The sequence below is a fragment of the Haliotis asinina genome, chromosome 10, assembly GCF_037392515.1.
Source record: "Haliotis asinina isolate JCU_RB_2024 chromosome 10, JCU_Hal_asi_v2, whole genome shotgun sequence".
In the NCBI taxonomy this organism is placed as follows: Eukaryota; Metazoa; Mollusca; class Gastropoda; order Lepetellida; family Haliotidae; genus Haliotis; species Haliotis asinina.
The window spans coordinates 7,002,846-7,134,611 of NC_090289.1; the positions used below are offsets into that span (position 1 = coordinate 7,002,846).

Here is a 131,766-nt window from a genome sequence, read left to right on the forward strand (position 1 = left end):
CGTATTGGCTGAAGTATTTCTAAATTAGGCTTTGATTGCCGACTGAAGATGATTACTTTCCAGCAAATATACGCATGTGTGTGCGTGTGCGACAAATTAAGATAGATTCAAAATGTAGCTAATCTAGAAAGTGCTAGAAATAATTCCACAACTATTTAGCAATATCGTTGTTTTTGGGATTTGTGTAATCAGCCAGCTGTCACAGATAACAATTTGGGAGCACATTCAGCACTGTATTTAAGCAGAGGAACGTGAACATTTGTCAAGAAACGGTTGGAACCATGGTACTCTTGTGTCTGTTCGCGTTGTTTTCTTTGATTCCAGGTAAGTATTCTTCGTGATGTGGTCATTATCCGTCTCTTGAAAACCTCATTTGACTTGGGTTCATCAACTCTCCCGAATCAAACTTTTTCCATATGCAACCTACCAAGTACTAGAGCTACTAGACTTCATGAGCACGATCATTCTGATTCATGAAGCAGGAAAACCGTCATGTTTGGAAGAATTTGTAAAACACATTTCCCATCTCGCGTTATTCTTATAACTGGAATCCAATTAAAAATTATGTTTGTCCTCATGCTGCCTAATGCAAACAGTTCCCAAATTATTCACTCACTCACTCAATTACTCGCTACGACTTCCGATGCAATAGGAAACTGTTATTCCAAGCTGCAAATCGCCCGAGAACTAACATACCTTTACTTAATCTGCCAAAGCCTCTTTTCTGCCTACTTTTCGGTTATAAACAGAGACATATTAACCGCTTAATAGGATGAACTGTGCTAAATAATTAAGCGCCAATTCATCACACTGCATTCCAGTACATCAGCACAAACGTGTTTAGATAAACACACTGAATGTTATTCCAGGTAATGGTGGGGCGTTGGATGTGACTGCTCTTTCCAAACAAGTCAACTGCACTGATCCGCAGTCTATTATCGTATCTGGACAGAAGTGTCTTGATGCGTACAATATCCACTTCAAAATGCCTTCCGTGGACCAACTTGGCGACCCTTCCATTTTGACAAAAGTGATAACCCCGGCATATGTCGCCGATGTTTGTAGGTAAGTATGAAGGTTACCTACAATTATAAGGATGACTTAATTGCAGCGAGTGCTTTCCAGTCGACGGCATTCCACTTCTATCTATATATCAAAACTGACCTGTTCAGTCTGCTGACTGCTGTTATCCATGCATATATTGTTAAACCACTGCATCCAACAACGCACAGAGAGATTGTTATCTTTTAGTATTTTCGAATAGAGAAACTTTGTCAAAGTATGGAAAGGTGTAGTCGTTATGTGCAAAAAGGTAGTTTTGGAAATATATCAACTACTTGTAAGTTCATTCTTGTGTTGATAACTGTTGTGGGAAGGTCGTTCTGAACCTAATGGGATATCCTACACCCGTGAAGGTCCCGGGGTAGAATAGGCCTTCAGCAAACCATGCTTGCCATAAAAGACGACTGTGTGTGTCGTAAGAGGCGACTAACGGGATCGGGTGGTCAGACTCGCTGACTTCCCAATTTCGCAGATCGATGCTCATGTTGTTGGTCACTGAATTGTCTTGTCCAGACTCGATTATTTACAGACCGCCGCCATATAACTGGAATATTGCTGAGTGAGGCGTAAAACTAAAACTCACTCACTCACTAAATGGGATATCCTAGATCCTAGATTATTAAGCGGTAGCAAGAAGTGAGATGAGATTTAAATACTGCTTAGCATTAAAAGTAGTGTTGGACATTTGTCCTCCCCTAACAACAGCATATGACAGGGTTGTGTCTCTGGAATTCTGCATCATCATATAGATACGATTGTAGCAAATCAATGCACACATGATACTATTACAAAGTGTTCATATTGTCCATGGTGCAGCATTGTCATTTAACAAAATCCGTTCCAGGAATCTTGATGACTACGAGAAAGCGCAGTTGTGTGTTGGAAACATAACCTCTAAATGCAATACGGATACGTATACGGATGCGCCTCTATCACCATCAAACTATACGAAGATAATAGAATATGCCTGCGCCAATTTGGACAGTGAGTATATATTTATTTATCTACCAAGTTGATGGATTTCATTCAAATGATTTTCCTGCATATTTTATCAGGTCCCACCATCATGAATATTAGATTGCATTTCTAACTGGTACAGAATATAATTAAGCGAGGGAACATCACAGATGTCACAAAGCAGAAATAAGACAATGGAGTAGGCAAGTCCCATAAGGCAATAATAAATCCAAGATACTCTAATGGTAACTCCTTCGTGAAGTACTGTTGATGTAAGAATTCCTTCTTCATGTATGGTACATTTTTCGTAATTTGAACATTCAAAATGAAAAAGCTAAGTAGATGTCAATGTTGTATGCACTAGATGTACTGCCATATCTCGAAAAATGTATTTTTAATATACTTTCTAATTCATGTCCATAATCGTATACATATTCACATGTTTTCCTTCATCTATGACAAAATGTCTTGCATTTTTGAAGACAGAGATGTTCACATCGGCAACTGTGACAACGTCTAGTCACAACTGCCCCACTGTTTTATAAATGAAGTTTGTTATGTGGGATGGTGATATTGGCGTGAATGTGTCCGATTTTTGATAAATGCAACGAATCAGGTACAAAAGATGTCTGCAAATGAATTCATGATTTTAATCTTGCAATGGAATTATTACATTCAATCCCAGTGGTGACTGTGTGTTATTGTGGCAAAATATATCTGAACAGTTTCTTGTGACTGTATAGTTTGTAGCGTTAGAATTCAAATTGATATCACTTATCAGTATAGGATAGATTTCGCTGTTTAAACTGTCCGGATGAAACCTCCCCACAAAACTGTCTGAAACCTATTCCAAATTAACGATGAACAATGACAACTCGACCTTCCTTAACTGGATAAAAATGTCCATTCAAACTGGCTTTGTGTCCCTGCTGCAGCTAATGCAATATATCTGTGATGGACACTTGCAGAACTCCATATGCGAGAGTTTACCATGTAACTTCGGTATTAAACATATGTCTATTCAGTGTGTCTTTTCTTTTTGACCATTTTAAGGAATACATTTCTTGTACTGTTACTGTAAACCTTGTTTCATGTTCATTTACACTTGTGTTCCGTATTTAACTAAACATTATGTTTTTGTTCGGGAAGATTTCAACATAACCTGCATGCTTGAAATGGTGTACAAACTAGGGGACTGCAGCTCTACCTTCAGCTACTTAACAACCAGCGATTTTATAAAATACAACTTGACAGAGTTTGACCACAAGGCAACTTGTATGTGAGTATTCCTGTCTTAAACCACAATTCGTGTGCGTAGATGTATGTGTCTCATGACAATTCACTAAAAGAGTTCGGCCTTGGAAAATGTTTCTGTATTTCACATTGCCAAAAACATTATTTCAATAATTTTCATCCCTTTCCCCTAACATAAATGCGTGTTATTCAGAATGGTATGCTGATATCTATGAAGAGGTCATTAAGATATTACTCACATATTCCTGGTATCAAAAATATGACTCTCTAATAACATGAGTTATAAATGCTGAGCATGTTAATGTATATAAAAGGTTACTTCAATCTGCATTATATATGTCCGTATTAATGTCAGGTCAGAAAAGATGTCATCGGCCTGTGCCCAGAAGTACCTGCCAGCCTGTGGTGAGGTCGTACTCCATATCTACAATGAATACCAGCCAAACAACACAGAATGTACGTCAGTTTCTATAGGCTTGTCACAACATGTCTGATTTATAGAAGTCTATGTAATGGTGTTTCAAGGGCATGGTCTTACTTTACTGTTTGTATTGTAAAATTAGTGAATACAGAAACAGATACACACGATCGTGATCTTTAGCCAAAGCCTGAAATCATCGCCATCCACTGTGCCTGTCATACTCATAAGGTGGGTGAATGAGTGACTCCCGATATTCTAGCAATATCACGACAGCGGATACTAGAAATTGACTTCACACATTGTAGCCATGTGGGGAATCGAACCAGGGTCTTCAAGTTGCTGTTGCCAGAGCATTTTACAAACACACATTTCTCAAACGTAAAAGGCAATATCTCTGAACTGATGTTTGGTTTGAAAAAATGTTATTTAGGTTTTGTATGAACTTTATTTCTTGCTCATTTTACACAAAATAAGATTCTAAAATGCCCGTGAAGATCTTCAACACCACACGAAGCAAAATTAAATGTAACTAGATTTATGAACCTCGTATTCCAGTCTTCATGTTCCTACCACGTTAACATTCACGTGTTGACTTTCGTTAGGTCTGACACCAAACAGCATAGACACACCCACCGTCGACTGTTCAACCACTGAAAACATCCGAAAGAGCTACCATCAATGCTTTATCTACAATGGGATACCGCTACAGTTCCCGGAAAACCTAACCAGTGAAGAGACTATATTGCATATTATGCATGCTGTTACAATGGATGACAATATGTGCAGGTATATACTGTTTTAGTAATCCCAAGGCATACTCTCCCCTCGTGATCCTGTACTGAAAAGCGATTGTGTTCCATATAAACAGTTTTAACTGGAAATTGCAAATGTGCAATCTAGGAAATGGACGTCACAAAAAGTCTCGATGTTTTGTGACAATACATGGTTATCACATTATTGTCCTGCCGTCCGTAGTGAACAGGGCGGTGGGGTAGCCTAGTGGTTAAAGCGTTCGCTCGTCACGCCGAAGACCCGGGTTCGATTCCCCACGTGGGTACAATGTGTGAGGCCCATTTTCTGGTGTCCCCGCCGTGATATTGCTGGAATATTGCTAAAAGCGGCGTAAAACCAAACTCACTCACTCACTCACTCCCCGTAGTGAACATAAACTGAAACACGAACTACAATGAAAAGTCCTGAGAACTCCTCTCAGGATGAGAGAAAGTACGTACTACATACATAGAACATATATAAGTCACAAATGTACACATTGCGTAACAGATGTAACTTTTTATTCCGTACAGTAATCTAAAGGACTACCAGCAGGCAGTGAACTGTACTCTACACGTACAGAAGCATTGCAGTGATGACGTGATGAAGACCGCGGTGGCTAACCCCCAGACAGTACAGGACGGCTTGGCCAAACTCTGTGGTCACATTGGGGGTGAGAAGCTGAGCATGTGTTCGTTATCTATTTATGTATGTCTTTGTAAAGGGAGAACTGAAACGCGAAATATGAAAAAAACAACATGCGACTAATTTTACGTGTGGATAGGTTAAGTCGTTAAATCGAGGACTGATTTCTCCACTAACGAAAATCTATGAACACCCGTTTCAGACTATTTTAGTATTCTACGTGGTTTTACGCTTTTTCTGCTTAAACTGATAAAGTGAATCATTCATATATTCTGTTATTAGATTTTGACACCAAGTGTGTTCAAAATGCACCCAAAGGATCTTGTGGTAGTAGACACCCCGCTTTGGATCCGAAACAACTGTGCACGTAAGTAGATTCTTTCTGTTCCAAGACGTCCGGAATATCTACAGTTTGAGGTGTGATGACTAATGGGTTACCCACAATCACATGAGAAGGTGCATAGAAAGTACTAGACGCCATCTTGTTCACAACCAAGTGAACAGCGGACTTGACATCCAAATGGATATTGCAGGCGGATAGAGAGAAACTTGATCATGCTCAAATAAGAAACAGCTCCAGGATAGCACACGCAAACAAACACGTGGAGAGACACCACGTATATTTTAAACATTGCTTTGGGAAATGTTTGTCTGTTACCTTCTCCAAACATCCTGGTGTCATCTCTGATTCTGTACAATCATTTCAAATCAATTTTACTTTAGCTTTATCCGCTGTGGAATATGTCAGTACTTAAGATTGACTGGTTAGTGTCTGGCGAAATTTCCAGTGATTTCAAGAGTATTCATAAAAATGATTCAGTTATTTTATTGACACTCAGAATTAAATGTTGTAACCCCCTGTAACTGTGTATGTTTGTTTTCAGCGACACTAGAGCCACCCAGAACTGTCTGTTGTCCGCTGTGAGTGACTGCAGCAAGACGACCGTCAGTATGTTCAAGGACGTCCTGCATAGCCAGTCCCCGGCAATGTGTCTGAAACAGCTGCAGTTCACAGGGTCGCCGTTGGTTGGCTAATCTACGTCGTCACACTACCGCGATTGCATTGCTGTTGCGGAACAATAAATACATTCAAGTAAACGCATGAGATATATGCGAGGTATTTATTCCATTCTCTTCAGGGCTGTAAATCTACTTTGAAAAGTTACAGGTGTGTTTCATCTGATAGTGTTTATGGAAAGAGGTGAAGGCGACAGAACCCTTTCCGCATTCATAGGAAATCTCTGCCAAAAGCAGTGACCACATCATGATGTTTGTAAACGAATCGGGCCTGAACCAGACGATCCAATTCTGTCACCATGAGGTACGATGGCAGAGCATGTGTGTTTAAGAATCACTATGAACTAGTGATGATAGCAGGTGTTCGCGAAAGGTTGAGCCGCCATAAACATATGAGAAGTCTAGACAGTTGATCACCTTAAATAATACGGTAACGTATGGTGTAAGTCAAAATACCGAATTGCATCGGATATCACCTATGTCACGGATACGTGAAGGGTAATATTTTAACAGAAGTGAGCCTACGTGTGTGAATACCTGTCGTGGCATGTCACGTTTCAGTGAATGATACAAATGATGTTACATCACAATGTTTTCACACGGACCTTATTGACATGTAAATATCCTCTTTCCCTGCTGTCCAATATTTGTTTGTATGTGGACCATGTATTTAGTGATGACTTCAGTCATAATAAAGTCAAGGACAAAGCCAGAATTAAACACAACAAATTATCATCGGTTGTGGTTTGGTGTATGCAGAGAAACCAAAATGCGGGTCAAACAGGAAGATGTCCAAATACAGTTCTGGTGTAATCCTCATACTTTGGAAAGAATAAACATGAGTATTGTCATCAACACTGAAGCAACACGTTTGCCAGCCTTGTTCTGAGGAACGGGTATGGTCGTACTTTCATTCTAAACACAATGGACCTGGGTCTACAGCAGATTCATGTACAATGCAGCAGTGCTTGCATCACAGGATTTCACAGACGCATTCTTACATTCGGTGAAGGTTTGGATAATGCTGTTGGGAACAAAAAGGTAAATCAGTTTCATACAGGTTCAGCATGATGTTCTGTGTTCTAGTCTCGGTTCCCGTGAGGATCAGGGTTAGGACTGGTCTTGAACAAACCATGCTTATTGTAAGAGTGAGTCAGTGTATGTTCCGTCCACCAGTATATCAGCTGTATACCACTGTTATTCTCACAGAGGCGCCAACAGGATGGGGTCGTGAAGCCGGTATTATGTATCGCTTATGTCACCATGCGTCACTGGCTTCTCTTTCCCTGACTATTAGTGCGCACAATATGGTAGGTTAGGCTTAATTTACTTACATGTACGACGTGTATTATGTTCCCGCACAAGCAGATGTAACGCAATGTACATTTACTTGCCAGATAATTTCTGGTATTACACTTGCCAAATAATTGCTGGTATTAGACTTGCTAAATAATTTCTTTTACTACACTTGACAAGGGGAATACACACAACAAGAAAGCCAAGATTTGTCTAAGTCTTCGTATCACCATATAGATGATATGTGAACTAGGTTACTCTTCCTGTGTGAGTTATCGATATCACATTTGCACTCAGCCGATGTTACAAATGAAGGATGAATCAGGTAGACCGACGTATTTGAAAAGAAAAACATACAACGAAATTCCGGTGGGTGGCCATCAAACCACAAACAGTAAATGAGGCGACTAACGGGATCGAGTGGCCAGTCTTGATGACAATGTATACTAATTCATCGATGTGCATGCTGTTGATAACTGGATGGTCTGGTCCAGATTCGGTTATGTCAAACTGCCTCCATATAACTGGAACATTGACAAATGCGGCGTTGAGCAACAACCCCAGTCGACTAATATTTACATACGTTGCAACATGACTAATACTAACACAATGGTAAAACATATCACAAATCAACATACTATCTATCTACCTGCATATTTGTTCTGGGGTAGTGGACAGGGTCATTCGTTTCTTGCAGTCGTTTTGGTCAGCCTCCATAATACAACCGCGGACAAAATCTAGAAAACAAATCCGACGGTATATTCTATTTCGAGCTCGAAAGCAATGCCATTTCAAGTATTTTTCGTATCTCTACTAAACGTCCTTCTGAGAGATCATATACGAAGTACTTTTTGAGCTGCACACACCCCATTGTAAATGAACTACCACATACAGGATAGTATGTTACAACGTGTAGCTCACCTTAATTTGTAGTCAACAGTATCATACCTAAAAGACACTAACCATATTAGGGATATTGCTGTCGTGGTATGCATTCAATTTTTTCTGCATTAATCTCTAACTTAAAGTTTTATTTTAACAAACATTGAGTTCTTTCACTTGCACATCCTTATGCACGTAAGCACTCATAGTAACAAGAAAAATGAGTAAAACATTCAGTAGAAACAAAACCAGAAACGATTGAAGCCATGTGTATCTCAAACCATGCCAGACCAACTACACTTTACCCGTTCAAACCCTCTCATGCCAATAATTATGAAAATGGCATTAACTCCTGACATAAAATAGTGCTGGGTATAGCCTTTGTAGTCGATACGAATTCATATATTTCATAGCTAACCCCGATAATGTGATCTTCACCTGCACAGGTCTCTATGTCGGGACACTGTAAGACGTTTCAGTATATAGTCAGTTGTCTTTCCGGTGAGGACAGGTGGGGCACTTCAACGTATTCAACATAAATACCATGTTGCAACAGGCAGCCCTGTATTCCTTTAGTCGTAGAATAATCCACGCGGTGGCTGTGTCCGTTTGAAAGTTCAACCGTTGTATCAGTCATTACAAGTCATACATTACAAGGTGTATTCACTCCATTCTGTGTCTAACTTAACTTTTACAATTCCGACACAAAACATGAAGACGAAATACACAAAAGAACAGATTCATATAAATTTGTATTTTATGAATTGATCAGTAACGTCCATTCTAGAGTGAAATAAATAGACTGTGGTTAATGTTATAACCGTCACCTGTGTTCTGCATTCAAAGGACTATTTATGTGGCACATTCTCATATGATATCGTTAAACATTTACACATAGATTTACATCCCCAAGCCATGCATTATGACGCACAGAACGGTATGCCATTCCTTGTTTGATCTTCGTAAATACGAACTGCAGAATCATCACAAAATCGCAGCAGTGGATATGAACAAACATCTATCCTGTCCTGGACCCTAGGCTTGAATGAGTTAAGTTTTAATGGAACAGATTACCACTGTATTTACGTTTTCAAAGTAGTCCATGAGTTGGAGAATGTGGTATTTCAGTTCAACTACCTCGTGTCCATCCGTATATGTATGTCATGGCGAACGAAGTCTTGATGGAAATTCACAATAAGGGTTCGGTGCTGAAAATCGTTAGTGCAATTCACATTGCCTTATACCTGATTAAATGAGTGACTGTATATTTGTTTGCATCCTCCAACCTCTAGCAGTCTTATATGTTATTCAGAACGGTATATTTATATCCATGAACCGTTTTTAAAGATATTTACTGTTCTGAAATATTCCTGGCATAAGGAACATGACCATTCAGTAATGTGAAAACTTGTTTTTGATGGCTTTCATGCCATCAGGTACACGTAACCAAGCAATCTTAATGCGAATAAAAGTTGGTTTCATTCTTCATTATTCATATATATGAGTGCATTATGTCAGGTCAGAAAATTGTAACCCGTCTGTGCCCAAAGTACCTGCCAACCTGAGGCGAGGTCACACGCCTTATCTACCAAATGACCAATCCAATCGAGACAGAATGTGCGTCCTTTTCTGTAAGCTTGTGGCATTTCGACGTCAAACATACGCGTCCATACCTGATTTATCGCAGCCATATAAAGGGAATGTAGTGTCGTTTCGATGACATTTCCAAACTGTACTTTAAATGTGTTTTATATTGTAAAAATGTAAGCATGTGACTGAAGTAACTGGAGCACAATGTCAGGATCTTTAGCCACAATCTGAAACCATCTACTTGTACACCCATAGTGACACTCAAGGGTGTGTTGCAGTCAGAGCATTATACATGTAGACATTTCTCAAATCCTAATTCTCTTGAGTGACGTTTGGTTTGTGCCAAACAATATTAAAAAACATCCGTTAATACTAGGTTTAGAATTGATGGTCAGGAATCCATACCTAGCTGTCACACGACGCGATTATGAACGTAAAAGTATTCATGCAACATCAATTATTAATTGACAACGTCAATTATTAAAAGAACTGGAAAATGCAAATGTGGCATCTAGAAAATGGACTTCATAAGAAGTCTCGATGTTATGTTACAATACATGGTATCGCAGTAGTGTCTCTCTGGAGTCGTTCCATTATTATCCACTACTCCTCCAATAATATGTAACAATAACAATATGGTACAAAGGCACACAACAGAGGTTTCATGTACAATGCAAATGACTGGAGTCAAAAGTAATGGGTCATAAATACAACACCAACTCACCAAAGTCTTGGCTTGAGGGTGAGAAACAGTTATACTGAATGTAACACAGCGAGCGGTCATTGTAGGTCAAGCGTTGGCGAAGGCAGGCAGTTTAATGTACTCCCGTTAATCTGTGTGTGTACCCGGTGTGTGTCAACACAACCAGCTTTTATACACAAAGTCACTAATTCCTGAACATTCCAGCAAAGCGTGAAACCTTCGCCATATTTCGCGATCGACAAGTCAAACAACCAAAGGGAGATAACTCTAAAGTGCTACCTTAAAGGCCTGCCGATAAAATACTAATAACACTGAACATTTATGATACGAAATGAGGCCCATATTAACTATCACTCAAAACTCTAAACAATGTGACCAATAATAATTATCACTTAACCAGCATTACAAATTACAGAAAATACACTCTCGTAACAGTGTATTCAGGTTGATAACAGGTAAATGAATTACTAACATTACTATCAGAAACTGCACAGAATGTACTGGACACAGTTTTCTTCTCAATTAAATACAGATGATAGAGGGAAACTTGATCAAGCTGAAATCAGAAATAGTCCCTCGGTGGCACACGTCACAAAGACGTGCAAAGGCATGTCAGGTGTTTGCCTGCTCTTCTAAAAATATCCCTTTTAAATTTCATTTTTGAAAGCTTGAGTCCATGAATATGTGAGGCTTTTTCACCATTCCTGTGAAATGTGCTCAAAGAGTAAAACTGATATCATCTTTGAATCTTTATAATCGTTTCAAATCAGTTTTCGTTTGTACCCTGTGAAATATATCAGTATTCAAAACAAACTGGTTATTATCTCACGTATTTTTGTATTCCCAAGCATTTAACAATTTCAAGAGTTTTCATGAAAATGCTTTAATGTAGTCAAATGCCAGTCAAAATCGCATGTGGTAGCTCTCTGTAAGTATGCATGATTGCTTTCAGCGCCACTAGAGACACCCAGAACTGTTTGTTGTCAACGGTGAGCAACTGCAGAAAGACGCCTGTCAGCATGTACAAGGACGTCCTGCTTAGCCAATTGCCGTCTGTGTGTCTAAAAAGGGGCACAGGGTCATCGTTGATTGGCAAATCTACATCGTCACCCTAGCGCGATTATATTGCTGTTGCGTGACAATAAATACATTCCAATATATGCATGAAATGGATCCCATTCTTTCCTTGTGTGCATGTGTATTTGTCTCATTTTATTTGTAGTAGTGTAATATTTTCAACAGAAGTGAACCTACATGCATAAATGCCTGGTGCGTCTCTTTCGATCGTGTTTGATGATAAGATTCAGTAATTGTAATATAGATGTATATGTCAGATGATGGAATGTCACACATTAAGATCCGGATCTAAGTCACCTGGAAATAACGTCTTCAAGAACGACATCACGATGGGCATATAGTATTTATTTGTGACTACATCATCTGGAAATATGTAAATACGGGCAGCTCCACTGGAACGATGGTGTGCAGTTCAGCTAGATGTATACACGATTACTAGGACTGAACTTCACCATGGTGTTCTGACGTTGATGTCCAGAAGATGGGATATGGAGGATTTAAGGAAAAACGCCTGACTTTAATTTCTTTGTTGCTTCTGTTGCCGGTGTGTGTGTTTAGGAAAACAGGATTATATGATACATATGCAGTTTACCACATCGCGAAAGGGAATCTCAGAACAGTCATTTTGTGGCGAAGTTCTCACTGCGAAACAAATCCTTCTTCCATCCTGAGTTTTACTGTTTGGTATTATGTTCTTCCTGGCGAAAGTTTTCATTCCTTTGTAAACATGAATCATGAAATTCTTCAACCTCATTGCAAGAATGTATATTTACATATTATTTCACTTTTGCTTTTGTTGTATATACTCTTCAAACCGAAACTTGACATATTTACAATTCGAATTTTGGGAAAATAATGGGGCAATGGTTACCGACGACAAAACGTTTACAAAAAGAAACGTTGAACAAAATCGTAACCGTTACAACCACGTATATAGTGAATCGCTTAAGCGGCACCCGAGAAATTGGGTATAACCCTGTTCTGACACCTATGACTGAAGCCTAGGAAAAGCCACATTAGTGGTACTCCACATTTATTGCTTTAAGCCACTATTAACAACAAGAGAACGAAAAAGACTGACAGAAACTCAACGCCACAACGCCATTGGGCGTTTACAAGGTCGGGCATCGTAGTAAGCAAGAAGTGGCAAGGCACGTCAAGGTGACCAAACAGACCATCTCAAACTTACGGATACAACAATACTGGAAGTGCTAATGACGCCACAATGTTCAGGTGTTACCTTGGTCTACTCGATCACCTGATTTGTCCTCTATTGAACATCTATGACACACTCTTGATCGACGTTTGCGCCAGACACTACAAGGACTGCACACAGCACTTCACCAATGAATTCCGCATCTCCTTTCTTCATCGATGTTCATGGTGATCACACAGGTACTCACATTTGACTCTGACCAAGTGGCTTTCATAGCCCTCTGTAGTAGCCCTCTTATCATACACTTTCTGGATAATCATGATTTGGGAACTTGAAAAGTGATGATGTTACTGTAATGGAGCAATGATGTCATGTTTGAATGAGTTGTATGCACTCAGAAAGTAAACTCCAAACCAGCATATCAAGTGTCTTGTCTTGAAGCGTATTATTTGAGATATTTCTATATCAGGCTTTGCTTGCCGACTGAAGATGACCACCAGCAAATATACTAGGCATATAAAGAAATTGTGCATACAAAAATTTTGAACTTATCAAGCCTGTGTAGAGACATAAGAATTTAAATTCAGAGATTAGTTACATATATGCAATATGCAGGCACGTGCCACGTTCCGTGACGTCAGTGGTTTTGTCCTTGAGCTGTGCAATACGTTGTTGCAGGTCCATTCCGGGAAAGTGAAACAGATGAATGCCACACAATACTGTCACCTTGGAAAGCTCAACCTTGCCCTTATGATCGTTCAAAAAGTTAAACGGCTGTTGAAACGCATGACATGCCAACTTGAAGGCTAACATCTGCATAACGTCATGAGGCCATTGGGAAGGTCCGTGGGGGAATGTCTCAACGACAAGCAGCTGCTCAATTCTACTGCCACCAGAATACCATTTCTGCACTGATGAGACGCTACCAGAGCAGGAATGACATCATCGATCGGCCACGCCCTGGACGTCCACGTGGAACAACGCCAAGACAGGACAGGTGGATAATGATGACCCATCTTCGCGACAGGTTTCAGACTGCAGTGATGACTGCCTGGACTACCCGAGGACGTCGCCGTATTCACCCCAACACAGTTCAACAACGTTTACATCATCACGGAATCAGACTACAACGTCCCGCCATACGACCTATCCTGACACAGCGTCATCGACAAGCTCGTCGAATGTGGTGGCGAAATCATGTCCGCAGACCCTTGTTTTGGAGGAGAAATGCAGTTTTTGCAGTTGTTTTTTCAGTCCAGATTTAACATTTTCCATAGTGGTGGAGGTCAAAGTGCCTGTAGACGCTTTGGAGAACGTAATGCACAGGCTTGTGTCTTGTAGAGGAATAACATTGGTGGTGGTTCCGTGATGATTTGAGGTGGAATACCAGCATGCCAAAGAACTCCTTGTCCTTGTGATTGCTCAGGGCAACGTAACTGGCGTGGGCTACAGGGATCAGATTCTTCGACCTGTGGCAATTCCTTTTCAGCAACGCCATGGCCCTGGGTTAACATTCCAACATGACAATGCCCACCCTCATACGGCAAGGGTTGCTATGGATGTCTTGCAACACCACACCCTTGACTTACTGCCTTGGCCTGCAAATTCACCAGATCTCACCCCTATAGAGCATGTTTGGAACGAGATAGATCGACGTATACGCCGTCTTCCTCATGCGCCAGATAACGTCCTTGACCTTGTAACAAAACTTGAGAATCTAGGATGACATGCCACAATCCTTCCTAGGCTCTGTGCGTCATCGATGCACTGCTGTTTTCAATGCCGATGGTGGACATACCCGTTACTGAGCTTGTGACATGGTCGTTTGACCCCTGTCCCGCTTGTCGAGTCGTGACATCATTGTGATTGACTTTTCAATTGAAATTCTCCAGACCTGTTATGGTCTCATGATCCCTCCACTAAAGTTTATATGTACCTTTGACGCTGTTATCATAGTTATCAACTGTGATAATATTTTCACAACGCACAGTTTCTTTATATGGCTAGTATATATGTATGTATGTGCGTGCTCGTCTGCGTGTGTACACGAGTGTATGTATGTGTGGCGCAAATATTTTGAAAGGCAAATTAACATAGAGTCAAAATGTAGGTTATCTATAAATTGCCATCCGCGTGTATCATAAGAAATATCACCATTTAGCAATACCGTTATCTGTTTTGGGTTTGTGCAAACAGCCAGCTGTTACAGATAACAATGTGGTAGCGCATTCAGCACTGTAATTAAGCAGAGGAACGTCAAGAAACGGCTGGAGCCATGGTACTCTTGTGTCTGTTCGCGTTGTTTTCTTTGATTCCAGGTAAGTATTTTTACGTGATGTCGTCATTATCTGTCTCTTGAAATGTAAGCCTCATTTGACTTGGGTTCATCAACTACCAAGTTCTAGACCTACTGGAGTTTGTGGGCGCGTTCATTCTGATTCATGAAGCAGGAAAACCGTCTGTATGGAAGTATTTCGTTTTAAACGAAGACATATTAATATGCTTAACAGGGTGAACTATGCTAAATAATTTTTGCGAAGCGCCACATGAACGTCGATTTCATCACACTGCATTCCGGGACATCAGTACATACGTGACTGTTTAGATACCTCAGTGAATGTTATTGCAGGCAGTGGTGGGGCGTTGGATGTGACCGCTCTTTCCAAGCAAATCAACTGCACTGATCCACAGTCTATTTTCGTATCTGGACAGAAGTGTCTTGATGCGTACAATATCCATTTCCAAATGCCTTCCTTTGACCAACTTGCCAACTTGTCCATTCTACCAAAACTGATAACCCCGGCATATTTCGCCGATATGTGCAGGTTAGTGTCGACGTTACCTACTACAGTACTTTTTATTAATTACTTAATTTACGATTAAAAATATTTAGGAGATTTTTGGGAGTCAATAAATTTTGATATGATAATATTGATTTTTTGAGAGAGCATCACCATTTGCACTTCCCTACAAACATAGTTGTTTGGAATGTAGGCACTTTTGAAAAGGGATTGGTGTATGGCATGTAAATTGCGTGTATACGATTTTCATTTTAAAACAAATGATTAGAAACAAACACTAACAAATGTGTGATACAAGATGAGTGTCAAAATTAATTGTCTAAGTAATTTCTTGACCTTCTTGGGAAAAAAACCCGTCAAAATCAAGAACGTTACCCCATGCACGTGTATGGAACTACTGCGTTGTACACGTGTTTATCAAGCGTTGTGTTTAGGGGTGGTAACAGAGGGAAATGGTGGTCCGTTCATAAGATGTCTGTCTTTGAAACGGTTGTTAAAGTTTACACTTCCTATCTAAATTGAAAGTTCAGGTTCTACTTTTTTGAGCAGTATATATTCACGACTGAACATTTGAAATGCTACTATTGTAACGATGACTTAATTATAGTGAGTGGTATTCCACTTCTATCTTCTACAAACATGATACCTTTATATAGTGTTCATATTGTCCGAGGTACAGCATTGTCATTTAACAAAACCCGTTTCAGGAATCTTGATGATTACGAGAAAGCGCAGTTGTGTATTGCAAACATAACCTCCAAATGTACCCCTGACATGCCTCTATCACCATCGAACTAGATACTAGAATATGCCTGCGCCAATTTGGACAGTGAGTATATATTTATCTACCAAGTTGATGGATTTCATTCAAATGATTTTCCCGCATATTTTACCAGGTCCCACCATCATGAATATTAGATTGTATTCCCAACTGGTACAGAATATAATTACGCGAGGTAACATCACAGTTGTCACAAAGCAGAAGAGTAGACAAGTCCCATAAGCCAGTAATTAACCAAAGATACCCTAAGAACTCCTTCGTGAAGCACTGATGATATAAAGCTTCCTACTTCATGTATGGTACGTTTTTCGTAATTTTGAACATTCAAAATGAAAAAAGCTAAATAAATGTCGTTGTTGTATACTTTATATATACGGACATATTTCGGAAAATGTATTTTAAATATACTTTCTAAGTCATGTCCATAATCTTATACATATTGTTATGTGGGATAGTGGTATTTGGCGTGAATATTTTAGATTTTTTGACAAAAGCAATGGCTTTGGAATCAGGTACACAAGACGACTGCAAATGAATTCAGGATTTTAATGAAAGTAATCTTGCAATGGTATTGTCATCATATGTCATCATATGTAGACTGCTTTGTCAAAACCAGTGAAGACAAATCTTATGCCAGAAAGGGTACGTTCAATCCCAAGCAGCATTTTGTTGTGACTGTATAGTGAGTAGCGTTATATTTGAAATTGATATCACTTATCAGTATAGGATAGGTTTCGCTATTTAGACTGTCCGGAAGAAAACTCCCCACAAAACCGTCTTAAAACTATTCAAAATCATCGATGAACAACGACAACTCGACCGTTCTCGACTGGATAAAACCTAATAATCCCATTAATCTTTGTGTCCCTGCTGCAGCTAATTCAAATATTTTTGTGATGAATAGCTGCAGTATTCCACATGCGAGGTTTCACCACATAGCTTCAGTATTGAATATATGTCTATTCAGTGTCTGCCTGAGATGCATTGTATACTTTTGACATTTTAAAGAATTCATTTCTGGTACTGTTACTGTAAACCTTGTTTCATGTTCATTTACATTGGTGTTCTGTATTTAACTAAACATTATGGTTTTGTTCCTGAAGAATTCAACATAACCTGCATACTTGAAATGACGTACAAACTAGGGGACTGCAGCTCTACCTTCAGCTACTTAACAACCAGCGATTTTATTAAATACAACTTGACAGAGTTTGACCACAAGGCAACTTGTATGTGAGTATTCCTGTCTTAAACCACACTTCAACTCGTGTGCGGAGATGTATGTGTCTCATGACAATTCACTAATAGAGTTTGGTCTTGAAAAATGTGTCTGCATTTCACATTGCTAAAAACATTATTTCAATAATTTGCATCATGTTCCCTAACATAAATGCGTGTTATTCAGAATGGTATGCTGATATCTATGAAGAGGTCCTTAAGATCTTACTCACATATTCCTGGCATAAAAAAATGACTCTCTATTAACATGAGTTATAAATGCCGAGCATGTTAATGTATATAAAAGGTTACTTCAATCTGCATTACATATGTCCGTATTAATGTCAGGTCAGAAAAGGTATCATCGGCCTGTGTCCAGAAGTACCTGCCAGCCTGTGGCGAGGTCGCACTCCATATCTACAATGAATACCAGCCAAAAAACACAGAATGTACGTCAGTTTCTACGGGCTTGTCACAACATGTCTAATTTATAGCAGTCTATGTAATGGTGTTTCAAGGGCATGGTCTTACTTTACTGTTTGTATTGTAAAATTAGTGAATACAGAAATAGATACACACGATCATGATCTTTAGCCAAAGCCTGAAACCATCGACATTCACTGTGCCTGTCATACTCATATGGTGGGTGATTGAGTGATTTGCAATAGCAATATCGTGACAGTGAACAGCAGAAATAGGGAATCGAACCAGGGTCTTCAAATTCACAGGGTGTGCTGTTGCTCGAACATTTTACATGTACACCCATCTCAAAACTTAAAAGACAATGTCTATCAACAGATGTTTGGTTTTAAAAAAAATATTATTTGGGTCTTGCATTAGCTTTTTCTGTTTCTCATTTTACACAAATTACCATTATGAAATGCCCGTGAACATTTTCAAGCGGTAACTAATGCAAGTAGATTCATATTCATTGTGTTCCAAACTTCATGTTCCTACCACGTTAACATTCACGTGTTGACTTTCGTTAGGCTTAACACCAAACAGCTTAGACACACCCACCGTGGACTGTTCCACCACTGAAAACATCCGAAAGAGCTACCATCAATGCTTTATCTACAATGGGATACCGCTACAATTCCCGGAAAACCTAACCAGTGAAGAGACTAGTCAGCATATTATGCAAGCTGTTACAATGGATGACAATATGTGCAGGTATATACTGTTTTAGTAATCCCATACTCTCCCCCTCGTGATCCCGTAGTGACAAGTGATTGTGTTAACTGGAAATTGCAAATGTGCAATCTAGGAAATCATAGAAAGTCTCGATGTTTTGTGACAATACATGGTATGGCAAGAATGTCCCTCTGGCGTCTGTAGTGCACATACACTGAAACTACAATGAACATCATTTCAAAAGAACTCCTCTCAGAATGAAGGAAAGTAGGTGGTACACACACAGAACATATATGTGTCACAAATGAATACATTGTGTAACAGATGTAACTTTTTATTCCGTACAGTAATCTAAAGGACTACCAGCAGGCAGTGAACTGTACTCTACACGTACAGAAGCATTGCAGTGATGTCTTGATGAAGCCCACGGTGGCCAACCCCCAGACAGTGCAAGACGGCTTGGCCACACTCTGTGGCCACATTGGGAGTGAGCTGTTCAGCATGAATTCATGTGTATATACATATGTCTTTTTTAAGGGCGTATTGAAACGCGAAATATGAGTAATTCTAGGTGTGGATAGGTTAAACTGGGGGCGAAATATTATACATAGTTACATCGAACACTAATTTCTCCACAAACTTTGGGGAACCTACTGCAAACTTCATACACCCGATTCAGATGGAAAAAAGACTACTTTAGACTTTTTTGTATTCTAAGCCATTTAATGCTTTTTACATTTAGACTGATACAGTGAATTATTCATATTATATTCTGTTATTAGATTTCGACACCAAGTGCGTTCAAAATGCACCCATAGGATCTTGCGGTAGTAGACACCCAGCTATGGATCCGAAACAACTGTGCACGTAAGTAGATTTTTTCTTTTCCAAGACGTCCGGGATATTTACGGTTTGAGGTGTGATGACAGACTAATGAGTTACCCACAGTCACATGAGAAGCTGCATAGACTTTACAAGACGTCATTTTGTTCACAACCAAGTGAAGAACGGACTTGACATCCAAATAGATATCACAGGATGATGGAGAGAAACTTGATCATGCTCAGATAAGAAATGGTCCCACGATGGCACACGTGACAAACACGTGGAAAGGCACAACGTATATTTTAACCATTGCTTTGGGAAATGTTCGCCAATCATTTCAAGTCAATTTTACTTTTGCCGTATCCGCTGTGGAATATATCAGTATTTAAGACAGACTGGTTAGTGGTGGATTCCCAAAACATCTCATTTCAAATGATTTCAAGAGTTTTAATGAAAATGATACAATGAATTTTATTGCTACTCAGAATTACATGTTGTAGTTTCCTCTAAATGTGCATGCTCGTTTTCAGCGCCACTAGAGCCACTCAGAACTGTCTGTTGTCAGCCGTCAGCAACTGCAGCAAGACGACCGTCAGCATGTACAAGGACGTCCTGCTCAGCCAATCGCCGGCTACATGTCTGAAACAGAACACGGGGTCACCGTTGGTTGGCTAATCTACGTCGCCACACTATCGCGATTATATTGCTGTTGAGTGACAATAAATGCATTCAAGTAAACACATGAGATGTATGCGAGGTATTTATGTCATTCAAAGATACTTTAAAAAGTTACAGGTATGTTTCATCTGACTGTGTTTATGGAAGATGAGAGGCGACCAAACCCTTTCCGCATTTATAAGAAATTTCTGCCAAAAGCAGAGTCGATACAATTGTGAGTACATCATGACGTTGTTTGTAAACGAATCGGTTCTGAACCAGACGATCCAATTCTGTCACCATGAGGTACGATGGCAGAGCATTCGTTTATGAATCACTAAGAACTAGTGATGATATCAGATATTCTCGAATGGGGGAGTCGCCATAAACATATGACAAGTCTTGACATTTGTTCACCTTAAATTATACGAGAACGTATGGTGTAAGTCAAAATAGCTAATTGTATCCGACATCATGTTTGCCACGGATACGTGAAGTGTACTATGTTAAGAGAAGCCATCCTAAATGTGTGAATAACTGTCGCAAAATGTTTCAAATGATGTTATGTCACAATGGGTTGACACGGACCTCATTCACCCGTAAATATCGTCTTTGGAACAAAGTGAGCTCCATGGAAATTTACTTGTGACTTGACCATCTGGAAATATGTGAAATCGGGCAACTCCATTGGGACGATGGCTTCAAGCAAACGTTGACCTATTCAAGATTACTAAGGCTGAACCTCACTGTGGTGTTCATACCGTAATGTCTGATAATTAAGCCAACACCATTATTATCGTCTCTGGTGACATCACATAAATTGGACATAAAACGGGAAGGAACACGATATTTATTAACAATGAAAGTACTACATATATTGCTTCATTTACATTCTAGAATTGCTGTCCAACATTTGGTTGTAAGTAGACAATGAATTTATTGATGACAACAATTCTTAAATTAAGTCATAATAAAGTCAAGGACAAAGCCAGATTTAAATATAATAAATTATCATTAGTTGTGGTTTGGTGTATGCAGAGAAACCAAAATGCGGGTCAAACAGGCATTTCAAATACAGTTCTGGTTGTAATCTCATACTTTGGAAAGAATAAACATGAGTATTGTCATCAACACTGAAGCAACACGTTTGCCAGCCTTGTTCTGAGGAACGGGTATGGTCGTACTTTCATTCTGCACACAAGGACTGGGGACCTGGGTCGACACCAGATTCATGTACAATGCAGCAGTGCTTGCATCACAGGATTTCACAGACGCATTCTTACATTCGGTGAAGGTTTGTATGATGCTGTTGGGAACAAAAAGGTAAATCAGTTTCATACAGGTTCAGCATCATGTTCTGTGTTCTAGTCTCGGTTCTCGGAGGATCAGGGTTAGGACCGGTCTTGAACAAACCATGCTTATTGTAAGAGTGAGTTAGTATATGTTACGTCCAACAGGTGTAACGCAATGTGCATTTACTTGCTAGTGTTACACTAGCCAATTTATTGCTGGTATTACACTTGCCAAACAATTGCTGGTATTACACTTGCTAAGGGGAATACACACAACAAGAAAGCCAAGATTTGCCTAAGAGTTCGTATCACCATATTGGGTGATATATAGCACATTTGCACTCAGGCGATGTTACAAATGAAGGATGAATCAGGTAGACCAATGTATTTGAAAAGAAAAACATGCAACGAAATCCCGACGGGTGGTTATGAAACCACAAACAGTAAATGAAGCGACTAAAGGGATCGAATATCCAGTCTTGATGACATTGTATTACTAATTCATCGATGTACATGGTGTTGATAACTGGATCAGATTCGGTTATGACAAACTGCCTCCATATAATTGGAACAATGGCAAGTACGACGTTGAGCAACAAACCCAACCGACTCATAATTACATACGTTGCAGCATAGCTAATTCTTAACACACTGGCACAACATATCACAAATCAACATACTATATATCTACCTGCATATTTGTTCAGGGGTAGTGGACAGGGTCATTCGTTTCTTGCAGCCGTTTTGGTCAGCCTCCATAATACAACCGGGGGCAAAATCTAGAAAACAAATTCGACGTTAAATTCTCTATCGAGCTCAAAATCAATACCATTTCAAGTATGTTCCGTACGTCTACTAAACGTCCCCCCTAAAGATCATATACGAAGGAATTCTTTAGCATACACACACCCCACTGTAAATGGACTACCACTTACACGATATAACGTTACACATGTAAACATGTAGCCCACCTATCATTTGTATCATACCCAGCCCCCCCTCCCCCTCCAAGCCCTCCCAACCATTTAAGGGATACAGCTGCTGTGGAATGCATTCATGCGTTCAATTCTCTTCTGCATCAAAATTAAGACTGTGTTTTTCTGGGAAGAGGTGTGAGGGAAAGGTTCATCTTCCTCAGTGGTGAAAGTTCTAGAGATAAGATGTTCACAGAGCCCGATGAACATTTTGAAAGAATTGTATAGACATTATAAAATAGAGATATAAAATAGAGAATAGTGATATGCCTAGCATCGCCAGTATCTCGAATATGTCCAGAAACATATATAAATAGCCATGTGAAAACAGCAAACGCCCACTGTCAAAATCCTTGTCTTCACAAAATGTGGTCATTCCATGAGTGGCGGAATTCGGGTCAGCAAACAGATGTCGCTTGGACGGACTGCACCGGGTCAGGACAGTGAGAGCACACGTGACAGCGTTTTGAAAGACCGATATGTTACTGGGAAGAAACATGAACAGCTTTAAGATTACGGCACGTATTCTTAATATGTATCATGGTATTTTAACAGATATATTGTTTACTCTGAGGAACCCTTCTCAGAATGCAATTCCCTCATCACACACGCAAGAACACTTACACATACTTACACGTATGAACACATAGTAACGAGAAATCAGTAAAATATTCAGTAGAAACAAAACCAGAAATGACTGAAGCCATGAGTATCTCAAACCATGCCAGACCTACTACAATTTACCCGTTCAAACCCTCTTATGGCAATAATTATGAAAATGATATTAACTTCTGACATAAAAAGAGTGCTAGATATGTTCTCTGTAGTCGATATGAATGGATATTTTCGAAGTTCATCCCGATAATGTGACTATCACCTGCACATGTCTCTATGTCGGGACACTGTAAAACTTTTAAGTATATAGTCAATTGTCTCTTCCGGTGAGGACAGCTGGGGCACTTCAGCGTAAATACCATGGTATAACAAGCAGTCAAGAGTCCCGTCCTGTATTCCTTTAGTCGTAGAACAGTCCACGCGGTGGCTGTGCCCGTTTGAAAGTTCAACCGTTGTATCTGAAGTCGTAGATTACAAGGCGTATTCATTGAAATCCGTATTTAACTTAAACTTTAAAGTTCAGACAAAAACAGGACGACGAAATGCACGCATATCCTTACACCTTGTATTGCGACATAACGATATTGCAGGAATGAAAAAACAAACCGGGTTCATAAATATGTATCTGATGAATTGATCAGTGACATCCACTCTAGAGATAATCAGGAAAATACGCACTATCGTGAAATAAATAGACTGTGGTTACCTGTAATACCAACTGATGAACATGTTTATGATATGTAGCACATTCGCATATGATATCGTACACATAGATTTACCTCCCCAAGCCTTGCATTATGACATACATATAACGTATGTAACAAGATACCTGGTTCATTTTTGCAGCCAGAGTCTTTCCTTGTTTGATCTTCGTAGAGACGAACTGCAGCATCACCACAAATTCGCAGAAGTGGATATGAACAAACATCTATCCTGGCCTGGATCCTAGGGTTGAATGACTTTAGTTTCAATGGAACAGATTAAGACTGCATTTAAGTTCAAAGTTCAATCTGGTGTTTCTGTTCCCCCTCCAACTGCCCAGCCCCTATTGTGATTGTGGTCAGGAATGCATCAGGAATGCGTTGCCCTATGTGATATGGTGAAAGGAAGCACCACAGACCAATAATGCACCTGGAATACATTCACATTTGCCTGATGTCATTTGGTGATAGGGGGCATCACAGGTCAGGAATGCATCAAGAATGCGTTGTCTTATGCCATATGGTGATACTGTGCAACTCTGACCAGAAATTCTGTGATATGGTGATAGGGTGCACCACAGGTCAGGAACGGGTTGCTTAATGTTATATGGTGATAGGGTGCACCACAGACCAAGAATGCACCAGGAATCCGTTGCCTTATGGCGCATACTGTCTGCGTGCATCAAAGGAAACGTCCTTAGCAGTATTTGCCGTTGTAATGCTTATTGTAACCGAATGACAGTCGGTCTATAAACTTACAAACAATTGTCTGTTCCATTGCTACCAGGATCTTGCGCAACCTGTTGTGTACATTCACTAAGTGGCTTCAATAAAGAATATAGACAGGCAGCCGGACTCTCTGCAACAAAATCAGCACAGTGTATGTGCTTCAGATTTACAATGCCAAGGCCGTATCGGCTCATTGTCGTATTTGCACTATGTAATATATCAACATGTAATCTCACTATCAAACGGGAATTTCTTACAATTACGACCGTCTTACCTATTAAGTTGTGCATTCATAGTTTTCAGCTGTGGGAGCTGTGCCGATTCTCAGTTATCAGATGTTTACATTTTTGTGGAAGCCTCTGGGACTGAGTGGAATCGGAGGCTCGCTTTGTGTGATGGTGATTATATATTATATGGCTCTGGTGTCATATCAATAGGTACTAGAATCTGAACTTTACTCAGAAAGTATAACCCCAAATATACACTGCGTCACATGTTGCACGTCTATAGACGTTTTGAGGCATTGCTGTGCTGCTATAGCTTCTCACTAACGTCTGACATGACAACAACGTCTACAACAGGACAAGAACCAATCACTGGTCGACATTTAGACCAATGATGAAATGCCTTTGTCGAGGCAAATGATGATCACACCCTATATTGATATCTGTCGCTGTACCCCCAGCTACTGCAGGTATCGATTTTACCAATCAGTTTGTTTCGACAAAAGGTTGATCCGAAAAAAATGTTGTTTTTAATAACACGGCATTTACAGCACTTTAAATGAGCAAGGTTACTCGTTCCCGCTTGAGTTTCGTTGAAGAGTCATAACATCGTATAACTAAAACATAATTTCTAAAACTTACGTGATAAAAAGGAGCACGTTACATTTATCTGCTGTATGTCTGTACTGTATGTCTCAATGGGTATACTCTTGTTACCATCGCAGCTGTATATGATGTACTGGAGACAGCGAACAACGTTGACGTAAGCCTCCAAATTTCTTGTGAAGGAAAAGAAAACATTTGATACCGTGATTTTCTTAATATAGGACAAGGTTGATGTCATTTCATCGTCGTAATGCTGCTTCTTTACGAGGACAGGACATGGCTTCAGAACCGCTTCTTTCATTAAAAGGTCGCATAGGCCAAAACCAACTTGCAGAAAGCGATTCCAATGAATCAGTTCCTATAGTTTATTATACCGTTTACATTCAGTGCTAATAGTACTACATTCACGGCACGAAACAACATGAGAAGACAAACACTTTGCTATTACTCGACATCTTGAAGGTTCTGGGAAACGTCTCCTGCAACGTTTGAGCACATGGATCGTTGAGCTGGATTGTAGAATCGATGAGTTGGTAAACAGTGTCATCGTAGCCAAAAGGTGTGAATCGCTGTTTACTGTACTAATCACTATACTTGATCATTGCAAGGTCAAACAAATACTACTTCCAGCAAAGGTTTATGGTATCTGGGAAGATTCAGTCAGTCTGTGTAATTAAAAACGTTACCTGGGCCCTGTTTAAAAAAACTATCATATCGCTACGACTGCCGTACGATCTACACTGTAGGCTTGACTTACGACAGTCGTAACGGGTCCTGGTTCTAGAGTTTCGAATCCGGCTTAGCGGTATGGCCGTCGTAAGTCTATGCTTATGTATGACACTTACGCCTACTTTAGAGCTAAGAGAGCTTAAATAATTTAGACCCTTGCCCATATTATTGCCGAAGTATACATCACTTCCGATGCAGTCCCCACGAACACAGTAAACTAACTCCGGGTAACCGTTGGATTGTGAAACTCATGGAATCGGGTGTTAAGGCTCAGTAACATATGATCTCAGTCACTAGATTTTCAGCTCCAGTCTTGATCAGGTACAGTCATGATATGGATGCAATATTGAAACGTTAAAGACCAAACAACCTACCAACCAGACACCGCATACTCACTGACATGCTAAACCGCTGTTTTGTATCAGAAGAGTGTTGACAGCTATGACCGCATTGTCATCCCCTGTGGCCAGACTCGGAGGATCTTCAACATTGAGCGGGAGACTGTAGATACTCAAGCATTGCTGTTGAACTGCAACCACGGCAGTTTGATCTGAACACAGCAGGTTTGTGGTGAGAGCCTTTACTTCTGGAATAACTGTCTCAAAGCCTGCAGAAGAACTAACATGTGAATCGTTAATGACATTCTACGACTCTGAAAAAGACATGAATAGGATTAAACGTAAGACAAGGTTAAAATCGCAAAAGCGAAATGTCTTTCACACAAAAATAATAAACTGACCGGCATAAGAGAGTGTAGACAAGGTTTTCAATAGGCCATGCTCACTGGCCCATGGTACCCAGCCTCACAAACACAACACAGTGTTGGTAACAACATCTTTACTCAACCTGAGTTGAAAATCTCACTCATACTACAGAAACACCCAGCGTCAGTCATGCGAAAGTTCACTTTGGGTCCTGAAAAACAGGATAAGTACGTACTGAGTTACATACATTAACATTAATGCTCCATACCACGTACGATTCACTTTAGTACCCTGTATGTTCACCCCTCGCATCAATACAGGCACGCAGCCTCCTTCTGGCCGAAGGCGTCGGACGTCGAACGTCGGACGTCGGACGTCGGACGTCGGACGTCGGATAAGGTCACTCGACGCCTTTCGTTCTGGCAACTGTGCAAGTTGTTGTCTATTTTGTGGTGGGTGGGGCGTTTCTAGAGCATCCCACATGTACACGTTCGTGTGCATGTATGGAGAACGTGGCGGGTACGTTGTTCCTCTCGTCGCCTCCAACGACGGGCAACTCGGGCCGATCGCAATCTCTGACGTCTGTGCTCAGGGGTCAACACCTTTCTTATGGAAGGTCTGTAGGCTCTGATACCTGCTGTCTGAAGACGTCTAGCTACCGTGTATCGACTGATGCGGTGATGAAGGGAATTCGCCGCAGATGACGTTACTGCCAGGAAACGGTTTCTCAGGTGTAACGTCCTCAAATGCCGGTCTTCAATTTAAGGCCCCCACGAGTTCAACTGCTGACAGCCATAGCATATCCGTGGTGATTTTTTTCATACTTCATGTGTAACCTGTCTGCACACCAACTTTTATACCCTTAGTGCATGTGAAAAACTCGGACAGAGGACCAAAATCATGGTTTATACAATTGACCACTTCGAAGTTTTATTCACAACGTCCACGTACATGTTACTACAGGTATCAAATTACTGTGCTGAGGTGACATGACGTGTATAATTAGGAGATAAACATCATGTGTTGGCAAATGAAATATTCCCGTGCTTCAAATACTCAATAACTCCCGGAAATTGGCCAACACATGATGTTTATCGACATTGTAAACAAAAAAGTAAACCATAGGGGTTTTACTGTCTGCACTCGTTTACATCGAGTATGAGTAGAGCAGTAAAGTGTCATCAGCTGGCCGTTTCAGCTGGTTCCCATGGTAGCATCTGGAGTTGCTCATTTGTGACGTCATTCTAACTTTACGTCACAATATGATTTGAATGACGTCACCACTGTTGATGACACAACAAAACAATTGTTTGAGAAAGGGATACAGAGGTGTATTTATATGTACAGGTAAAACAATAACAAAGTAACAAGTGGAATGAGTTAACGAAAGCTAGTATAAACAAGCACTGATGGGAAGCCGATAGTTAAGATAAGAAACGTTTTTAGATTAGTGCACCAACAGTGAAAATGGCCAATCTTGACACTGTGTTTGTATTGCAGTTTTTGGGATTTCTCGAGACAATAATGAGTATTTTTTAGGTTAAATGACATGCCGGAGAGTGGCGGGCTTTGGTCATCTTACAAAATCAATGGTGATCTGACGTTCAACGTCCTGTTACATCCGCGAAATATTTACATGTAAATCAATAACTGTCACAGATTATAATGTAATAACTCCTGTTTTCAAATTGATATGCAGCATTTGTATATGTAAGACTTTGTGCAATAATCTTGAAAGCGACGAATAAGTTCACATACATGTTGATCATTGTTCAATTACACGCCTTCATTTGCTAAAGGTAATTATTTATTTGGATATCATGATTTTTATTGCAAATATTGGCATATAGTGAGAAACTATTGGAACAGAATGCATCTCTTGTTCAGCTGATCAATAGAAATGATACCATGATACCAGTTGTGTCTTTTGAGTAACCTGGGTGATGCATTAACGAAGTGGTTCCTTTGTTCTCATCGGATTCGGATATTTGTACTTCTGTTCATATAAATTGATTTTAAACACTGCAAATTAAACAAATAACCACAAACGATGGAACTGCCATGTTTCAACATATAGGTTTTAATATACAGGTCTGGTTTTCACGAAACATTCCCGCATCCATGTGTCCCAAAACAAGGGAAAAAAGTCCAGAAACTCCCATTTCAAATGCAGCTAAAATATATATGAACTGAACGACATGTCCAGCATCAATGCATTTTTTGATTTTGATATTCCTCGGTCAGAATAAGCCTGTATGTTCCTCATGCCTGACGTAAGGGTTTACTAAATGGAGAATAGATGGTCAAGTCCTGAGATTGATATGTATATCCTGGCCTCATGGCTTGTTTTAGACTGGCTTCTCTGGCCGAAACTGGATAAATTGTCGTGACTTACAAACCAAAATTGTATTGCCTGTGGCTGAAGGAATAAGGAATTCAGGATAATACTTACTTTCAACAGTAGAACAAGCAGCTGTGAGCCCTAGACGGATAGTATCCTGCCTTGGTACAGTCTTTATGAAGGATGCACCAAACTGGCACTTGTAGCTGACGGCATACAGGCAGGTTGTGGCTTTCAGAGTAGCATCTATAGAACTGGGGAAAGACAGTGATACTGACCATGCAAAACTCTGTCAGACAACATGTCGCTGCACTAAACAGGCACAGGTTCATTTTGTGGTATCATCAAACTGATAGGAAAATCAAGTTTTCACGTTGGTGTAGTATTACGTCGTCTTCAGTGCTTTTGGAAGACACTAATTAAGTCATTGTATTGCCGTTCTTGAGTTGGCATTGATGGACTTTAAATGTGCATCCTAACTGTTTCGGCTTCAACGTAAATTCATACACCTATGTGATACTCTCGCATAACAGAGTAATGGCCAACTGTGCGGAAATTCGACACACAGATTAACATATTTACTATTGTCATTGTTAGCATCAGTTCAGCCGTCACTGCTTGTAGGGGACTGCATACGTCGTCTGAATTAAGTTACTCCCCTACCCCACCCCCTGCAACGAGTTCTGCAAGTGACTGAGGACGATGGTGACGTTTACAGACGCGTCGTACAGCTTCAGAAGGCCAGGGAAGGACACTGGCGTTTGCATTGGCGAGACAGGCACTGTGTGGGGTGTGGGGTGTGGGGTGTGGGTTGTGGGATCGAACGTTGAATGTTCGTGTCGACGTCGCTAGACACTTGTCTCTTTCCGTCGTTGACGGACGAATCGCTGTTCATCGCTGATCCAAACCAAATCATCGCCTGTGCACCCCAACTGGACGTGTCGTTAACGGTCTAGACATGCCAGGACAAGTACAAGCTTTGGATGAAGTGCTCGAATTCCCACTTAGACGTTTATGAAGGTTTGGTTGGAAATTCTTCGTAGAATAGGCACCTGTCCCGCAGTGTCTGTTGCTGTAGTAAATCGATGCCGTAGGTGAAACACCCGGATTAACCGATCCGGAGCAGTAGTAGTGACTCTTGGTCTTCCACTTCTGAGACGATTTTGGGTCGAATAGAAGCGGCTGTATTGATGGCATGATGTTGTGACGGGCGTTGAAGCGTGAAGCACCGGTAACAATATATACAATTTTAACGTCATTTGGCAAGACGAGGCCAAGGTCCAATCTATGGACCTTCCTCTTGACCACAATCGGTTGTACATCAGATGTATCACAGGGGTGCCTATGCGGTATTTTGAGTATACTTTTTTCTAACAGAAAACATTTTGTTTTACATTTTGAAATCCAAGTCCTCATTCTCTGAAAGAAATCATTCAAGCGCCAAATACAGTTTGCCATGTTAAACGTATTATCAGTGGAAAATAGGCTGGTGATCTACGAGAGTAATGCTACACAAACCTGCACATCGTTTGAAAGTTCTTCTGTATCAGTAAGTTCACGTAGTTCATGCCGATATCAGCTGAGCCGGCGTCAGTGAGCTGCAACTGCACATTGTTGAGGTCCATACATTGCTGGCTGAACTGAGCGATCGCTGAGCTCTCGCTGCCCAGTTTACAGGTAGTTGTGACCTCTGCCGCGTGATTGTCTCCACCAAAGATACCTGAAACATCGGTTTCAGACGGCAGAGGCCCGTTATGAATATCGACTGTGAGGACAAATAGGAAAGTGTAAACCGAGAAAGGGATCAGTTTAGAGGCCGACCGAACGCAGAAAGAGCGAGTTGCTGCGCCCGTATATTGACTCAGGGGTGGAACAGGTCGGGACATAGGAAGTCCACGGGGCCACTGGATAAATTAACTTATGTTGATCATACGGACGAGACGAGATAATCAAGTAAGAGGACCATCTGATATGAAGAATAGACTGAGAGTGCGGGTTGAGGTTAAGATGTCGACAGACAAAAGACGAACTGAAAGGTGGACGTTAATAGACTAAGGTAACATTTGAGATTAAGATGTGGATAGACTACGAAGATGATCGAGGTGGAACATCAGTTGAGTGGTTCTAAGGTGACGTATATAAAGTTTTGTGGGCTATGACAATTTTAACTAACAGAGTATCCGAGAAAAGGAGGGGAACAGATAAAGGAGACCAGTTCAGAGGACAAGATGTACACAGATAGTTTAAAATACCACACTTTATACGGTGGTCATTTGAAATAATGACCAGTACTCTGATATGACCATTTTAGAGGCGGACCTAGAAATATGAACAGTTCTACTTAGCATGTGGACATTGGAATACTTTAAACCCACCTCATCTGTTTAGAAGGCATATAATGTTAATATTCATTTACATGGAGAAAAATGCAAGTCAATGTTTCATCAGCTGACTCGCGTAAGGCATACGATACTTATCGAAAAGGCATTTAAAAGAAGCGATTCTTTCATATCACTTCATTTACCCTATCATTCCAGATTAGTTTATACTACAAGAGTGACAATAACTATGGCAATTTGAAAGGAATATGAAAAAACGGGTGTTTTCCACCTTCTTTATAGCTTTTTATCATCAACCCAAGAGCTCAAGAGCCAACAGATTATCGACATGGACTGGATGGACATATACGATGAAACACTGTACCATGATAAGCATTTCAGTTGAATATATAGTGGGTTGCATGACCTTAAGGAATCGTGAAGCGTGCGTGGAACGGGGGTGTACTCTAATGCAGTGTAATCGTCATGCTACTGATGCCTACTCACTTGCGATGGCGTCACATGATTGTGCCATTTGTTGCTGAGAGCTGTTCTCCGTTGGATATATACTGTTGGCTTCACCAGACACATTGTTGCATTTCTTGTTGACATAGTAGAGACAGGCCACGGCTTTCGTGTAATTTTCCTGATTACTGTTTGAAACACAGAATCCAGTTCTATTACACCAAAGTCTATACATGTCGTAGCTCCGTTTATCACAAAGGCCCAGGCCTACACATAATTGGTGGTCAAAGGGTTGGGCAAGCCCTCAATACTATGAAAATATGAAGCTTTCCAACTTATTGGGTTTCCACTAAACAATCAGCTTGCTAAGCGCCTGACACCCTCGCCCAAACACAAAGCTATGAAATGTTAGTACTAAATCACAATTCAACTAATTTAAACAATGAAAACATTGCACTTTACACATATAGAAATGGGTTTATGCATACTTGCCTAAACATGACACGCACACGTGTAACGGTTTACTAACGAAATGCCATACCTGCACAAAGTGTCACTGTAATCTACTATGAAGTTATCGATGATCAACAGCGCATCTTCTGGTGTAGCTTCAGCAAGAGTGAGAGGGTAGGGTATTTGTATTGGGATACTGTACACATCCAGACACGCCTGGTTCACCGTCTCCACTGACTCACTGGAGCATGTTACATGTGATAGCAGCTCTACAACAACTCCTTCTTGACTTGAGATCCCTAAAATACGAGCAATGGCAAGCACGGTAATAAGGTATATATCATACTTGCCATCCCGGATACCCGTACCCCGGTCATTTTTCTCATTTCTTAAGTGATAAAAGGGACTGTCTACAACAGATATTCCAACGAATAAGCCTGCTTATCCGGGGATTTGTTGTAATTCAGCTGCTATCTATGGATTATATGAACTTGCCATTGGTTAGTACGAAATTATAGAGATCCAAAATCCCTAGAATAGTCGTCCGATTATACACTAACGATAAGTCTTGTGATTTCTAATCTGGTAAATGGATTTCTGGATTCGAACCAGAGAAAACGCGAGTAAGATGGTCGAAAAAGCCAAATAGCTGTTGTTCGAACTGCACGAAATATTACACGTTGCAAAACGCGGCATATTTAAGATAAATAGCCAGCAATGTCACTTTAAAAGGTCAGACGCTTATCTCGAGTAAGTTCAGATTTCTTCTGGCTATCGACAGGGTTTTGTAGCGTTTACTCAGATCATCATTATGATCTGTTTTAACTGTCATGCAAGGTGACGTGAGTGCACTCAGTTGTATGGCGGCAGTCTCTAAATAATCGAGCCTGGACAAGAAGATCCAGTGAGCAACAACTTGACCATCGATCTACGCAATTGGGATACGATGGCATGTGAGATCAGCTCAGCGAGTCTAACCACCTGATCCCTCTAGCCGCCTCTTACGACAAGCATGGTTGCTGAAGATCAGTTTTAACATGAAGCTTCACGTGTGAGGACGTAAGGTACAGATATCTATTGCAAACTTCATGGATACTTTATACTGCTGATTCATGGCAGTATGTCGGCACATGTCTCATGCGGGAGTACGGGGTATATGGTGTGCGAACTAATGATCCAGTCAGCTTGAGGTGTCGAGATCGGGCCCGCCGGTGTAAAAGTCTTGGATTCAACTTTGCGCATGGTCAGCGTCGTCACAACACCCTGTGTATAGTACACAGCCCTGTGCGAAAAAAAACACCAGTCGAACCCGATGATAAAGGACCAGACGGTGGCCACATGAACACACCTAGTTGCGGGTATAGTAACGTGAAGTCAACATGGCCAAAGCACTATGTGTCCCAGTCCAACCAGCTGTGAATGAGTACCGCGTAATGATGGGAAAACCACATTAGCTAGGTGCACATAAATAGCTGCCCTAGGTGTACAGTCACCGGGGGTTAAAATTGAAAGGGCAATGTGCCGTTTGAGCAACTGCTGAACTGGATATTGGTGCAAAACAAATAAATTAGACATAAATTACATTAACTAATTATATTCCTGTATACAGTCGCCAGATAATGCATCTACTACCCGTGGTAACACCCAACAGGATATTCTTAGAAGTGTGAGATTGAAATCAGTAAGGCGTTTTTATATTGATACTTGAGGATTGATAATTTATTTAAAAACAACAATACAGACAAGAACATGTAAATTCCAAAGTTTCTAGAGTGAGAACAAGAGGAAAGGACGGGAAAGATCGATATTGCAACAATACATTGCAGTGGTATTCTTAAATGACGTGAAAAATCCCCCCATGTACATACACCAACGACTGCAATTAAGAATACCTGTCCGACCGCATTCACAAAAGATTTCAGATCTCTGTAAGATACGAGGATAAACACTCTTTGTGTATTAAAAAAAGTTATGTTCAGAACTTATGAATGACAACATTCTTAGAGATCACATGCAACCAAAACATCAAACATAATTAAAACACAATTATCACTTATTCGTGGCATCTAATATACATTGCTGCTTGTTAAAAAACAAATAAAGAAAATTATATGCGTACAATCGCGATTCAAAAGTGCAGTTATTATATTTTGTACTTGGGTTTACTTCCCTCGGAAGACCGAACCCAGTCATAGCCGGTGGCTGTGCACTCAAGGGTAACGACGACTTCCGATTGGCTGGTTCATTTGCTGAAGGCTGAAGAAAGATGATCTGTTTGATGGGCCTTTTATAAGTATGGCTAGACACAAGAAAGTAAGATTCTTTACGGATGACAACTTTTATTGTACTTGATGCATCGTTTCAGTATGGATTCATATACCGTTGTCAAACAAAACCATTTACACTAGAGGAAGTTGTTATCCCTAGTGAATGTATATAGAGATGTTGGATTTTGTAAATACACGTTCTCTGAATTTGAGTTCGATCAAATCAAAAGTCATCTCAGCAGAGATGGTGAACTACTGCGTAACTGGAAAGCGTCATTCGTCCAAGTACAAAGCAGGACTTGAAACTGACAAGAGTTGCACCAGTTTCTGTCAAATCCAGTCATCCGAAAAAATGGCTGTAGTTTGTTTGCAACCCAAGTATAGGTGTTAAGTTCAAATTTCATGTGATTGAATACGTCTATGGTATATTTTCTTTAGCAGACAGGCAGGCAGACATGTAGGTGTCAATAAACCAGACATTGAGCTTTCTCTGTGACAGAGGCTGCTTACTACAATCACCACGTTTTTATGTAACGAGTAGATTATTTACTTGTTTGTGTACACAACCAAGATTAGACTACTGTTCACGACCTCATACTCCGAGTATGCATACTGTTTCAAGCTCCGCGAACCTATTCACTGCGCATGAGTTATGGGCGCAGCGCAGCACAGTTGCTGAAACCAGTTTTCTGGGGGAATTTAGTGAATCGTTTGAACTCCGATTTCGCGGGCTTTTTTTTCATCGCGTTTTTTTCAACTTTATAGACTGAATTGGTACTTTTCATGTTTTTTTCGGTAAGTGCATACCTAAAGGTATCAGAATTTGCAAAGTTGTGTTTTACGTTGCATGTGAGCTTTAAGTGGTTGCCTGTTTGGATTCTTGATAAAGTAGGTTACCACCGTACGTTTGTCGACGGTGGAGGATTGGGAGGTGACAATATTTAATTATCTCACTATATGTCAAGGTACATCGCAGTCGTTGATTGTTGCCCATGTCAGCAGTATACCTATATTAACATCTTCGGCTTTTGGCGAAGGGGAATGTAATAGCTTCATCATGAAATAGTCCGTTCTAAATCAGTGTACATGTTCCTGAAGTCAGCCTGTCTTTCCCCGAAATACACCCTTATGCCTATCACACCTAATCATTGATTTTCATTTGTACATTCATATATTTGTTATTGCTGTTTCACGCCCAGTCGAACCCAGTCTCGGGACATAGTGGATGCTGTGAACAAAGGATTCTTGACCAGGCAAAACAGTCATTGACAACATTGATTTACATATTTGGGACGAGACGACACGCATGAACCACATCACCTTGCCTGACCATCTTGTTCCGTTTATCGCCTTTCACGACAAACATGGGTAGACCAATCGCCAGAACCCCGATAAATTAACACAGCAACACAAAACCAAATAGTTGACAACAAATGGACTGACAACTGCTGAATCAGATGCAGCTGATGCACATAGTGAAATTTCCTATAACAGGTAACACCAAAATACGTCTTTGTACCTTGAACATTACCAATGCGAGGACTCGCTACTATATCCTTTTTACAATTGCCTTTATTACTCTGTACACATCGACATGCACATTCATTCATTCATTCATTCATTCATTCATTCATTTATTACACTAAAGAGAGTTGCGTTCACACATCGATACATTAAACAAGCAAATCTCTACACCTCCTGCAAATTACATATGTCACACTGAAAACACGACAAAGAACCAGAAGTTAAATCTCACCTTTAAAAACAATCCAAGTTATTGTTACAAAAAGATTCAACATTCCCATATCCACCGGGTGGTCTTTCTTTGGCATCTTATAATTTGACAACCGCAAGGCTTCTGCAAAGGCATCTCACGGCGAAAAACGTAAACGCCTATATGGGTTGCCAATATACCGACCATATAATCATTATGTGACGTTATATTTCAACAAACGAGGACGATTGATTTCCATCAAAAGACGTGTTACAAGTCTTCTGTGTACAGTGCCAAAGAAGATGGCCAAGGTGCTATTCGTCACGTCTACTTGTAGGTATTGGTCTTAATACTAGTGCCGTTTTTATTATTACCATGGCAACAATTCAAATCTAAGCCTATGGTGTCTGTCGATCAATTGTTGTGTAAATATGTACTGTGTCGGCAGCGATAATTTTCCACTTTCAAAAGTAGGGGCTTCGCTTACCTTTCCCTGAGCTCGACCTCCAATCAATGGTCGTATTGGAAACTTCACTTTCTTGTGTCTATTTACTTTCTGCGCCATTTTGTAAAGCCAGAGTTAACACACTGATCTAAACAAACTTGTAACTTTCGGAAAATGAGTTTTTAATGTTGTTTCTTACATACATGCATATGACAATGCATCTCATAGAAAGGCAAAACAGTGCTGAGTGTTACACTTACAGCTCCGTGAATTGTTAATTGTGAAGATTATAAATGAAGTAATTTAAGGTTAGCTCCAATTATATTTATTATATGATTATGTATTGTGGAGATCATCAGTGTTTTGCGTGAGATAGATATATAGATAGACAGTTCATCTTTATTTCCCTCAGAGATATAAAGATTGGATTAAGTCTTTTTGTGAAAGTTATGCTTATTAATCAGAGCTGGTTCCCGTAGTTTACAAGACTCTCTGATAAGACAATATCTAGAGAGATCTTCTCTCTCTGCTATTTGATGACACAACAAACTCTCGTAAGAATAACAGATTCTGGATTTAACAATATCGTTCCATTTTGCTTTAGAGCATGACACCTGTTGTGATATTAGTGTCAACAGTATCAAACAAGCCATATGTGCTTACCAGCTTAGCAATGTACAGTATAGTTGAGGAGGATGTATCAATGATGTAAATACATCTGTTTTCAAACAGACCGTGTAGAAATAACTGCTTAACAGTATATAGGTATGATCTAGACGACAGATTCAGCAAACAGGAGTTTCCTATGTACCCTTAGTCAGTCAGTAGTCAGTAGATCCAGGGTATCTAGAACTGCAGGAGAAACAAGGTGTTTAGGCAGACCTTGTACCTTTCTACGGATGTACCTCTGCGTTGACTCCAACATATCCAATTCCGTTTATGTTAGTCAGACAGCACAACCACATAAAGCACATGGTAAAATGACATTATTCCATATATGACAAGCACATATAGGACTGAGAGAACCATAACAATCCAAGCTCATGATGTAATATTAAAACGATTACGACCCTTCTTATATGAGAATTTGCTTTATCATGAACTAAACATCAAGCGTACGTAAGATTGCATGAGAAGGATGGCCACAGAATCATGATATAGACTAGTTAATGTAATAGATCGGAGTGCACTGAATATAAGCAAAGTGTAAAGATAATACATAAGGTAATTCAGCCTGATGTATGTTCGCTATTGTTTCAACAAGATTCAAGATGGCGACATGTATATCTGTCGCTTGCCAGTGGAATTTGTTCACGGATTTTAATAGGCACATGTATTTCGTATTTCATTGTGCACGTACTCTGTTCATATTTATATTATATTTGTTTTCATTATCTATGTCATCTAGTGTATTGGTGTGATATATTTTGATATAATGTGCTGAATAAAGAAATTGTTTGATATGCGATCATCCTTTTTTCTACCTTCAAAGACATACCTATGTCTCGTATACATCGACAAATCGAATTTATTATTTGATCCCAAGCGATTCGACTGATCGGGATTTGACTGTATGTTATGTTTATCTGTTGTGAAGTCCATCAGTGATTTGCGCGATAGTTACGTCATTAATTCTGGCATACAAAACAATCCGATTCAATTCATGTGTCTCAACCCATTCTCGTTAACGTGTATGAATGCATATTAAATATTCTGATATTATAAATTTTAGACATGTTAGAAAAGATTAAAATAGGACATTACTTTAAAGGTTCAAGATATTATCAAATATCCTACTTCACAAAGCGACTTACAGGTTCCAGATTAACATATAGATAATTGTCTACTGTGGTTCATGTCCTTGACGAGTTATCTCGGACGATATTCTGGGCCTTACTTATCTCTCTCAGACTGATTGAACTGTGTGAATTAAATGGAGTGCTTTTGTCCCATGGTGATGATAATTTTTGTATCCGTTTTGCAGGTAACATTCCAAAATAACTGAACACTTGTAAATTCGAATATTTATGCACACTGCGAAAAAATAATTGCGTGGAAATATGTGCAGATGTTCGTGATTTTATCGTATAATTTTCACTGCTGTTTAGCTTTTAATGTCTGACTGAATCAACGTTTGGTTAATGCTTGATGCAAAGTAATGAATTCATAATGTTCTATTTTTCCTTCTGTATAGAGGCAGCAAAGAAGTAGGCTTGTAAGGCGATGGCCACTGTGACCCTTCTCGTTATAGTTTATGACACACAAACTGACATTTAACGCCGCTCTCAGCAATATTCCAGTCATACGGTGGTATACATTCTGCACTTACTTGACCCGACTATAGACAGTAACAGATAATTCCCAAAGGAAATGCGCATTTCATAGCTTACAGATAACACAGTACATTTAGGACAATCAAGCAGTGCATAACTAATTATCAGAAAATTATTATGTTCAGCACTCATCCACTGAATAATGACAGACTGGATATGTTCTGTAAATAAACTGATAGTGTGATCCGAAGTCACACCCAATGTGCGAAACTCGATAGCTCGTGGTTTGTAAATGCAAGTCGGGTCAGTGATTCTCTATCAAATGCCAAATGAATGCATATGAAAAAACAGCAATAAATATCCATACAGGTGTAACATTTCCATATAAATGGCACAGATGTCCCTTAATTTCTTTTCATCATCTGTCTCCTTGGCTTCATCATTTGCATTTTAACAATTTTGTATATCCAGTATCCAGTACTTTCTTTGAATGGTAATATAAATGTCCAATGACGGGAAAGTTTTCTGATGGTTGTTTGATCTGAATTCCATTGTGTAACGGGAACAAACCTTCATCAGAAAAATGCTCGGTATTCCTCTTAGCAAAGTAAGTGAGGGAGTGCACCTTTAAGCCGTTTTAGCAATTTTCCAGCAACATCACACTTGACACCCACTTTACACACTTTACCCAAGTATAGAAGCGATCTCGGGTCTTCGGTATGACGAGCCCACGTAACGACCTCTATAGCCATGTTGCAATAGGGTCATCTCCTTACTACACCCCGAAAGAAAAAAAAATGACAGTGATGTTAATAACACAGCATGCCATTGCAAGTAAATAATATAGTCAGTATAAGTTTATCTATGTTGAAGTTTATGGTCAACGAATCTATTTAGATCGATATTTGTTACTCTGTCGCGTTGTGGTGTTAAAATTATAAAGTTTTATGTCTTGTAATTATCTAAGATATCAAACATGTCAAAGATGGAATGTGCTGAAAAACACATTGAAACTACATTGACATTATTTTTTTTATTGCGAATGCACGCTGAAGTATGGGGACTTCGTTAACGGAAAATATATTTAATTGTTGTTCTGCCTCGTACATGCGCATTACGGACTGATGCTGGTAGTATTTTTCTGTTGAAGACTCTCATGAGGCCTTTGGTCTGTGCAGAAGCCTGAATGTGAGGAACACACACAGTGCCATTAGAACTGCCACAATGCCTCCCAGACAAAGAACGGTAGGTAGGAATTCAAATGGCAACCGACATGAACTGCTATCACTGACCCGGGACACCGATGTACCTGGAAAACACAGTACGTTAAATAAAATACATTCTCAGTGAAATACACTATTGACTCTTAATTTGGCAAATCACGTTTTGATGATTCCAAACCGTATTGATGACACAATCTTGTCGGGTCGGTGTTGGAGAGTAGTTAGCTGTGTAGCGAAGTGGAATGTATATCGACTTCTTCAGCTACGGTCTAGTTATCAATAAATGGATATAATCACAATTTCTTTTGCTTTATGGTCAAATTTGCCATCGTGGACAAAAGTTAGTCAATATTTGACAATCGTCAAGTGTCTGCGTCATTGATTAATAAATGCATAGATGTTCTTATATACAGTAATAGTGAGAGAATTTATTTTTACTCCTCACTCAGCAATATTCGAGCTATATGACAGCGGTCTGTAAATAATTGAGTCTGGACCAGACAATCCAGTGATCAACAACATGAGCATCGATCTGTGCAATTGTGAACCGATGGCATGTAATAACCATGTCAGCGAGTCTGACCACCCGATCCTGTTTGTTGCCTCTAAGCATATTCTATCCTGGATCTTCATGGGTCATAGCGTAATAGTTTTCACTTACCTGGTCCATCTGTCTGACTGTTCGGGTCGCTGGTTTCAGGGATATAAACATTGAAAGTTTGCTCAACAGTCGTTTCCTCGTTAGATACCTGACGTTTGCGTCGAGTTGGGATGCACTGACGCTGAGAACAAAACAGAGAGGCAATTAGATTAACACATGTCAAATAACTGGTTTCACCAATAACAACAGATGAACAAGGATAATGTAAGACCATATTTGACTAAATATTGCTAGTATTTACCACGTCACAGTCTCCAGCGTTGACACATACGCGCAGGTTGATTTCCAAGGTCAGACGGGAGCTGTTGACAAACTTGAAGGCCGAGAAGCAGAACCTGATGGTGCGTTTGTTGTCTTGTGGGTAGTAGGGCACATTGACCAACACAGCGACGGCATCAACGTCTTGGCAACTGTAGTAATTAATTATCAGTTTTAGAAAGAACTGAATAGCAGTCTGTTACAAATCAGATGTTTTGTCGAGGTTGTTTCCCTTTGAGAATTATTTAGTTTACTCATCGAATTTCAAAGAAAATAGATTGTTTCAGTAACTGAAATTTTTAGCTTTCATTTGGCGTTTTAATGACTCGTCCTTTCCTCATGTGCATGTGATCTTGGTGTATGTACAGGTACCACAATGAACTCGGAATGTACACATGTTTCCAAATTCCTAAGGTCTGGTACTGGGTATAGCGGTTAAAGCGTTCGCTCAGTGAAAACCAGAGTTCGATTCCTGACATGGCTACAATATGTGCAGACCATTTCTGGGGTCTCCGACGTCATATTCCTGGAGTATTGCTGAAAGCGGCGCAATATCACACCCACTCTGAGCAAATATGGAACACTGGACTTGGTCTAGCAAAGCAGATCGAAAAGCATCGATTGTAATCGTGAGTGCCAAACGTAGATTCTGTCAATATCCTTAAGAAGTGATTGAATAATTGCACACATTCCCGTCCAAATACACACCCCCTCGTGTACACCGGCCAAGACACGGGCGAATCAGGGAGCGAGTTGCTGAACGCGATACGGAGAATCTCCAGACCGCCAAACTCTGAAACACATGTGTGAAATGTAATCCTCAATAGATCGAGTACGGAGTTATGCAACATATTGGCATACATGCATAGATCATATTTACAACATACATCTTGTCAAATAACACCAGTTTCCTGTTTCTATTAGAGCAATATACACACATTTTGCAAACTATGTTCCTTCTCAATTGGAAACTCATGATTCTGGGGTTGTCAGAGTTCCAAAGAGTCTAGTTTTACACCTACCACCACCCCAGAGTTTAAGGTGACAGAGAGGTGTTAACCGTACATGTCGTTCACCGTTTGCAACATGTCGTCCACTGCGTACCAACGTGAAGCTGATACTCTAACATACTTTCAGTAACTGTGTTTAAAGAGAGCAGCTTTACCTTGTGGAACATCCAGTGTGACACAGACCTTCTTGGACAGACGGATCGAGGATGACGATGACAGTGGTGACCCATCTACGTCGGCAGCCAAGGAAACCGGGGAGAACGTATTGGTCGCAGTTTCGTTGGAGAACGGACCTCTGTGTGAACATCGTTGACGGTTTACTCAGTAAATAACATATAGCAAAGGCCGTTGAGAATCCACATGGATTTGTGTTGTTTATGAGTTGTACATTATTCAAACTTAATGAAATAATGTACGAATTTGGACCTGTCAATCCAATTACGGATAACATCAACATTCACTGGGCCTTGAGATACAGACCCTCATATTCTGATCATGGCATACTGAGCCGTAGTATATGCTGTTACACAGTCTGACTATGGTACCACTGAGCCGTAGTATATGCTGTCACACGGTCTGACTATGGTACCACTGAGCCGTAGTATATGCTGTCACACGGTCTGACCATGGCATACTGAGCCGTAGTATATGCTGTCACACGGTCTGACCATGGTACCACTGAGCCGTAGTATATGCTGTCACGCAGTCTGACCATGATACCACTATGACACCACTGAGTCGTAGTATATGCTGTCACACGGTCTGACTATGGTACCACTGAGCCGTAGTATATGCTGTCACACAGTCTGACCATGGTACCACTGAGTCGTAGTATATGCTGTCACACAGTCTGACTATGGTACCACTGAGTCGTAGTATATGCTGTCACACAGTCTGACCATGGCATACTGAGTCGTAGTATATGCTGTCACACGGTCTGACTATGGTACCACTGAACCGTGATATATGCTGTCACACAGTCTGACCATGGCATACTGAGTCGTAGTATATGCTGTCACACGGTCTGACTATGGTACCACTGAGCCGTGATATATGCTGCCACACAGTCTGACCATGGCATACTGAGTCGAAGTATATGCTGTCACACAGTCTGACCATGGTACCACTGAGCCGTAGTATATGCTGTCACATAGTCTGACCATGATACCACTGGACTGTGATGTATATAGTCACACTGTCTGACTATGGTTCTACTGGGCTGTAATACGGTCTCCATTCGGTTCTATTCGGTCAGATATAGCATAATTGTGTTGACCGGCCAAAATTCAAACCAGGAACAACCTTGAGGCATACCTTAGGATTTGTACCTATTCCTTGAAATATGCGTTGATAAAGAGATTTTAGATGAACATAGCTCACACATTAGGGTTTGTGATCACTGCATCCCTGACCAGGAGGTTGTCCTTGTTGAACGTGCATGTTACAATGACTATTTGGTCAAGGCCAGTGTTGATGGCTTGGTTGTACTGGATAGTGAACAGCCTTGTGTAAATAATGTCAGCTCCCTGTAAATGCAAAATCATGTAATATTGAAGCTACAGCATTGCATTTGTTCCATAAAACAGCTAAATTAACCCTTTACCATGTCGTCGCGAAATGGCTGACATATTGCTGATGCCACGTTACATGTTAACTCACACATTCTGTACTATGAGTGAGAACTACACTATTTACAGAAACTCATTTGCTCTTGTTTGAGAGAAGATCCTGCATCAGTTAGTGCGATTGCAATGACACTGCTGTAATCGGTGTCCCACCAATAGATACCAAAGCTTCATCATCTGGATCCCATTGTATACTCAAGCCTTTGATATGACGAGAGAACACTTGCCTATCCATCATCCAGCGTAGAAATGATACCCCTGTACAATCCTAGTAGTAGAATTTCATGTGGCTCAACCCGTGGAAGATCCGGGTCAGAAATGATCTTCAGTGACCCATGCTTGTTGTAAGAGACAAGCTCGCTGATTTGGTTGACACAAGTCACAGTTGCGGAGATCAATGTTCATGCCTTTAATAACTAGATTGACTCGATTACTTACAGACCGATGCGTGTGTCGTAAAACTGAATTCACTCAATCACTCATTTGGACCAGGTATCTAAGGACGCCGCAGTTCGGCATATGCAGTTGCGTCTTTGGGCAAGCTAGGCACCTACGACTGTAGGTTCAGATCCTGAGGCTTCACATCTAAATGATGCGCCATAATATAACTATAATACTGTTGAAAGCGTACCCAATTTCAACTCACTCACTCTATGTGATATGAACAACGTGATACCTCTTCCTGTGGCGTGATCGCTCCACATGCGGTGCTTGCGTGGGTAATGTTGACAAAGAAACCTCTCAAATCATCGTCGATGCTGTCTCCTGCATCTGGTGGATCGGGTATGCTGGTTGCCATGCAATCACTTTCTTCCCGCTTATCAGTGATATATATTGCTCCTTCAAAGTCTCCGTGTGGATTTGCATAGACCACCATATAGTCCTTGGTACATTCAGCTTTAACTGGTTGAAAACATATATCGGCATTACGAAGCAATATCTACCTAGTTTGATTCAGAATTTTATGATTCAACGTGACATGTTTGTTCATATTTGATTTCTCCTAATTTGTCGGGCCGTTTAACTGTTGGGAAAAGGCAAGCTCAACATAATATATAGCGAGACTAAAGAATCTCTAACCCTCAATAAGTAATAGATACTATAACCAAAACATGAACAGTACCTCGGCATTGACAAAACTCAAATATTTTTTTACGTTATTATGTTCTATATTCTAAAGCTGTCAAAAGCTGTCGCTATATTCACAGCTGCTGGGGCGTGTATTTGATTTAATGTATGTGCTGTTTCCGACTCAATTTTACATGTTATCAATGGTACGGATCAGGTGCTTCAAATTTCGTTTTCACATTTTTCCAATCTATCTAACAATCAGCAAGTCGAAGATTATTCTTACAGACTGAGCAATAGTTGAACAGACATCAGTAATTATATTATCTAACACGGTATACTATCTTTGCCGCTCAGTTAAATAATGCATGCAATATTCCAGCCACATGGCGGCTCTCTGTAAATAATGAAACCTCGACCAGACAAGCCAGCGATTAACATACCATGAACATATGTCTAACCAATTAGAATACGATGACATGTGTCAACAACGTCAGTGAGTCTGACCACCTGATTCCGTTAGTCGCCTCTAACAACAAGCATGGGTTACTGAAGATCAGTTCTAACCCGGATCGTCAAGGGTAAACTTAAAGCATGTAAATAGTGACGCATGAACGCATGAATCTATACTCACAGATGCTATGCTGACAGTTGATTCCATAGTAAGCAGGGAAACAGGCACATGAAGGAGACACCGGGTCGCCCTGACATTCTCCATGGTCGCTGCAGGTGTTCTGGCGGCAGGCACGGTCGGTCTTCTGGTCTAGAGTGATACATTACACACGGTCATCAGTAACAGATAACCTTAAGCATCTAAGTGTACCTGACTAAATACGTTCAATCCCTTTAGATAAATCAGGTACCATTATACTAACAACAGTAAAAGTAACGATGAAAAACATTTAGTAACCAAATCTACAACATCAATGTCAGAAAATATCAACTATCCGTCGATACTGATTAAAGGGGTGTAACCTCAGTGATGACACGAGTTGTTCGTGAAAGGTGTGGGTGTATCCTGTTGATATCACACACTACTCAAGTCATGCACATAGAAAGGTGACGCCGCACGTCAGTACCGCCATGACACGGTGGCCCTTGTAAGAAACAGACAATAAAGTGATGTACCAGGGTTCCGATCCACAAAGCATTCGTAATGTTACGATCCGTCGTAACTGTGTAGTTTTTCATAGGCTTACGAACATCGTCATGCTACGAACGCTTCGTGGATCAGGGTCCTGAACACCGATAATATGACAGTTAATTGACTGATGATGGAACTAAAACGCTCAATGTTTTACTTGTTCTACATGAAATCAAAAGTCCATACAATAGGTTGTCACGGTATGTGGTGAGTAGACCGTCTATCCCCTGCCTGTGTCACAGTCCGTGAAAGCGCATTTTATCTCTACTACCTACAATGCCAAATCCGTAATGAAGCAAGTCTTTTCCCAGGCTCTCCCAACTCACTGGGTCTCCTTTTCAGTATAAATCGTCACCATTAAAATTATGCATATTCAGACACTAAGCGTTAATCTACAGTGTCCAGTTCACGTTGTACCTGTCACAATGTTGCACATGTCGCCCTCCCTTGGGGGATCACCAACACATTCACACAGTGGCAGTGTTGGGCGACACACGTCTTCTGGAGCTGAGCACCCGCTACCCTTTCGGCGGCAATCAAAAAGTCTGCTTCCTGTAATTCAGACAAAATATATGTCATAAGACGCTTCTCCATGAAGTTACCTGCTATAAAAACGAAACCAAAACAAAAGAAAAAGTTTCGTTGCTGAATATTGACGTTAGGGCGGTTATCATCGTGGTCTTTCTGTTAGTGTGTTCGTGACGCTTGCCACTAGTCTGACGCTTGACAGTTTGCTAAGATACAGGACATTACGACATGTAAGAGGTTTTTATCCCAACGGTTGCAAATCCCCAAAGCAAAAGTCCGTTGTCACTCAAAAACACACTGAAATAAGGTTAGCCTGTTGATGTAAAAACACACAAACCTAAAACACATTCAGATTGACTCTTAGGAAAGATGGGGATCCCTAGGTGATAGATATATACTACTAAAAAAAAACAAAAATAAACACCAAACCTCCAAATGCCCAGTCGCATTGTTGCGGTGAGCCTCAGAAAATCTACTGTTACGGTTAAAAATTTCCCGTGACAAACGATGTAAGAACCAGCAAAACAAGTCATAAACGTTCAAATTATGTATTATTATGCAACGAGAGCAAGGTATACAAAGTCACAAATCAATTTCGCAATGCTCATTACAAAAACAATCCAAGAGAGACAAAATCTAAGTCAATGGGTCACAAAATACAATATAGCAAACTCACCAAAGTCTCAACACGGCAAACAGCCTTTTCATATATGCTAAGTCATTTCCCGAAAGTTCGGGCACATACGGCAATCGTCAACACTGTAGAATGCCCTCGAATAATTCTCCCGGAAGTAAACACGTAAAAAACCAGGAGCAGATAAATTCCGGAAAACCAGAATCCTAAAAGTGTTGACCAGCTATTAAAACGAAATGTGACCCATCATAATTATTATTCAAAACACTAAATGTTGTGACCAAATAATAATTATTACTTAATTAATAACATAAAAATACAGAAAATACACACTCGTAACAAAGGCATGAACTTAACACCAAATTTACGGTTGTCAACTGTCGCAAGTGCATTAAAACCCCATGACCTTTACTGGAAATGATGTGCGTGCAAAAGGAAACGCATGAATTTCTTCCTGTTCACAATTTATTGCATTTATTGAGGAAAACAGATTTTGGTGCGTTTTGGCGAGTTGTCCTCAGTGACAATGGATTCAAACTCGGAAATGTTTGCAGACAGCGTTCACCATAAATGTACTGATTACATAGATACCAGTGATTCAAATTCGAAAAATACTATCTATGCCTTTCTGGTATTTTTGAGAATTTTTTTTCCATGTCGATATTTATCAAAACCTTATGCATAGGCTAATGTGTCATACAGAGAAGTGTTGATGTGGATCTTAGAGTCTTCTTTTCTTATTTATTCGTGCAAATAATAAACGTTGATCTGTTAAAAGGTCTGGGGGCTGAAACGTGTGGGATACTCAGCATACCGACTTACCCTCATTGTCAACTATCGTGGCATTGATAGGGGTGAAGTGTGCCCCAGATATACTCAGTGTGAAGACCTCATCACCTTCAGTGTCCTGGAACGTAATCAAGGGATGTTAAACAGAACAAGATGTTTGTAGTTCACCACAGAAGTTTTGTATTTATTTACTTTGCATTGTAGAATTAATATAGCGTTGTTACTTGTCACAGAAGCGATGTACAGTATAAACTACTTACTATGGTAACCCTAGATATTGGCGTCTTCAAATGATGATAGAGGCAGTGAAATTTGTAATCTTGCTTTGAAAGCTTTTCCTTTATCATGTTTAGGCGGCATTTTGTAAGCTATGTAAAATTTATATCTTAGGAAAACATATCCCAACCAAATAATTCTTTTCAGTTAGGTCTTTAAAAAAGTCCATGACTTCCATTGCACACGCGAAATATCAACCGTAGGTTTAAGGAACACTGAAAATTTTTAGCTAGGCTTTTAAAGTGCAATGAAATATTATCACGCATCAAAATGTGAAAAGAACTGAATCTGTCCGGAAGAGCAATAAACAGAATATCCTGACTGCTATATGTGCTTCAAGCCTATATAACCTTCTTTCTATTATATTGAACATATCAGAAAGAACCACCAAGAATATATCTGTCTTTGTCGACCGTGCTGGAATGAGTGAGTTTGGTTTAACGGCATTGTTAGCAAAAGTGGTTAGTATGTGGTTAGTTAACGGTATATTTTCTGAAAGTGCACCGAAACATTCAAACAGACATGCATGTATGCGTAGGTCGTAGATTGATTGACCAGTGATTTCACAGTCAATGTTTGTAGGTGTAGAAAAATCAGCTTAAAGAGTTATCAAGAAAAAAAACAGAATCAAATTAAAGAATTCTTGAATGTCAAGGTAGCATGTACATTCTTCCCAGATACAAACATGTCTTACTTACGTGATCATCTGTGATATCAATGGTTAAGGAGGCAGTGAGGGAACCGATGGGGAAAGTGACAGAACTTTCGGACAGGTGCGTGAAGTCGTCAGCTGCCGTAGTCACATCCGTCGTGGTCACCTGGACGGTCAAGTCAGCAACAGCGTGTGACCGTTGCAACGTGACCTCCAGACTGGTGGACTCATACGATGCCGGGAACGAGGTCAGCGTTAAAGTGTCGACTTTTGAATTAAAACATAACAGCAAAGGGTATATTCTTCCGAATGTATACGACGATCTTTTATTATACCAGAATGTTTAATTTGTTGTAAATTATTGTCGCTTTCATCGAACTGAAATTCCACTTCATTTTCTTATTAGGTCAGCTTGTTTTACCCCGGTTGCATTGGGTATTCGCTAAAAGCAGAGCTGGAGAATACTGAGAGATTTACCGAGCACATGCACAGCCACGCGTCTATACGTAGGTTTTACTGTTATGCTACTGTAAGAGTTACCTACCTTCATTGTCATCTATAAGCACAGTGGACTCAACACTTGATGTCAGTAGCGGAGAACTGGCTGTCACCATGAACGACTCTCTTGGTTCAAACTCCTGAAAGAAATACAAATATACATGCAGGTAATAATGACAAATAAAAATGACAGAAATTCCTTAACGTCAAAAAAATGTTGAGTTAACATATTATGTAAAAAATGAATAATTATATTTATCTTGTTCCCACTTGAATTGTAAAATGTTAAAGATATGAAATACTTTGAAATATTGGTATTGAATTTGAATTATTGAAAGGTCTTGGTGAATACCTATTGGTGTGGCGAGTTATCCTCTTGTTACGAGAGTGTATTTTCCTTGATTTGAGTTTTTATTAATTATTATTGCGGTAGTTGTAATTGGGTCACAATATTTAAGGTTTTAGTGTTAGTTATTATGGGTCACATTTCCAACAAAGAATTATTTAAGCGGCACGTCTCTAAAGCAGTACTTTAGATTTACCTCCCTTTGAAACACATAAACACGAGAGGTTCTTGAGAGGTATTTATAAGTCGGTGTTCTAATATACGACAAAATGTTATGGATGTCAACTTCTTTATTGTTTTCACAACGTTTCTGGGCTATTCCTTGCCCCTTCGTCATAAACACGAGATTCCGATTGTTCTAGAGCTTTCCACGTTAGTGGCGATGGTCGTATGTGCTCGAGCTTTCAGGTAATGACTGAATGTGAACGCGACGGACACGAACACGGACACGTTAACTGGAGTATATCTTTCTGCATCCGTCAACGCCTGACTGCTGCCAGACCGCTCGCTGTGTTACATTCTGCATAACTGTTTCTCTCTCGCACTAAGACTCTGGTGAGTTTGCTATACATTTGTCGACATTGCCTTAGATTTTGTCTCATTTGGACTGTATTTGAAATCGGAATTGTGAAATTGACTTATGACTTTGTATAACTTCCTCTCTTTGCTTAATATAGACTTGCCTTTGTTCTGTTTTGCTGGTTCTCAGGGGGTACCTTACACCTTTTGTCACTGCAAATTCTTAACCGTAACAAACTTAGGGGCTCGTCCAGGTTGTCATTTGTCAGACTGCATTTGAAAAAGTCAAATCCATACTCATAAAGTCTCCAGTATATCATGTCATTATGTTATTATTGCCATGATTATAACAGAAACTTTCTTTTCCTCAAGGGGAAGAGTGTTACGAGAGTGCATTTTCCTTAATTTGAGTTTTTATTAATTATTATTGCGGTAGTTGTAACTGGGTCACAATATTTAAAGTTTTAGTGTCTGTTAGTATGGGTCACATTTCCTACAGCGAATTATTTAAGCGGCACGTCTCTAAAACAGTACTTTTGATTCACCTCCCTTTGAAAAACATAAACACGAGACTTCGATTGTTCTCGAGCTTTCCACGTGAAACGGAACCCTGAGCCGTGACTGAAACCAGCTCCGAATACTGAATAAACCAAAATCGTAACCGACGGATGACAGATTAAAAACCTGTCTCACAGATGCTTGTAACATGGTGTGCCTGACGCTCTTTGTACACCAAATAATAAAACACACGAGACCGTCCCAGTATCAAACTGACTTCATTGTCAAGGATGTAGATCTGACAATGAAAATGGACCATCCGTGCCGCTTTCGGCTGAAAGACATATGATCATAGAACACATATGGCATACTTACTATATCATCAATGATGGTGAAATTAGCCGTAGCAGATGCGGATCCGAAAGGAAAGGTCACAGATAAATCATCGATAACGTAATCGATGCCAAGGATGGCGGTGCCATCGACACTGGTGATGTTGATTGTGAGTTCACCTATCGGACTATTCCTTGTGTAAATGAGTGATGCTATACCCCCTTCAACAAAAATGGCAGGATTCGGAACTGTCAGGATGTACACTGAAACACGTGGACATTAACATGATTAAACCTCACATTTTTTATATCTGATATTCGCGGACCTATAGTGAAAAGTGTATAAACTGCCCGACAAAAGAAGGTGTATATCTGAAAATGGATTTGACCAAAAACACAAACCTTACTAGGCTGAAATCAGTGTCACAGACACTGCACGTTTAAGGTCCGGGCAGAATACCACTATGACATTGGCGGATCCATGAAGGGGGGAGGGGAGGGGCGCTTTTGACAAACGTCCCTCATAAATGCTAGTCACAAAATGTGCGAGCAGTCCTGAAGCCACAACAACAAAAACCCGAGACAGTTCTCACAGCCCCCTTCCCCTTAGGAAATTCATGTATCCGCCTATGTATTAAATACACCACCAGTTATTGTAATAACTTACCCCACAGCAACAACAAGTGTCAGCAACTGAGCGAGACATGTCTTGAAAATCGAAAATTTAATTCAACAGTTAGAAATATCATATAGGATACAAATTCTTATTTTGACTTGTACCATGCCTTCCTTTTTTGTCAGATAAACTATTGACTAGCCTTTGCATGTGTCTACACGGGTGCTGTCGGTGGGGCGGGATACGCCCACATTTTAGCAAACACCTGGTATCATGACTATTTGATAATGATCCATAAACACATGCTCTGTTACCGTGTCTCGTGGTGATAATCACTGGGTTATCTGATCCATACACAGTTGTTTAAAGACAGCCATGTTATGGCTGTAATACTGCTTAATGTAGCTTCAAACTAACGCTCGCGCACGATGTAGTCTGCTTTCATATAAATTTAAGTGACTGTGAGTTCAATATACAAGGAACTGTATCTTAGTCAGTTACCTAGCGTAAGTCAGGAAAAAATTCTTACCGAGGTGGAAATTGTTTTGCCGTTTTGTATTATATGATTGCCCAGGTTTAAGAATGAATACACATCACTGCAGTCTAATCATGGCGGCGCAGTAACAACCGCATTATAAAATACTAACAACTGAAGTAGTACTAATTACAGTGCAAATAACAGTCAGTCAACAGCAAAATTACTCAACCTGCCAAAGTAGGCTTAGGTTGGTTATAGAGTGAGAGTGTTTCTCTTCACACAATCGATATTAAGTCAGTATTCTCTCATCGCCACCTTCGTTATCTCCAGTTCCCCATTTTCAGCCGGACTGCTTTATTTTCATGAACATGTAAACACTGAATGGCGACAGTCAGCTTTTCTTTCCACAACTTACGGTCTTCATTCTCTATAGTTATGACCGTGCTCACATCGCCTGTTAGTAGATATGAAGATGAGAAGTCAATGCTGAAAGTCTTGTCTGGTTCAAACAGCTAGAAGACAAAAAAACATTTGATGTATTACATACAAAACATACAACAGTAGAACCTCTAAGAGCTAATCAAAGAAAGCGATTGTGTTTGTGTACTTTGGGGATATTTATGGCTTCTGTGTGGGTAAAAGAGTGATTGATTGTTTCGGTGCGTGAGTGAGTTGAAAGATTTTGTTTATTGTAGACCACAGCCGCAGCACGAAGACCAGTTGTAACATGAAAGACCCGTAGCTAAGACTTGTAAAGTAAGTTCGGCTGGTTTAATTGTAATGTTCTCACATGTCTCACGAATTAAGTATGTGGTAATTACCCGTAGAAACGGATTCTACGTGTCATGAGCTGCAACATGTAACGTGCAAATTGCCAACGACAGGGACTGACAAGACTCTACCATCCTCCAGAAACAAAACCGATATAATTTTTCTAAGGAACCAGTGAGCACGATACTTTTAGTACGGTAAAATCATATGTGTTGTTTCTCTCGAGAAATAAACACTTACGGCATCATCTATTATGCTTATTACAAAGGAGTTGAGGGATTCACGAGATGTAGGATCTGCTGGGTCGTAGAGAATAAGGACAGAAGACGACGACACTGTATAGTCTGTGTTCTCCGCCGCGGTGATCGTCCTCACCGCCATCGTCAGGTCCACTGGATTCACAGTGCCACTCGGTATGCTAAACTGAACGCCACTAAAACCTATGGTATCTCCCTCAGTTGTAGTTGTAGATATGTTTAAGGTTATACCAACAGCTGGAAAGTTGAAAAAATCAGATCTTATTCAAGGTGGCAAGGTGAACTCGAAATACAAACACAGAAATACGTCTTTATTGTTTAACATCACATTGAGCACTTGAACTCTTGTTTTTGGTTTTCGTGTGTGTGTGTGTATGTGTGTGTGTGTGTGTGTGTGTGAGAGAGAGAGAGAGAGGGAGAGAGAGAGAGGGAGGGATTATTTACTGAAGTAAATAGCTCAACCCAGCAATAATTCCCAAGGAGTTAGCGGCAAAGAAGGCATATAATGGTAATAACTTTTTCTTAGTGTAAAGACATTGATTTCAAAATCATACTCATCATATTTGTTAACAACTTCTTCATCGAAAATACTTACTTAATCTTATTGTTTTTGTCACGATATAAATGTATTGATACCACAATAAACGTAAGCTCAACATAAGGACGACCCTTTCTCTTAAATTTGATCACCGACAGACTGAATGCAAAGCTAAGAACGCTTTGGAAAGACATGTCCTTGAATCATATCGCAACAATCAGCGCCGGTTGTTACTATATTGAACATTCGCCATTATTCATTTATTAATAATCTTCTAATTTTAATTGTGTTTTATCCAATTAACGTGTAGTCGATGTATAATGCTCGTCAATGTTACCTTATTATGAAAGCTTTGAGCTGAAATTGTAACAATATAATAATTATAATGTTACCACTTACGGTCATTGTCTGTGATCGAAAAGGGGAACGTTCTGATTAGTCCGTTATATTCTAAAGAAAGGTCAAAAAACTCTTCGGTTTCCGCTTCCTGCCAACGAAAATAGATAATGCTGTGAACAACAAGGCAAAGTAAGTACCGCATGTAGTTAGTTGTTGTGTGGGTTTAATGTCATGTAAGAGTTACACTGTCAACATGATGACCACAAAAATAGATAATGCTGTGAACAACAAGGCAAAGTAAGTACCGCATGTAGTTAGTTGTTGTGTAGGTTTAATGTTATGTAAGAGTTACACTGTCAACATGATGACCACAAAAGTACCATATGTAGTTAGTTGTTGTGTAGGTTTCATATCTTGTAAGGGTTACATTGTCATCATCAAAGCCACAAACGTCCCACATGTAGTTAGTTGTTGTGTAGGTTTAATGTTATGTAAGAGTTACACTGTCAACATGATGACCACAAAAATAGATAATGCTGTGAACAACAAGGCAAAGTAAGTACCGCATGTAGTTAGTTGTTGTGTGGGTTTAATGTCATGTAAGAGTTACACTGTCAACATGATGACCACAAAAGTACCATATGTAGTTAGTTGTTGTGTAGGTTTCATATCTTGTAAGGGTTACATTGTCATCATCAAAGCCACAAACGTCCCACATGTAGTTAGTTGTTGTGTAGGTTTAATGTTATGTAAGAGTTACACTGTCAACATGATGACCACAAAAATAGATAATGCTGTGAACAACAAGGCAAAGTAAGTACCGCATGTAGTTAGTTGTTGTGTGGGTTTAATGTCATGTAAGAGTTACACTGTCAACATGATGACCACAAAAATAGATAATGCTGTGAACAACAAGGCAAAGTAAGTACCGCATGTAGTTAGTTGTTGTGTGGGTTTAATGTCATGTAAGAGTTACACTGTCAACATGATGACCACAAAAGTACCATATGTAGTTAGTTGTTGTGTAGGTTTCATATCTTGTAAGGGTTACATTGTCATCATCAAAGCCACAAACGTCCCACATGTAGTTAGTTGTTGTGTAGGTTTAATGTTATGTAAGGGTTACACTGTCAACATCAAGACCACAAAAGTACCATATGTAGTTAGTTGCTGTGTAGGTTGAATGTTATGTAAGGGTTACACTGTCAACATCAAGACCACAAAAGTACCACATGTAATTAGTTGTTGTGTAGGTTTAATCTCATGTAAGGGTTACACTGTCAGCATCAAGGCCACAAAAGTCCCCCATGTAGTTATTTGTTGTGTATGTTTAATGTCTTGTAAGGGTTACATTGTCAACGTTTTACTAGGTGTTTCAATAAATAACCACACTCAACTTCAGCTGTAACCAAGGTCTCCATTATCTTGTACATGGAATAGAAAGGCGAATTAAGACGAGTATGTGTCTACTAAGTATCATACAGTAAGGGCATTTGTACATTGTATTTGGTTTGATTCAAATTGACGCTATAACCAGATGTTCTAGCATGATATTATTAAATCACTGAACATGACAGTGACGTGCATCCAAGCAGTGTTCATTAACATTACGGCTGAATTTATATGCATGCCGCATTTAGCAATATTCCAGCAATACCAGGGCGGGGAACACCATCTGGAGAATCGGACCTGGGTCTTCGGCGAAAGTCTTAATCACTACGCTACGCCATCGCCCATGAATAGACATTAAGATTCATGATCACCGGATTGTCTTGATCACACTCGATGATTTACAGGTTTTCGCCATATAGCTGGAATATTGCTGATTGCAGTGTTGAGCAAGAAAGACACGAACAAAACTAGAAGAGATGCGGAGATGAGTTTGGTTTTCCATTTTGCCACATGGAAAGAAGATTATACCACCAGTGGAAGATAGTTGGTATGAACAAAAGCGTTGTTTAGATACTCACGTCATCATCAATGACAGTAATGACTATTTCAGCAGACAATATTCCAATACCCATGTCCAGAGTGGGAGCTAGGTCTGACAGGTCTGGATCCTCATTCCAGGACGGATGTACATTAAAAGTGAAAACCCTTGACGAGTCTTCCCGTGTCACCGTTATGATAACGCTCGTTCCTTCCTCGACAATGTTAGATCCAGACATCTCAAATATATCCACTGGAACCCAATAGTGTAAATAATGGTCGCATTACTGCATATTAAACAGATAAAGGATCATGAAGTGATAGGTAAAACATTCAGTTGTGTGCTCTTCACATCAATATAACCCCCAAAATATTCATGAACGTTAACATTTCTGTACACGTGTATGGCAATGTCATTGATTTTGTGCAAGCGACTACAGTTAAGGAACATGAAATAGTTTTATATGGAAACATGAAGTTGTGTGCTCAGTCTTCACATCAATATATTCCCCAAAATGTTCATGATGGTTAACTTTTCTGTACACGTGTATGACAATAACACTGATGTAGTGGACGCCGCTATAATATTTTCAGTAATTATTTGCCGTGTCTCAGAGTTGTTTTAGTCCATGTACAGAAAAATGCCACCAAATACAAATACAGACATTCAAACGGCTGTGTCATTTTAAGGTACCAAAGTCCAAACAATAATTCGGATCAATGAATGTTTCAAATAAAATGCTTCAATAACTCTAATGTGATGTGACTTTATTCGAGCATAGATCATTCGGTAGAGCGAATGATTTAACAAAGTTCGTGAAAGTACTTGCCTATGTCGCATGTTGGCCCGTTGTATCCTTCGCGGCATCGACACGTATCAACCTCACATGTCCCTCCATTATTGCAAGATGGGCAACTGGTGAGGGGAGGTACGCCAGCTATATGAAAGAACAACCAGACCATTAGGATATTCAAATAAACCCACGTCCTTTCATCAGCCCTGATGCATCCAAAAACATGACGTTCGTCTCTCTGATGATGTACAATCTACTGCTTACATATCGTTCGCCTCCTGAATCAGTACACACTGCATACAGGGACCACTACGATAATGTAACATATATGCAACACCTTGATAATACCATTTGGTCCGTGTCATCACATTTGTAATCGTTACGGGATATACACTATGACTGACAGAAAATTTAAAATTTAGCATAGCAAGAAACAGAAGAAACATGTAGTGTAATACGCTTCAAAGGAAAGGATACACTTGAAATTGGATCTCTAGTCAAAACCACAAACTTTACATAAGCTGACAACAAAAGCGGAACCACTGCAAACGTAATATGAAAACGTAGCATAATGAATTCACCACCGCCGAGAAAAAAACTTTCTTGTTTGTTTCACTTCTGTCTACCTTAAAATATGGGCGGGACGGTTACAGCATTTTGAGAAAGGAGGATGGGGATGGGTGCACAATTTGTTTTCACCCGTTTTCACGAAAGTATGGCATACTTGGAAGTGTAATAATCCGCCAATCTTCCTGTAGAATCCAGATGGCTGGGGATGCTTGCATGCGTATGCGCATTTGGGATCAATAACTGAGGGGAGGGGTCAATTATGACTAGATGGCGCAAAAAATGTAATCAGTAAATGATATCAATTATACTTACCATATGACTGTAAAGGGAAAATGGCAAGCACGAACACAATCCAGACAATCATTCCTGCTGATCTGAGAGCAAAATGCAAAATAACAACGTTTACAAGGGTCACTTTGTTTACTTTGCTAAAGGCACAAACTACAAGCTGGTCCCTTTGAGAAGCAATGCATTCAAGAAACGTCTTGTTAACGTCTTTGGTCTGAAAGCACAAAATATTTGCCTTTCAGTGCATACAAAATCCACCAGTGCCAATAGATTACTACCACAATGAGAAAGCTTTTGGCTACATGGGGCAGGTGGAGCCCTACCTCAGACTACATGTATTTAACGGTATTGTTCGTTTTCAGTGGTGGCACAAACCACAGCAGGCTCTTTTGTCCATGTATTTTCGGGGGGTTGCTATATAGAAAAATGGTTCAGTCAACATCATTATCAGTAATCCCCAGACAAAAAAACCTCCAAAAAACATTCAGTGTTGAGTGACACCGGTGTTTCTCACTCCGTTCAGTTTGAAAGTCAAAGTCATGAAAGCTAACGAGATTTAAAGAATTTTACACCCCTTTTACGTTCGACTACAAAATGTCCATACTGACATAGAAGAGTCATTTGCATGCATTGGTAAAATGTCAACCCCAATCTTTTCTGAGGCGCATTTAGAGTCTGTCTGATACAGATACCAGTCATAGTTATGCTCCTTACTGCTCCAAGTATCAGCTGGCTAATTCATGAAATCATGAAAAAAACTGAACCTGAGCTGAATAATGCCTTTTGTATCTAGAGTAAAATGTGTGCATGTGTTACAGATCGGGAGATGCAGTAACTGCATTTGCGACTGTCTGTGATAGTAGATGTAGATGTTGCACAATAAACGGTTTTTTAAGAGCATCAGAGTATTAGAGAATGAAGCTTAGCAAAAGTGAACAAGTTGAAGTTATTATACACTATTTAAAGACGTTGAGGTGCAAATGGGCGAATACGACTCGAGAAGGGTAGAGTGCAGAGTTCTCCTCTATAAATATCGGGCGAGTTACTACGAAATGATTACTGAAATGTAATACGACGGCGTTAGTGAGTACATCTGTTCAGAACGTTGTCCGTTGAGGTACTGTCATTCACAGTCTAATGAAATTCATCTTGCAGTCATAGGAACGCAACTCCACATCACTGCCGAGCCACCCCAAAAGCTCAGCTGCCCCTGGTGCTTCAATACGACGTCGACGACAGCCACAAGGTGTAGAAGTCTTTAATCACACTACGAATCCTACGCCATGTCCTCAAGTTGCAGGTTTCTCGGAGCATGTACCACTGTGTCGGGCTGTGAGGAAGTCACGACTTGATCGGAGATAAGTAGCCGGCAGCGTCATCTGTCGTACTGTCCCCATTGGTCTTGGGATTGCCTCCTGCCAGACAATGATCATTGGTCTTCAACGTCTCGGGCGATCCTTTACCAGACCCCAAGCGCTTCCACACAAATTCGGCTTTGGATCGATGTTACGACATGTATTCCAGCTGCCGTATGCGAGACATGTTCAAATGTTGGGATCAAACTTTTGAATCAAATTCTAAAACATAACCCTTGGAGGTTTGCGTGAATGACGATTCATGGCGTTTCCTGGTCTTCTCAAATTACAAACACCACCCCACCCCACCCCAAAACACACACACACACACACACACACACACACACACACACACACACACACACACACACACACACACACACACACACACACACATGACGCCACCTTCACCGTGTCGCAAATGTTCATCATATATATTTAGTTGGAATACCGATTTCATTTCCTGGGGAACCGATTTCGATCAAGTTACTTTTCACACTTTTCAGTACATGTTCCCAAGGTTAAAAGTTGAAGTTGCTATTGGAATTTAAACACAAGTTCCAATGATAATTGCATGGGTGTATCACTGAAAACATCTGGTCAAACCAGATATTTAGTTCGCTAAAGGTTAATATGTCGACTCCGCTCTGGTAGCCCCCGTCTAACGAGCTCGGGTATGACTCACAGTGACCTAGCCACTGGACCATTATCTCGTGGTAAGTATAACCAACCTGTTCCTTCATCCATAACGTCATTTACGTGCTATGGACTCTCACTTCTTCACGCCTTTCGGAGTAGTTATTTCTTGTGTATCTCGGTATATTAGATAAATGCTAGTGATCTCACGATGAAACTCTCTGAAATAATTCGGTCAGTATGTGGCCTGTTCTCCTTTCAAATCAAATTGTATTTAATATGACAGCGCCGAAGTGGCTTGTCGGAACTCACTGCCTCCTACTGTTAAAGTCATCGTTACTGCTTGAGCACCCTCCCTCTCTCTTTACGTAGATATGAGAGATCATGATGTTCCTACGTGACGTCGGTTAATGTATATCCGAGCCTGAACGTTATAATCCAAAACATGATGTTCGAGAATATAAACGAGGCATTTATAATGCATGCTGTATTTACTGGAGACAAACCGCGCGGTCGACCGGCTTCAGTGAGAACAAGTTCTGATGCTCTGACTATAGGACCCACAACTATGTGTGGAAAATATATAATTAGAAATTGTTCATTTGTCTCGCTGTGTACCATTAGGGGCTTGGGTGTTACTGAGAAGCGTTAATGACCAGCCTAGACTAGGAACAAACGGCGTCTTATCACCGAAGAGCACACGGCAATGGTTGAATCAATAGAGAATATTATCGGCGTTCCTTTGCGTTGTCTGTTTCTAACCTGACAAAATTTTAAAAGAATAAGCTGGTTACATTGTCTCCTTAAAGTACCATCCATTTCTTTTCGTTAAAACACCACCACAGCAGATGTAGCGAGAACGCTTCTCAAAACAGTTCGATCAAAGTTTTTCCTCGTCCAAGATGTGTTGGAATAAATATTTAATAACAACAAGACCAAAGCAACATGAAATTTAACATTCTTAAAAAAACCGGTTTATATGCATTATTAAATATTTGCCCTTCTGCTCAAACACCGAATTCACCCGCAAAAATCTGGATTAGAAGTGGCCTTCACCTATCCATGATTGTTGTGCAAGGCAACTATCTGGATCGGATGGTTAAGCCCGCTGACTTCGTAGACACATGTCATCGTATCCAAATTGCTCATTCCGTCGATTTCTGTCTGGATTGATAGATCAAGACGAGGTCATTTACAAACCTTCGTCATATAGCTGGGATACTGCTGAGTGTCGGGTTAAAAAACCAAATAAACATACCACTAAACAGACGTGTACTGAATTATAACAAAAGACACACGGATTGAACGTTTCATCGAAGAATAAGATAAACCATACTCACTATTTTGGTGGATCGAGGAGCTTGTAAACGACGCCTAATGTTTCATGAAGAACAAGACACCTGATCTCCTCAATCAGTTTGCGGAGTGTCAGTTTAAAATATATTTATATGTTACACTGATTCTTGATCATCTACTGTAGATGCTATTCACAAGTTTAGGTCATGTGCAAAAAGGGGTGTGCTTAAGAGGTGCACGGGTCTATGAGTATTTGGGTTACTTGACCACCCGGACACGAATGGCGAGACATGGCCTCGATTGTGTTTATCGCAACGTACATTCTACAAAAATGTCTCAATGTTAAGATCAATAAGGCTCTCTTTAATCATTGCCATTAATTTAAGCAATGTTTTATCTTTCATATATATAATGTATAAACAGAAAATACCACTGGGACTGTCACGGACGTTTTGTCAAATAGCGTGAATGTTCCAAACCAGTAAAAACAAAATATATATGAGTCATCAATAAGTTAAAGATATAAAATAGTAATCTCTCACACATTTTATTTGACTGTCTTTATATTATTTCCCATTTTTCACAAGTTACAAAAAATATTCACTGGAAGCCAACCAAGTTTTTACATTTCCATAAAACCCATGTCGAGATGAGATCTTGTCTTTAAAACAAGTTTTAAATGAGTCTTCATGTTTAGTACATAAAGATGTTCTCTCCAGCTACACTCAGCCCTCGCTTGAGGAATCATTTAGCTTTACTAAGAATAGTAAATTAACTACTTCAAAACTCTTCCCCTTATAAGGTGCAGTTAATTCCTTTCAGACTGAGTATATATGCATTTGCTGCTTCTGCTAATACATGCAATTTTTCTTCATCTTTTTGATATTTCAGATCAAGAGTCTCTAGACATGAACATTACACTTTTCTATGGATATTAGAAACAACTGGTTAAAGAGGTATTATAATCGAATACACTGTGAGAATGATAGAACATACATCGGCCTACCAGTACTCCCTAATGACGAGGAAAACACGCGTCAACTGTCTATACTAACGCGTAGTCCCTGAATATAAATAATGTTGATAGTAACAAATAAAACAATTTAGATTAAAAAGGAGCCCCAGTGAGTTGGGAGATTTGAACCTGGGGAAATCTACACTTGCTTCACTTAGGGCTTTAGCACTGCATGGAGGGTTAGGCTGTGAGTTGGGAGATTTGAACCTGGGGAAATCTACACTTGCTTCACTTAAGGCTTTAGCACTGCATGGAGGGTTAGGCTGTGAGTTGGGAGATTTGAACCTGGGGAAATCTACACTTGCTTCACTTAAGGCTTTAGCACTGCATGGAGGGTTAGGCTGTGAGTTGGGAGATTTGAACCTGGGGAAATCTACACTTGCTTCACTTAAGGCTTTAGCACTGCATGGAGGGTTAGGCTGTAGGAAAAATAATGTGGTTCAGGGAATGTGAGACAGACTGCTGTCTTGAATAATTCATGTAGGGGTTTCCTTAAAACCAGAACAACCCTTAAAACCAGAACACGTATCATAGGATGTGAAGCAGGCTTAATAGATTGGTTGGTATGTTACCGTCCTTGATCAGCAGATTCTCGTTATTTATTTTACGGGGTTGCCTGGTCTAGAAACGAATGTGTACAAACAACTGTCTGGAATATGGCTCAGAATGGCGTTAAACATTTACCGAAACATGCCAACCTTCTAACAAAACATTTAACGGGGTTGGTTGCATTGCTTGGGCTAAATGAATTGGTTGATGCAAGTTATCGTATCCTTAATCAGCAGATAGGCGCTGATGATTTTTAAGCCCAGTATAGCCATGTACATTCATTTCATAATTATGCTGGCCCACCACATAATGATGTTAGACATGAAGGTGCTGAGATCAAAGGCGAGCATTCATGTACTTTTGTAGGTTTAAGGTGTTCGTGCTTTTTACATCAGTTTGTTTTAAAAACACGAAGACGCCTCTAATGTGGATACGTTACTCAAAATGTAACCACTTTACAATTTGGTAAGAGCTGAGTCAGCACGATCAGCGACCAAAATCTTATTCCAGGACTAGAAGAAGGCAATGAAATCATAGATCATAGCAACTGTATTATATTGAAGGATTTTATGGGGAAGTCCTCAGTGATGTGCCGGATGGAGAAAATTTAAAATCTACTTGGATAATATTATTGTGACCAAAGCAAAAACATTCTGTGAATTGAAACTTGTGTTTTGGAATACACAATCTAAGGGTCAAGGAACATGGAGAGATAGTTCTACTCCAACACAGTAATACCCTCAGTTCTATAGCGTTCAAGAATTAATATTTTTCAAAATTACTAATGTCATCGAATTCAGCAAACAGTTACTGGTCCCAAGGGCCCATGGGTTGATGCACCTTCGACCCCAACCCCAGCCCCCCGCCCCCTTCCTCACACACACACACACACACACACACACACACACACACACACACACACACACACACACACACACACACACACACACACACACACACACACACACACACACACACACACAAACACAAACACAAACACAAACACAAACACACACAAACACAAACACAAACACAAACACACAACCCAAGTTCAAGTTGTTATCAGAATTTAGACACGTGACCCAATAGTTTGTGTTTGGTAACAAACGCGAAAGTCTTGCTTTTGGGGTTTTATTTCTAGCTACTCTACGAAGCATTCCAGATGTATTACGCGGTATTTACATCTCGAGTACCTGCCAAACGGTCTGGTGACTGTTATCATGAACGTAAATTTGCACAAAAAGTTATCATCGACAGATTGCTCGGCTACTTTTTGTAGCGATATTCAATTAATAGATTTGGAAGTGTTTTTTTCATTTACGTAATGAAGAAATGTTAATCTTTGCACACTGCAGGGTGTATTTTAGTATCAACGTTATTCTTGTACAGATGTTTATCTTAAATACGCCTTATCGCTTGATAACGCTGCATGAATCCACACCATTTGCTTCACCCATTGGGGACACCCTGTTCACCCAAAATAATTCGAGACAAAGACTTCTAGTTGTCCCCCGTCCATGTTCTGTTCAGAATGCAATACATAAACCATTCATTAACTTAAAACGTTGTAATGAGGTATATCGCATCTAGCTGCTGTATTAATAGGAGTCCTTTTATTAACTAACTCATTATGCATAAGGGACGGGGTGACAGACTAGTGGTTAGAGCTAAAGATTCGGAATCGTTAACCATAATGATCCACGTGTAGTTAGAGGAGACAAAACCCTTTCCACGATCATAAAAAGATCTCTGTTAAATGCAGAGTCGACTGTACAATTGTAACTTTATAATGAATATATATTTGTTTCAGCGGTATTGTAGATGTATGATGTTGCAAACAAATCGAGTCTGGATCAGACAGGCTAGTGATTGTCAACATGCGATGCGATGACATGGTTCGCTGAAAGGTCAGCGCATGATGCTCCTCCGGTGGAACCCTCATAAACATAGTCGAAGTCTAGTCTTTTGTTCACCTGATATAATTCGGGAACGTGTGGTACAGGTCAAAACAGGGAACATCACTTTTTTTGTCACTGATGGATCAAATTTCGAAATGTCATCCATATATCTACCATAAAGCTTTTAAAAAGCTTTATTGACGCCTTAAATATTGTAACTTGATCGAGCAATTTCTAATCAAGAGTGGTATGGCGATCTTTGCAATCATGGTAAAAAGAGTATGTTCGACTGCGTCTCGAACATATGAAGTTGTAAAGTGTTATTCACCAAAGGCTGGAACTGTTTGAATATTCCTCGACAATAAAGGAATGCGAAGATGAAATCATTCATTTTTCCACACAGCCCTGTGAAGTTCAATTCTGGTGTCCTCAACCGTGATGTTGGTGGAACATTGCTAAAAGCGACGGAAACTATGAGTTATTCAGGCAACTCACAATACATATGACTCGATGCTGTTTGAGGTGTGTTCTCACGGTGCGACTTGTAGGAACGACTTGTAGCATACGACTTGCAGTAAAATCATAACGACATTGTTATTTGTGTAATTTTAAGTCGCATACAACTCATGTCTCTCGAGATTTTCACGTATAACTCAGCAAAATGGATTTGTCGAGTGAAGAAGAATCGCTAGCCATGAAAATGTCGGTGTACAGATGACGCATCTCCCGTGGTATTACATTTGTTCATTGACTGGGCGTCGATTCTGCTGTCCCTTTAGGAATATTTGACATGCTGGGACAAGTAGTATCCTATAAACCGTTCGGTTTCTTGATTTGTGACATCAGACTTTTCTGGCGTGTCGCCGACATAATGTCAACATGAACAAAGGGGACGTCTGTGCTACACGTTGTTACTACAATCGCACCGTGAGAACGCACCTCACAGAGTTGTCCGTGTCGTACATTTACTCTCTGTGTAACAGGATAAATGTTTTGACGGCATAACGCTCGCGTTTTGCTGTTTAATGTTGAGGATTTAGGTGCTTGGCGCTGATCACGTGACGACTCCGTGTCTGTCAATAGCACACTGGGTATTTGGCTCTACTTACATGCAGTGGCAAACGTTTAGCATGTTAACATTTGTCTTGTCTCACACTTTCACGCCTGGTCACCTTCCACAGTGCCGAGGAGTACAACGCAAGGACATTTAGACTTTTTAAGTTACGATTTAGATTAAAAGTCTCTAGCGGCAAAGGTACCATTGGAGAATCTGTGCTGTTACACATTATACTGCAAGACATGAATCACTGCACTGAAGAGCACTAGTTTATATCAGAGGACACACAAAATAAATGCAGCATTGAATATGACGACCAATATTCATTCTTATGTTGGATTCGTGAGTCAGTGAGTTAATTTATTGTCATACAGTACAGGAGTTTTCTGATACAATGAGATATCAGTGGTTGTCTATTTTGTGTCTGTGCTTGTATCAGTCGTATCATCTTTTGTAAATGCCCAGGTCAAGTATGAAAGGGGTAATGTTTTTCAGAGGGTGGTGAGAGGTGCACGGGGTAGTGGATATTGAGGTCACTTGGTTATCAGGACACGGGTGGCCGGGCATGACCTCTGGAGACAACGTACCAAGTCAAAATTTTTATAATATCACCACGTTACAAAGAAATAATCACATTATTAAAAATTAAGAGTTGTTATTACATCCCTATATAACTATTTATATCTAAAGAAGTCTAATCATCAACATTACAATTCAACAGCGCAACTATAACAATGGTATTTAAACCGTTATAAAAATAATAATTTCCTAAAAGACATGTCGAGATGAGATCGGTATTGACCTCACACAGCCGAAATGGGACGTATCCACGTTTTGTGTATCTTTAGGTACACACTCACTTGCTAGTTGAGGAATCATTTGGGTTAAGTAAACTCTTTTGGTATTTTGGATCAATAGCCTATTGCAACAAACATGTCAAGGTATATGGATATTTACTTCAACAGATTATATTCAGACATACCCAGCGGCGTTATACAACAAACAAAGAAACACCTACCTCAAAACCCTCAGATCAGTACGGATTTGATTAAATACCGCGTGTTGTAGACCAATGCTCGACTCTCCACTATGGAGTACTAGGAATGAATAAAAGACCTCTTATTTAAAACTTGTATCATTATCTCCGAAAGAATTCTGTCCACTACCTTTATTGTCAATGCGTTTTCAAAGACCATAAAAATTGGGAAGGAGTGTATTTAGAAATTTAATGTTAAGTCAAACGTGAAATTGTTGCGCCCCAGTAATGGGCTGACAGGCCTTTTGCATTGCTACTGAACACTGAGACGATCTCCATGTGTCATATCACGAAATTGTTGTGTTACAATGAGCGAGTATGCCATCCCAGTACCCGACATTGTGAGAATATACTTGTCGGTATTACTTTTCAAATTGTTGCGTTCCTACTGTCTGCTGTTTTTTTTAAGTATATCTGTTCAATTGCGATGGGTGATTAAGAGATTATGAAAGTTGACATGAGGATGTCATTGTCGGCATATTTAGGGAAGTATGTATGATTTAGATGGAATGCATGAACGATGTCAGTGTTTCGCTGCTGAGCACACAGAACTTACAAAATGAATGGATGCTATTTTGGATCCAGTTCAACAAAATTAAAGAGATAGGAAACACACCAGGGAGTGAAATGTATTAAATACTTTCAGTGACGTGAGTACAATGGTTTCAGAACATTTACTCTGCATGGTAACATACAAGTACATTCTAACACTTGTTGCAAAAAAACCCTAAACCCCAAACAACAACAACAACAAAAAACAACTCCAAAACAAAACAAACAACAAAGAAAACAAACTAACAAAAAACGATTGGACTTACATTTTCTAAAAGAACAACATACTCGAAAGCCGATTGTTGACTTTGGAAAGGTTCGCGTTATCTAAGGTTCGGGACAACCAAAACGGTCCATTTTTTCGAAAGCCAAACATGATTTCATGACACATTATAAGAATATTCTAAGCATTGTCATATCTTTAGTTTGCGATTCATTCACGGTCGACATTTCTGTGGTCGATCTATAAACATGGGGATATAGTATTGATATGATTGACAAAAGTGCTATATTTGGTCCCATATGAATTTATTACATACCTCGAGACGTACAGTTGCCTAAACAGTAGGATTCATGTTCCTCAAGGCACAGAGCATTACGCACTGACGATTCACGCAATGTTCTTGAAGTTAAGCACTGGGTTTTTAAACCATGTTGTTTCACATACGACTATCAAAAACAAAACAAATTTTGAAAGATAAATGGTGATCATAGGTTAAACGGATTAAAGCACTGGCTCTGATGTCTTAAAATGGTTCCTCTGAAACCACGGCTCACTTTAACCATCATGTGAACATACTCTTTGGTTTTTTTTCGTCTCGAAAATTACTGCTGTCGCGATCTACTCTCATAAACATAATTATCCTTTGCCGCCATACTGGATTGTGTCTTTTTATTCATTATATGTCATCCCGTAACACAAAATTACCACCAAACATATGTACAAAAGAGTATGACGATGGTCGTTAATCAGTCATACAGAAAATTGCCGCTAATAGTCACGTAGCTTGCTGTGCATCTGTCACATGCAGTTGTCACATATTCAAAGTGAGCTTCGTCTTTACACCTCAACAGATAGCCATAATAGAAACTGTGATAAAGTCGGTTGGCAAAACTCAAATATTTCATATTTGTTATTTTCGCTTCGCTTTTCACTCGAGGTACTGCATTAGAATGTGGGATATATGCGTATACTTGTATAGCTCAACACATATCTGGGAAAATATAAAACTAGTAGATTTTATCATTAATATTGCAATAAACTGAACTACAAAGGAAACGCCACACCAATAGAGGTTTCTTAAAGCACATACTTTAATTCTCTCTTATTAGCAACAAAACGGAGTTCAAATTTGACAATTATGGTTAACACACAGAATCAGATTTAAAATTCACACAAACAAAATCACCAGAAATGGTATCAGTGGGATACCTCAAAGTCATTATGGTGTATGGTCTTCATGGACATCGATGACGGTGTCGCATCGCTTGTGCCTTGATGCTTAGTTGCAGTCGGTTGCAGTCGGTTTGGGCACTAACGATCGGTGAGGACAGGACAACCATATGGTTTGTGATAAAAGGGGTTTCGTCCGGTAAACGTCCATGCACTGTATCAGAACTGCATGGGTGATCTTGGATGTTATTAGTTGCCTTATACCACCCCGGCAGTCGAAAGATTGACCTAACATGAGCATTAAAATGATTGACTATCCCCCGTGCAGTCTGATCAGCTTGCAGTCGTCCCTAGGATCTGATCTCCCGTAAGTCGTGGTATGGCAAATGTGTCAAAACAAGACTGATTTCAGGTTGGGGTTCTCACCATATGCTCGTGCATCTTCATTTTCACGATTGTAATACACATTTTACTCACGTTTTTTTAAAAACACACACACTGATGTTAGCAATTACTGTAATAACTGTCAATTTAGATTTAAAAATATGTTAACAAAAAGGTACAATCATAACAAAAAAACACCACCTTGTAAGAACAAAATTTGGGCATTTGTTTTTGGAAGGTGGCGTTTCTTTTGCCGTTCAGCATATTTAAAAATAACTCTCAAAAATCCGACGTGTGTAGAATATATCTTCCACAAAACGATAAAGAACTTTGTATATTCGTGATTTCATGTGAAACATTGTTATAAATATAATGATCATGAAGGCAAAATCGTGTGAATGTATAATTATGTTATTTCGGACACTTAAAAGCATTCTTCTTTGTTCTCTTTGTACTCACACCTCTAGAACACCGAACAAACTTAAGAAAGATAGGTGTATTCCAAACACAATCCACTACTGAAGAATTTACAATGCCTGTAACAACCGTGGCTTTAAGTCGAGTAAGCATTGTCGTCCAAATTACAAACCCCATATCGGACGATGTGCCATGAGATATTTCCCTGAAACATATATTTATTTAATTATAACGCATATTGAAACGTATTTGCATTTCAACTATACAAATCGAGTATATTATCATTTCTGCCGTTATAAGCAATGTGTGAGACCAACCTACTGAATATACTAATCTACTGTTTGTAAATGTTTTTCTTTGCGTTGTAAAGACAAGGCTAGAATTCTTTAAATTAATATAATACGTATGGACAGACAGGCAGTGTACAATACAGTCATATAAGAAAGTCCTGGTTGGCTGTGTCGTCACAAATGTGTGTATAAGATTAGTCGTGTTATTCTCCGACCATTCTCCATTCTGCATCAGCAGTTATACAGGAGGAGTATTGCCGATTGCGCCTTTAAACAATTCCAGAAAAATATTATTACGATGTGTATATTTTGTTATTAATTAAGTAATAATTATTATTGGGTCACAACGTTTAGTGTTTTGAATAATAATTATGATGGATCACATTTCGTATAATAGATGGTCAGCATTTTTAGGATTTTGGCAGCATGTTTTCCGTAAATTATCTGCCCTCGGTTTTCTGTTTGTTACTTCCGGGAGACTGCTAGAGCATACTACAGTGTTGGCGATGGTCGTATGTACCCGAACTTTTGGGGAATGACTGAGTATATGTATAAAGGCTAGTTGCCGTGATGGGACGGGGACACACATCACTGAAGTAGCATCATAAATTGCTGCCAACGTTTGATCTACATAGTCGCCGTCAGACCGCTCGCTGTGTTACATTCTGCATAACTATTTCTCTCTCGCACTAAGACTTTGGTGAGTTTGCTATCTTATATTTTGTGACCCATTGCCTTAGATTTTGTCTCATTTGTATCGTGTTTGAAATCGGTATTGTGAAATTGACTTGTGACTTTGTATAGCTTGCTCTTTTTGCTAATAATACAATATATGAATGTTTTAGACTTGTCTTTGTTCTGTTTTGCTGGTTCTCAGGGGATTTATTACATCGTTTGTCACAGCAAATTCTTAACCGTAACAATACATTGCGCGCACAAATACTGTAAAGAAACAGAAAATATTTAGGGAAGTATAGTTATACACTCTCGAACAAGAAAGGCTGACATCCATTTTCATATCTGTCAGTACCTCGACAGGTGGACTCATAGGTTGGAGCGACTTTCATCATCAAATCTGTCAGTGCTTAAGACATCGAACATATGGGGTACTGTCTTGGTAACCTTTTTAAGGTATTCAATCTCACGCCTTCAAACCATTCATAGTATATTCACAATGTGTGAAGCCGAATTCTATTCTGGTGTCCACTACCGTGATGGTGCTGGGATGTTGCTAAAAAGTTACCATTCCACTCACTCACTCCATTCAAACACATTGGGTAGTTCGTCATTATGTTCGGGTGAGCTACAGTCTAAAACGATACCCTCCCCCATCCCCTCCTCCTCCTTATTCATCTGTCTATCACCAGCGATGTACGCGAGAACTTGACTACATTATTAACACTGAAATCATGTTCATCATCTACAGAGAAGTGAGTGGGTATGTACCATTGAATATCTGTCACCTTCATTCGGTGCAAGAAGAAGTCTCTTTACCCCGCGGCTTTCAATTTCACGGATGGAATCCCAATTTTAAATGAATACTTTTGTCAGACTTTGGAAATCATAACAATGTTTTATATATTTCATTTTGTAATTAAGTGCATTTTAGTAGGGAATAGTTTCCTCAATTCATTTTAGATAAGGGCGTTACGAAACTAGAGATCCTTCACAAAGCCTTGTTTATAGACCACCTTGCTGCTTATTTTTTTTAAAAATATTGTTTTATATAAATCGAAAGTGTTATGTTGAGTCAGACTACAAAGAAACACAAGCTTTTTACTAATAGTGATTTTCGTTAATCGAGATTCAACAGCGTTTTTATTTAACAGGAATTTGTTTCAGTTTCTAACTTTAACAAAAGACTTCGCCTAAAGAATGAAGTGAAACAACACAACAGTCGTTCAGAACATTTGGAATTCTACGTGGGAACACTGTATTACGAACAAGCTCATTTGTTGTTGTTTTCACTGCCATCGTCCTACCAGAATGGTTTGGTTCTTACAAGAAAAGGGCATGCCGTCAACTATATTATTTTTAGTCATAAGACATGCCATCAACCATATTATTTTTAGTTATATGACATGAAGCCAACCATAGTATATTCAGCCATATGAAATGCCGTCAACCATAGTATTTTAATCATGTGGCATGCCGTCAACCATAATATTTTAGTCATATGACAAGTCATCAACAACAGAATTTGTAGTCATATGACATGTCTTCAACCTGTGTGTTTCACGTGTGACGGTCTTTGGGTATCTTGGATACACGTAACATTTATGTTTATAATCTTGTAATATTATGTGCCTGGCATCCTAGTCTTGATCTTACAACTTCGGGCATGGAACACGTGTCTAACATATAAATTACCACTGTATAAGTGGTAAAAGTAATCACAATGGACACTTTCCCACTAGTGTGTTACACATCACTGGTATACATGTAGATGTGTTTTCGCCTAATCAGTAGTGTGGGGCATGTAGTTCTATGTGCTGATCCGCATATAAATTTACATAAATCAATATCTCACAGTTAGTACTTTTTAATGGATCACTAATGTAAGAAATTAAAAAAGTAACAGCTGACAATTATGTGTGCGTTTTTACTCACATAAATCAAAAGCATTTTCACCATTGATCTCAAACTATGCACAGTTACTGGTGTACGGCAGGGGCCCCCACTGCGGTTAAAATTCGATAAACTGAGCCTCGGTTTAAGATTCAGCTTCCTTAGTATAAATGTAAAGGTGCATCACAGAAATACGGCGACATGATTGAAAACCGGACAATTCCGGACTCATCAATTAATATGTTGCATTTTAAAGGTCTCACAAGTTTCAAAAGCTTTTGTTCATATTTCCGATGTGTATAGGAGGCATATACACAGGGTTTCTGTGGGAATGCATTTGTTGTTGTTTTTTTTTTTATTAAATCGCAGAAGACCGAGTTGCTATGCCGGAAATAAAATACAATTGGTGGTCAGCTCCTGACTTCACTAGCTCCGGCGATCTGATTGGCGAACACATTATGCCGAATGAATGGATTTTTATTACTTGTGTTTCTTTTACAATAATGTTCACTCGTTTTTCAAAATTGTTCTTACCAAGATAAAACAATAGACCGTGACATCTTGGTTCAAAGACGTTTGATTTTCGCTAGTGCATTTGTGGTCATTGTTTCAACCAATTTGATTGCGCAGACGACCTAATTTGTATACTTCCGGTTCAGCAACTCTTTGGCGATTTAATGAAACCCAACAAATGCCCACCAAGAGAAAGCATGTGTATATGCCTCCCACACACGTCGGAAACATGGACAAAGGTGTTTACTACCAATGAGTCCTTTGATATAGTATATATTGATTTCGTATATAGTATATATTTGTGCGTAATTGTCCGGTTTTCGATCATTTGTGTTCGGCACTTTCAGTGGGTTTACATCTTATATAATAGAGGTGTTGGATAGTACACAAATTTATCGATTTTCCTACCCACAGCAGGGGGCTGTGGTGTACGGGATGAGGGAACCGACCGACCGGCCTTGAACTTGGCTCTGTGGGAGTTACAGATTATACGTGATCACTCGCTCAGAGTACTAGCTATATAGCCGCCCAAAACCACTCCATAGATAAGGTCATGAGACAGGGCAACATAGTGCCTTTGCAGCTTGAGTTCTTCAGGCGTTATATGTATACTATCAACCACACGTGTCTCTATTGCAGGTTCGTCTATTCACAGTCCGCTGTCGTCTAGGTCGAATATCGAGAGGGGGAATTACAGGAGATGGAAGAGAGTAACACCTAATTAGCATTGTAAAATAAATTCTTGTGTGTGTAATTACCATGTTTGATGGTACTGTCATGAACTCATGTTACTCGTGTCAGTATTAAGGTTTCTGTCAGTGTTAATCCACAGAACTCAGTAAGCCTACTACAGTTTAGATCATGCATTTGCAGAGTGAGACCCGATGTGTCTTTGTGTTCCTGTTATCAACTTCTTTGTTGCCAGTCTCAGGTTTACTGTCGTGGTAAACCAGGATAATACTATCTGTGCGAAACAACTTTCGATTGTTCAATTACGGTGTAACACAAGGTACCTCGACCTTTTAGAAGCAATAACCATGGATACAGAGTTTTTCCTACTGGTGTGCCGGCACTTAATGACCTTCTTTTTAAGGTTTCAACCCACGTATCTTTCACTTTTCAGTTAAAATGCCATGGGTCGCTGGTCTGTTCAGTGACACACAGCCCGACAAAACGCATTTTCACCTCCACGGACGATGGCCTGCTGAGGCTGGAACACGTCGACGCGAGACTTCACCTTGACATTACTAAGACAGAGCTATAGAAATGTAACCGGTCAACCGGGATGACTTCATTCTATCGCTCCATTATGAGACCAGTGACCTCATTCAGCATATTCATCATCATGAATTTGCTATAGAATTCCTGCAGAAGTTTTACTGTATTTCGTATTGAGAACCGTAACATAAAAGGCAATGTAGGCCACCTGTGTCAAGTAGGTTGTTAATCTTTCTCCTGTAGGTTTCAGTGGCTGGTCCGGAGTTGCCCAGTTTTTTAGAGCGAACATACGGGTTCCTACATGGGTGCAGTGTATGAAGTTCCTTTCTTGTGTCCATAGCATTGTTGGTACTAGAATACATCACTCACTTACACGACGGTCTCAACAAAATCTGGAATTCAGTAGTGATGCAAAATCACACTGTTATCCAGTTATCACGCTATAATACACTTATTGCCGTGAAGATCCCCGGTTAGAGTTGGTCCTCAGTAGTCCATGCATGTCGAAAGAGACGACTAAATGGCTTGGCCAGTCAGACAGCAGATTGTGTTGACACGTCCAATCTTATCCTAATTGTGTAGATCGATGCTCTTGATAATCACTGGATTGTCTAGTCCGGACTCGATTATTTACAGACCGGCGCCCCATAGGTAGAACCCTGTTGTGTGCAGCGTTAAACAACAAAAAACCGCCATTCCCTGTTGCAGTCAACTATCTGTTATGAACATCAAGCACCAGCGGATACAAACACGCCAGTGTCAGTTGGACGTGATATCTACATGCTTATATTGTCAGCATTATAAATGTTATTATAAATGTTATAAATATTAGCTTATAATAATGTCTTGTGGTAACTGACATTATGATCCCAAGTTAACAACCTACCCCTGTACCCATACCTAGCAGGAGCTTACTTAGGTGGAGCGGTCTTCGTGGATCTAGAATATATTTATCCCTTTTAAAACATAACAAACTGTATGAACAAGAAGGGTGAAACATGTAGCCCAGACGCTGAGTCATTCGCTTACCTATGTTTACCTGTAGGTGTGTATTTTATTTATTGAACGACAAAGCATTTGTCACAAAACCTTCCAAGATTCATTTCACCACTATTACAATTCAAGTGTTATTTAGATGAATTGGTCTTCCAATCAAATAATTTATAACTGTGACACGACTAATAATAGTCTGAAGTGCGTGTTGACTTTAGGTCTCGTATAGCGTGTAGCTAAAGTACCTTCACCGGTTTAGAACCGAAACTTCAGGTAACACAATACACGATCTTACATGATTAGCAGATAACATAAATTAAGTCCATCGGTTAGCATGTGTATAACGTCAAATAATAATTGTAACAAAGTTTAGGTGTTTATATTTAAATATGTTTTATTCAATAGTTGACAAAATATTAGAGTTGCAAACAAAGAAGTTCGACTTATTACAATCCAACCCCAGGTCTAATAATGCTCAAGCTAGTTAAAAATGTACACATATTAATAATCTTTAATGAGCTAAATGTGAAAGGTACAAATTTCACTCTCGTCACAACACGTTCTCGTAACTTTGCTTTTCTTCTTCGGCCCACCCACAGGATCACATATCGTCATCTGAACTACATTGTCCTTATACCAAACAAAACTAAGTAATTTAAATGGCATATTATTTTCCTGAAATACTAAAATTCATTCTGATTTCTGTTGAGAAAATATTACTTGTCACATACATGCGATTTTCTGTAAGAGCCGGGTTTTCGTCATCCAGATAACAAAGCTGCTCCTTTAATGTCGGAAATTGAATAAAAAAAACAAACAAAAAAAACCTGTCAACGAGGATAACTAAACTGGGCTTTGACGTTGAAATACGTAGTATTTACTGGTGAGTCCAGAATCATCCCAAAATTATGCAAAAGTAATTTCTGACCATACAACGCGACAAAACGCTCCAAGAGCTCTCCAGATCTCTCTTCACGTGTTACATTTTTACCCATGTTCTTAAGTAATTTCAACCCTCTGACATGAAGCGGAACAATGGTGTAAAATTGTACACGGATGGATATGCAGGTGGATATGCCATGATGCAGAGTGACTGCGGTGAACTCTATAACTAATATTTGAAGCGAGCGTAAAATCTCGTCCTCACCCCCAAACACTTAAAGATCTGTGTCGATATCGTGTTTTGGCCAGAAGGCGTCCTGAGAGCGACGGCAGAATCCACTATCGATAAACAAGGGTACACGGTAATGCACGTGGAGTTTGTGCTTATAGTGGTCAATTCAACTCGACATATTCACTACAACTTGAACATCAACTGTTCAAGGAGCAAACATTCTGCCCTATGGTGTTGGTTTGAAGTTATTAAATTATCGCCTTATCCAGTGTGTGTACAAGGGTTAAGAACTTACGTCATGGTAGCTTGTGGTAATTCAGAAATGAATGGTAACGAATTTAATGAGCGATTTCCAGGCCAGCCTGGCTGATTGAAAAATTAGTGTCTGCCGAGACTGCTATGGTAACCGGCAGTTACAAATCTTGTCCAATTACGTAAGGAACAGTAGTTGAATGGCACTATAATGAACTACGACGTGAAAAGAACGCAGTGGGCCATTTTTCCAGGTCTTACGAAGAAGTAACTGGGATAGTCGGCAACGCATGAACTGTAATCAAGAACTCTAAAACATAACACTAACTCCCGATGACTTGGGACCATATAATAGATGTTCACACTTTCTCGCATGTTAGAAAGTAGTCACCTCCCAGTGTTTAAGGAGAATACAGGTTGTCTCTGTACACGTATTTACACGTGCATAGTTAAGTAATTTAATGGCATTTTTGTATTAACAGCACCTTTTTCTTACGTACTTAGATACACAGTGAAATTCCGTGAATCCGAACCGCATTTAGTCGAGTGAAACGAAATGACATATGATTGTTTGGAGTAATCTCCCTTCGAATGTGTGTGAGTAATCATGTGCAAGGAGGTGATTTCGAATAAATGAGGTCCGTATTAACGAGGTTCACAGTATACATAATCGTTTTCTCCCTCACCTAACTCCTGATTTGCATGGTCCATATACTGTTGATAACTCCTTTGGACATCTGTCATATATTCATTATAATGTCATTTAATGTAGAATTCGATAAGAATCTAGTTCATTTAAAAGTCAATTCCTTAACAAATACGTTATTCAGTGATGGGTCTTTTATCCTCAGAGTCCATAGAATATTCGGGAGTTAAGGTGGCGTGCTCCACTTCCTCCTGTAGATGTTCCATTTGACGTCGAAGATCCTGCAGATGTTGGTGGATATCGTGCATTTGTTTTCGTGCATTCTGGAAGGTCGACGACGCCGCGTCCGCTGATATCTCAATTTGTTTGAAACTCTCATCTGCTGTCGTGTAATCCTCCCAAAAGTCGTCACTGTCGTTGGTGTTGTTGTTATGTTGTGTGTTGTAAAAGGTGCAGCTGACGACGACTTCATTGCCATCCGGTTCACTGTAGCTACGACTGAATAACACCTCACTCGCACCATCATCCTCGTCGTCGGCGTACATGCTGTCAGTACTGATGTCATCTCTTTGTTCTGATATGTCTAAATCTGATTCTGTCCTGTCAGTAATAGCTGGGGACATCCTCGATCGCCGACTGTTGAAATAATCTGGTGGCGACCTCAGTCCTTCCGAACTTATAAACGAAGGTAATGTTTCTTCGGTAGGGGTCCTGTCTTCAAAGTCCTCAAGAATATGCTTCACAGATAACAGTTCACTGAAGGTTTCCTCGATTTCGGGAATTTGTCGAGAACACACCTCCAAACTGGAAGTGCTGGGATCTCCTGAAGATCTTGATCTGCTATCACAACTGTCATCAGAGTCATCGTCGCTCTCATAGAGAGGTCGTGCCAAGAGGTACTCCCTCTCCTTCAATGTGTCGTCATCAACTAATTCCCTACCATGGTCATCGGACAATTTATCCACACTGCCACCAACACTATTTTCAAGTCCATAGGCTTCAATAACATCTTGGATTTGCTGAGACTCCCTCTTTGGAGGACTGTTCTCCTTTTCTGATTCATACGTCTCACTGAAAGTTTGACCTTCATCGGATTTAGTCTTTGCTGCTGAATCATGGGTGTTTTCAACTTGCTTTAACTCAACGGGTATTTCTGGCTTCCTCACTACATTCCCCTGTGTATCATTTTTGGATTTGCTTTTATCTTTTCCACTCTTCTTTTTGCCTGTTTTCCTCCTCTTCTTTGATTTTAAGGTGCCGTCATCAATGATATATCCATCATTGTCTTCTGTGTAGGATTCATCAACTTTCTTCATGGAAATTGGTGAAGCTTCCTCAATTGTCTCAGCAGGTATAGACACAACTGATCTCTCAACAATCTTCACTGTAGCAGGTGAGAGAGTTTCTTCAACAATTTCTTTCGGTGGACTTGTTTCCAGTCGCACCTCATGTTCAAGTGGTACCTCCGGCGTCTTCGTTCCTATAGATCCATCCATATCATCAAGAACAAGACTCATGGTTCCTAAATTCACTGGTCTAGAATCTGCATCTTCGCGATCAACAGTATCTGAGAAATCTTTGAATCTGTCATCTATGTCTTCATCTTGACTTTGACTTTCCACTAGACTTGAAAGTCGTTTAAAAACTGTTTCACCAAAGAGTTGGACCTCGTTTAGTTGCGTCCTTTGTTCCAATGAGTCCAGTGCCTCTTCGTCCTCCTCATCCACTTCAGCAAGTGCATCCATAGCTGAAGGACTTGGGGGAGGTACATGTTTAGGCGATGAAGGTTCTGGAGGAGAAAGGTTTTCGCCTGCGTGATCACTCCGTTCAGGTGTTACCTGTGTTGTGTCATCAACCTTTCCATCACTTGTTACACTTTCTCCAGTTGCACTTTCACTGGTGTCTTTGAGAGATTGACCGTTTTCAATCTCATTTGCACCTTTACTATTTGAGATTGATCTTATAACGTCAGAACTAACGTCAGAAATGGCTAGTTCTGGAGACATGGTGTTTGATTCGTCAGTAATATATTCCTTCGCAATCTCAGTATTGCTTCTGTTATATTGAACTTGTTCTTCCTTTTTTGTGATGGAATATTTAGACATGTCGAATAAAGGTTCAGAAATTTGACTTTGATCTTTCAGTGTTTTCTCAGAATTCATACATGTTGACGTTTGATCGAGAAGACTGTCTGCCACTGACTGTTTTGTATCACTTTTGTCAGTTGCTTTGGAAAATGTACTTTCTGCACTTACTTCTAAATTATCATTCACTGTGATTGTAGTATGTCCCGGGCTTTCAGAAGGTGATTCTATATTTCCCTTTTCTCCGGAACTCACTCCTGTTGAATCTGAAGATTCTTTTATTAAAGGAATGTCAGTTACACTTGTGTCACTGTCTTTATTCTTTTTGTTTTTCGATTTCTTTTTCGATTTTGCAGATTTCTTTGTTATTTGTGCGTCTTTAGCTTTAGCACCTGATCCGCTGTTAATGACAAGTGATGTCGTCACAGAATGTTCGTGTGTATCAGCTTCAACAATGGCGCTTTGTTTAAGATTGTCTGTGCCATTCCCAGAAATAACTGTAGACTCTAGGCAATCCATACTCCTAGCCTCTTCTCGAGTATCAAGCCCAGTTTCTGCAAGAGTGGAAGTGGACGAATCAGACTTGGGGGGAGTGTCCCTCGAATCGGCGGCTTTTATCTTGGATACAACGCGTTTTGGTAAGGGTGACGAGTTGGATTGTATTATTTTCCTGGCAATTCGTGGTGACAATGATGTTTCTTTCGATCGAGATGAATCAGCTTTTGTCTGCTTTCTTGATTCGAGTGAGCCATATTCTGTAAACTCCTTCTCAGAACAAATGTCAGCGAGGTTATAAGACAGGTCAATGCAGCTGATAAACATTTCATCCATCTGCTCCTCATCGATAGGCGTGTCATCATCCCGCAGCCATGGTGACACAGGGCATTCTTGAGAAGCACGGAGAGATATTTTTTCGCTGCCAACATTTAACCTCTTTGCTTGAGGTGAGACTGTAGCTGCCTTATCATGTTTGATATCCTGAAGTGGTAAAGTGAAGCTGTCACTGTCCAGAACAGCCTGGCCTAGTGCCCTCTTTTTCTTAACGTTTCGTTTTCCTTTGCTTTCAGTTGTAGATGTTGTAGATGGTGGAGAGGTAAAAGCAGCAGCACCTTCCTCCCCAGAAGGTCTGTCAGACAGATTGTCTATAATAGTTCTCTCTATTGACCGACCAAGTTCCTCCAGCCTCTCAGTAGAGGTCTGGACCGGGGACTTTGGTAAAACATATCGCTGGACTTGAGGAGTTGATAAAAGAGGGGTACTGTACCCAACTGTACTCACATCCGATTCGTCATCATGAGACCATGTGCCTTGGGAACTTCCCGGACTTCCCAGAGGTGATCCAGGAGCCTGGGTTCCCAAGTCGGCCAAAACATCAGGTCTCTTAGATTTGGCTTTTGAACTTGAACTGGAAGGAGAGGCGCAGGCACCTCGACCATGTCCCGAAGAACCCTCTCCTTCAACATGTTGTGAATGTCTCTTTGATTTACCTTTGGACCTCTTCCCTTTTCGCCTGGGTTTGTCCTCAGGTTTTTCTGTATGCTTGTCTTCTTCTTTCTTCTTCTTTTTGTCTCCACCATGACGATTACCCATGGCGTTTAATTGCTGGGTATTGCCACTGTCAGAAGTGGGGGTCTCGGGAAGGATGTCTTCAGGAGAGTCGGAAGCAGATAGGGACTGCAAAAGACGGGAATCAAGAGCGGAAATGACAGTGTCGACGCTGCCGTCACTCTCGTCACTCATAAGCTTGGTTTGCTTCGCCTCTCCCTGGACAGAAGTTGAAGCACATGCGCCATGATGAAAGGTTTCGTCTTGGAGAAAACAGGGCCAAATTCAGATCCTGCAAAACAACAAAATTGCAATTACCTTAGAGTATAAATTACATCAGCACGTTTAAGGTTATATATGACTGTAAAATTTTAGGATGTTCCCATACACTTTTTTGTAGTATATTATGGTTCATGGTTGGTTCAAATTCCATATTTGTTAATAATGCTATTTAACGACATGAGATTTGAAAAATTGTTCCTTTTCAGTTGTAGTGCACAGGCACAGAGTTTACATTTAAGGAGCCGATACCTGATGTACATATATAACCATATGACGTAAAACTACTGCAGACCTACCATGTATCTTAAAAGTTTAAATTATGATATAAACCATTGTAAAACAATGTGCAACTGAGTGTAACAATGTGTGCCTTGTACGTAAGTTACGACTACAGTATGTGACTACATTACGTAATATATGAGTACAGTATATAATATATGAGTACAGTACGTAACATGTCAAAACAGTGTGCTATGAAAACATACAGTATGGAATAAGTGATTACATTATGTAATACAAAAATTACAGCACGCAATATAGGAGTGCAGTACGTAATATAGGGCTACAATATGTACAGAGCTTCCACTCCCCCAAAGAAAAAAAGCTTTTGAAGCCCGGGTTTAGGGGCGGAAGGCCCCGGCCGGGTCCAGGGCGGCGAAGCCCCCCTAAAGCTGAAGAAAAGTAGTGTTTTTAACACACAAAAAATCCTTTAAAATTGCCATGCTGAGGAAAAATAAGAACATAAATGCTGGTAAATACAATATCCTTTTTCAATAGGTATCCACAGTATCCAGGTTAACTGTCAGTGTCTGTAACTGTCAGTCTATAAATTGGTTCACTAAAAACAAATAAAAATACAGTTGGCAAATATTGTCAACTATCTTCCAGTGCAATCATTGTTGTCATTCACCACAAACCAAGGTGTATGTATACACATCATTCCACAGTATACATGCTAAACAGGTTCACTAAAAAAGAATTTACGTTATTTTTTTTAAAAGCGTGAGATTATCACTTTCTACCGTGACAGCCAAAGGCGTGAGAGTTGGCAGGTCTGTATGTAATAAGTCAGCACAGTATGTAATATAGGATTACAATGTGTAATATTGGAGTACAGTAGGTAATATCGGACTAGAGTATGTAATATTGGAGTACAGTATGCAATAAATACCTACAGTATGTAATATATGAGTACTGTATGTAATACAGGACTACATTATGTAATATAAGACTCCGGTATGAAATATGGGGCTACAGTATGTAATATAGCAGTACAGTATGTAATATAGAACGACAGTATGACCATTGTTCCTCAAACCATTACTGATGTGCAGCTATAACATTGTCACTAAGGCGACATAATCCTCCAATGCAAATTATCAAATCAATCTTAAAAAGGAATGAAGGTGAAGGTCGTAAGTTAAGATGAAGTTAGATATCAACAAATACATGACCAGACAACCCACCTTGATACCTTGCTCTGCAGTTGTTCAAACGCACAAACATTTTATCACATGAACGTCATAGTGTATGAAATATGCAAGAATAGTAATAAAGAAACTGCTTATTGAAAGACACTCAATGGAAATCTTGAAAATCCAGTGTACTGTTCCTGAGATTTCTCACTGACAATCTTAATGTGCAGTTTAACATGTTGAAATCTTCAAAGTGTCGCTTTGTCCTTGAAAATTACGTGAAGGTCACCCAAATCGATTGGACCTTGCGCCTTTCCTAGATGAAACTTGGTGTCACATATGAAGGAAATCTAGAGAATGGTTCTTGAGATATCGCCCTTACAATCTTTAGATGCAGGTTAAGTGTCGCCATAACCTTGAAAACTATGTGAAGGTCACTAACATTTACTGGACCCTGCCCATTCCTTAGACGAACCTGGCGTCAAATATGAAGAAAGCCCAGTGGCCGGTTGTCTAGAAAATGTTTCTTGAGACACCTCGCTGACAATCTTAACATAGAGGTGTGCCCTTGAACATTATGTGAAGGTCACCCAAATCGATTGGGCCCTGCACCGTCTCTATATAAAGCTTGGTGTTGAATATGAAGACAATCCAGTGAACGGTTCTTGAGATATCTCGCTAGCATGGGTAAAGCCTTAAAGTCCCTTTGTGATTTTGAAATTAAAGTCAAGGTCACCAAACCTGACTGGGACATTTCTTATACTGTTATGAACTCAGGTACCAAATATTAAAAAAACAAACAGGCAAAGGTTCTTAAGTTATTCCAATTCGTCCGTACGGGTGTACATACGGACAGACGGACCAAGCCTAAGTCTATATCCCCCGCTTCGCGCTAAACGCACGTCGGGGTATAAATAGCTCACTTTATAGAACAACATTTCAACAAGCTCACGGACCGTTTGCTGCAATAACTGCAAGTGTGCATGTTTAAGATGCACAAGATCTGCATATGTAGTGTATATATTGTGCAAAGACGTCCTCTCCAGACACAGTGACATATTCTTCAAACTACTTAAACAAATACTGCCAAGATAACAATACAAAACCTTATCCTGGGACTTGTATGTTGCCAGTGTATACCAGGAAGTAACTCATGTTTCCATGGTGTAAAAGCCACAAGAGTGTTTATCAAACCAGTGTTAACCAGTACACTCCGCCACTGGAAAATCAACTGAAAACAATCGAGTATTCATAGGCCTGAGCTGCAAGCATCTGTGTATCTCTTTCCCCTGTCACGCCCATTACTCTCTGGTCATACGATAGGCAGCCAGTATTTCACCTTTACAGACAGATCCTTGAAGACGCACAACGTATCTGACATTTCTGTGTAGCAGGATAAACATCAAGCAGTGTGCTAGTCTCCGATAACTCCGCTCATGAGGCTCTAAGTCATGGTAGATCCACTCCCGCTTTCCGTAATGCATTTATACAACAATCAAATGTCTTCCTACATATTAGTAAAATTATTACGTAAACAGTTCTTGCTTTTTATTATTATTAATTATTTATTAAATCGGACTAAACCGGACACAGATCAACAAGTCCAAACATTCTGTAGAGTTCGGAATACAGAACACAGTAACAAAAAAAGTATGCATTTGAAATAGGATTTTAACCAAATAATTTTACATCATGTCAGAAACCCCATTATCGATAACAGTTCCTGTTTACATGATCTTTATCCACCTTTAGACCTGTGTGTATGCTTTCTTCAGTCAGCTGTCTGCGGGTGCAGACAGTGGCTTCTTATACTAGACAACCATACACTCGGGTGAAATTATAATGATGCATGAATCGGGGACGAACATAATGGAACATAGAGGCGGTGATCGAATCAGCTCCCACGTTGATACACATGGGATGAGGATGGTGCTCAGCAACGATGATGGGCGTATCCCGTTTCCCAGACATAACTTGATCATTGTAGGTAATTATTTCTTACTCTTTAAACTGATCCACTTGTGACGGAAAGTATTTATCTTTGACATTCAAACATTATCCTCATTATAACTATATTTGTTACAGCATACAATACAAATATTCTATCCCAATATGTACACAATATGTAAAATATACAAATTCTAGTTGTTGAAAATATAGGGCAGACATCTACTTACAACAGGATGAGCGCAACACATACTATGCATGTCAACACTGTAACCTCGGAAGTACAACAAGAATACTCTGTCACCACTGTAACCTCGGAAGTACAAGACTATTCACATCATCAATGCACCTTCGGAAGTAGAATAATATTACGCTATCCCTGTCAACATTGTGTCCTCATTGGCAAAACAGGCTAAACCGGTGATCAGTGTAACGTCGGTAGAGACTAGCCTGGTGAACAGTGTAACGTCCGAAGTATGACACTGACTAGCCTGGTCAATAGTATAACGTCGGAGGTATGACAATGACTAGCCTGGTCAATAGTATAACGTCGGAGGTATGACAATGACTAGCCTGGTCAATAGTGTAACGTCGGAGGTATGACAATGACTAGCCTGGTCAATAGTATCACGTCGGAAGTACGACAAGATTATTCACGTCGACAATGTATCTGCGGAAGTACAACGGTTAACACATACTACACTGTCAACATGGTGACATAATTGGTAAAACACAGACTAAGCTGGCCAACAGCGTAAAGTCGGAAGTACGACAGAAACCAACCCTGTCAACAGTGTTACCTCGGCAGAAAGACACAGACTAACCGTGTCAACAATTTGACATCTAAGAACCACAAAGTCTGTTCCTGGCAACAGCGTAACCACAAAAGTACATCACAAACTGACCTCAGTAGTTTTAACTCTGTGGACAGCTGACCTCGGCAGTAGAACACAGACACCAATAAACGAGTGACCTTGAAAATGCAACGCTGATAAACAAAGTCTGTCAACTGTCTGACTTCCGAAATACGGCAGCACCAATGTGACCTTAATACAATACAGACTGCAACATGTACAGCCAGGCAACAGACATGTCACGTCGTCATAGCAATGCACCTACAATCAGCTGGAACACTACACGTGTACAAGATTTTGACAAGAAGAACTGTGGTTTCCTTGGCGCAAATACGAGACTATGTAGTTTGGGCTTGTAACACACTGCTATACAGAAAGGAACTTCAAGAAAACATGATAACTGACAGGTTTGGCAGGTAAAGAGTGTACATATAACAGTAATATATTCTCTACCTACGTAATAACCGCACACATAGACACTGCAAGTAACCTGTTGCTGTATTACTAACACATGTTGTTTTGGTCTCTCATGGCAAGGGAGTTATGCAACATGGAACACTATCTTGGAAGAGAACGGAGATCACCACTAATTATTACATACTTGGCTAAATATGTTCCAAGGTAGGATTACAACTATCTTCGCCTATACCTCGAACAAGCTACGCAATACGTCCATATTCTAAACCGACGATGGAAAGAGAATAAAAACTAGAACACTGGATTTGACCCCCAAATTAGAAACTTTATCATTAAGACAACCTTTCACCAGGCTATAAAAATATGATTTAACTATCAAACATGGCTGTAATACCCGAGTTAAATGTATTATATTTAATATATACATATAACCAGTTCTTGTTTCTCTTATTTCAGCTCCCACCAATAACAATTGTATAATGCCCCTTGAAGAGCGCCAAGCCACTCACATTTCCGAAAAAAAACAGTTTTGCTTTTGTCAGTAAAAGACTCAGCATCTCAAGAATATAATCATTCCCATGCATTGGGAATTAATGGACTTAAAATACTATATCTCAGTGTTTCGGAATTACATTCGATATTATCATTCATCTCCTTAGAGTGTGTGTTTGTGTGAGCGCGTTCGTGCGCACGAATAGAATGTGTATGTGTGTGAGTGAGAGAGAGAGAGAGAGAGAGAGAGAGCGAGTGAGAGAGAGAGTGTGTGTGTACTATTCACCGTAGAGGGCGGTCAAAGTTTTCAACCATCTAGTGAGACTTCATCCACAGTTAAATCTTACTCTCTTTGACATAACGTGTTTATTTAAGGGGCACATGTATAGGGAAACGATTCTCTGTACTTGCCTATCAGTTTTGTAACATACCAAGGCACGTTTTGTGAACTCAGGGTGTCATTGTCAGTGGTATATTCATGTAGTTTTCAGTTTTAACCTGTTTCGGTCGGTATCGAGACTTATTTACTGGCCTTCCCCACTATGTTAATGCGTAATACTTACATTATGCTGCGAACCAATTTCCGTTCATTGATGACGATATCATATACCATTATTGCAGTAACAAACTGATCACATCTGAAATGATATATAATAGGTGCATACAAGATTGTCGTTAATTCGTTTGGATTTTTTCGGGGTTTCTTCATAATGCATAAATTAAACTCGCGATGAGTTCAGATACCAAATCAAAACATCCTGACCTACATTGATCAAATGGGACATGAATAGACCTGGGTTGTGCAGCAGTCAGGGGGCTTCCAATTGCTCTAGGAACAATTACTGCTACAGTTGGCGGGCAGGATGTTCGCTAAGATCAAGGACAAAGTGGTCGTTATAATGACGTTTACGAGCGTATTTCTGCTCGACATTGTGGAGTAGCTGACATCGCGATATGAATACTTGTGTCAGTATGACATGCCAATATGACCTATTCTGTCCTGTGAAATCTGAATAACTTAATGTTATTATCTGGAAAATGTGAAAGTTCAAAATGCAGCCGTTATGGCTGACATCAACAGGTGCGTGTTCGACTCACATCTGATGGTCCTGGCATCTATCACCATCCAGAGAAATGTTTCTTCTGTGCTAACACTAGTTTCTTATATATTACATAAAACAACGACTGGCATAACATCCCAAAGATAGTATATTCTCCCCTTCTTGTTCGGGAACTAAGCCTTCAACTCCACTACGTTACTGGTACCATAACTCATGCTTGTAATATTTTGGCAAAAGAATCAGAATTCGTATTCTGGCTGTTTTCCTTTAGTGCCAAAGACGTACTTACGGCAATCTGTGTATGGTACTTTTATAACTATGTTATTCGCATATCAATTCGTGTTACTAATGCATCGTCGAACATTATACACAACATGTTGTACGAGCCATAAGCAGAGGGCCAATAACAACCTGGTTGTGTTGGGGGCTTACGGCAGTAAGAGTATAGCTCTTGTCTGATACATAAAAAGTAGCCTGATATATAAATAGCTCAAGGTAAATCATACTTTCTGGTAAACATGCATAAGCATAATTTAGACAACAAATTGTTGCTACCTGTTTAGAATACAAAACATCTGATAGTTACAAACATTTTGGTTAACTATATGTTTGAGATGCGTGGACAAAGTGGCTCAGGGTAGATACTGGATGAAACATACTCTCACGTCAACAGCTTGCACAACCAAGCAGCCCCCTCTTCGTCCGCCATTACTTACTTATCTCCGCTGTTTATGCACAGCACTATCCGTATTCTGGTGAAAACGGTCAGCGACGTTAGACACAAGACATAGTTCCATGGTATCGGCGCAAGTTTACCTTCAATATGGCTGACTGACCAGTACGTAATGAATGACCTTAACGAACAGATAGCGTAAAATCTATGCCTTACCATTCAGCGAAATCTTTTCCTGCGAGGAATTTGGCCCTGTTCTGCCAAGCCTTCCCTGTCATCCGAGCCCAAGTACAGGCAGACATACTGGTGCTATATATAGAACCAGAGTGTTGGCAGCAGATGCAACACGACCTTTCACCTTAACTCGCGAGCGCCGCTAGTGTGGTGCGAATGTTACAGTATGCGCCAGTATGTACCCTCAATGAGAACGGTTTACCGTTTAGCTGTAGATAACATCTTGGATGCTCGGTTGAAACTTTCCCATTTTAAACGCCGTTTCGCAAGTTCAAACTTCATATTGTCTGCTTAGCTCTCAGGCAGGTGCAGACAAACTCCAGACACATTTCCAACGCCTTTTGACGTTTAGTAATATGAGAATAATAGTCAGCATGCCGAGTCATGTGGTATCCGCTGAAACTGATATATAAACTGTATTCACCACTGACCGAGCCAGTTATGTAGGTGCGATTTTATTCAGGATATAGCAATCACGTCCCTTGGGCGCGTCAGAAACCTACAACAGGTTCGAATCCCGTTTGGTCCAATATATTTTTGGAACTGTTAGCAATGTACCAGTGCTCAAGGGTATGAACCAAAGTAATCAACGTCAGACACCCTCATACCCCGAAGAGACCTTGCGTCACTCACACAGTATTCAGCAAAATGTCATTTTATTCACACTTACAAGGTCTTCATAAGGCATGGAGACTCGGGGGAACAGCATGTCCACCGCAACCCGGGACTGTCAGTTTCCGATGCAACTGATCATCGTTCATGCGGCCATCTGGTTGACCAAATACTGTCCATCTTTGAGATGACCTCAGAAAACAATGCACGTAGACTAACAACTACAGTCTCTGAAAACATATTTAACAGAAAAAAGCCCATAGTGAAAAACAAAATATGATATATAATGACAAGGATCCCTGGGGCTTCTGTGGATTCTGTCCGTCTGCTACATAGGGTTCGGGTGTTGTAAATCATCTTACTGCATGGTATTTTTCTGATTTTCGGACTTTCCTCCAGCATTAGAGAATTAACAGTTATTAAACCCAAATGTTTCGATTTACTTACAGAATATTGTCCCAGATGAACTTATAAATGCGCTGTGTCGTAATAAAGTAACGGAAGTAGACAGCATATGCCTCCTACCCACCACATTCAAACCTCTCAAACATTGAAAACTCATTGCTTCAATAAGTACTCTATCTGTAATAAAGGAGCACTTTAAAGGCATCTGTTAATATAAGGCCAGGTTTCCAGTCGTGCTGTGTGCCTACTACACAGACCTACCTAACACAGTGCACAATGTAAGGGAAGCTAACTTCAACGAACCGTACGTCCGCTCCCTGGCAGGCCATAGTGAAGACAGCCCCAGGTGCGATGGCCGACAGGACATTTCCGCTGTTGATTACCTCTGTTGCCATTACCTCAACTAGGTTTTAAACTACTTCCCTTCCGTCCATAAATTCCACACGTCTAACTTAATTCCAACCAAGTCCTCACGGTGAAGGTTTGCCGCATCGAAATCCGCTCAGCTGTTATGTAGGAAAAATGTAGGGGTGAAACGATATATCGCGATATTGGTAGAACCTCGATATTGTTCCGTATGCCTTAATGCAATCCAGTCCTTTTATGAAGGTTTTAAAACATTTTTAAAAATGATTAGAATTCGAATCCTTGCTATGATGAATTAAGACAGAAATACATACCATTTTCTTGCAAAACAATCCCTATATGCATGTATGCCTTTGTTACAAAGTAATAACGAAACTATTATTGTTCAATTGTCTTTGTATATAAATCATGCATTAACAAAAAGAAATGCTCTTATTAAACGAATTGCATACCCTTAAATATATATGTAGATATCTCTTCATCACTGTAACTCACATGTGTATGGGCCCGAGGCCTCTCATTCAATAAATATCTTTTGACTTTGAATCATTTTGTCAAAATCCATGCATTTCTTTGCTACACGGTTCTTCTTTTATGATCATATATCATATACCGAACCAACAAGAACTGAACTGATTTAACTGTACCGCAATACTACCGTATCGTGGTATGAGTATATCGTTTCACCCTTAATTAAATGATCTCATTTTTCTTTCCGTAGATACAGGCAAGAGAGGCTGTTAATTATTCTTTGTGATTATTACAATGCATGAAACTCCTCCTCACAAAACACAAACCCACGCCGCCATAACCAAACTCCCCCTCACAATACACAAACTCCTCATCACAATGCACAAAACACTTGTTCACAATACACAAACTCGCCATCATATTTGATAAAACTCCTCTTCACAATACACAATTAGAAACACCTCATTACAATACAAAGACTATTTCATCACAATTTACAAACTCCTCGTCGCAAAACATAAAGTCCTCACTAACAGACAGTCTATGTTCTGGGATTAATGCAACTGGCATTATTCAACAGTCTTATAAGTGTAGTGCTAAATTCGGCCAGATTGCCGTAACAAACAAGACCTCGGACCTGGTTGTATCGCGGCATTCATGGTATCGAAGCAAATCGGTATTTCTGGTTACACGCGCTGGCTCCGTATGTAAATCGACAGCCTAACGTCAGTGGCTTGTTTACTTTCTTAAACCGGCATGATTATTCGAATTCTCGTACGTTTTATCCAGCAGAATTATTAACATCATACTCTGGAATCTGTCTGTCCCCCATCCATGAAATACCTGCGATAATATTTACGTTTCATATACATGTATGGCCCTTCCCACTCCATCTGAACTACATTCTCTTCATATCCTTGTTACCAGAAATATAGCGGAAATGGTGCCATGAGCCCTATTTATCTCCTGGGGAATGAATTTTATTGTTTACCCCGATACGATGGAGTTCTCTCCTTTGGTAAATATTCATCGTCTCTGATTATCTAATGGTTTTCGCTGAAACACTATCAAAGTTAAAATGATATTTTTTCACAAATGTGTTGATTGAATGTCATGTTAATCGGATTTCACAATAAAATAGGCCTCAAAACTTCATTGCCGATTACGAATATGTCAAGTACCGCGAAACAACGAGGTCGCCCGTCAAATGCTAATGGCATAGTCAGACCGCGAGTATCCTGTTCACTCCGGGAGTGTCATGGAAATTAAGTGCATTTGGTACCTTTGGTCCGGTCAGTATTACTTAAAGGCCATTGAGTGGCAGGACAGTTCAACGAACAGTTTCATTTTAAAGTTTGGAGACGATTACGATATATCAGTATTTCCACCACGTATGCGAACAGCCTGGACACATCCCTCGCCTGCTGTTGTCCGTCATTTTGTTTACAACTGGCACTACCGATGAGTAATCTTACCAATATCCCTCGGGTTGTCTTCCATATTTCTCGAATTACACCTTCCCTCGAATTCCCGCCTTCTAACACCTACCAGGTGATGCTCTCGCCCACCTAAAGACTGTTCCCACCCTCTCTAACCGATGCCACATTTGGTGACGTCAACACATTATTACGAGGTCGGTATGCGAGGCGCCACCTGGTGGTACAGTTAGCCATGTAACCAGTTACCAGGTGCCACTTGGTTGTAGGCAGTGGTTGTACTGTAGCTGAGTTAACGAGGATTCTGTTTATTCAGGGTTTAACCTACGATATATAGGTAATTCCGGATAAATGTGATGTTATATATAGGATCCATTTAGCAAAATTTAGAAAAATGGTTTTCATTGATTTTAAACGGAAATCATCTGGAAATTTATGGTAGTACTAAGTAGTAGGGGTAGTAGTAGCAGTGGTGGTCGTATTTGCTGTGTTTGTGACGGTAGCAGTAAAGGTAGTGGTGGTGGTAATAGTAGTACATATAGTAGTTGCAGTTATAGTGGTAGTAATGGTAGTAGTAGAAGTAGCAGTAGTAGTAGTAGTAGTAGTAGTACTAGTAGTACTAATAGTAGTAGCAGAAGAAGAAGAAGAACTATGCTAATTGTACAGAAAGATAAATATACTTCGAGATATATAAGTTTACTGGTTTGGGTTTTTCCTGGGTTTTTTTCTTCTGTACTTGGCTCTGTTACCTCAGGCTCAGAGGTGTATCTGCCTATTTTGTTAAAAATAACAACAGTCAAATTTGTTTGTGTACGAACATGAAAGAAAAATTGGATTGAAATGTATCAACTCAAGACAAACTGTCGCGCAAATAGGGTTACGCAGCATAGAGAATCAGTTTAAGTAAACTCATCCTCAGTGCTTTTCGTTACACTCCACTACTGAGCCTAACAAAGCCTTGTGGGAGGTCGCGTCAGGTAACCTTTGAGGTTGACCAATCAGAACACAGCTTACCCAAACCGCGTAAGTGGACATTCGCACATACGTATACCTTTTAAACTTTTTATCTCTAAAATTCGTACCCTAACGATTCCGAATGCTATTTAGCGTACGATCGCTTCCGGGTGATGCACACTACGCACTTTACAACCATGACAACGGTGAATAAACAGTCTCTGAAAATAGTGTTTTTTGGCAATATTCAAGGCTGTCATCTTGCGGAAATATTGCCAAATGGTAACCATGTCAACATGAAACAGAAACAGAAACAAGCGTATGCTGTCATATTTCAAACCCCATATTTAATAATTATTCGCGTGACATATATTAATCTATTCAGCATTTTAGGCTCCACTCGTGTTATTCAGCTCGTTCTTTGCCTCCATTCCCCCTACCAGCTTCCGGTTCAACGGAGTGAAGGAACAAGAATAAGCTAAAGAAATGCCATATTGCCTAATTTTACCATGAAATGGAGTTCATTTTTCGTATCTCTCGTCGTTGTAAGAGTTTTCGTAACATGTATTCTACCTACAAAAGATTCTGGCGCAGTGTGTGAATGAACGTAACTCCAGAAGTATTCCATATGGCGAACACTCAATTCAACAAATATAATACCCTCATATTTTTCGAACCGAAGTGTACCGAACCGAAGTACGTTGCCAACCTTTGCTCGCTTCGCTCGCGTCCATGAAGACTGGTCAACTCCATTTGTGCCACAGGTTGCTTGCTATCAACTACTGACTATCGCGGGAATCGATCCTTTTCGTTCCCGAATGTAACATGTAACATATTTGTTGGTTTCTTTTCGGCTAATTGCATGTTTTGAGACCCTTTCCATTTCCACATACGCAAACAATGGAAGATGTCACGTAAAATCATATACTTTGATGTAAATAATTACCAAATGCAAAACCAAATCGACAACATTTTGGGTTATCAAACTGTTATCCTATCAGTTTCAAAATCGCAGGAAACAGCGTTTAGAAAGTGCTGGGAGATCGCTGGCCTGCCTTCAGATTCCCCGAGAAAACTCGGTGGCTTCGCGCCCACGTTGAAGACTTAGTTTACACACGGGTTAACGTTTGTGAATAGTTGTGCCCGATACCACATGTTAACCTACAATGAAGGGACGTCATCATTTATTTCATTAGACTTAAGGCACAGGTGTCATTACATAGTGGATACGAAGGAAGATAGAATATGTACTTCAAGGTGCACGTACAGACCTGGTAGCCAGCGAAGCTGCAGGGAGTACATCAGGCATAAAGGGAAGATTTTACGAGCGCTTTACGTTTTCATCACGTTAAACTGACGGAGTGAGTGAGTGAGTTTAGTTTTACGTCGCACTTAGCAATATTCCAGCTATATGGCGACGGTCTGTAAATAATCGAGTCTGGACCAGACAATCCAGTGATCAATAACATGAGCATCGATCTGCGCAATGGGGAACCGATGACATGTGTCAACCAAGTCAGCTAGTCTGACCACCCGATCCCGTTAGTCGCCTCTTACGACAAGCATAGTCACCTTTTATGGCAAGCATGGGTTGCTGAAGGCCTATTCTACCCCGGGACCTTCACGGGTCTTAAACTGACGGAAAGTGATATTATCTTTTAATGTACATGTCTTCAAAGAATGGTTATATATATGTCTTCAATGAAATACTGATAGTCAAGCACAACTAGGGTGGTGGGTAGCATAGTTGTTGAAGCTTTCGCTGAGGTAATACATTCTTTATCTACTCTGGTGTCTTGTGTGCCATCCCCCCTTCCCCCTCCTCCCTTCTCTCTTCTCTCTCTTTGGCTGGGAACACAGTTTGAATTGACTCGCAGATGACCTTTATGTCGTCGCTATATTGCTCATTCTCTACGACGCCTATATTTCTTTGCCTTAAAAGCTTCCTGCACATATATTTCATTTTTTTAGGTGTGTGCCTAGTGGCATGCTACAGGTAGGGGCAGTGGTTGTTTCCAGGGAGATTTCTTCTTCCCGTGAATCTCTTGATTCAGTAGGACGGGGAGGTATTGAAGCAATACATGTTCCTGTCACAGACACTTTCAGCAGCATGACAGTCACAGGTACCGGTGATGTGAATCTTTGCACATTTTGTGAAATTCCACGAAATTATCGATCTGCAATGAGGAAAGTCACTCGGCTCCTTTTTTCCTTTTATGATGATAATTTAGAAACTTGTTGGTTCTTAAACTATTTCAGAGACTAAATGTACGTCTAGTAGTAGTAGTAGTAGTAGTAGTAGTAGTAGTAGTAGTAGTAGTAGTAGTAGTAGTAGTGAGAGTATCGCGGCTTTATACTGTAACTGGATCACAATTAGAGGTGGAGCTAGGTTGTTCGACAGGTATTTGGGATGTACCCACATACCTTGATACAACCTTGAACATAAAGCAACCCTTACTTAGCAAGAGGATCCGGCAGGTAGAGCACCTCGGCACTGCTTTCGCGAGAAATTATTATGTAAATCACGGACCCGATGAATGCCATAGTTTTACCACCTGTGTTCGTTCACTCAGGCACGTGAGTGTCATCATCTACATCCTTAATTTGACTGGTCAGCTTTTCAAGCATGTCGTCATGGAGAAATGAATGGAGCCTAAATATGTTGAGAAACACCGAAATCTGGCTCCACCAAGATATGCTTGGGAGTCATCACTTTAATCCGAACAACATACTGACAAGTATTTACGAAAATAATAGAGTTTTTATTACTGTGGTGCTACCTAGGTAGTTCAGAATTGATAAGAAAAATGTGCTTTCTGCAATTAAAGGGGCATAACTCTTTCAACCGCATCCGCATTAACACTTGGGTGAGGGAAACATTGTGCACACTTTTCCTACAGTGTTAACGTCAGTTCCTTCTCTTGAATTACGAAACACATTTACCGCTTAGAAGACTACAAATTATATTCTTTATACGTTTCCGTGAAAACATGGGAATAGCGGCTCTAATTGATGATTAAATATACTGTCTTTATCGATTTATAATATATTCATATTCATATTTCCATTGTGCCATTATGACTGTTACCACCTGGCAGTTAGTGGCTGCCTTTCTGCTATAGTCGTCACGAGAACGACCTCTGTTGCCACCATACACTGTAACAGCTGCTGACACAACCACGACTACTTAACATACGACCGCCTCATGATATTATAAGTACATTCTCTGGAACGAACTAAACATTGCAAAACTTCTTACATGCTGGGTCGCAAAGCTCTTAATCAAAAACGCTTAAACCTCTCTCTTGACAATTTGGGTCGTTTTCACCGAAGGAGGTCAAGTGTGTTCCATCATCTGGCAAGGTGATTGCTATGGTTTCCGGAATTCCAAAGAGGCCCTACTGGTGGCCTACCCACCAAAAGGTCAGATCATTATTTATGCTACAATTCTAACACAACTGTGCCACATAACGGGGAAATCTCAGCGACGGTGTGGACATTGTTCCGGGACACAATTTGCATTTATATCCATTGCATTTGTATATATGTATGTATGTGTGTGTGTGTGTGCGTGCATGCGTGCATACGGGTGTGTGTGCGAGTGTGAGTGAGTACGCGTGACTGTGCATGTACAACGTATTTGTGTGAACAAGATGTAGCTGAAGTTGTATTGTAAAATGGCATTTAAATCGAATTTCTTCGACAAGTTCAAAGATCTCAAAATATTGGCATAGATAACGCACTAGATGTGGTATTCATATTCAATATATCATTGTTTGCATACAAGACAATCTGTCAGCTCCGAGTTCTTTAATATATACACCGGTCTCATTTCATAACCGATGAAAAAAAATCTCAGTTTTACAGACGAAGCAGTGTCTTTTTAAATATTCAGTTCTTTGATATACAATTCTAAGTCAAAAGATATAGTTTACAAGAAACATACCATGTATATTCAAAGCGAGTGTCGAGACTGCCTGTCAATCCTGCTTATACGAAACCTGAACCAGAATCTGTAATCGCCATGGATGGTGACTTTCACCATCCCCTATATTTACCAGATTTGGTATTGTCAGTCGTTTTTAAATCTCTTCCCCAAAAGGCATTGTCCGGCAAGAGTTTTATATCTCAAACCCCTTGGGGGACCCAGTCCTAGACGCATATGGACCTAGGGGTGATTGGGGAATGATTGGCTGCCCAATCATTTTATAGTCCACCACACAAGCTCCGGAGGTTTCAGTCATCTCCTCCAGCATGCCTTAACATATGCATGGATTGGAACATACAAGTACGAGCAAACGTACATGTTGCCGAAACACATCAGATATCAAACCTAACTGCCGGGGTTTCACGTTTCTCGCCCAACGTATTCGGTCCAGACGTTTCAAAACATTTATCTTGGTTTTTCGAAACACCTCCAGACAGTAATGTATACTCCTCACAAAAAGTTAAGCAACCCAAATGTTTAGCCTTATTACATTTTCATTTATTGAAATTGCAAATCATGGAATGATGCAATAGAAAGGTGAAATATATGTACATACAATTAAAAAATGAATGTCAATGGAGGTCATTTTCTTTAGTAGGAGTACAATGGATGTCAATTTCTACTTTAGGAGGATATTTATCGATGTCAGTTTCTTTATTACGAGAAACACCATGGATGTAAACTACTCTATTAAGAGGGATACTATGATGTCAACTTCTCTATTCTCACATACATGTGTTCCTCGTAACAATGATGTTGACATCCATAAACGTTCACATTTTACTGTATTCAGACTGAGAGTCCAGAGTAATCTGATGGCATTTCTTTGCGGTGATTCCCAGCAGTAAAATGCGTATTGTTGTTGTTGTTGTTGTTGATGATGATGATGATGATGATGATGATGATGATTTCACTCTGAATTGTTTTTCTTCCAGATTTAGTTAACATATTGGTTTAGCATCTAAATCAGCACGCAAGAGGTTTATACGTCACAAATACAAGCGATACCAACGATTATGATAATTCCAGACAACCCCAGTTCCGGTGACTAACAACATTACACCCACCAAAGAGGTATACTACGTTCTCTACTACGAGAACTATCACCTACATTCTTTGTTCCGATCTAGACTACTGCACCCAGCAGACGTTCAGAGCATACAATGTGTTCTCTGGAGAGAAAGTGGTAAGTCCATCAGGCTGTGGGAACAGTGAATGGTGTAATTTGTAAGAGAGAAACAATAAGTCCCCAACCTCCCTCCCCCCCCCCCCCCCCCCCACCTCCTCCCCATCACCACCACCTAAAATGTAGATATACTGAATGTACATTGCAGATACGAGTGTTATTTGTAATTTGACCCGGTGCCTGATGATTCATGGCCTACGATCGAGAAGAGACTTGTACAAGCTGCATTACCCCTTCATCAGAGCAGTATCAATAAACACCGAGCCAGGTGTGGCGGGGAGCTCTGTGAAGCGCTGTGAGTCAGCAATGTTTTACACATCTCCTGGTTATTTCAGTGGAATGCGTAGTGGTGATGGAGTGTAAACATTTATGTAATCTATCATACAGACGGAGAAGCACAACCGGCTTTTTAACTATAGAAGAGAAACGAAAAACATCTTACCACGGACACATCAGTTGTGCCATACGCCTGGATCAGGAAGGTGAACTGAGATTTAAAGAGTGCCCACCTATATGTCTGAGCATAACATGGCTTAACATTAGCAATACCGGGTAAAATCCGACAAGACAGGACCTTGATTTCAGCAAGTCGCACATGCCCAGGGCACATTTTTTTCGGATTCTAAGTATTCAATATTATTTAATCAGATTCAAGAAAACTATAGCTACATAAAGTGGTTCATGCCAGAATCATGTTCATTATCAGCATCAGTGCCACAGAATTGCCCTTTCGGCCAGTGGCAATGAGCAAGCTCTTGACAACAATCCAATATCAAAATAAAACTGGATAATCATTGTTAGGTTCAAAATAGATTAACAAATATATCTGGCCTTCATATGGGAATGTGTCGAAATATTTCTTATGATAATAATAACTATTATCCTCATTATCGTAATCTCTACTTATCATTATCATCGATAGGTGTAATCTGATTGATTACCTTGAACTCTATTTTTGTGTCTCCATCATTTTCCTTATATGTATCAAACAATGACCAGAATCCACCCTGCCGTACAGCATGACCTCACCCTGCGACACACCTGCCCCACACACTTTGTGTACATGTGGTCATCGCTACAGATATCAGAGGTAACTCATAACGTGAAATTACATGTGACGAGTTCGACGTAGATAGAACATGAGGTAATCTGGACCCCTGTCTGACAGAGCGTGTAGATGAGGGGATGGCCTCGGTCTGAAGCAACATATAAAAGTCGTTAATGTGTACCGTATCCATCTCAATCAACTTACGGAGGTGGCGCACATGAAATTACAGTTAATCTTTGGCATATGACTACATGTTGTTACTCCACTGGCAAACTATTAGACTCTCAGTTTCCAAGTATATACAGAGTGCTGTAGACAATTAATTTTATTTCTTTAATAAGTGAAATTTGAAATAAGACGATATAACTTTATTCATCCACAGTTTGAAACATAATATTCGCATGCACTTACATATATATGACAAATCATACAGAAAAATTAGAAATGATTAGAAATTGTGGAAAAATGATAGCGTTATAGAAATATCGGCAAATTATAGGTTTATATACATACAAGTAAATGTAAGAAAGAAGATGTGCAATAATAATTAGTATTTGTGCAGTTCTGGTGCTCTGTCGAGGAATACCCCTTAACAAGACGTTTGTCCTTATGGTATCCTAGGAAGATGAGAAAGAAAATAGGAGTGCCCGGTGAGCCATTGAATAATGGGGGTTCTAACACGAACTTGAGAAGGGCAATACAAACTGACTAACATCTTCGTCGTCGTTATCACCACCGTCATCATCATCATCTTCATCAACGTCATAATTATTGCCATGATATACATCGTGATGTGAAAAGTGGCGTATTAAGCTTGATTTCATCTTCCCACGACCGCAAAACAAATATCCCGCGTAGCTTATGTGAACTACGGTACACGGCCACGTAACACAGGGCGGTGAACATCACGGTGGAATCTCGGTGGGTGCACCCCCCTCAGATCAGATTACAGGAACCAACACGGTATTAGAGCCCGCGTCTGTGCACCGTACACACTTCAGTAGGAAGTACAGTGCAGGATACACGCTCCAAGGTAGGTACCTTAACCGGAGACTTTCTCCACAGGCTTCAAGTGTGGATGATAGCGTCATGTGTTCTTCTAGTGTTGCCATGGACCTCAGAACATGACATTTAGACAAGCTCTCTGCTATGTCCATGTGTGTTCCAGACAGTCGGTGTAAATCTAGTTGTTTGCTGTATTCTTTCAGACAAGGAGTGAGGCAAGAAATCATTTGATATGAGTCGATGTGGCGAGTATGCATTATGAGGTGTCAGATACTGTCAGGTTCCTTTATAAAATGGGTCAATACCGTAACATGGTACATCAAGCACTTCATTGTTTGAAGTTTTTTCTTCCCTTACTGAAACCAGTTTTTCATACAATTTATATTAAGATATATATACTTGACCATTCGTTATTCCTTCCTTTTGGGCATTACTCAAACCACAAGGTTTTTCGTGATGTACAGGATTCTGTGCGTTAAGAGCCAGTGATAAAAAGTATCGACTTATTCTGGTTCGAGTGAAACGAAATGGACGTTGAGAACGATTTCAGCCAACCGAAACGGATGAAAGTCTTCTTGTTTTGTTTTCAAGACGAACAGATGGCTTTGCTTAAACCGTCTCTTGAGCGAATGACTGTAGTATTACCGTCCATATCGTGGTAAGTGTTATGTTTGTATTGAAAGTACTGAATAACAAAGAAACCGTAAATTCGACGTCGTTTCTTGGGCTTGACTTTAGCATCTATTTCCTTGTGCGTCCTCGCTGAACAACACACTGAATGCGACTGTGGTATATAACGTGCTGGAACATTAGTGAGTATAGTATATATAAACTGGTAGATAGACGTTTAGTGTCTAAAATATATACTACAAATAGATATCTTGAGTTGAGTTGAAATGGAGCTCAAGTCAGACGGGAGGTGCTGAGGAATCAGGATTGTTTCATTTGGGGCTTTTCTATCACAGATGGGGCTGAATCGAAGGGAAAATGATATGGGTCAATGACAGAGAGACAGGCTTATGAACTAGCGAGTATTGATTTGAATTGTTGATATATAGGACTAAGTTATTCTAAACGTTTTTTCCCTTCCTTGTATCGACAAATCGACAATTCGCTTGTCCCGAAACCCTGAAGAGTTGAAATATGTCTCATCGGTTCCACTTTTTACTTACTATACCATTTCGTGATTGAGATGGTTGTGACAGAAATGACCGTAAAGTTGTACAACACTAACATAGATACATAGCCGTGAATATCATAGACTTATTTGGATGGGGTTATGTTTGTGTTGATGCTTAAACGTCACAGTGTTTCAGCAGAAACATCCATTAACTGAAGTAGAGTTGTTCAGATAACGAAGTAATACCGGAGTTAATGAACACCACATGTAAGAGAGGGTCAGGTGACACTGGCAACACAGTGCCAGCCTCCATTAACGGTGGTATACAGATACCGTTATATCATACAGTAACTTCTGCATAGTTGTGTAGAATAGTAAATAATATAAGGGTGGTGTTAACCCTCGTGCATGAAACGAACTTTGAGATCGGGAATTAAGGGAAAACAATGCTCTAATGTAGGCAGTTAGCACTAAGGAACGAACGACTGTGGAATGGCACACTAACGCTTAATCTCTGAATACATGTAATGCTGGTAGTAAGAAATAACCCTATTTAAATAGAAAACGTAACCCCAGTCAGCCGGGAGATTCAGCCTGAACCTGAGGAAACTAGACTTGCTTCATTTAGACTTTGACATTTGCAGGGAGGACTGGGCAGTGGGAAAATAATGTAGTTCAGGGAGACAGACCAGTGGAATAGGTGTGTGGTGAAAGGGAGGCGAATGCGTGCTATTTCTTGTTCTACGTACCCGAGAGTCTCGGGTTTATGACCAAGAAAGTCCTGTTAACATCCTCGGAATGTCAGCACCGAGAGCATTGATTTCACAAGGGCATTCAACACGTTTGGTGTTCATCCGATAGTAAACTGATTTACCACTGCATGACCCAAATACTGCGTCACAGAACCTAAATCATTCACGTACCATCTCGCTGATTCTTCAACGTCATCAGACAGAGATTGGCATGTCACTACTTTTCAGAACAAGACATTAACGTCACTGCAGTAGATATGCTAGCCGCTTTTATGATAACCCGTGACAAGATAATGGAAGCCGCGTGTTGCTAGAAGACTGGAGGACATGCAGTCCCATCAGGAGAACCAGGATATCCTATGTCAGATCCTTGGTCAGCTGTGTTGTCAAACTGTCTATGTACTCAGACATGCTGTGTGGGGGTCACTGAGCATTGCCGGGACCGAATGATATTAATGGTTAGTAAGTAGAACTCGTCACTGGTGCCTGGTAAACATCTGCTCTTTGATGAGAGTTTGGTATCTTGGCCGTATGCCTGAAGTAACTTAAAGGGTTTTTACTTTTCCGCATCTCCGTGTAATGCATAGGGACAGACACATTAACTGGTAGAATAGTGTTGTTTCGTACAGTAAATTTTCAAGTGCTCAGAAAGGGATGTGTATTAGAGAGCAGTAGGACTAATTCAGACGGTGCATGGTGAAAACTAGGATAGAGCGTATACGTATGTGATAGGGTGTGTGTGTGTATTTGGTGTGTGTGTGTGTGCGCGCGCGCTTGGTAACTAACACGAGAGCGAGAAAGCTGACTAGCAATCAGATAGGTGTTTTAAAATTATTTAACATCAACAGTTTCTTTATTTCGGTTCCTACGGATCTCATGAGTTAAGGAAAAGCTTACATGACCCTAAGAGGATGTTCTGCGTTTGAAGGTAAATATTCATTGAACTAGACAGCAAATAATGACAAATCCAGCATCCTCCGTCAGTGTATTTATATACCTCGTGTTGCTGTAGGTTTAAAGAGTCAGTACTCGGGATCGCTGTGAACTCATAGATAAGTTACGTAATGTGTAATTAATTTCCACGGCATCATCGTGTTTATTGACACGGAGACTTATATGGCTGGCTTCTTCAGACGAGTTACACGACATCGTGACGACAGTGATAACAAGCTCTGCTAGATAGACTACCGCATGTGTTCATACTTGTCCTGTTTGTCTATTCCTCACATGGGCTGCATATCAAGGCCAGCCTCAGGGGTGAACGCTGCATGAAAATAACCCTCATATAATCTCACAACTCCATCTTGCGATTGTTGATTGTTGCCGTGGTAACGGAAGCCTCTCCCGAAACCGCGTGTTAAATATCTGCAGATTTGTTGCTGTTGGCTGTCTCGTGCTGCAAGATAAAACAGTTATCGTAGACGCATGGGCCTATGCAAAGACCTCTATACGATATACATCTTTGGCCTGTGCATGTTTTGCGTGGCACATGGTGAGGTAAAAATTTATTTAACGTTTTGGTATGCGTTTATTCTTGAGCACGGATCACGGTATCATTTCAATAATAAGGAACACAAACGGTTTCCCATGAGTTAGATTTGTTCACAGTGTATATATCTGCGTCTCGAGGGGGTACAAATTGCTCTTAATACATATAGACAAACCCGAAAACGAAATAAATTTCGAGCGCATTAATGTATACGTCGTTACTCACTCCCCTAGCTTGCCCGGACAGTGCCAGATTAACTGGTCTATGAAATGCTCTACAGACATGCATATACCTAATGTTGCTTCTATGACGCACCACATGTGGTGAAATATACAGGTGTGTGATGGTTTCAGCGTATGTCTTGGGTTACACAAACTATTTGTCACAAGGGTTACCATGAACTGATGAGTGAATTAACATTACCATCACACAACAAACTAAATGACTTAGATGACGAAGGGATATGGGGTAGCCCAGTGGTTAAAGCTTTTGGTCGTCATGCCGAGAAATTGGTTTCGATCCGGACATGGGCAGACTGTGTCAGGATATTGCTGCAAAACTGACAAATGAAACGTAAGACCATATACCTTCACTAAATTAAATGGAGATCATCCACCCTCTCACAATATATATGTACGAGTGCACCGTTTGTATATGTTTATGCATATACGCTATATGGATAGTTGCACAACCGCACGTGCAGATAGCAGTGCAGACAACTATACTATAACGGCTGGTAGACCGTGGGATTCACTGTCTGTGCCGGCAGTACTGATACAAAAGAAGATCATTATCGAGCTGACCAAGGTTTGACCTTACATACAGACAAGTTCAGTACACACGGAATTAATGCCATGAATCACGCTGTAATTGGCATTCAGACTTCCGAGTCCTGGATTGATAAGACATTCATTGCCAGGCGTGTAGCTAGCCAAATTTTTCATGTAAGCCCGATAGATTGCACGTACAACTATATATGTATTCACATTCCATATATAAATGAGAGAAGTTGTACCAATTTCAGCCAAGAACGATTGTGGTAACATTCTTCCTCAGACGCTTTGTTTCGGCAAATACATACTTTGGGCAGCAGTTGCAGATACAATACAAATTACTGGAGTCCCAATGAGGTGGAAGATTTAGGACTTTTGGAAAATCTAGTCCTACGTTTACCTGACGTAAAGCTGTAGAATTACACCATGAGCTGTAAAACGCATATCGATAAAGGGCTCCCAGACAGACTACAGCGCAAGAAAGTTAAATACTTGCACTAACGAGAGTCTCTGTCCCAGTGATGGTCTTTTACGGTCAGTTTGAAAAGAAAATATAACATAGCCTCACATGCGAATCTGAAAATGTGTATGCCATCATGTGTTATAATAGTCCCTAATAAATTAGGCCCATTAGGTATACGAACACCTCCAAGCCTGTGCCAGAGAAACAGACAACAACAAGGACGGCCATGTCAACATGACAAATTCTGGCATATAATATACCTGCACACTGCGGTAGGAAGACGTTTCTTTCGGCTGCGAATGTCAGTTAAGCTATAAATTGTTAGTACTCTGACACAGTGTTACGGCCATGACTCGTGGAGATGCACTAGATGCATTTCGTTTGGCTTTGGTTCTGGCGGTATGTAGGATACAACTGGCAGTTGTTCATTAAACACACACACACACGCGGACACGCACGGGCGCTTTTTAACTAAGAGACGCCTTCATACAAACATGCATCCAAGTCGCTATGTAAGTATGATCATATTCTAATAGCATTAAACCCCACTTTACCTCACCTCACAAAGCTTGTCAGTAACTCCCCCGTTGGCTGGACTCCGTACCTTCTGTATAGGCCGAGTGAAGTTGAAACTGGTTATGTGGATGACCGGTAGGACGATTGAGTCTGTGTACGCAATGTGTGCATCATCTATGGTTTGCCATGTGTGGACCTGATCTTTTACAGGCATTCAAGATATAGCAGAAATACCTTCAGTGCCATCATCTATTGTTTCTGTTGTTTCTAACTGAATAGGGTGCCTATCAACCCACACCTGCTATCTCATTTGTCACATCTTTGCTCATCCAATACGACCTACCACAGATATTTTTTTAAAAGTATCAGTACTTCCCATGATTGTAGGTTGAAGGAAATTGAAGATCTCATGCTAAAACCTAAATGCATATGGGTCCGATTTGAAGTTAATTACAGAAGATGTATCGAAAAATATACGTATATGAAATGTTCGGGTTTTTCTACGTACACTAGTACTGTTTTTGTTTGTTTGTTATTGTTGCTCCTGTTGTTTGTTTGTTGTTTATTTTTCAAAATCCACAGCCAGAAATCTCAGCTGGTCAGTGAAGTAACGTGCTGCCGTTATCAAAAATCGCGAATGTATCCAACTTCAGATTTTAACCAAACATACAAGAAGGAATGCATAGAACCTACAGATATGTCGAGTCGGATCTCTTCGCTCAAACTGTACAGTCAGGCCCTTGTCGAGGTTGTTGTTGAACATTACACGCTTCATGCACGCTACGCCTCTGTACTCCCTGCTGAAACACGTATGACAGCAGTTGCGCGTAGTCTGTCGTACAGACCCTGAAGTATATATATCCAAGAAAGCCCACGCAAGTCTAGTAAATGTGGCAATTCTAGATTTCCATGGTCTAAGGGCCACATTTTATAACATTTTTTTCACTATGAACGTTTTTTCAGTAAAATATGTTTATTTCAGAGACTAGCTGTTAGTCTACAGTTGCGCGCAGATACAAGTAGAAGGAGAGCCTTCCATGGACGAGAAGATCATTAACATTTTACCTACGCTTCACAAAGATATGTCTTCCAGTCAGTGTTGTTTGTTTCAGGTTATACAAACAGAGACCCAACATGAACAGAAACAGAAAAGTCCCGTAAGTACTAAAATAAATAGTGACATTTAGTGAAAACAGTCACTTGCCATTCATAATGATATTCATGTTGTCATCGAAATCCTGTCATCCAATCAAATGGGGTGTGTGGGTAATGGGGTGAAGTCACAGTCAATTACTGTGTGAAATTACGCCATATGTCAAGATTAGGGTCGTGCGCACAAATACAGCATTCCTGGGTTATCATCCTCGATCTGTCATCACAGGACCTGTGGTGTCTTCTGGGTTTGAATCCCAGGCATTGCCTGGAGGTGATGTATCACTCAAATTGTCCTGGTTTCACAAAGGCGGTAAACGTCATCTAGGTGTTTAAACTTCCTCGTCGTGATTTAATTAACCTGGTAATTTGTTTCCAAAACAGGGTTAAGGCAATACTTAATATAAACTACCAAACACACTACAACCAAAAAGTAACAAAAATACCTTTCCTTATTTCCTTGATATGAGGGGAAACATAATGCATTTTTTTATATCTCAGTGTATTTGCATCTTCAGCGAGAACGTTTTGGCGGTGTTCTCCAAGTACCAGGCGAACAACGTCAGGCAGCTGAAGAAGGACGAAGCGCTGGAGATGCTGAAAGCAGAATTTGGGCTTGACAACGAACAGGCCGAAAACATCTTCCACACCTTCGACAAGAACAACGACAACATCATGAGCATCTGGGAGTTCAAGATGTTCTTCGACTGTGCTGGTGATCAGTAAGTATAACAGAAGGCATTTCATTATACTGTGAGAACTCGTAAACCCCTGGGTGCATTGGGGACAATGAATTATACAAAACTGTTCAAGTTTCTTCTTCCTATGTTTATCGTTTAGGACGATGTAACTTGAAATGTGCTATGTTCGTCTACGGCATGATTTCACTGATGGATGTTTGTACTTGGGTACTACGTGTAATGACAATACAATTTACCCATTACAGTATACGGAACAAACTCTGTTCTACACTGTTGTGGAATAGCAGAATAGCAGGAGATACACCACAAAAAGGCTTGGGACTGTGCAACCATTGCCAAAAACGAGCCCAGGTCCTCAGCGTGTCTAGTAATAGCTTTCACCAGCAGGTCACCCCAGCGTCCTTCACCGAGTCTCAACATAGTATGATATATTTGCTCTTATGAAATCCCATTAATTCCACAAATTATTTAAATATCGGGCATTTGACATTCAACAGTTTAATTTGACTATTAAACATCGTAACAGATACATGTAAATGAAATGTATTTATGATTAAGCAAGTACAATATGTAAAAGTTCGTGTTAAAAAAACAGAAACATGACTGATGAGTTCTCAGAATGCCACACCTCAATCTAATAAGACAGCCCTCACTCAAGCTCTCCCCAGCCCATTAAGTCTCTTCTCCGTCTCTGGGCTACCTTCTCCGCCAACTGTTGTCTCTTCCTCTCATTGGCTCTCCTCAATTTATCGTCCATTTGCTGCCTCAGCTCTTCCTGAACCCTGTTCTGCATATCCTTGATCCGGGCCCGGCGCGCGTCACTCTGCCTCGCCATACGGCCATGGTCCCACAAAGCCTTTTCTCTCAATATAGAAGCGAGCTCCAGCCTTTCTTCCAGACTCGAACCGGTTTTATGAACCCTCTCGAGTCTATCGTTGAGTCTCTGCGGTCGGGGTACCCTGGCTGTCCTCTGGACCCCAGCTCTGCATGTGGAGCGGTTCCCAATGATTCCCTCACTCCTCAACTGCCGCATCACATCACGTTGAGCGGGACGCCAGTTTCGGACAGGAGTCAGCTGCAGCTGGGCCGACGTTGAAGGGATCCATTGACTGGTACTTGCTCTGGTTTGGGAAGACTTGTCACCGTTCTTTCCTCTGTTGTTATTGTGGTTTAGAAAGAGATCTTGTAGATCTGGTGAAGACATACACCTGTACATCACTGACACACTATGACAGCGAGCAGCCGTGACGAAGTTCAAGGCTCGACACGGCTTGATGCCGTTTTCCATTAACTGGGATTATGACGTCACTCTATTGTTGACGTCACGTATAATGCTACGTCATAGAGATTGTGCTCAGACTTTATGCCTTATGGGAGCTAGATCTGGGACCGTGTCTATCAGGAGTCTTAACATGTTCTTATAGTTCAGCGTGAAACCTAAATAATTGTTAAGAATTCTTACACACCCTATGATTTTCTTATAAACACGGCCCGTTTCGTGAAACTGATTCCATGTTCTCTCTGCGCGACGCCAATGTTTTGTGTGTATATGCGTAGGCCTGAAAAAAAATTTGGTAAACTGAAAGCGGTGTGCTTAGCATATTTTGACGTGAAGACACCTTACTCCGCCTTTAATTCAGTGATATGATTCGACTCAGAAAGATAAATTACAGAAACGAAGTAAGGTCAAAGTATGTGAACCCCTGGTGTCTGTTATTGAGTGTTTCACTTTGAATTTAATGACATGTTATTAAGAATCGCAACCAGCTATGTATTCTAGCAAAAGCGACTTCTAGAGAACACTGTGGACAAAACTTTTTTCTACTGGGATAAATATATATTTGCATGACGGAAGAGGAGGAGATGTTTCATCAGTATGTATACAAAAACAGCCGTTTCAAGTATGAATATAAGTTTGATCAGGTGAAATAAGCAAGTGCAAATGCGAAAGTATTTGTATTAATTGTAAATCAGTCTTAAGATCCCATTCATCGTTTCAGCGCCCAAGAGATCGTGCAAAAATTCCGGGAACTTGACGCAGATGGGAGCGGTAAGCTTGATGTGGAGGAGGCGAGGGTTGGCTTGAAGACACTCAAAACAGCCACTGGCCGTCTCCTGGAGGACAAGGAGATTGAGTTCTTCCTTCAGACGACGGGGACTGATGACAACACCATTGACCTCGGCCACTTCGTCAACCTGCTGCACCGTCTGAAGCTCTACAACGCCCCACCCCCACCTGCTAACGTAAAGATCCATGCCTAGAGGCCAACAAGCCTTGAGTATGAACACAGACACGCGGGTTACTGGCAGGACACGGAGGTGTGGTTTATATCGCACTCTCTGTAATGATGTGCTCAGTCATGAATGCGTAACATCATGAGGCATAATACAAAGGCATATCCTGTCTCCAGAAGTCTTATACATTCATAACACAATGAAAATCCGTCAATCAGGAAACCCTGGTTCCGAACGATTAGTCAAAGACCCATTGCTCTCACAGTCGTGTCTGTGCGATGTTACTGTTCCAGACTTATTTTTGTATCTGTATGTAATTAACTGATAATGGTACGATCAAATCCGCATCACCAGTATGAGGTGACAATAATCATAAGAGTGATCTGCTAGAAACATAAATACATATTGTTCATATTTTCTTCAGGAGGATAGCAATTGAAACTTATTAGATTCGTACTCTCAAATGTCCTGGCAACCTAATTTTTATTTTGTATTTCGTCATTAAAATATTTATATTTTCTTCACATAATGAACTTGTGTTCATGGGGTTTATCGTGTGTATCGTCATACAAATGTCACATTTCATTTACAGGAAGAAAAAATATGGCTCACCAAACTTTCTCTTTTACACCAATTACAATTTTGAGCGCAGGCTGTCAGTTCAAAGTGCAAAGCGGGTTTCAAGACAGTCTCATGTCAACAGTGAACAGTGATGACATAACTGTGTACTTCACTTCTTTACCATATGAGCATATCCGCTGACGTATGATCTTATTTGTGATGAATCATTTGCAATACAACAAGAATAATTTCTAGCATATTCAATAGATTTGTTTGGCGACATTAATAGATGCAGCTTCCGCAGTGCTTGAATTGGCTGGGAAGAGGTGTGTTTGTTCAGGGGAGATAACTCGTGTCGGCATATTGTTTACAGGTGATGTGGCGGCATCAGCACAGATCTGCGCTGTGCATATAACTGGTCATTGTCAACATACTTGTATTTGTTTTATATATTCACAAACATAATCTGCTTGATGTGTCTATGCATTTGCTTTGCAATGTCAGCTGGCCGAATGTCTTTTTCAAAACTATTTTTATTTGATTTCATGAAATATGTTTCAAGTTAAAATGTTTTAACATAAATCAAAATTTAGCGTTTCGTTCGATTTAGTGTACGAGCAGTCCTACTCCAAAACTGCGAAAGATATCATTTTTTAAGAATCGATATTCTAAACCATCTAAACAAAGAAGTCTGGTCATCTTCCTCAGAAGTTTAATCAGAATTAGGATTTTTTAAATGAGATTTATGCATTTTGTATTAAATTCATTTCACAGAACTATGCTCGTCTACTGCTCGAGGCATGCTTTTGTTTGTTTGCTGCTCAATATTTCAAACTGATTGAGTATTTTTTCATTTAATGCTCATGTCTTGTTATCTCAAATGTGTTCAAGGAAAATTCCTATGTTGAAGTCTTTCAATTTACGTTTTCTATCTTGGTATGATCACGATTTGATATAATAAATATTTGTTCATTACAAATTCGTGTTTGCTGTTATTCTCTTCACCCTAGTAGGTATTATCAATCTTCTTAACAGAAATTGTGAATTTATAGACTAAGTGTTCCCTTTCCTAATATTTGCAACTAATCCTCTGGCATTTGAATACATTTTATATGATCCAATATTTCATATAGTTTGTATTCATTTAGTACATTCTGACGTTTGAAGGGATTTTGCAAGTGTACATCGTCAATGATATGAGGATGTAATGCATTAAATTATGCATCACTCTCACATCTTGCACTGTTCATGCACCGAATGGACTTGTGCATATAGCAAGGAGCGCTTTCATGTAGGAAACGCATTGAGGTCAAGATGTACAGGACATCCGTATCAATGATCAGAGAGGAAATGCGGTTCTGACTGATGTTCATAACACGTAATGTTTACTAACATACGCATATCATTCAGTATTAGAGTGTACACTGCCTTGCTGAGCCAATCCCCGGTCAGTTGTTCCTCAAACAATTGAATCTTACGTCACAAACAGTAATTTCACTCACTCTACGCGATCACTCTATACGCTTGTGCCTGGAATTGATGCATGAAAGTGTCGACGTACATATACGCACAGGACAAATATAGTCCACACCCCTTGTCATATCTCACGATTGAATGAACCCACATCTTAACCCTTCGAAGCATACCTGAGACATGATGGGTTGTCGTGTGCAACGAATAGGGGTGGATATTGCAGAGAATTTTCACATTGCGATATATTGCGATGAGAAGGCATATATTGCGATATGTATTGCAGTATATTGCAAGATGTATTCTTAATCGAAAAACTACCCATATTTGAGTTAATGCTTGGTTTATAAAGCTAAAACTTAACAACATTACTACGCTTGATTCAACGTAAATAAAAACTTTAAATCATGCCAAAATAGAAATGTGAATAATATTTGGTACAAATGAGACTCGGAACCCGACGATTTTCGAGTGTTACGAAGTGTTCCGAAAGCAAATCAAAATGCCGATTTTCGATCAACGTATTGCAATACGTTTTTATGTCTGAACCTGTAAATACCGGTAAACAAGTTTTATTGCCCACCCCTAGCAACGAAGGAACCCTCTTCTACAGACTCTGTCCCTGTCGGAAGCTGCTTTGCAAGGAAAATGGCTGAGGATCAGGAGGCTGACAGGGTGTATGAGGAGGAGAGTGTTGGCTTTAACATGGAGGTTACACTCGGTATTGACCTTGAATCGTGTAAGACACGCAAAATGGCATTTTCAATGTCCAAAATCACCAAAAAAAATTCATTATTAAACATTCTAGGTAGATACCTGTTGAAATTACATGTTTTCGTATGAAAATCTTTGCGTTCCTTTGTTTTTGAATGAGCAATTATCAATAAGAAAAAACAAAACAAACAAACAAACAAAAAAACCAAAACAACTAACATAGATTTTAATCATTTTGTCGCTTTTTTGAAACCTTTTTTCCATCGTGGTCACCACGAAACGTTTCATATACCTGTTGAAAACCTATCACTGCAAAAATACAAGGGCTATTTAATTAAATTAGGTTCTTTGTGCATATACATGTATAAGGGAATACGGTAACGATGCTAAAATTAAATCTGCATCGTATACAGCGAAAGCGTGTTAATCTAGGCGATGCCCTCATATAGTTGCTTTTAAAGGTCACATATAACCAAAAAATCAAACATAATTAAAACACATTTATCACTTATTCATGACATATAATATACATTGCTGCTTTTAAAAAAAGCAAATAAACAAAATTATAAGCGTACAATCGCGATTCAAAAGTGCAATATTTTGTGCTTGGGCTTACTTCCCCCGAAACGAAGCCCTCGGGAGACCGAACCCAGTCATAGCGGGTAGATATGCACTCAAGTGTAACGACGGCTTCCGATTGGCTGTTTCATTTGCTGATATGCTGAGGGTTCATTGTGTGTACAGAAAGATGATCTGTTTGATGGGCATTTTAGAAGTGTAGCCAGTCACAAGAAAGTAAGATTCTGTATGGCTAACAACTTCTTTTTGTGTACTTGATGCGTCGTTTCAGTATGGATTCATATACTGCTGTCAAACAAAATCATATACACTAAAAGAAGTCGTTATCCATGAAGAATGTATATAGAGATGTTGGGTTTGGAAAATACATGTTCTCTGAATTTGCGCTGGATCCAATCAAAAATCATGTCAGTAGAGATGGTAAACTACTGCGTGGCTGGAATCTGTCATTCGTCCAAGTACAAAGCAGGACTTGAAACTGACAAGAGTTTGCACCAGTTTCCGTCAGATCCAGTCATCCGAAAAAAATGAATGTAGTATGTTGGCAACCCACAGACATAAAAACATGTCATGTGTATGCCTAATTACATAATGTGGCGGACACTGGACTCGGGTGCACGAGTCATAAATCAACTTATTTTCTTTATGTCGTATAGTCTGATAGGTGTTAAGTGGTCAATGATCGAAGCTGTGTATTGCATGTTGTCTTTAGCAGACAGGCAGGCAGACATATAGGTGTGAATAAACCAGACAATGAGCTTTCTCTGTGACAGAGACTGCTTACCACAATCAACAAGTTTTTTTTACGTAACGAGTAGATTATTTACTTGTTTGTGTACACAACCAAGATTAGATTACTGCACACAGCCTCAGACATTGGGCATGCATACTGTTTCAAGCTCCGCTAACCTATTCACTGCGCATGCTTCACGGGCGCAGCGCAGTACAGCTGTTGAAACCAGTTTTTCCCCCAGCGCTGGGGGGAATTTAGTGAAACGTTTGAACTCCGATTTCGCGGGCTTTTTTTTCATCGCGTTTTTTTCAACTTTATAGGTTGAGTTGGCATTTTTTGATGATTTGTTTCGGTAAATGCATACCGAAAGGTACCAGAATCTGCAAAGTTGTGTTTTACGTTGCATGTGACCTTTAATATTTGAGGTTCAATACACTGTTGCCCTCGCTAATTAATGAACTAGTCCACATGTACTTATCCAAACACAATTGGAAATGACAAAGACAACGACTGTATGTGACATCAGGTCGACTGCGGAAGGGATGGTATGGGGGTTTGCTTGTGTCTTTAAAGTGCACTGCTGATACTGTAGAAAGAAGGCATGGTGGGTGTAACACCAGCTGTCAAGTTTTGTATACACCGTTGAAAGTTCGCTACCTTATGCTCTTGACCGCCCACCTTTTTTTTTTTTTTTTTTTTTTTTTTTTTTTTTGTGTGTGTGTGTGTGTGTGTGTGTGTAGTCTCTTCTCTGGTCCTCTTCTTTCTCAACGTGCTGAAGAGCCTTACAGGGGTCCTGTCTCTTGGTGGATGTGAGTGTGTACCAGTCACATTCACGACGAAGTCTGCGGTGGAGGTGGTGGTTTTCCCTGAGCACGCCTTGACGACAGGCACATCGTCAGTGAACAAACGCTCCTCTGACGCTGTTCTTGGTGTATGTGTGGCCTTGAAAGAATATTTGAGAAGCTCCCTTCTGTGACTTCCACTCGCCAGGCTAGTGATCCAGCGAGGTTGATTTGCCATGATCGAGCCCATCTGTGACCGAGTGTCACCTTGCAGTCAACTTTATGTGCAGACTCTTTCAGTGTTGTTACAACCCATAATGTACTGTACACAACCCTGGGCACTTGAAAGAACCCACGAATCTGTTGGTAGCTCATCAAATGGTGGCCACATGAATACGTGCAAACACCTCGTTGCGACTTACGAATACAGCAACGTGCAGCAAACTTGGACTGAATATGTGTCCCAGTCAGACAGACAGACAAATGTTTTAATTCTGAATACATACATTAACAACATACAAGTAAAAAATACAAGTAAAATATATCGAGCGACATAAATCCCGTCGAGGGGTTACCATGAGAGTCTACACTGCAGATAAACAATAGGCAAAAATGGTTTACAAATACGTTTTAAAATGTGTGGTTAAAATATTAAGTTTAAACATTAAACCCTCTATACATGTGTAAAAATGTAATCAGGTGTATAAAGTCGTGGAGCGCTTGGATAAAAGGGCATGGCAGGTTTTGGCACCAGTATGTAAGACGACTGGAGGTGAGAGTATAATACCTGCTTTATTAGTATCACTGAGGTGGGTAAAATCTACAAACTTGGCACTGCCGAAGTCCTTTTCCTCATGATAGTATACGGGACACTTGCTCAAAGCATAGCTCTCATCTTCCATTTGATCATCGCAGAATGGGTATGTGGGTGTTGTAACTCTTTTAAGGAGTGTCGCTATAACGCCATGACTCCCCTATGTAGGGGCAACTCCACTTCTGAACTGCGGAAGTGCTGTTCTAAACGATCTCTTCGCGTGTCTAAAAACGTATATTTCTCACCCAAATTCGCGTTTGAAGGTACTGTACAGTTTAAGTTTGTTTCCGCCACGTCCATTTGTGCTAGATTACCTCGTTAGGGTGAGAAAGAAACATTACCTCGGTGCGCCTAGTAGGCAGCAAGAGTTGTCATTGAGTTGAAATTGAAAATTCAATGTGCCGTTGTGATGGATATCCAGTGATCGAGGGAAAACAAAGCGCCTTTCAGTAGTTGAACTGGATATCAGTCCTATACAAATGTTAGCATGTATGTATTATCCTGAGCATGTTCCGCGTCTAACAGAAGTAAAACATTGACTGGGTAAGAACCCATGCTTGCGACTAGCGGGATCGGGTGGTCAGGTTTGCTAACTTGGTTGACACATGTCATCAGATCACTAGATTGTCTGGTCCACACTCAGTTATTTACAGATCGCCACCATGTATCAGGAATGTTGCCGAGTGCAGAGTTAAATAACAAACAAATCAACCATTAACTGGGTGTTTGTTGCCGACTGTGTCAGAGCACAAAAACTGGATGCCCTGTGACAGTTTCTCACATTATCCTAGATTCCTTTATTCAGCTGCATAATATCACAACAGATGCTGACTTCTCTGGACTTACCCGTAAACGTTTTATTGATATCTGTGTATCAGTTGTATATCCCGAAAACGAGGACTATAAGTTTGGAATCAGTTAGCAGTTGTTTGGGTATAAGTTGACGGACAGAGTCCGTCACAAGATACCACTTATTGCATTATTTTAATTTATTTTAAGCCTGTTTCGGGATTAGTATATTCAAAGTGTGTTTAATACTGTTCAAAAAAGAAAAGAATTAACACAAAATGCAAGACTAGTTGACTCTTTGTTAGTACACAGGAAATCAATCAAATATGGTTACATTATGTCCCATGGCAAACCAACATATATTTAGAGTTGAATGCAAACAGTGTATCATATATTAGTGTCACTACCGTGTGTTTGTCGTCTGACTGTGTGTTATTTGTAAACAGTGCAGAATTCTCATAACACTGATAACTACAGACCTGCTTTAATTCGGGTGGAAAAAACACAACATAGAAGGAAGTGCGACGGATCTCGGTCAGTACTGGGTCACGTGACTTCCGGGAATACACAAGGGGTCCTTGTTGCTGTTTTAGTTCGGGTAAACAGTGCAAGACGCGACATTCCAGTTAAAAATGTACTGTTAAGGATTTGTTCCTTGGCTGGGTGGAATCCTGTAAGCACAGGTATGTAAGAGAATAGCACCCGGGTGTCTTCCGATTTCAAATATAGACTAATTGATAAATATCCGAATCTTTCCAGACTTGAAGGTGAGATTACACTCATTATAGAATATCATTCTTCCAGCAGTGTCTGTTTATCATCAGTGTAAATAGCACAGCTAGAGCTCCGGTGAACACTTGAAGATCCTGGTCAGAAATGATCTTCAGTAACCCATACTTATCGTAAGAGGCTACTAACGGGATCGGGTGGTCAGACTCGCTAATTTGATTGACACATGTCATCGTGTCCCAGCTGTGTAGATCAATGTTCATGATGTTGACCACTGGAGTGTCTGGTCTAGATTACTTACAGACCCCCACCGTATAGCTAGAACACTGCTGGGTGCGGCGTTAAACAACTACCAACCTGCCAACAATCTGTCAACAACTTCAGTGATAGTGAGATCATGGTTTGATTGTTACATGATGGTAACCGATGACATCCAAGTGACCTGAAAAGCATTGTCGTGCAGTTTCACCGCAGTAATATACTCTGGGCATGTTCAGTTTGTCTTACCAAGTATGGAGATCGCACAATTATTGCATCGATTCAGCATGTTCTTCTCTGTCATATCAATCGCACATACATACATACATACATACATACATACATACATACATACATACATACGTACATACGTACATACGTACATACGTACGTACGTACGTATGTACATACATCTGTCAGTCACTCAGTCTTCGTTTTCTTTGTTATGGAAGCCACATGCCGATTCTATATTTGCAACTGACTATGAGAGAGGTACAAGATGCATAAATTACACGTGGCCCGATTATGTTTCAATATGTTCATATGTTCAAGTCGATTGTCAGTATACACAACCATGGCTATATGTACATCTGACATAATCGTGTTTCATTTATGTAATAAAGTGGGATCTGAATGTTTCAGGCAAGTACACAAATCTTAACTTGTGGTATACATAACACAAAAATACAAGTGCTATTCATCTTCATTATGTCATCTCGAGTCTAAGACAGCTAGCCTTCCATACTTTGTACCCACATGTACCCAACATGCTATCCATCTCCTACGTACCTTTCTTCAGAACCAGGCGAAATGTTTATTCAGTAAGCAACATATTTGTGGCTGACCCTTTGTGGTTTAAGTTTAGATTGAAACCCGCACTCTCTGACTTCCTTAAATATGAATAAAAAGGCTGTTTTGATATCGATTTCATTCGGAAATTTGATAATGAGTCTGTTTGATGTGTTCCGTATGTTGAGATTTGGTCAGGTGAGGGATTCCAGCAAGATGTGGAAGTCACATGAAAGAAAAGTACCCCTGTGATAAAACGTACGACATAACATTGTTTGCTTAACACATGACCTCAGTGACGTCAGTCGTATTGTAACCGAAGCTGTTCCTCAAATTCATTGGCGTATTCTGTTTAGTTTTTCAAATATCAAGCATCGGACTGTCCTGTCCTTTCGGAGGAGATATTCAGAGTCCTTTGTTGAAACTGTTTCATCACTTGTTAGTATTAGAAATATTGGATTAGAATGAATCTGACGTGACAAAGAGTTACTTACACTTAATGTGAGGGATCCTTAAATGAAGCAAACATTTACAAGAAGAAGATAGGTCGACACGTATACACACACACATTTCCTATATATGTACTCCTGTACGCTCGGTATTCTCAGTAATATCTATCTATCTATCTATCTATCTATCTATCTATCTATCTATCTATCTATCTATCTATCTATCTATCTATCTATCTATCTATCTATCTAGTATCTATCTATCTATCTATCTAGATGTTGGTTTACCATGGGGCATAATGTAACCATATTTGATTGATTTCCAGTGTACTAACAAAGAGTCAACTAGTCTTGCATTTTGTGCTAATTCTTTTCTTTTTTGAACAGTAGGCCTGGAAGCCCAACACTATGAAGGTCGTTCTTAGTCAACACAGGGGCAACTATAGAGAGGCGTTTATCCTCACGGTGTTAAACACACTTTGAATATACTAATCCCGAAACAGGCTTAAAATAAATTAAAATAATGCAATAAGTGGTATCTTGTGACGAACTCTGTCCGTCAACTTATACCCAAACAACTGCTAACTGATTCCAAACTGATAGTCCTCGTTTTCGGGATATACAACTGGTACACAGATATCAATAAAACGTTTACGGGTAAGTTTGTGTCCAGAGAAGTCAGCATGTGCTGTGATATTATGCAGTTGAATAAAGGAATTTAGATTAATGTGAGATAGATAGATAGATAGATAGATATAGATAGATAGATAGAGAGAGAGAGAGAGAGAGAGAGATGAGAGAGAGAGAGAGTCACACAATGTATCCGAAACGAAACCTTACACTGTATGTGAATAACTAAACGTTAATATGATTATGATACATGTATATACAGTCGCATACCCAGTCTATATCTTTAATTCCCATTCATTATGGTTGTGGGTAATCCATTTAATATAAGACTAGCGGATATGCCAAATGGAGGTGGAAGTACCCTGGTTGGAGTCTCTCTCATCGATTCTCGGAAAGACGTGAAAGAAGTAGAACGAAGGTGGAAGTGAAACGTCTCTCAGACACAATGACACAAGCCGGGGTTTAATCATTACATATTTCCTCGTTCACTTGTAAACCAATGCGGGGTATAGTACACATGTACTGGCGTGACCTGTATTGAAACGAATAACACCATCCGACTCCCACGAAGGACTGACTCATGTATTGATCAGAGTGTACCTACACAGAAAGTACAAGTGACCGTGTACAATTCAGCGCGTGATCACATACCGCAGTCACACAACTACCACGGACAAGGGAATTACACTGGTGATAATTCGACTCTTATGAAAATCCACTTTTGTGTGGAATGTAGTGAAATAGATGGATTTTTGTATCTTGTCAGGCGGAATTATACGTGACCGATGCAGGTTATTGTAACGAGTATTGATATGTCATAATATACGCTGTGTATCACCGTTACATGAGGTTGAATGTGTGTAACCGTTACATGAGGTAAAATACCACGTAAAAGCTTTAAAGGAAATTCCAGCCTATATATTTTCTGCAGAGAACATCTAAGATATTCTTTGGAGCTATACAATCGCTTTTCATCAGTGTTCACACCGGTACTTTATGAATCCTTGGTTTTCTTTGTAAAGATCTCCCTAAGGACGGTTGTGAGTTGTATTGATAGACATGGTATCGGTTGTATATCTGAACGTTACTATTGTTATCAAAACTTAATGTGGAGATTTGTTATCATCTGTCATGTCAGTCCCCTTTGCAGGGATTCCGGCCATCAAAGATAGCCCACCGACATCCCTTCATACTCATTACAATGGCTCCGAGGCAACCACTGATTGTTTCGTTCTCTTATAACCAAGCTCCAGTAAGACTAACGAAAAGTACGTCTCCTGGGGCAGCTGGCGTATGTGCCATGTATAAGTAAGAATGAATGAATGAATGAATGAATGAATGAATGAATGAATGAATGAATGAATGAATGAATGAATGAATGAATGAATGAATGAATGAATGGGCAACTGAGTGTGAGCATAATAATTGTACAAACACATTTTGGTGTGAGGAGATCAAACAGCAGATGAACACACAAAATATCACAGGGAACCTCCCAGGCATCCCGGATTATACTAACATATGAAACTCAATCCATTCAAATCTGAATTCCACTTAATTTACTGTAACGGAATGCTTGGGTCAGTTCATGAATAGGTGAATTGCAGGAAATTGTAAAACTGAAATTTACAAACGTCACCACCTTTTTATTGTCCTGCCTTGCAAGAGATGATAGAGTTTGTCCGTCCGCATCCTGAGCGGTGTCACGAACGCACACTTTACTGAAAACAAATGGAAGTGGTCACTTTAGGTCATTTCGTGTGCTACCCTTGTTATTTGTAGTTGGTAGCTTACCGTAAAAGTAAATACGAACTAGGTTTTTTTTAAATGTGCTAATCTACTGCGTTACTTCTTTCTTGACCGGTGTACAAACATGAAACACATCCTTGACGTCAATGTAATGGTTACATTATCCGGAATTTTTCGGAAATGGACAATCGATAGTGAATGCCTACATTATGTTACCAGTTTTCAGTTAATGCGCACTTGCAATTCACGAAACATTTTTGAATGATTTCACTTTTAGGAAATTTCTTTTTCATAAAATCTGCTTTCACAGTCAGCTGCTCACAATATAGAATCTTGCTGCTCAGTTTCACACAACATTCCGGTTTTCAGAATATATACAGTAAAGGATTTTTTTATTTTGGTTTGAGACAAATGTCACAATATGTGACGAGGTGGTGTAGTGGTTGTCTGATAGTGTAGTCGTGGCGAAGGCCTTGGTTCTATTCCCGCTCAAATGTGCAATAAGCTCACTTCTGTTTTCCCCTATCGTGATATTACACTCAGTCAGTTTGAATCAGAAACGGACCGATGAATAGTACACATGTTTATCATTTACTAATACGAAACAGCTTTCTTATATGTGAACATTTTCTGGAGTCCACCAAAAACTATCATCATTGAAAACGCAAAAGTTGTTATTTGTCGCGGCGGGGTGAAACCGCAGAAACGGAACAGCCAGTCATGGCGGGGAACCTGTTTCTCGTCTGTCGTAGTGTCAAAGTCACGACAAGTGGTGCCACAGTTGCCTAAACGTCTACGTCACGCAATCTAAAAGTTTGATCTGGCAACATCTCCATTCACAATACCCCATATCATTTCATTGGGGTTAAGGTCACAGTCATAGGGGTGGACGTCGCAGATTACCGTGACCCTTACTTACTACTGTCAGCTTTGTAGAAAGGTTCACCTTTGTGGGTTTTTATGATCTCATATAGGTGAGGCTTCGTTGCCTTTGAAGGCCGTGCGATCTGAAATTTGTCGAGCCATGATATATCACCTCTTCGACTTTTCGATGTCGGGGCTTTACTGTCAGGGTCCTGCACGTTGGGGCATGGGGCATTGACATCTCTGGTAGAGCTGGTACCGACTTGTTTTTCACCCAAGGAAAACCGCACCATCCTTCTCGGAATGGTAGTCTCTGTTATCTGTGGACTTTGTCCTGAATACCAAGTCGCAGGCTGGGAGAAAACCTTAGCTGGTGCAACAAGCATGGAGAATGATTAGTCTCTCTCCTTTCCCTAAAGGCAGCTTTCTACGTGACCCCTTATCACCCGTATCGGATACCCACTTACTGCTGATAGAGTGCGAGACATTAATCCAGGTCTCGTCCAAGTACACTGGCTGGAACCCTTACTTTTATTACCCTGAGAATATTATTTCTCAAGCGAACGATGTCAGGCCGTTCACAAAGTAATGACCTATTCTCCCCAGAAAGTCTCTTATAACGATACCCGAAAGAGTGTAAGAGTCGCCAGAGTGTGTACTTTAATACTCTGAGGTCGTATTCTTCATTCAAATGTTTTTTTAAAAGTTTTCAGCGTCATGTATTTGTTTTCAGAATAGAGTTTGTTGATAGACTGCCTTACAAGGTTGTTTTGAAAGTTGTCCAAATGTTTTAATTTATGTGATTTTGCCAAGACCCCTACCTGCTTCGCATCACCCTCACAATGTTTGTGTTCAAGAACATGTGGCAGAACATGTTGATACCCCTAAAGCTTTTGATGCCCGATTGCGGAATTTTACAATGGCATAACATGGTTTGCACCATTTGACTTCAGCACGGAAAAATCGTACACTTTAATCATCAACTGTTTCACGTCAGCATTAAACTTCATTTTTCATCAGACATATGTATCCTCACACGACTAGATAGTGGTTGTTCCGTTTCTCCGGTTTCACCCCGTCGCGACAGATAACAACTTTTGCGATTTCAGTGATGATAGTTTCTTAAACAACTTTTTAGGTGGAGTCCGGAAAATGTTCACATATATGAAAGCTGTTGGGTATTAGTAAATGATAAACATGTGTACTTTTATTTCATGTGGCAAGTTTGTACAATGACAAAATTTGCAATTCATCAGTCCGTGTCACTCAAACGGACTGTTCCTGAGTATTGCAACAATCAGGCCCGCTGAGCCCTAAACAACTGGGTTTCACACATATTATTGTTTCAGAAAACAGAGCCTTTCAGTGGCGTTTAATTTATAACGTTTAATGGACACGGAGAGCCATATTTGAAAAAAAATATTTCATGACAACAATCACATTTACCAACAGAAGATGTTAACAAGTCAACAGAAACAATAGTGAGACTGTGACGCTGTTCCCTTCTTTGTGTTACTGCGTTCTCCGGGTACACGGTTTTACCTCCATCGAGCACGAACTAGACATGGACCAACAAACTATAGTGAATGAAAATACACGACATGGTTGACCTGGGACACTGATATTACATGTATTGTTGTTAAAGTGGACAGACAGGAAGGGGTGGTATCCAGGATGTGGACGCTTGACGAGACAGTCCAATTTATTTATAGATCTCCTAGTGAAGGTCTTCCTTGTCTGCTAACAAAACCCCTAACGGGATCTCCAAGTAAAAAAGGTAACAGTCAGTTTCGCTCGATGTCGTAGCCGATGGTGAAGATCGTTGTTCAGGTATCGATAGCTTGACTGTAATATCTACAATCCCCACGGTGTAGCCTTAAATAACCTACAGTTAAATAGCCTTAAATAACCTACAGTTAAATAACGTGTGTGTGTGTGTGTGTGTGTGTGTGTGTGTGTGTGTGTGTGTGTGTGTGTGTGTGTGTGTGAGTGTAGACGTCCATCTATAGCCACACAGGCCTCGCCGTAAAGGCTGTTCCCGAGCGTGGCCAATGTAGGTCATGTAGATATTGATATCTTTACCTAGTGCGGCATGAGTACGTACATGATTCACCTGCACGTGTGGTGTAATCCAGGGGGGACACGATGTTATATAAATACCAGGGACAACACCCAGCTGAGACATTTTCATTTCACAAAATGGGTGTGTTGAACCTTGGGTTATACAGACACACAACTCTCATTTCGCAATTTATGGTTTACCTGTCTGTGGCACAATTAGCTATGGGAAAAGGGAGATGAAAATAATGTTGAGCGTGCTTCTAGGAACTATCGGACAACTGTCTTCTGTGTGTTGAAAGTCAGTGAAACGAAAGGTAAATTTCGATTAGGACTGGTCTGGGTCTTCATATTTTATAAAAACTGAACAAACGTCACAACATGGTTGAGGTCATGCGACTGTATATATTTTTACTCCAATCTTTACATTAAAGCGATTTTTCCTGATCAAGGAGAACACAACTAATCATGTATTTTACATTAAAAATGGAATAACATCAAATAAAGCACAGTACCTAGAATGGGCGGATCCCGGAGTTTTCAAGAAGAGAGATGGGAACCATATCGTTGGTGTCCCTTTGTCCACCCGCGGACGGCTAAATGGAGTGTAGGAAAGAAGCTAACTTTAAGTGCAACAACTCATTCCTGTACATCTTATAACATCTAAAAACATCACTTAGAGTTCTATATCTCTAGTTCTGGTAAGGATGAGATAACGTCTCTATTTCTCTGACCCTTCAAATCCATCATGTATGCTCTGGGATAGTTTGAATTGAAATGGTAGTACATCGCCATCAGTTTCACTACCACGGCCATGATACCACCCACGAACGACGATTATTGGACCCTCTGGGCTTTTGTCTTCATCAACGGTCACATCCTACAGTAAATAACACAAATTTACTCTAATTAATTCATTTGAAAGACATGAAGTGGCATACACGTGATGTCAAATTTCAACTGAACTCTAATTCATCAAACACAATTTTTAATGAAAGTACTCTTTTATTTCACCCACAAAATATCGTGTCGGGCAAGAGACAGCTGCGCATGCTTATTATGACGCCACTTTGTTAGAATATCAGCTGTACTGATCAGAGAACACATATCAAATTAAGCTTTGAAGAACAGATACCGCCCTTAGGTGTTCACTTTATCCAGTGTAAAGGAACACTCCGCTTTCGTACTACTTTAGAGGTTGTTTATATTCAGTTATTTATCAGTTGTAAACCATATATGACCAGATTTTAAACAATTATTCAGAAAATTTTCAGGAATAATGTTCCTCTTGCAAAATACATATGTTTTTATTCTCCTTCTGGGAAGACAAGCTTAGCGTTAACTTTAGCACATATTATTTATTTATATATTTCTTTAAAACTATTTTCAAATGACCGCTTGTATAATGTTCAACTTTTGTCTTGAAATACTAGTATATTAAAAGGTTAATGTTATGTTAAAAGTATTTTATCCAGTTCATTTACGATATCACAGTCTTCTAATAAGTCTTGTGTTCTGAAATTAGAACACCTACCTCACAGACTTTTAACACATGCGTTCTAAGAGGAACACGCCTCTTCTAAATATGGCCTATGCTTTCCAATTAAGAACATGCACGGACGTGTCCACTGTTCTGCTTGAACACATGTGATTTAGAGTTTATAGCATCACCTGTATGAAAGCAACACGATACCATATAGAAACATTGTAAATGTGTACATTATTCCGCTACCTTCATGGCAGCAACATCGGAATCATCAGTTAATATGGGTTATCAGAATCTACCCAAGGTCGCGTAAGTGTTCTTAGGATCTACACGGTTTTATTATTAACTGACAGCCGGTCATCATCGTGGCGAGCTACCAAAAGAGGCGTAGACACTGACGCGAATGCAGGTCCACTGTATACTTCACTTGATAAATATGGCTATCGCGGTACAGGTGTCACGTTCACGGATGTTTGTTCACAGTCCGTGTCCAGGGAAGTAGCTACCATTATTAAAAAGCCCGGACTGATTGTTGTAAAACAGATTGGGCGAGTCCTCAATACTAAGGGTGGTACGGTAACCTGGTGGTTAAAGCGTTTGTTCGTCACGCCGAAGACCTGGGTTCGATTCCCCACATGGGTACAATGTGTGAAGCCCATTTGGTGTCCCCCGTCGTGATATTGCTAGGCTATTGCTAATAGTGACGTAAAACCCAACTGACTCACTCCTCAATACCATCAAAATAAAGGGCTTTGCAGCCTATCGGGCTTACACGACACACGTGGTTTGCTATGCGCCGGCCTGAGCGCTCACTTTGAGATGGAATAGGGCAATAGGAATAGAGGAGTAGGTAGCTCTGTGTGAAGGTATACATCGACTCAAATACAACTTCGACAGAACTATCTTTGACATCAGCTCAGAGTGGTTTAAACTGTCGCCTTCTTATGTCAAGATCGATGTTCATGTTTTCAACAAGATACCACATTTCATGCTGTGAGATTGGTATGGGTGGCTGTGTCGTCTAAAGCGAGCAATTTCACACCAGACGTCAGTGATTGTGGGTTCGAATCTTGGTTCGCCCGGATTATATGTTTCTAGATTATGATAACCGTCTCGTGGGCTTGACCAAAGTGTAGAGGTCGGAGACCCATATCCCCTGGTCTTTCCTCCCACGTAAAGATGGGTGGGGTAGCCTAAAGGTTAAAGCGTCCTCTCGTCACGCTGAAGACCCGGGTTCGTTTACCCACATGTGAGTCACTTGATTTGTGTATCGACATAAGTGTATAAATGTCCATACCACCAGCAACTCGACAACTATATGATACAGACTATCCATACAATGCATTTCCAGCTATCAAAAAGACTTCGAGTTTGTTTATATGTTTGTTTTACGCTTAACTCAGTATTTCCAACTGGTATTTCGCTCCGCTTTCAACAAAATTTCATTCCAGCAACTGCACCATATATAGGTTTTGCAAATTGTACGTCAGTCAGAGTAGAACTCAGGGTTTAGGCCAACAATCGGGTCCTTAAATCTTAAAGATAAGTTGTGACGTGAAAAATCATCTGGGGGTACTCAGTGAATTTGAAAAAAAAGCTGAAAAGGATTCATCAATTCGTTGCTTGCATAAGTATGAAGTGGCCCTGACGGTCGTTGCACGAGCTATAACAGATGTCACCAGATGCACGACTTGGGTATGAATTAGCATTTTCCCTTAGGTGGAGCAATATTCAAACATCTTAGCCGTCCACATTTCACTACTTTGGAGATACAGTCGAGCATTTGGTTCTGCGAATATTTTAAAGAGCGTCACGTAGAGCTTGCTGTATGGAAAGGCTGACAACAGTGGAGGACTCGGAAACGGTTGAAACAAAAAACACTAGTGGTAGACATGATAAGGACTTAAGAAGCATACGTGACCCAAACGATTTTCTGTTTTGACCACACGCATAATTTCTGGCGATTTCTGAAGGACGCCACATTTCGGACGGGATACACTTGGTTTCTGAACACATGGCTTTTATAACTGTTATCTATTTCATAGAGATTCTCAAACCTATATTCATTTACATCGTATAACCTTCACAAGCTATGTCACTTTTCCTAACTACCAGGAAAAAAATTTTTCGGGTTGTACTTTGTGAAAGCAACAAGCAGTAACCCGTGGAAATGGTGAATTCCTAAGGACACGGATGTACGACATGTACCTTCGTCCAACCGGTCTCTCCTATGGATTATGCGGCAGCTTCCGTCACCACGCATCCTCGTTGTTTTCCGTGAAACCGTGTCTCTAGCGCCCATTCTCTCTCTGACGCATACCCACAACGAGATATCCCCATTTGGCGAGCACGCCCGCGGGGCAATCCGTATAAACTCATTCTCAGGTTTTGTGTCATAACAAAATTGTTCCTGATTACTTGCACTGTTGTGTTTCTGAAAAAAAAGAAATCCCCTGTATGGTACTGTCCGAATGGTAGGATCGACCCGTTCACTTATATGATGTGCACCGTTGAGCGTTGGCCTTAATGGTAGCCTTAACGTCTCGGTTATTTACACATTTATAAAGCTGCAATGTTGGTGACAAATATTATTGGCGCATCCACTCCCCTCTACACAGCACTCACGCACCTGTTTGGCTTCTGTTTGGCTTTTAAATTTACACATGTATTCAATATTCTCTTTCTTGGCAGGGTGCACAGCTGTGACGTCATCGGCGCTGTGACACAGTTCGTTAGATACTAATATATTGCAACTCATCTATCTCGAACTACTGCTTAATTCTCCTTGCTCTGGCTATTTGTGAGAGATTGTAAACGTTGTAATATTTCACACCATTGTCCTCATTTCAGCCCTGTGGCAACCAATACACAAAACTGTCTGTGGGCCATTATTAAACGGGCAGCCGAAACAGGTCTACGACTAAACAATGCATTGCTTTGCTACTAATTGTTTATGATGACTGGAAGTCACATAGGATATTGTATGCTAATTTCAATATCATGTTCCATATCAACCCATGGGAAACAATACACGAGCACAACACACAGTGACATATGTACATACACTGCATGTTAAGTGTCTATATCCTACTTAATCGGGCACACTTAATCCCTACGCCAAATGTACTTGAAATCCTATATTGTATTAAGTGGCCTTAAACATAAATCCGACCTATTCAGGAAGAGATGGCAAGCTAACGAGTATGGTTTTTTATATGGATTGAAATGTGCGTCATAGAGTGGAAAGTCATTTATCTAACTTGCTTCCTTGTCTTAGTGTGTTTTTTAAATCTTATCGAAAGCGTGTATTAGTTCTCGTGTGAAATAGAAAATTAATTCTTTTTGGGGAAATTAGAATAGAAACACACTGAATGCTGATAGTGCGTACGACTGGCTGGGCGAGTACCTGGTGTCATCACTTGCGTTTAATATCTGTTGCGTATACTCTCTTCTCTACTGTTTCGTATCTTATTTTCTGTGGATGTTTTTATTTTGGAAGGGGGTGGACGGGGATGGGGGTGGGGGAAGGGGGGTGGGGTGGGTTTGTCCCTTCTTATAAGGAGAGCTGTAGATAGCTAAGACTAATTCTAACCCGGATCTTCACGGGTGGTAGAAAGGTATACACCCATGCTTCATGATGACTGAATATCACAAGCGAGATATGGTTGTTCGATGATGGTCTGTTTGATACAGGCATCACAGTTGTGTTTTGAACCGTATCTTCGTCGTGTTTTGGCGTTGGTTTAAGCTTGGAACACGATTGTAATTTCCTGGGGACAATCACCAACAGTATCCAGCACATGAGCTTTTTGATGACTTAGTAATTGTGAGTGAAATATTGTTTATATGCACACATTTTCTATTTTAATCGGTACAGATTTCCAACGACTTCGTTCACCAATGACTCATGCAAAGCAGCAATCACTTTAAAATTAGGCTTTGGCGTAGAGACGCCGTTCTATTTGGTGACAAGACCACCCTTTATTAATTCAGTTTACTATCAAACGCTTGATGCATTTTTCAAAAGACCAATCGTGAGTCTCCAAGCGATCCATGAGTATGAAGCTATGACAGTCGTGTAAGTGCGCGCTCAAATGTAAGAACTAAACAGATGTTTTTGTACTGACAAATCGGGGTCCTTAGCCTGTCTTGTGGCCTTGATTTGCAATCAGGATGTGGTGTCCGTCCGCACCCACCGATCGCAAACCACATACGACTTCCGTGTAAGGTGTTCACAATGACAAGCCGCTTGAGGCTTTAGTAAGGCCACTGAGTCGAGTATGCCTGGTGAAGCAGGTGGATGTGTCCCTTTGTGATTGTGTTGTGCAGATCGAGTACGAAACAATAACTCGTCACCAAAACTGATTTATTGAAATGTTGCACTTTTGTATTATCATCATTCATACATTTGGTTTTCATTTTCGCATGATGTCATCACTAGTCTTTGATTGAGCGATGGGGTTTAAGTGTTCATTAAGATCCATGTTGAATTCCACGGGTTGAAACCCATTCATGTCTTTGTCTCTCTCTCTCTCTCTCTCCCAACTCCCAAACACTATCACACGCACATGCACACGCACAGACGCACATGCACTCAGGCACGCAAACATGTCTCATCCTTCAGGGGTACCATCTTCACCCGGCTCTGTAGAATGAGTCTTCTCAGCTGATCTCAACGCAGTCAGAGCTCTGGCTGGTCAGTGTCCCAATATCCAGTAGATCACTGTGGATATGCGGTATGTTGAACTGTGGAAAACAGCATTATTCGCCGTGTACTGTATATTCCTAAGTTCCGGGGATTTATTTCATTTATTACTTTGAGGATAACCCCAGATGTTCAGGTTTAATTTATTGACTGTATTAGTATAAGAACCGCTGTGATCGCTGTCAGTATTCTGTGACATCTGAATAGATATGTATGTAAATGTATAAGCATAGTTATAGATAATTATGTTAATTATAACCATATCTATGGTTTCCATACATAACCCATGAAATAAATGGAACATCTGCAAAGACTATTTCTTCTTTCGAGAGTACATGAAATAATTTGAATTTATCGACTGATTAAAATCCGGCTTGAGCGGAGTCAGTCAACCTATGTGTTCTGCATGTTATCACACACGTTAATGTACAACAAATACAATATTCTGACTGTTACTACATAACATCATCGAAAATTATGTATTATTTCCTCAGTTTTTATTACAATTTTTCAGTAACTATCTTCCAAGAATTAATGTACGCTAAGATGCACAGCTCTTGTTTTTTTCAGTTACAAACATGAATATATGTACTTAGAGTGAAATGTTCTCCTTAACTTATACCATGTAAAAGGAATATCTATGAATATCAAATTAAACAAATTTGACAAAAACAACACCTTAAAGAACTTTAGCTGTTGACGGATTGTATTTCAGTAACAATGGGGTTCCCCACGGTTTAAGGAGACACAACATCGTACATGACTCTAATCAGTGACTGACATATCCAGCCGAAATGTTATAAATACCGAGACGCTTCGCATTTAGAAACCCATGGCATTTTAACCCTCATTCCGAGAAAAATGATTTCTAAGAAATCTAAAAGTACACCAAAGATCGTAGAACCTAACAGCTCCACGTCATTCGGGATCCTCTCACATTCCCTTTAACTCTGCTCACTATAATCATTGCGTGATGATTAACAATGTTGTGGCGAGTAATTAAACTGTGCTACTGTTTGAGAATCATTCATAAACAGTGATATGTTTTTCAGACGAGCAGGAGATCATCATTGCGAGGATCCTATTGGACAGGGCAACACTGTCACTGCATAACAACATATGATAAGAAGCATATCCCACAAACACTGTGTTGTATAATAACCTGTAGCTACTAGCTATCTTGATGTAATGATATAATACCACTGGGCAGCATTTAAACAGATACAGATGCTTACAAACATAACCGCAAGGTTTGTGAAATTGTATGCCACTACATGTTATTGAGAAAATCAAGCAACTGACATTACTGCTATATTCTGATTCAATGTCATTCATGCACATGTCACACTGTAAACAAACGTATCATGTACATACGAGAATACACCATGTACATTATGTCGGAATGTATTTATCAATATGGATAGTCGAACACTGATGTGTCGAAGTTAAAGGAAGGTTTCCTTTGCAAAATGATAACTGCAAAATGTGTTTATGTGTTTATTCATGATCCGAAGTCACGGTTGTCAGAAGGAGAGGTTCTGACGCTTTTCTATATACATGGAGTGTTTGTCAGGTTTCAAGGCAAGGTTCTGCAGGTCGATGTCTGCAGGGCCCAGCTGTTCTCAAACGACATGGGTTTATTCGAAATTGATGAAAGTGTTTCCAAGAATAGGTCTCACTTGGCGAATATACTGTTCGTCAGCACTGATAATTCATCTTACAATTTGCACTCAGTCGGCAGTTGGTTTAAAGCATTGCTGGATATTCTTGTGTTTGCTAACACCTGGTGTCATCTCTACTTCTGTGTCTATTACATCAACATAGATTATGATATGGCAGGAACTGTTTAATATTCTTTCTTCTGTATAACCAGAATTCAGCCGATAATTAGTCATACGTTTTAACACAACGTGACGTTGGTGGGCGTTTTCGTCATCAATACAATTAGAGTTAGTTCATGTTCTTTTCATGGCATATATAACCATTAATCCTAAATCGGAAAACCTCTTGACTGGTATTCCTTACACATTTTCTCACACACACCTAGTTCAATATCTGTAATGTGCCACAAAATTCTAATTTCAAGTTTATGTACTACATATAAGATATTCGGTTGCTAAATAAGTTTAGACAAATGGATTCAATCTGACAGTCATTACCTCGTCATTGATGTGGAATGTTCAATCACGATACCGTCTAACCTGTTTCGCTTTCAAAAGTAGTCCCGAATCCCACCATTCATACGCGTGTCCTCAATACAGAGTCTGTTCTTGGAAACAGCCAAAGTACTACGCAATTGTTGTCCATATCTGTCCATATCCATAATCTTGGCGCTTACTTATGAGTATCGGTGAATTTGCGTCAGGGAAACTGAGGCATTAAAGATTTTGTGGGTTTTGTGTTGTTGTTTGGGATGTTTTTTGGTATTAATGAAAAACAACAACAAATGCTGCGAATAGAAAATAATGATTTAACAACGACGTCACAAACGTAGTGCTATTGACTGAGTGGTTTCAGGAAATACCATCTCATTGGATAGTCTCCAGCTGGTCTAGGTGTCACTGTATTTGTTGGACATATTTCTGTATATGATATGTATATGATAATAACCACTTTGGTCCAGCATTAACCGATTACATTTGCAATCGTAACAGGCTGTCGCAAGTACATCGTCTAAAACCAATAAGCAATATTACAATAAAAATGTAGCTTTGAAAGGTAAATGGTAAATGACAGCTCACTGCCATATGTGTGTATATGTAACAAAGGATATGTATGTCAGTCGCGTCTGATTAAAACATGTGACGCTATAGAAACAGATACACACAAAACCCATCACAGGGACTGTAGATTACACAACGATTAGTAATTACACCCCTACAAGTATAGGGTTAATAAACATTGACATTTACACATAATGTTGTTAGCTGCAATTATGTGATTGTAATGTGTCTTATCAGATTAGTGTGATGAAATATGCTCGTGCCTATTACCATCAGTACGTGTCTATA

General features: G+C 40.0%; 5 protein-coding genes across 6 annotated transcripts; 3 read left to right on the forward strand and 2 right to left on the reverse strand.

Moving 5' to 3' along the window:
• The first annotated feature begins 222 nt into the window (after positions 1-222).
• LOC137298230 (uncharacterized) lies at positions 223-6,212 on the forward strand. Its single transcript, XM_067830402.1, has 9 exons — positions 223-324; positions 870-1,065; positions 1,907-2,046; positions 3,169-3,298; positions 3,629-3,729; positions 4,297-4,480; positions 4,999-5,138; positions 5,393-5,477; positions 5,995-6,212. Exons 1-9 carry the CDS (start codon positions 282-284, stop codon positions 6,143-6,145), a joined length of 1,170 nt encoding a protein of 389 aa, XP_067686503.1. The 5' UTR covers positions 223-281; the 3' UTR covers positions 6,146-6,212.
• An 8,805-nt stretch (positions 6,213-15,017) lies between these two features.
• LOC137298505 (uncharacterized) lies at positions 15,018-20,330 on the forward strand. Its single transcript, XM_067830798.1, has 9 exons — positions 15,018-15,149; positions 15,461-15,656; positions 16,340-16,461; positions 17,517-17,646; positions 17,980-18,080; positions 18,621-18,804; positions 19,113-19,252; positions 19,548-19,632; positions 20,121-20,330. Exons 4-9 carry the CDS (start codon positions 17,543-17,545, stop codon positions 20,263-20,265), a joined length of 759 nt encoding a protein of 252 aa, XP_067686899.1. The 5' UTR covers positions 15,018-15,149; positions 15,461-15,656; positions 16,340-16,461; positions 17,517-17,542; the 3' UTR covers positions 20,266-20,330.
• Positions 20,331-40,113: 19,783 nt separating this feature from the next.
• LOC137298334 (uncharacterized) lies at positions 40,114-56,190 on the reverse strand. Its single transcript, XM_067830545.1, has 17 exons — positions 56,128-56,190; positions 54,218-54,305; positions 53,264-53,517; positions 52,668-52,764; positions 51,202-51,422; positions 49,510-49,603; positions 49,012-49,232; positions 48,071-48,155; positions 46,504-46,638; positions 45,577-45,705; positions 44,551-44,777; positions 43,630-43,775; positions 42,405-42,544; positions 41,948-42,032; positions 41,223-41,391; positions 40,982-41,102; positions 40,114-40,406 (listed from the first exon to the last, which is right to left on the reverse strand). Exons 1-17 carry the CDS (start codon positions 56,179-56,181, stop codon positions 40,252-40,254), a joined length of 2,421 nt encoding a protein of 806 aa, XP_067686646.1. The 5' UTR covers positions 56,182-56,190; the 3' UTR covers positions 40,114-40,251.
• A 19,094-nt stretch (positions 56,191-75,284) lies between these two features.
• LOC137298157 (serine-rich adhesin for platelets-like) lies at positions 75,285-88,335 on the reverse strand. 2 transcript variants are annotated; one of them, XM_067830293.1, is made up of 3 exons: positions 87,907-88,335; positions 86,520-86,594; positions 75,285-80,841 (listed from the first exon to the last, which is right to left on the reverse strand). In XM_067830293.1, exon 3 carries the CDS (start codon positions 80,742-80,744, stop codon positions 77,097-77,099), a length of 3,648 nt encoding a protein of 1,215 aa, XP_067686394.1. In that variant the 5' UTR covers positions 80,745-80,841; positions 86,520-86,594; positions 87,907-88,335; the 3' UTR covers positions 75,285-77,096. The 2 variants fall into 2 exon arrangements, with proteins under 2 accessions (XP_067686394.1, XP_067686393.1); XM_067830292.1 differs by lacking the exon at positions 86,520-86,594 and having other exon boundaries at positions 87,907-88,005.
• A 10,930-nt stretch (positions 88,336-99,265) lies between these two features.
• On the forward strand, positions 99,266-110,136 carry LOC137298269 (mitochondrial adenyl nucleotide antiporter SLC25A24-like). The gene is made up of 4 exons (XM_067830449.1): positions 99,266-99,423; positions 105,621-105,665; positions 106,179-106,382; positions 108,362-110,136. The coding sequence occupies exons 2-4, from the start codon at positions 105,643-105,645 to the stop codon at positions 108,621-108,623; spliced, it is 489 nt and encodes a 162-aa protein (XP_067686550.1). The 5' UTR covers positions 99,266-99,423; positions 105,621-105,642; the 3' UTR covers positions 108,624-110,136.
• The last annotated feature ends 21,630 nt before the right edge of the window (positions 110,137-131,766 follow it).

Coding starts and splice junctions, on each gene's coding strand:
- LOC137298230 (XM_067830402.1), top strand. CDS start 282: ATGGTACTCTTGTGTCTGTTCGCGTTGTTTTCTTTGATTCCAG. Junction 3,299..3,628: donor GACCACAAGGCAACTTGTAT/GTGAGTATTCCT, acceptor TATTAATGTCAG/GTCAGAAAAGATGTCATCGG. Junction 4,481..4,998: donor ATGGATGACAATATGTGCAG/GTATATACTGTT, acceptor TATTCCGTACAG/TAATCTAAAGGACTACCAGC.
- LOC137298505 (XM_067830798.1), top strand. CDS start 17,543: ATGACGTACAAACTAGGGGACTGCAGCTCTACCTTCAGCTACTTAACA. Junction 18,081..18,620: donor CCAGCCAAAAAACACAGAAT/GTACGTCAGTTT, acceptor GACTTTCGTTAG/GCTTAACACCAAACAGCTTA. Junction 19,253..19,547: donor ACTCTGTGGCCACATTGGGA/GTGAGCTGTTCA, acceptor TTCTGTTATTAG/ATTTCGACACCAAGTGCGTT.
- LOC137298269 (XM_067830449.1), top strand. CDS start 105,643: ATGAACAGAAACAGAAAAGTCCC. Junction 105,666..106,178: donor AACAGAAACAGAAAAGTCCC/GTAAGTACTAAA, acceptor TTGCATCTTCAG/CGAGAACGTTTTGGCGGTGT. Junction 106,383..108,361: donor TTCGACTGTGCTGGTGATCA/GTAAGTATAACA, acceptor TCATCGTTTCAG/CGCCCAAGAGATCGTGCAAA.
- LOC137298334 (XM_067830545.1), bottom strand. CDS start 56,181: ATGGGTATTGGAATATTGTCTGCTGAAATAGTCATTACTGTCATTGAT. Junction 43,776..44,550: donor CGATCACGCCACAGGAAGAG/GTATCACGTTGT, acceptor TTGCATTTACAG/GGAGCTGACATTATTTACAC. Junction 42,033..42,404: donor CACACTGGATGTTCCACAAG/GTAAAGCTGCTC, acceptor CATGTGTTTCAG/AGTTTGGCGGTCTGGAGATT.
- LOC137298157 (XM_067830293.1), bottom strand. CDS start 80,744: ATGAGTGACGAGAGTGACGGCAGCGTCGACACTGTCATTTCCGCTCTT.